The sequence below is a fragment of the Phaseolus vulgaris genome, chromosome 6 (assembly GCF_051622355.1).
Source record: "Phaseolus vulgaris cultivar YP4 chromosome 6, ASM5162235v1, whole genome shotgun sequence".
NCBI classification, from domain to species: domain Eukaryota; kingdom Viridiplantae; phylum Streptophyta; class Magnoliopsida; order Fabales; family Fabaceae; genus Phaseolus; species Phaseolus vulgaris.
Genome location: NC_143503.1, coordinates 19,743,728 through 19,887,906, shown reverse-complemented (window position 1 = coordinate 19,887,906; position 144,179 = coordinate 19,743,728). Strand labels below are relative to the sequence as shown.

The following is a 144,179-nucleotide window of genomic DNA, read 5'->3' as shown; positions in this document are numbered from 1 at the left end:
CATTATTTACACCAATCCATATCATATATTCATTTTATATTTATAAAAAGAAATCATATATAATCAAATTCATTGAAGATAAAAGAAGAATAGAAAGAGATAGAAATAAATTTAAATATTTTTTTTAAATATCATTTCATGAACAATCCAACCATACATCTTATAAATAGTTCAAAATGATAAATCAAACTAAAATTTGTTCAAACATCATTCTTCAATCATTTCAATACAATCTTAACTATTCAATCTCATATAGTCATAAACTCATAATCAAATCATGTTTAAATAAGTAACTTTATACCCTAACATGCATAATTCAATTTCTAGATTAACTTGTTATATAAATCAACTATGTAAGATTTTATCGAAAACATAGATAGCTTCCCTTATACAATACAAGAAAATAATCAAATTGCAACTAGTTTTAGATATCAAAATAATTAGTCATTATTGGATTAAATTAGAGATTATTTCAGAGACTAAAAAAATTGTTGGTATCTAAAGTAGTTTCTATTACTAATAAAAATTTATAAGGTAGTTTTTAAATTAGTATCCAACTGTTAACTACTAAGATTTTATCTACTAATATTTTAGATTCTACGTTAGTCTCTAAAAGACTAGTTGAGACCAATTTATAATCTAAAATATTAGTAGCTAAAACTTTGGTAGCTAATTTAGATATCAGTTTAGAAACCATTTTATAAATTTTTATTAATAATAGAAACCACTTTAGATACTAATAATTTTGTAGTCTCTAAAATAGTATATAATTTAGTTAATATAGTGACTAATTATTTTTTGTCTCTAAATTTGGTTGTTATTTAATGAATTTCTTGTAGTAAAATGAAATTCTTTATTTTAATAGAAATTATATCTTAAGGAGGGGAACCACTCCAAAATTGAAGGACCTAGAGCAAGTTATCCAAACTTAAAAGAATTTTAGTATAAGGTTAAGTTGAGATGAACACTTTTCTCAACTGATCCACTAAGGTTGATGACAAAATCATAAGGAAAAACAGAAAATATGGAATCTTAAGAGTAAATAGAAACTTATTTTGTTTGAAAATATCATCGATAATGAAAAAAAAAACATTTGAAATAAATGAGATATGGAGAAAGAGAATTTAAAAAACTTGAGAAAAGAGATGATAAGGAAGAATGAAAAATTGAGAGAGAAAAGATGGTGCTGTTTCCGAGTATTACAAATTACACAATCACAAATTTAAATAAAAAAACGGTTAATCATCTTAAAATAATCCATAATGTTTTTAAAAAGGTTATAAAAAAAGTTTAAATTTTATTAAAAAGTATATATAGTATAGTAAACTAATGTAAAGTTAGATAAAAAAAAAGTTAAAACAAAAATAATTTACTGAATCAATAAAAAATTAATATTTTTGGTATTTAAATAAAGAAATAAAATTTAAATAAATTGTGTAATCACGAGTCAAATTTTTAATTCAGAATGGGAGGAAGGAATAAATTTTCTTTCTTAAAAATTCCTACTAAAGTTAATATAAAATTAAAATCTACCCATTAATGAAAACTAGGAGTATGTAAAAAATTTAGTCTTAATAATATTCTCGGAACTCGTCCTTGACAAAAAAAATTCCATATTTGATCAAATACATATATAAATATGAATATTAACATGAGTAATAATTAACATTTTAAATTTGGTATAACATGAGATTCGGTATATACATATTTTTTTCCCTATCTCCATGTTAGTCTCTATATTAATTTACTAAAATATTCTTAATTTAACTCATCAGTTAACATGAAAAAACTTATTTTCCATATTCTCTTTAGTTTTTGTTTCATTTCATTAAAATAACTCTTATGTTGTTGCACAATAATTTTTTATTATCTCAATTCCATTCATTATCTACCAAATTTATTATAATTCTTCTAAGGTATTTTTTTCTCTTATCACAAAAGTCAATTACACACTTTTTTTTACGAGGATTTTGTTCAAACGAGGTATTGCGTTTTAGGAAACAGAAGCCTCATTTTTATCAAATAAATTAATTTAAGGTACACATTAAATCATATATGCTCCTTAATATTTTTATTTGTTATTTATTTTTATCTTATAAAAGAATCTAACTATCAATTTCGAATATTCAAAACCCTTAGCTTATAAGATAACCTACACAATTTATTATCTCTTATCTCTTTGATTTTTAATTTCCTTCTATTTGAAGAAATCTTCTTTTACTATACAACATTTTTTCAATCTCACTCTCAAAAATTCAACTAAATCAATATCCATCAAGTTCTTTGAGGAGTAATTTTCTCCTCAACATTTAAAAAAATTAATTAATGTTGTAGTTATCATTAATAAAAAAATTCAAGTGTAATTATTTACTATTTTCTATAAACATTTATATAATTATTATTTGACACTATTTAGTATATGTAATTATAATTTATTTTTTTGAGATTTTATATAAAAAAGACATGTGCTATTTTAACATTTAATTCTTAATAATATTATAGATTTTATTAATTTCTTTAAAAATATTTTTAATTAACATTTGAAACAATGCCAGTATTACTGCAAGTAGGAATGTAACCGCTACCAAAAGAAATGAAGAAGGAACACAAATTTCAGATCAGGTATATTAAAATTTATAATTTTTTATAAATAGTATTTTTCTAACATATTAAATTTAAATAATCTACATTAAATGTTAATAATTTATAAATATTTTTATTCTTTATTACTATTTGTATAGGTTGGTATCGGACGAAATAGTCACTCGATTTCGGTGACCGATCGACCGTATTAAAATAATACATTTAAGGTGCTCAATAAACGGCAGCAGGGATAGTTATGGAAACTCTCCCTACAAAACATGCTCATGTCTCGTTGAATCTGTGTGACACTCCCGAGAAATCAGCTAACACTCATTTAGTAGAAGATATTGATTTATTAAAAATATTCTCCAAATATACCAATATACCTCCCTATAAATTAAGAAATTATGCTAGAAATTAGTTAACACTATTATTTGATAGATCTAGTCCATCACAACAAAGGTTCATGGTTAAACACTATAAATAAACCCTCTACAAAAGTGCAAGGTACACTTTAATCAGTTTGCACTATACACTCTCAACACAAAGTACTTACTTGATCGTCAGAGTACCTTTTTCAGGTCAACCTCGACCGAGTACCAACAATTAAAGGAGGAGACTTGAAGTGAGGAGCGAGGAGGCAACTGACACATCAACAATTGTACAACCAATTTCAGGTACTATATAGGTCTACTCTGTCTACACAAGTACAATTGGCACCTACCATGGGGTCGAGATATATTTCAGCAAACAATGGTTTCAGCAAGGAATACAACAAACAACGATCAAATCACTGAAGAACAAATTGCTATGTTCCAAACACTCCATAAGCAAATGGAGGAGATGCACCAAAAAGGCATCGAGGATCAGAAGAAGAATGGAGAAGAAGTGTGCCTCCTCAAAGAAAAAAAAATGAGGATTTGAAACGAGGACTTGATGCATTTGAGCGAAGAGAACAGTCTCGTTCAAGTGATCACACCTACAACCAGGAGAAATCAGCAACCGTTCAGACACACACTCAACAAGCATGTTGACAACAAACCAAACGGACTCACATAGTTGATGACGATGATGATCCAAAGGGACACCCTTTCATTGATGAGATCATGGAGGCACAACTCCCTTACAAATGGAAGGGACTCAACATCAAACTCTCTTATGGTTCTACAGATCCGAACAAACACATGAACGTCTACAAAACGCAAATGAACCTCTACACCACAAATAAGAGGATATGGTGAAAGGTCTTCCCCACTTCTCTCAAAGAGGGGGCACTCAGTTTGATGTGATTCCAATAGCTACATAGAACAAGATTCTTGACACTTTGAGGAATCACCTTGAGCTGGAAAATATAGAGGCACTTTCTTAGAAGTTGGATCATGGTTCTAAGTCAAGAACTCACCAATAACAAGTACCAAATCCCAAACTCATTTGGATGAGCCAAATATTGTCAAATTGAATCAACAAAGGAATTTAAAAAGAAGAGACCGAACAGAATTGAATTAAAATCAAATGTACCGAACAGAATTAAGAAACAAACAGAATTTAGGTGCTGGAAAATTAGAAGAACCGAAACAACAACAACTCAAAACACAAGGCAACATGAACAAATTGAAGAAGAAGAAAGGAAGGAGAAGAGAATGCTCATGAAGATGGAAGAATGGTTGGATGATCACGCCACTAGAAGTATGGATGCTCCTAGATGAGTGTGCAAGCCGCCACTTGAGGAAACCATGGTCCTTCAAGATAAGACTAGAGTAGAAGCTCAAAAGCTCTCCAAATGCTCACTCTAATTTTGAGTATAGTTTCTTTAGATGAATTCAAATCTGAATTTTACAAAGGAAGCACCTCTATTTATAGCCTAAGGTGCTGAAAAATAGGTGGGAAATTTCAAATAAACTCATTTGAAATTCCCACCAAAAACAAGTCACATGGGAGGTGTGACCTTTTTCTACTATGACACCTCCCAAAAACTATACCTACACCACTCTCCTAAGTCACATGGACAATGTGACTTTATTTTACATTTTCACACACCTTTATTTAATAACCACACCTCCTAAAACTATACAAGAGTATTTCAAAGCTTGGCCTTGCCCCTCATGGGATGGACTTGGGCTCTTTGGGCTTTGGCCTTCTTGGGCTTGGGCTTGGGCTTTGGGCTTGGGCCTCATCTTTATTTTATGTCTTCTTTTAATTTTGAGAAGACTAGAAGGAAGAACTTCAAATGTGAGGGTGGATGTCCTCTTCCTCCATTAATAAAAGCCTCCTTTATTTGATTCTCATCACAGTTGGTTTACTCAACTTCCTCCTAACTCGATGGATAGTTTCAAAGCTCTATCGACAAAGTTCAACACTTAGTACGCAACTACCCGACCGCACCATATGTCATCTATAATCTTTCTCAATATTAGACAAGAGAAGCGAGAGCCCTTGCGGGCATTTATGAAGAAGTTTAGCAAAATATCTCTAAGCGTCAAAAACCTCATGCCAAAGATAGTCATGCATCATTTGAAAAATTATTTATAAATGTAAAACTAGTAAATGATTGAAGTTTGCAGAAAAAAATAGTTTTTTTTATTATTTGTAAATTAACCTCAACTCAATATCATAAATTAGATATAAAAATATAATTTTAGACTTAATTATGACAAAATTGAAATTAATGTGATTATCTTGAAGAGGAAATAAAAATTCAAAACAAATTAATGTTGAATATATTTTTTATGAAGAATCTAAAGTTTAAGGATCCATAAGAAGAATAAATTGGAATTTAGAAACAAGATTTAAGAGTATTAAAACAATTTTCAAAGTCTGGAAAACAAAAAGTACAAATACATTATAAAATATATATTGTTAAATTTAACACAACCATCAGAGTGGCGCAGCGGAAGCGTGGTGGGCCCATAACCCACAGGTCCCAGGATCGAAACCTGGCTCTGATAATTTTTAGTTTTCTTTTCTTTTTCTTTTTCTTTTTCCTTTTTCCTTTTTCCTTTTTCCTTTTTCCTTTTTCCTTTTTCCTTTTTCCTTTTTTCTTTTTTCTTTTATTTTCTATTCTTTTTTTCCTAATTTTCCATTTCTTTATTTTCTATTCTTTTTTCCTAATTTTCCATTTCTTTTTTTTCTATTCTTTTTTTTCCTAATTTTCTATTTCATTTTACTGCACAAAACTATGAAGCATACATCAAAATTCAATATCCCATAATTATTATTTTTTTATTAAAATTCTTATTAATTATATTTCAAATTCGAATGAGCTATTTCACTTACTAAATTTTGATTTTCGTCCTATATGATTTCTTCGTAGATTGTTTTAAAATAATTTAAGGATAAGATTCAATTAATTAAATCATACAAATTTATAAATAAAAAATATAAACAAAGAAACATATATAAAACCCATTTATTAAAAAATCATATAATTAACCAAATAAATCATAGAAATAAAAAATTAGAGATTAATGTTGGATAAAATTAAAAGAGACATGATATAGAAGACGGTAATAAAAAAAAGCTCATGAATCAAATTTTATAAAAAAATATGGGTATAATACTATTTTCTTTAATAGAAAAAGAAATCAAAAAGTACTAAATAGTGAACATATCACTTTATAAATTAAGATAAGTTTTACAAATAAAAATTATCACTTCAAGATAAGATTCCTATCAACATTATCTTAGTAATCAGATAAACAATTTTAACTTCTAAAGTTTAAAAAAAATAAAATGTGTTTATTTTCTTTAAATAAGATATGATCTTCTATATTAAATAGCTAATTAAATCTATTATTCTCTTCATCCTCTTTACTCATTCTTCTAATAATTATTCATTATCTTGCTATTTAGTAATTGCTATATATATTCTTCAGGTTTAATATAATAAATCGATTTTGGATATACATTAGATTGTGCTTCGTTTTTAATATTTTTCATTTATTTTATTATGTCAGAAAATATAACTATCAATTCTAAGTGTTCAATTTTAATTTTATTGTGCTTAAATTTTTTAGGCCATCAATTAATATTTTACCAATTATATCTAGATTTTTTTTATTTATTTTATGAAATGAAATTGAAATAAGTTGTGTTTTTTACAAGTCAAATTTTGACTTCAAGTAGGTAGAAGAAATACTTTTTCTATTTGAAAAATTGTCTTTTTATTCTATTTATATGTATATATTGCATATTTTTTTAATTTTAATTTTGTTACAATTTATCCTAAAATTTTACTATTTTTAAATAAAAACCTAAAAAATTAATTTTATTCTACTTAAAATTTTAAAATTATATTTTTTATAAATATTTTTTTTCTTTTTCATTAACATAAATAGTTTTTTTTAACATATTCAAAATTTAAATATGTACATTAAAGTTAATAGTCCATAAATTTATTTATAAAAGACGTAAAGTCTAAGAATCGTGACAATCAATTGGAATTTTGGTGTCTATTTATATATAAAAAGACAAAATTGAAAAGCTATCAAACAATTTTGAAATTAAAATTGACTACGAATTAAAATTACAAATAAAATAATCAGATATCTGTTTAGCTCAGTTGGTAGAGCGTGAGGTCCTATGTTGAGATTTTTTGTTTTGACTTACTTTTTTATTTGACTTTTTCTTATATAATGGCAAGTTTTGAATTATTAAAAATTCTAAAAATAAAAATTTACCTTTTTAATATTAACTACAAATGTATTTAAATATTAAATTAACCAACATTGATTTAACGAAATAGATCATGGAAATTTATAGAAAAACATATGAATAACGAAATAAATATGGAAATTATTTTTTTAATGGATAGTAGAAATCAATAAAGTAAATCATATAAATAAAAGATTAAATAATAATATTTGGCAAAATTGAATTAGGTAAAAAGGAAGGTAAGAACCAAAAGGAACTCAATCAATCTCTCTAACAAATGGGTATAAAACTATTCTTTTAGTTACAAGACTCATCACTATTTGATTGTAAAATTGAAAAAACTTAGTTACAAGACTCATGACTATTTAATTATAAAATTGGAAAAGAAATCAAAACATGGAAAGGATTAAAAGAGGATAAACATGTCATTTGATAAATATGAAAATGAAGGACGACTCTAGAAAAAATATTTTGAATAAAATTATAAATTTGTCAAGATTTGTACAGTTTATCCTATTAAAAACTTAAAAGGGGAGTTATAGTGATTTCATAAAAAAGGTTAACAAAAAAGTTTTATAATGCAGATGCAAGTAATTGATAGAGAAAATAAAAACTTTTATTTTCACTTGAATACATCAATTCTTCAATATAGAATGTAAAGAGTTTGATCAAACAAATTAATTATTTATAGATATTTTTCATGACTATTTTTGGACTATACAAGTTCACAATATCTCTCTAGGCTATTTGTTAAATTATTCTTAGTTTAAACACAAGTATACAACACATGTTTAAGTTAAGCCTCCAAAATTTGTTCATATACAACAATAAAATGTTGTTTAAATGCTTCACACTCATACAAGCAAATATGAAATAAAAGCACTTTCTCTAGAGAATAATGAGAAATTATATATGTATACTTGAAAAACAAACATAATCGAATATGTGAAAAGCCATAATCAATTATTAATATTTTCTTCCTAAATTATTTTATTTTATTGCAAATTTTTTTTATTCAAATAGTGTCTTGTTTTTAATAATACAACAATAAAATGTTGTTTAAATGCTTCACACTCATACACCGCAAATATGAAATAAAAGCACTTTCTCTATAGAATAATGAGAGATTATATATGTATACTTGAAAAACAAACATAATCGAATATGTGAAAAACCATAATCAATTATTTATATTTTCTTCCTAAATTATTTTATTTTATTGCAAAAAAAATTTATTCAAATAGGTTTTGTATTTTACACTTTTTTTAATAATAGTTCAAATAAAAAGTAGATTAATAGATCATAGTGATCAATTTATTCGTGGAAACTATATTGATAACTTGTTTTAACTCAAAAATTTATAATATCTTTATATATTTATTCAATTGAGTTTTAATGATGTAATACATAAAAAAATATCATCGCATCAAATATAAACTTTATTAATTCACATAATATATGTATAAATATATTTATTTACAAAAAAAAAAAGAAATAAAAAAAATATTTATTCCTGTATTTCTCTCCAAATGTCGTTTTTTCACCTGTTCATACATAAACAAACACATGCAAGGGTAAGTTATTGAAATAAAGTTTCAACAAAAAAATTATATAATTAAAACCAATTTGATTAGTAATTCATAATTAATTTAGTTTCATTTTCATTCAAACATAATCACACAAAAATCCAAATACCATTCACAATAATTCAATTTCATTTTAATCATATAGACTACATATGGGTCTATTTCCAAACACAAACATTAGATTTCATTTAAGTCCACAATACTTTGATTTCATTTCAATCACATTGACTCCACATAGATCCATTTGCAATCACAATACCTTAATCTCCTTTCAATCCTCAGTACTTTGATTTCATTTCAATCACATTAATTGCATATGGATCTATCATCTTCTGGAAGACTCATTAAATATGACCCTACTAGAGATTAACATCTTATCCAATACCCAAGACTTATATCTACACACGAATCTAAAAGAAAATTAGAGTAAGTTCAAACATCCAAAACTGTGAGATTAAGCAATTACGGTGTGTATAAATTCCCTCATTAACTTCTCACCAACTCAACTAATATCTTAGTCTATGTGACTTAGTCATCAATAAAGCTAGATGATCTATGTTAAAACATGGGTTTACATACTTAATGGACCAATACACAACATCTCATTCATTATGTATGGGATCAAGTTCATACATGCTTTCGTCATTCACATACATATCATTCGCATACAATGCATATCAATCACTCATACATTATTTAAGATTTCCAAAATTAATTACACATGTATCTCAATTTCCTACACCATCCATCATTCACACCAATCCATATCATTTAGAATTTATACAATTCAATTGATCATATATCATTGTAGATTTCTCAAAACAATTACACATACATCTCAAATTCATACACATTCCATCTTCACACCAATCCATATCATATATTCATTTTAAATTTATAAAAATAAATCATATATAATCAAATTCATTGAAGATACAAGAAGGAAAGGAAGAAAATTTAAAAAAATAAAAAATTTAAAGATAATTTCAATTACAATCCAATCATACAACTTATAAAAAGTTCAAAATGATCAATCCAAACTAAAATCCGATCAAACATCATTCTTCAATCATTTCAATACAATCTCAACTATTCAAACTCATATTCTCATCAACCCATAATCAAATTTAATAATTAACTAACTTTATACCCTAACTTGCATAATCTAGTTATTAGGTTAATTTATTATCTAAATCACTATCTTAAGGTTCTATAAAAAACATAAATATCTTCCCTTACCTGAATTTCTTTATTCCAATGAAAATTCTAACTCAAGCAGAGGAACCACAAAATCTAGGGACCTGGAACAAATTATCCAAACATAACAAAATTTTAGTATAAGGTTAATCAAGTTGAAAGGATGCTTTTCTCAACTGACACACAAAAATTGATGACAAAATCATAAGAAAAAGCGGAGAATAAGAGATATTTAGAGTAATTAGAAACTTTATTTAAAAATCTAATTGTGTAGAATTGATCTTTAACTCCCTAACTACGACACGATGTAATCACATTTTGAAATAGATGAGAAATTGAGAAGGAAATTTAGAGAAATTGGAGAGAAGGGATGGTAAAGAGAGAAAAAAATAAGGAAGAATGAAAATTTTAGAGATATAAATGATGGGGGACTACTATGTTTTTTACGACTATTACAATATCTCGAATTACAAAAAATTTCGTCCTTGAAAATTAATTTACCAAGAAAAGATTAAGAAATGATACTCATATCCTATATTCTATTTATATTTCCAAAATATCTTTAAACAAAATGAAAATTAGTTCTAAAAATATTATAAAATATGGATCAAAGTAAAAAACTAGATTTAAAAAAAATGAATTTTTAATGGATCAGAGTTTCAAAAATAGAATAGTTTCACCAAGCTAAATTTTTTTGCCCATCCTTATCTTTGACTTAGAAATAATTCATCATTAAATTTTCAAGTTTTGATACGTAGGTAGAAAGAAAAAAAAAGTATTACTTTTTTAGAAATAAAAATTACTAATGGTATTTACAATTTATTTATTTATATTGGAAGGTCAAATACAAACTAATGTATTCTCAAATTTATTTTTAAAATTCCTAAATTTATAATTTTTTAGATGAAAGCTTTTCATTTGAAACATATTGGAAAACGTATCTAAGCAAACAATTTGTAACTTTATAAAAAAATTATTATATTTGAATTAATAAACATATTTTGAATTATATTTCAACCATCAGAGTAGCGTGGCGAAAGCTTGATGAACTAATAATCCACAGGTTCCAGGAGTGAAACTTGGCTCTGATAAGAGTTGTATTTCTGATTTTCATTTTTTTTCTATTTCATTTTACTGCACAAAACTATGAAGTCTGGAAAATAGTTAAATAAGTAAATGTTATATTTAACCTAAACCTATCCAACTTTACCCTATTCAACAATAACATCACAAATGTAATGTTATATGAATTGTGGGTTTTTTCTTTTACCTAATTTTTTTTGTAATTTTTAATCTTTTAATTATTGTTCATTAATGTCATTCATTAATAATTAAAATCTTCTTATGAAACATAAATAAAATCTCTATAAATATAGTACATTCATTTTTATTTCTTACAAATATATATATATATATATATATATATATATATACATATATATATATATATTAATCACTTCAAACATGTAATTTTTTATTTTAGCGTTTGCCGATATATTACTTTTTATGTTTTAGTGCATATAAATGTCACTTGTATTTTAATTATTACAAATTCATTATTTTAGATTTTAGTTCCTAATCATCTCATTTGTTGGATACTTCTGAACCACGTCACCACTGCAACACAAGATTCATGAAAAACCCCTCCTCTTTTCTTCAAATAAAAGAATCACGATTCAGTTTTGCTTCAGACTACCAAACAACACAAGATTCATGGAGGAAACAAATGTTACTTTACATTGTTCATTGTTCATGTTACTCTTATTATTCACAACACTAGCTGTAGCAAAAACAAATAAATAACTAATGCATACACAATATAAACAATATTTTTACGCTATCAAAATGTTCATATACAATAAATACTTCAAAAATCATGATTTTTATTGGTCAACGGTATAAACTCTACTGTATCAATGGAGATTAAATTCTTGTAACAATGGATTTTTGGACTTAACATTAATTGTTCTGTAGTTACAAACACATTTCAATGTAACCAGTATACTGATTAAAGCCTTTGTATGCAACCAAATTTAAAAATAAATTAGAAATGTTAACAAACACCCTTATTCAAAAGAAATCCTCAAGAATAAATTACAAGGATAAATTGTTTGGTAAGAGCAAAGACCATTTGCTCCTTTACACTGATCAATCTAGCTAGTTCTTAACTAAATAAACACAACATTTAATAATTCATCCAATTGCTAACCGTAGCAGGTGACCCCCTCATCAAAAAACTAGTTGAATGAAGGTTTATTGTGAAAATATTCAATTTCAAATAGTGAAATTTCTCACAAAACCCTCTTTCAGTAGTAAGGCTAAAAAATTTAGAGAAGCATTACCGGTGCTGAAAAATACCTGCTCCAGCCACCTCAGTGTCAAGAAACTAAAGGAATATTGAGGGAACACAAAAATGTGGAATGATAAAATTATACTCAGAATGCAATGTCGTCATCAGCTACAATCGGTGGAACAAATCTGAAATTTTCAAGAGTTTGCTCAAAGATGTGTCCCACTCTCAGCAGTTCTCCCTGCAATTTAATTCCAAGCCAAAGGATGATTCTGTGGCTCAATGTCAAAAATATACTCTTGCAGAATATCACATACCACATTTTCCTCAGTTATATATGTTATTTAACAAAAGTCTCCAAAATATGAGTAGGATCACATTAGTTAACTTTGACTGTATGATAACTTTCAATTTGATACTAACATAGCCCAATGCAAAAGGCTGGAGAAAGATTACTGTACGGAGGCTTATCCTTACTTATGTGAAGAGGTTGTTTCCGGACTCAAACACATGACTAACCAATTACCAAGGTACAACTTAACTGTTGCACCAAGGCTCGCCCTTTAACTTTGAATCTTATAAGCAAAGAATGATAAACTAGCTATCATAAAAATTTATGGATATTTTAACACACATGGGAGAAATCACTTGTTCATTTGTACAAGTCAAAATCACTTTTACATCACCTAATAACTTTTCAGAATTTTGTCACGAAATCTGCCACGGGGTTGGGAATTCCTATTATATTTGATTGTATTTATAAATTTTTACTTCTTTCATGCTGCTGGAGTTTTAAGAAAACTTAATTAGCAATATTTCCTCTCTTTAGTATTCACCTTTCAAATTTTGATAGTCTTTCTGCTCAATATCTGTTGAACTTATACACATTCTACTTCCTTTTCCAGCTTTTCCCCACGTGTGTGGCATCACAAAAAGGGAGATTTTCTATCAAATCTAGGCGCATGAAACAAAACATCCATGCTCACAGAAAAGCAGAATTTTGGAACAAAAATCTTAGATCCACCCCGAGAAAGAAAAATAGACACCATATCAAAACATTGAGATCAATGCCATTTGCATTCTTTACACAAATATCTAATTTGAGGCATAAGAGGAACCAAACTTTTTTAGAATTTTACATTAGCCCAAAAGCTTTCTATTTATTTATTTTTTCTTCCCTTGAACTTTGTTTTATCATTTTCAACTTAGTTCAAAAAGATCTATAACGTATCAGCATCTTCCTATTTAATATTTTTAAGAATTAAAGACTGGTAAAGAAAACAAAACTACCAGTTATATATTTTTTTTATCAGCAAAACTAACAGTAATATAAAGAGCTCCATCAACAAGGAGTCCATTGTAGTGGACAGGAAAAGTCAATACCTCGTTAAAGGCTGCACCAATCATTTGCAGACCAACAGGAAGGCCTGCAGGTCCATCCTCAACAAAGCCACATGGCAAAACCAAGGCAGGTAATCCAGCTAGATTAACATTTACCTGTAAAAAGAAAAATCATCAATTAAGAAGGACAAAAAACTATGTATGATGTGTTACTGTATATGAATGAAACTTCAGACATTACAGAGAATATAAAAAACTTAACGATTGGGTAATTAGGTATGCTAAATGGTGACTTAATTCCAATGGGAAATTCCCTTGTTGAGCCTCTAGAACTCGAACTACTACATACTAAGCACATGTTGAGAATGAACTCATGCAATGCAACCAACCTGACAGTTAATGGTTAGCAAATATAATTCCTGGATGAGTTAGCACCCATCTCGATTTTCTAAAGCTTAATCTAGATCTTTTGTCATATCTGATCACCATCAGTTATGTGGCCAGTTGAAGTGCTAACAGGGTTTGAAGTTTAAGCAGTTCATGCATGACTCGGGCTTGAGCTAAGTGGAGTTCAAGAATTTCAATACCACATGTCTAAGACTTCACACTAACACTATCTGGACACACACAAACAATCAAAACTATGAGATAGAAATCTTGTTCAAGAATGAAATGGTTACAGTCATAATATCGCCTGCATACATAGCCAAAGGATCATTTTTCTTTTCACCTGCAAGTGCCAAAGGAAATAAAACAATTAGAACGCAGATACTAAAGTTCTATAATGCAAACACAAAGAGATGAAGACGCTAACCAATTTTATAAGCAGCTGAAGGAGCTGCAGGGGAAATCAAGATGTCATTTTGACTGAGGGCCTCCTTAAAGCTATTCCTAATTATGGTCCTTACCTGTAACATAACATTCATAAATATTTAATGTTATCATTAAAACACTAAACTTCTAGAAGATGATGAAATTGATTAACTCCAGAAACTTAAAACTTCTTAAAGCAACATGTATTTGCGACCCATAATATAAAACTGAATTCAAACTCATTATGACTTAGATCAGATCTACGAAGAAATAAATAAAACAACATTAGTAGTACCTGCTGTGCACGTTTGTAATATGCATCATAGTAACCAGCTGAAAGGGCATATGTTCCCATCAAAATTCTCATTTTGACCTGAGACATTTCAAATTGAAAGGTAGCTTAAATAGCAATACCAACACATACATGGACCATTTCTTTTAATCCGGTGTATGTAAAGCTAAGCTACCACACATCTTGGAGCCAAATTTGGAATTAAGAAGGAATGAGAGGTGTGTACCTCGGAACCAAACCCTTCAGCTCGGGAACCTCCATAAAGAGAATCTAGTTCATCAGCATAAACTTGGTTTCCATATCTAAATATATACAAATGGCCAATTAAAGCCAGGCTAATGGTTTATCAAAGAAAATGTATTGAGGGGAGAGTGAAATAAGAAAAGTGAGTCGAGTCACTGACCTGATACCATCATAGCGAGACAAGTTGGAAGATGATTCAGACACAGCAAGGATATAATATGCTGGCAACCCAAGGGAAAAGGATGGCAGTGAGACCTGTAATAAGTTTGTAGCAAATGAAAAGGACATCCTGAAAATAAAAACTGCAAAAGGACATCAAAAGAACCAATGGAAGTCGTGATTCATAATTAGAGAAAAATGATACGGACCTCATTCACAGAGCATCCTAATTCCTCAAAATGCAAAGCAGCGGCACGAATTGCTGAAATTACTCCAGCATCAACACCCTTGTCAATAGTTTCACTGATCAGACCAACTCTCAGTCCCTTCAAGGGTTTACTTTCCAAGGAGCTCACAGAGGCAAATTGGGATTGAAAGTCAGGCACATCCTGGAAAATGAAACTATATATTATTGAAAAGACATTGGCTTAATAACAAGAACTAAATAACACTTACATCCACTGATTTCAGCAATCACCGATCTTATTGAGGAACAGATTACTAAACATTATTAATATCCCTTGCCAACAATGAGAAATTGGATGGCTTAGAAAAGTTAGACCAAAATTTGCAAAAACTCATACTCCTACCTACCTGCTTACTTGAGGTTGCATCAAATCTATCATGACCAGCAATTGCATGAAGGAGAATCCCAGTATCAGCAACTGATGAACCAAAGCAGCCAATGGTATCAAGTGATGATGCATATGCCATAAGTCCAAATCTTGAGACACGCCCATATGTTGGCTTCAAACCTACAACGCCACAAAAAGATGCTGGCTGCCTCACACTTCCACCAGTGTCACTTCCCAGTGATACAACACACTGTCTGGAAGAAACTGCAGCTGCTGATCCTCCTGATGATCCTCCTGGCACCCTAGACTCATCCCATGGGTTGGCAGTCACCTATTGAATGAACATATGCAGCACCTGAGTAAACCAATCGCAGTTATAAATGGGAAATACAAATAATAAAGCTAGGACCCACACACAATCCCTCTTGTTCCATGAAACTTTGCAATAACAAGGGAAATAACATAGCAAGAATGAAAATTAGCAACACATTATTGCATGTAAGGTCCATCAAGTCATTCATTGACAATTTTCATTCCTCATTTTCTCTACCAAAGAAACACTGGAATCCTACTTCCAATAGAACAGCTAATCAATATTTCAACTCCTAGACACAAATGAAAAGCGCAGTCATATCAAAGTCACTCATCCACAAATTAACAATGCAAGCTGGGCATTTGACAATTTAGAACATACATTCTTAGAGACACCTCGCATCCCACAATGCTCTTAAAATCACACCACTCAACACATTCAGCATCAACCTTCTGAATCTCCAATCACCTTTATAACGTAATCTACTGAACTCAATTCCAAAACATCAACAATAGTGTGTGCGAGGGAACAAATTCGGTCAGAGCCTTAACTATACAGAAATCCTCCTCTCTTGCCTCATTTCTGACTTAAAGCACTTCCGATATAGTAATAAAAATAAAGATTAATGGAATTTTTAGTCCGTAAAGAATATCCAAATTTTGATTTTTGTCATCAATTTTAAAACTAATAACTTTTGCCCGTGTATCTTTAAAGAGAAAAAAATAATATGTACTAACATGCTAAAATAGTGTTACATTGCCATTTATATGGTAAATTTGTTGACTTTTATAGCTTATATGGGTGGTGATAATTTGTGATTGGATGACTGAGACGCCCATTAACATTTTTTTTAAATATCCAAACATTTTCCTGCATATGGGTAGGAAAATATGGGTGATTCAAAAAATTAAGTACCCAAAAATAAAATATTAAAATCAAAATTTAGAAAATTTTCAGACTAAAACACCATTAATACTAGTATAACTAAATAATAGCAGTAGTACTAGTAGTAGAGTTTAGTTGAGCTTGAATGCTCATTCAAACCTAAACATGCATACCACGTACTAAGCTTCAAAAGTTAAGAAAACAATTAACTCTTAAACAAAAAATTCAAATTGCAATATAATCCATAATAAAAAAATCCTAAATGCAGTATTAGGAGAGAGAGAACCTGAAATGCAGAAGCTTCAGTGGTGCTTCCCATTCCAAACTCATCCATATTGGTTTTCCCAACCACAATTCCCCCCAATTCCCTCACCCTCTTCACCGCCGTCGCGTCGAAAGGCGGCCGGTACCCCGCCAGGACGCGCGACCCAGCCGTGGACGGCATGTCCTTGGTACAAATGTTGTCCTTCACGCCGACGAGCACGCCGGCGAGGGGACCTGGGTCTTCGCCGGCGGCAATGCGGGCATCGAGTCTGCGAGACTGGGCATGGAGGGCGTCGTCGTCTGGGAGGTGGAGGAATGCGCGGAGACGGGGCTCGACGAGGCGGAGGCGCGCGAGGCGGGAGAGGGCGAGGTCGGCGGCGGAGGCACGGCGCGAGAGGAGGGTTTGGCGGGTGGAGAGGATTTCCGAGTGCGGCGGAGGCGAGGTGGTGAGGGTTGGGGTTTGGTCTGTTAGGGAGGCGCGTGAGGTGTAGGAGTGGGAGTGGCGAGTGAGCGAGAGGCGAGAAAGGGAGCGAGGGGTTTGAAGTGTGGATAGTATCATTTTTTCAGTAAGAAAAAAAAAATGAGAATCAATGAATGAACGAAACATAACTGTTATCTCTTATACTCATGATGATAAGAAGAAGAGAAAAAAAAATTATATAATTATTTAATTTACCAAACTACCTATATTTTTTAAACTTTCATTGCAAAGTAATTAAGCTTAAAATTAGTTGCATGTCATTAATAAACAAATCAATTATACTCACCTTTTTCTAGTTGTCTCAGCACGATGTTCTATTTAATTTTTAAATTAGTGTGGTGGAAATCTAAAAAAAGAATGATGGATAAAAATTTGAAATAATTATGTGTTGGTTAACTTTGAAAAAAATAGAGAGGTAGTAGAAAGTTATGGTGAACAATTTTACTAGTGAAACATATATATAATTGAGTACGTTGAAGCAATTGAAAGTGATACTGAAAATAATGAAGTTTGGGCAATGAGAGTGATGGTTTGAAAGATGCAATGACTGAATTTGATGGGTACCTAATGGAATGGAGGATGTTGAGATGGAATTTTATTGTGTAGTTCATGTGGAGGATGTTGGAACTAATGGAAGTAAAGAGGGTGTTGGTATAAATGCTTGGAAGGGTGGTCATTTTGGAATAAAGGATGTTAGTAAACCTTAGAGACAAGTGAGATCCTGAATATGTTAATAGACGTTTGTTTTGTTAATAAGATTATGTTGAATTTGATTGACTTTTTTTTTTGTGAGGTTCAACTTTGTGTAAGGATTAAAATAATGATAATATTAGGATAATCAATAACAAATTCAATGGTGAATGAACTTGATTGTCTGCACTTTTTCTTTTCAATTAACCCAACAATGTAACTCTCAAAGTCTAAATATGTTTTCGAAATGTAAAAACATAGTATCAAAACAAAACAAAAATAAAAATAAATATTTACCAAAATATCATATCATTCAATATTTCACAATGTTTTACAAAAACTAGCAACACCACACTTCTTAACAAGAAAATCATTAAAGTGGTTTCTTTTTTCACAAAAATAAATTTTATTGCATCTCACTGACACTATAACATTTTAATTATACATCCCTTACTACATAACTTAAAAACTGCAATTACCCTACACCTATTACTACACCAAGCTCCATAATCAACGAAATCTCATTCCATTGTCATCAAATTCACAAAAAGTGATAGTATTATAGGAATCGAGAATGCCACCTAATTATATCTTGCATATTTTTATTTGTCACAATGCAAACCACTTGGTAAGTTTATCCAAAAGAAAGTAATGACTTGTGGTAAAACATATTTATAACTTCTTGACCACCAGTGAACAATAGTTCACTTCCAATGTCTTTAGATGATTTAGGATAATGTCATTTGGGACCTATAGAATGCATACATGTCACCCTCACAATCAATTGAGGAAAAAAATAATTGTAAGCATTCAATTCTTCAATGTAGACCATTTTCCCTTGTATGAGTTCCAAATGTTACATCCTTCCAATCATTCAAGTGCACTAATTTATACTTTAACAATAGAGGGTGAGATGAGATGTAACCTTAATAAGCATTTGATGATTGGGATGACTCAGGACACATGTATCACATACACATGCACATTACCACACATGTAAGACTTGTTAATGTCACTGGAAAAACGTTTCGAGAAAAAAAATTATCTTGGATGGGATGTACTCATACATGCACTAAGTGGTTGGAGTGACTCAAGACACGTGTAACGTGCACAGTGGCAAACATGTAGGTCTTGAATATGTCATTGAGAACATGTGTTGTGTTGAGTAGAAGTTACCTTAGATGAGATGTAACTCTAACATGCATTAGATAGTTAAATTGGCCTAGAAAATGTGTCATCACATACACTTACAGGACTTCTCAATGTCACTAGAAACAAGTGTTCCATAAGAATTACCTTAAATGTGATGTAACCCTAGCATGCACTAGGGAAAACTTCATAATTTTTTTTTTCATTTTTTATTATCTTTTTCTTAATTCAAAGAACATCATTTGTTTACTTTATTTCTTTAGTTTTCATCATTTTTCACTCCCCAAATCCACTTATTAAAAAAAATAAAAAGAGAAAATTAAGTAAAATATGTAGAGAAAAGATAAATTAAAAAGAGAAAATATGGAAAAGGAGGTTGAAGAATTAAAAAAAAAATAGAATTACAAGTTAAATTATATAGAATGCAACGCATAGTAAAACTTCATTTCCAATTATATTAAAAGTAAGTGATATCCAGTCACATAACAAAAATGAAAGGTTGAAAAATATATAATAAGATATATTGGTGTAGATTTTTTATTATTTTTTTAAAATTTTTATCTTTATATTCATTACTAAAATTTTATTTTTTGGTGTCTAAAAAAATTACCTATAAGTGTTTTTATTGTATAATTATAATCACAATTTTTAAATAAAAATTAAAATATTTTAAACTGTTTTAATACATATATTTATTGTATATACTTTTATCATACTTTTATTTTTTATTTTAATAAAAATTTACAAGTATTCTTATTATATAGCTATAAGATTATAAAATTAATAAAATATTACTTTTATAATTATTTTGTATATTTACCATATTTTATAATTTTAATATAATTTTTAATGATACTTGTAATTAAGTTTATTATAATAATAATAATTATTTTAATTTTTTTTTATTATCATAAAAAATATCACATATGTACCTTGACGAACGTGTATGTTCACTAATGATGACAGATTAAATATATTCTCTCAATTTAAACTAAACATGCAACTCATAATTATTTTCTGTTATTACCAACCAATCTATTAACAAAATTTGACATTAAAAATCAAAACAAATCAATCTATTAACCAAATTCACATTAAAAATAAAAAAAATCTATTGATTATAAAATTAATAAAATATTACTTTTATAATTATTTTGTATATTTTCCATATTTTATAATTTTAATATAATTTTTAGTGATACTTGAAATTAAATTTATTATAATAATTATAATAATTATTATTATTTTAATTATGTTTTATTTTTTATTATCATAAAAAATATCACAACTCATAATTATTTTCTGTTATTATCAATCAATCTATTAACAAAATTTGACATTAAAAATCAAAACAAAACAATCTATTAACCAAATTCACATTAAAAATCAAACAAATCTATTGATTAAACAAATATGACATTAAAAAAAATCAAACAAATCAAATAATTAAACAAGATTAACATTAAAAGTCAGACAAATGAAATGATCAAATAAGATTATTTATTCTCCCTAAAATAAAGAGAAAGTAAAAACTGAATAAAATTTAGTTTATTTTCTTTCTTTGTTTTTCCCAAAAGAAATGTGAACAAAAAAAGGTCACCCCATTATTATTTATTGGATTGGGGAATGTATGAAGAATTTCACATCGAGACCGTCTCCTGGGCGCATGTTAGCATTTTCGGCTTCGAGAAAAATCAAAGCACGTGACTATCACGCGCCTGAGTCCTCCTCTTCGTGCAATCTTTGTTGTCACTCTCTATTCCTCTCTCCATCTTCGCTTTGTGGACGGTCGTGTCCCTTCTGTTCGATCATCTTTAGTTTCGATCGAATTTGTAAGCAAATCGAAAAAGTTTTAATCTGTGTTTCAATTAATTGAGTTTTTGTTTCGATTATATGAGGGATCTATGTTCATCTTTTAATATTCAATTGATAATTTTTTTGGGATTTTGAATTTCCCTTTGGGTGGATTTGAATTGGGAATTAGGGTATTGTGTGATTTGTGTGTGATAAATAAGTAAAATTTCTGGAACAAGGTGAAGAACCTTATAGATCTTCTGTTTTTCATGTTTGAAGGTTAATTAAAATCTGTGATTGCAAGTGAGTGTGATCTAATTCAATGTTGTGATTGTTGTTGTGGTTGATTTTAGCTTGACTAATTCATGTACTGAGTAAGAAGGGGTGATATTTTAAATTATCTTGGTTATGTCAGGTTCTGCTTGATCAACTGAAAATTAGAAGATTTATACATATCATATGAATTTAGATAGTTTTGATGGTTGGTTAGTATTTTTAATAGAATTCTATTGTTGTGTTGCTTTCTTGATGAGCAGTGACATTATGATGAGAAGAGATGAATTTTGTGCACCAAAGATACCAACTCTGGTTGATCTTTGCGTTCAGAAAGTGATAGATAATGTAAGGTACCTTGGAAATGTTGGTTATGTTGATCAGCATCTGCTTGAGCGAATCTTACCTCACTGCACAGTTGACCAGTTGATGCACGTGGAGAAGTCCACAAAGGTAACATGGTCTCTTCTTGTTGACTGTCAATGAAACTTTGAACAAGAATGAAGTGTTTATCTAACATGCTTGATGTGGTTTTGCAGGGAAGAGATCTCAGCCCTGTAACTGATAAGTTGTGGAAGAAGTTTTTTGAAAAGCAGTTTGGCACAAATTCTACTAATGAAGTCATTAAGAGGATGAAAGAAAAGAAAGTGTCATTTAGATGGGCACAACTGTATGAGGTAACCTTTTTATATTTGCTTTGATGTTTTGTCTTTTCAGGCTCGGTTAATTTAAATGAAAGAGAAGAAGTATATATAACTTATTTAGTCACTATCTTAGTTCTGGTCGAATCTAATTAAGTGAATGATTCCTCTTAGATTTCATATTTTACAATGGACATGGTATCAATATTTAAAGGTGTGGAGTAAGTAATCTCACTTCCAATTCTATGCATAGGCAAAAGGAAAGGAAATGGCTCAGGCTGAGAATGAAGCACTTGATCGAATCAAGCAACTGTACAAAAAAGAAGATGCAAGTATGATCCTAGTCCCTGTTTTTTTCAATGTATTTTTGGTTGTGGGAGGGTGCTTGTCTAAGTTTTAACTGACTTTTTCTTCTTTGTTTAGGATGAATTGCTGTCTTTGTATATATTGTTTTACTTCTAATAAACATGATTTCTTGATTAAAAAAATACTAATAGATCTATTAATTACTGGTTTGTTATGATTACCGAGAAGCAATGTAGCAATTCTTGAATAGTTATATTTCTTGTGAAATGTTTAGTTTCAAGTAGTCACCACAAAGTATTGGATTTTTGCAGGAAAACAGAGCAGGCAAGTAAGGCCATGCACTAAAGTTCCACCTTCAAGTAAAAAAAGATTTTGGGGAGGTAACCCTTTAATTCCCTCATCTTTGTTTCCTTAGTTTACTCTAACTACTGCACTTTTGTCAAGTACATTTTTAATTTGATCAAGTTTTAGCTTTTATTTTTTATTTCATGTTTTTAATGATCTGTTGTAGATAATGGAGCTGGATATAATGTATCAAATTTGAAGAGCAACATAATGAAGAAGGCGAAGATAGAATTTATGAAGAGGTAATATTTCTTTTATAATCATTTGATGCTTCCATCTAGCTAAGAAAGTGAGCAAGTTTTCTCTCGGAGGGGGATGCTAGCTTCTAATATGATCATTGAGAAACTACATTCTTCCTTGCATGATTGCATTCAGTTATTTATCATCCCTTTGCCACGTATAAAGATTCAACTGTGGTAAAACATTAAAAGAGAAAGCATTTTCCATTTTATAATTATGTTTCACACAGTTGTGTCTGCTATAATTTTGTTTTGTGATCATGCTTCTTGAAGCTTATAAACTCAACTGAATACTGATTTCAATTATATATATATATATATATATATATATATATTTTAATTTTATACAGTCAAGAGGTAAAGAATATTGCAGCAATGAAGAAAAATTGTATCCAGAGGAGTCAAAGGTGCATATAACATCATTTCTTTCTGTCATTGAAACTATTTCATGTTATTCACTTTGGTCCATCGTTTTTGGTTTATAAGATTGAATTGAATTTACCTTTTTTTCCCCTTTTTCATGTTCTCTTTTCATTAACAATTGTCATCTTGTTTCTCTGTGTCATGTAGTTCATCAAGTGTCACGAAAACCAGAAACATTTCTGGAATTGGTTCATCTTCCAATGGTGCTAAATCTACAAAAAGGATATTTTAAGGGGCAGCCCCAAAGATAGAAATGTCATGTATTAATTTGCTCTTCAACTGTAACATTTATCTTATAATAAGAAAAAATTGGCTTCCTGCTAAGCAATTCTGCAATTCTACTTTTTTGTTTTCATTTTATAAGTTGATTTATGCATGGTAATTATTATATTTCACAGAATCATCATCATCCCATAAACTGTCTCTTGAATTAACTCCATCATTTTGTTCTTCTCAACTTGTTATGGGTGTGTTTGTTCCAACCCATCAAAATATGATTGATTCTCATCTCTATTTTGCTGTCAAATTACTTTCTTTTCTATTATAAAAGTATCTATAAAATCCTAAACTAATTTAAAGTTTGATAAAAACAATTGAAACAAAAATAATATGCTGAATCGACAAAATTAAATTTTAATCAAGAAACTTTAATTTTGTTGTATTTAAATAAAAAAATGAAGATTAAATAATTTGTATTTTTCACCAGTCAAAATTCGAATTCCAAGGAAGAGGAAGAAATAAACTTTCTTTTTGAAAAATTGGCTCATTAACATAAAGAGGAACCATTCAGCACCATGTTTCGTCTATCATTCACCTTCGTTTTCACTTAAATAAAAGGGAAAAAAATGTATTTTACTCTTTTTATTCTATTTATTTATGAATAAACAAATTGAATTTTAATTTTGTTCCTATTGATCCTTAAATTTATTTCTTTTACGCCATCAATTAAATCAAAATAGTACTTTACAATAAATGCTATAAAAATCATATTTTAGATTTTTTATTTATTTTACGAACTGAAATTTAAATAACTTGTGTTTTTCAGCAGTCAAAATTTTGAACTCCAAGTGGGGAGAAGAGATCAATTTTATTTTGGAAAATTGCCTCTTTATTCTATTTATCAATTTATTAATTGAATTTTAATTTTTTTTAACTAATCCTTAATTTTTCCATTTTTAAATAAACTCCTAAATTTTAATTTTATTCTAATTAATTTTTAATCTACATTAAAGGTCTATAAATTTATTTATTAAAAAATGTAAATTCTAAGAATCACAGGAATAAATTGGAATGTAGAGTTTTATATTTATATAAAAAGAAAATATTTAAGAATTTCAAAATTATTGTTAAACTTTATAAGTATATTGAAAAAATAAAATTATTGTAAATCGTGTTTCAACCATCAAAGTGATGCGGCAGAATAGTGGTGGCCATAACCCACAGCTCCTCTATTCGAAATGTGGCTTTGATAGAGTTCTTATATAGTTCTTAAAAGAATTATTAAAAATTGTTAAAGTTTTATTATATATATATATATATATATATAAATGTATAAGAGTATTTTATCAAGTTTTGCTACAAAAGTATTTTAATCAAGATGATCTTTAAACTATCATATTGAAATCTCTTCTTTATATTATTTTTTATTAACAAATTTTAAATATAAGAATTTCCGTAAAACTAAATCTACTTTCATTCTTAATACTAACTTCTTCTTTTTTATCGACAACAAAAAAATCAATAAATGTGAACCATTTCAGGGGCGGTTCAATCCATATAAAAAAAACTCAAGCCAACTCACCTAACTGGACTTTGAGATCCAACCTAAAAGAACAAACCATTGGAAAAAAAACATCAACAAATCATCCTCATACAGATTAGATGGTCAAGATACCAGTCAGAAAAGGAGAAAAGCGTACCATGAGACTTGACAGTGACCCACGACCAAACCTTTAATTGAACCAAGACAAAAACTTCTGAAACGTCAGTCACACCCCTATTAAAGATTACATTGTTCCTATGCTTTTACAACTCGCTTACCACTGCAATCCAAACCTCTCCCCATATATCGCTTGAAGCATTACTGAGTTTGAACTGGGAAAAATTCAGCAAAGGAACATTGTGAGACACAAACCGCACTCGAATCCATTCAAAGCAGTGACTCCAAACTAGCCAAGCAAATCTACACTCGACATTAAAAAAATTAAACCCTAAATAAAACCCTTTTTAAAAAAATTAAATAATCAATATTATGTTAGTGACCCTAAGTAAAAAAGTATAACATTATTTCAAAATAAATACTTCCTATAATTATAAAAGATTTTAAAATTGATAAATTACATTTTAATAAAAAAAAATAAGTTTAAATATTGTCTTTATTCCTTAATATTTTATATTTTGATGTTTTGAGACGTAAGGACATTAAGTTTAAAAACTGATCATTTGATATTTTTATTTATTTATTTTATTAATTGTTAGGGTCACCATTAATGTTACATCCGAGCCAATATATCATTGCATCATCTTTCACTGACAATCTATTTCCTCACATAAAAGGGGCAAAGACAAAAAATAAATAAATAAACACCTTTTGTTTTCATCTTTCTTTTTGGATTAATGACTTCGACACCTTCGTATCCAAGATGTCTGGGAACAAAACAAAAAACATGTAAATAAGCTTAAATTCCTCTCAAAATTGTTGCAAATCTGAAACACACAAAACAAAACATGGTTAGGGTTATCGTTGTAGTGTCTTCTAAAAAATAAATTGACAAATTTACTTGTTTGATAAGAGTGAGGGGAATTGGAGAAGAAAGCGTGTTGGAGGAAGAGTCACTTGTCCTAATTCAACTAAGGGATCAAACTTCATGTGCTTAATAACGACAACGATTTCCCTCTAGATTAATCCAATACAATTATGCATTTCATGTCAAACTATTAATAATAAAAAAAAACAAATTAATTGAAGATTGGTAGAAAAAGAAAAAGAAAGAAGGAAGTGTTTTGCCATCATTCTGGAGACTTTTCCTTACTCTATCACTAATACAAAATATGAAAACAACGACCCTACATTTAAGACGTTTTTACGGTCAGACGCTGTCATTTAAAACACGGTGACATTTTTTAAATTAACTTTCTATAAGAAGGCGACTATTTGTTATATTAATGAGGAAGTTTAATTATAAGTCGTCAATTATTACTATTTAATGTTTTAAATATTTACTAACTCTTTTCATGGATGATATAAGGGTCATTGGCAGTTACTTGTCTTATCAACGGTTGATAAGACTGTTGTGTGGTTATGTTTCCTACACAAGAAGTCATCCACACATTTGAAGAATATGATTGATAAGTAAGTACACTTTAAACTTAACTCCGTATGTTACTAATTAAGCATCTACTAACGCGGTTTTTTGTATTAATCAATTCATGACATGGATATAACATCATAAAAGGTCAATCCAAATCAAATTTTCAAAATCTGAAGTGGATGACAATAAAGGTTTGTAATTTTTATCTTTCTATTTTCATTGTTTATCAATATTAACTTTTACTTTTTATTGAATTATAGTGTAATAGACAACCAGAAAGCTATGAGTGTGACTATTACGTTATGCAATGGATGATTACGATTGTAAGATTAAGCCTTAAAAGTGATTGAGATCAGATAACATGATGGTAAATTATTTTTATAACTCTTTAACATATATGTATCTTAACACTAATTTATGTGAACCTTATTTTGTAATGCAGTTCTTCACAAATGAGCAACCAATGTCTTCGAAAGTCATATCATATGTGAGACATTCTTGGTCCACATATTTCCTAAATTTTTATAACTCCAGGATAGCTGATGAATAGTGTAGGAATTAGATAGATAGATAAATATATTATTAGTGTTTGTAATACATTTTTATCAATATAATTTGATTCTTTGAATTTATGTATTTGTCTAGCTGGGTTATAATTGAACAAATCAATTTAAATGAGAATTAACATTAAAAATAATGTACTAAAAAGAATAACCATATACAACGACGACTATTTATCATAGTCACATTGTTATATGCAGCACAAAGATTTATAAGGGTGAGTATGGTCAATAGCCACATTCTTAAATCCAGCACAAACTTCCTTTTTAAGATCATTATGAAGCATGTAAGAATGCGACTATTTAAATCTTGAAGTTGATCTAGACTGAGAGGATAAATTTCTAGAAGTTGCTTGGAAAACAAACAATTAAGGTAAGAAAAGCTACCTTTAACTCTCAATAGTATCTTAAGCTAGAAATTCTGAATGTGGAGAGGACGTGGTCCCAAGTTTCAATTTTTCTTGCAGGGATGTTAGTTGATAAAATTGTTTGATTTTATGTTGTGTGAACATGTATAAATATTATATTTTGAGAGTTTGAAAGTTAAATATTGTTTTTGATGTTGGAAAAGTTCTTGAATGATATGATTTTTTAAATGTTATGTGATTGAATGATATGTATTATATATGAATGATGAAAATTATATGAAATTGATGTCATACATTTGAGATAATGTATGAGTTGTTGTTTGATGACATTAAGTATGAAACGTTTATGTTTAACAGAGATCCTCTAGCTTCACTGATGATCTAAGTCATATAGACTAAGATATCATGTGGTGAGAGGCTGAGAGGGAGTTCATACACACCGTGTCCCGCTGTAAACACTCGACATTGGATGTTCGAACTTACCCCGATCCTTTCTCTTGGATTCGCTGGCAATCTTTGGATCAGGTGTTAGTCTCAGGTAGGGACATACTTAATGAGTCTTCCGGAATACGATGGATTCATGTGTAGTCAGTAGGATTGAAATGAAATCCAAATTGAAAATAGATCCATGTGTGGTGTATATGAATGGTGGAATTGGTATTGAAATTTTGTATGACAACATTTAAAGAAATGTTTATAAATGATTAGTTTGATTTTTTCTTTTTGCATGAATTAGATATGTAATGAAATTTCTTTTCATTAGTTTACCCTTGATTTTCTTTGTTGTGTTTGAACTGCGATGACGGTACTACGTACACGTACACAAGTAGATGATCATACAGGTGTCGGACGATCTGAAGAACTTTAGGATGTTACACGTGTAAATATGTATTTTTATTTGTTATAAATATATTTTTTATTAAATAAAAATAAATATTAAAATCTTGATTTCTTCATTGAATTCAACTGTCCCATTTTTTAAAGTATTCGACAAGTTGAATCAATCGAATTAGAGTTTTTAATAATAAATTGATAAAATTTAGTTTGGTAATTATTTTCAATTGTTGAAATTCAGGATTATAGAGTTAAAGGGATGTAGAAATAAAAATGTAAAAAAAAATTGAATTAAAAATAGATTGAAAAACAAAAATAAGAAGATGAAAAGTGAATTCTTATATTAAAAATAGGGAGTTACTCATATCACATTTGTTTAAAGATTCATATTTAAGTTTCAACAATTAATCAATTTAATCATAATTGAAACCTTCTATTTCTCTACTATAGTCATACACGAACATCAAGTTTTTCCTCTCTTCTGATAGAGTTAAAGTCACCCACTACACATCAATTCTTAGACAACTGAACCAACCTGTGTTTACTAATCTCCTCCCATACTGCCTTCTTGTCCCCTAACGAGTCGGAACTATAAACATTCACAATAGTGACAGAGACCTCCGTATCAGCCTTCCAAAGCCCTTCAATGATTGTAAAATTTCTACCATTACAAAAACTGGACAACTGAAAACAACTTTTTCTCCACATCGTAATGAGCCCCCCAACACTATTATTTGCTCCATTCTCAACCCACTCTATTTCATTAGAACCCCACAATTGAAAAACACCCTCCTTATTAAGCTCTGAACACTTCATCTCTTGTATGCACAACATTTCCGCCTGCTTGTTGCTAATCAACGTGCTTAGATATCTTCTTTTAATTGAACCTCCTATACCCCTTATATTCATACTAATTATCTTCATCAACTAACACATTGATCTCCCCCTCGTTATTCCTCAAATGACCACTTACTCGAGCTTCCTAGGACTGAAGTCTGCTGATAACTATATCTTCCTGACCTGAACACGTGTAACCCATATCCTTCCCTACCCTCCAAACTATGACTGCCTCATACTCTTCGTTTTTCATCTTGAAGATTCTATTACAATTCTCGGTTCCACTATTTGACGAAAGAATAGGGACTAACCTCAACACCCGTTGCTGATCCAGATAATCCACCTAAACCACCCTCACATCAACCAAATTGTTCTCTTTAAATGGAGAAGACACCCCTCCCTCACCTACAACCTCCTCTTGTACCCCTACTGCCCCTGCCACAACCTCTCCAAATTGCTCCGCCTCTACAACTGTTGGGCCTGGTCCAACGGAACCTCCCACCTCATACTCATCTGGAAGCCCTGCACGCCAATCATCAACCCACCTCCCCACCTTACTATCTCTAACTATTTCTTTGTCGTGCCACTCCTCTCTATCATTCACTAAGCCATTTTAAAGCCATTAAGGCTATCTACATGCACTCTTGATTGCTCCACATTAAATATATTAGCCTTATTCACTCCCCCTACCACCTTATGATAAACCAAGCCTTGCTCATCTCTGGAATTCGCTACTCCTCCATTACTACTATAAAAAAAAGTTGCATGTGCCTCACTCCTACGTGGGTTCACGTTTGGGTGCTCCTCATTAATTAATATAACTTCATTCACTCCCCCAACCACCTTATGACGCACCGTGCCATGCTTATCTTGGAGATTCTCTACTCCACTAATATTGCCATCAATGTGAGTTGCATGCTTCTCACTCCTACATGGAATCACGTTTGAGTGCTTCTAATTTATTATATTAGCTTCATTTACTCCACCAATATTGCCATTAATGTGAGCTGCATACCTCTCACTCCTACACGGAATCACGTTTGAGTGCTTCTAATTTATTATATTAGCTTCATTTACTCCACCAATATTGCCATTAATGTGAGCTGCATACCTCTCACTCCTACACGGAATCACGTTTGAATGCTCCTCATTTATTAAATCAGCTTCATATACTCCCCCAACCACCATATGCATTTCATTGAATGCTCCACCAGAATTGCCATAAATGTGAGCAACATGCACTTCTCTCCTAAGTGAATTCATGTTTGGGAACTCCACATTAAAAACATTTATCTTGTTCTCTCCCCTAACCAATTCTTGGCACGCAATTCCTTGCTCTTTGTGAACCTGCACTTCACCAACCTTAACGTGGCTAGCTACATGCAGATTACTACACCCTAAATCCATGTGTAATTGCTCCGGTTTAAGCTCAGAACCGTTACTCTCCCCCCAACCATCTCATGGCGAGCCCCACCATTCTCCTCTTGAACATTCTCTGTTACCTCTTTAACATCATTAATGCAAGCCGCATTCTTCACTCCCCTACATTTAATCACACCCCCAACTACCTTTGAAGAGTCTGAAGACGTTTTTTCGCACGACACAAAGCTCACCTCACCTTGTTTCTCTAATAATTTACCATCCAAGATTCCCTCCCCTACACCCAAAGTAGCATTTACTACTAAATTAAAGGATCGTTTTTGTTGGGCCACCCCAAGGATAGGTTCTACCTGCGCCACCTTACACAAAATTGTCATCTCTTCGCCTTTCCTTCTTTCGTATTCTTCGTCGGAGTAAGAACCCATCGAGGCCAAACGCTCCCTTCCACCAACATCTTCCTGTTGAACCAAGTGTGTTCAAGATTTGAAGAATCCAAACCCTTTGAAGGATTATGAAAGGCTGGATGTGCTTGTTGTTGCTGAGCTGTCTTTAGATAGGATCTGGGATAGATAATTTGTATATATCCACTCTTGATTGAATCCAAAGCATAAGAATTCTCAAACCTTTTAAAAGAAAAGTGTTTTTCAAACTAAGTGAAAAACAACCTGTTGTTTTGTCGAAACAACCGATTGTTTTATACTTAGGTGTTTTTAGAAAGGTTGAAAACTGTTTTTGATGGTTGACTTGCTGTCAAACCAAAACAACCGATTGATTCGTGGAAACAACCGATTGTTTGTTTTGGGACCATAACAGAAAACTGTTTTGTGCTTTGATTGAGCATTAAATGATTTTCTAACTGTTTATGCTCCAGTTTTTAATGCTTTGACCAATCTTTAAAGGCAATTAATAGTTTGTTATGATTATGCAACAAACAACTTTGTTTTAAATATAGAAAAACATATTTGAGTTTTTCAACTGATTTGAGATTTTGAAAAGTTGAGAATTGCTTAGAGATTGCATTGATCAAAGAGTGTGAGATAGGATTTTCATCTTGTATTGATTTCAGATTTGCTCTGTAACAAGTGTAATCCTTTGTACTTTTGAAAGTAACTTTGTGTGTATTGCTGAGAAGTGTTGTGTGTTCTTGAGGGGATCAAGATCAACATTCTTAGTGGTGTTGTGCTGGACCAAAGGAAGTGTGTGTCTTGAGGGGATCAAAGTCACTTCTTTGGTTGTGTTGTAAGTAATCTAGGGTTGATTGCTTAGTGGATTCCCCAGTGGTTTCTGGGAAGACTGGATGTAGCTCTGGGTTTAGAGTGAACCAATATAAACCTCTGTGTGCATTTTCTCTATCATTAATCTCTTTAAATTCAGTTTTTTATATTTGCAAACTGGTATAAACAATCGATTGTTTCTGCGAAACAACCGATTGTTTTTCTGGTGCTGTGCTTATTTGCTTTGTGTTTTGGCAAACTGAATTCTGATTCAAGTGTTTCTCGAAGTAATTTCATTCTTGACTTAAAAGTTTGCGGAAATCCTCTTTAAACCATTCACCCCCCTCTAGTTTAAAGCCATACATTCCAACACTTCCGAGCTGGCGGCAGACTCCAATACTGACTCGTCTCCCCACTTACTGAAGAAGCTTCTTAGCTTAAGATCCGGCATACTCATCTCTTCTTCAAAAGAAACCCAACAAGAGAAGCCATTATACTCACCTCCTTCTTCTTGCAAGGCGAAATACCTACCAGAATACTGATTCGTAACTGAACGTACTTCAGTACTTCCCTAGCCATAGTCGTCTGGTCCACCTCTACCACCTTCCCGACTAGTGCCCCAGCACGTTCAAAACAGTGCCTACTCCGTAGATGTAAAGGGATATCTCTACACCTTACCCATGCATACCTCTCATTTACTATAAAGGAATCGTTTCAAGGCACAATCGAACCGAACAGACCAACGAACCAGTCCTTACCTTCTTCTAAGAGTTTCCAATAAGCCCTTCCTCGTCACAGGACATTAACCCAAACTTTCCCCCCAGGTACCTTAGACGCACGACACCAAAACCGCCCAGGACGAAGCTTTCTTTAACCAACTGCATATTTGGTACCTCTAAAAGGCGCCCGACATAGCATTTGTCTTGCCACAAAGAGGACTCCACCTGAACTCTTAACCGAGACACTATCCCCTCCAAACTCGACGTACTCGCGTTCTTTTGAGACACCACCTGTGCGAAAGTTAACTGTTGTTGCGCCTGCGCCCCCCTCCTTCAAACTGTGCCGGTTTGCATAATCCGTTTCTTTTGTTGCACCTGCTCCCTTAACCTCTCAGTAGATCGGGATTGCTCACCCCGCTTCTTAGGCATCCTCTCAGACCTACTATATTTAGGTATATTCACCTGTAGTTTCCACGTACCGATCCATATAACGTCCAACTTCTTCTCCAATGCGTACGCATCTTCCACTCCTTGAAATCTAAGAAAACCATACCTCCTATTTCTAGAATTAAGCTTTCTAGAGATGAAAACGTCCAAAACCCGTCCCCACCTCTAAACGACTTTCCACAAATCCTTTTCAAAGAAATGGTCTGGGAAGTTTGTGAAGAAAAACGAAAAATCTGCCATAAAACCAACCCTACCATTCTTTGTTACCTCTTTAATCATGACATAGGAGAGTGACAGATCGTTCATTTCAAATTGACATCCTTCATTTCTTTATTTCAAATCAATCAATTAGAAAACCAATATTACCACATATTTATAGTTTCTTTAGCATCTATACGTTAATCTTGATAGGAAAAAATTTATTTAATCTAATCCATATTTAATCATAAAAAACGAAGTTATTGGTTTTGAACAACAAAGAGTGATTAATGAAGTCCGAGAGCGTGATTTACTACCAACCTTACAAAGAGAATGATTTATTATGATAAGAAAATTTATCATATAATTATTAATTGTTTAGTGAAATTCAACTTTTTAATCTACTCATATACCAGGATCTATTAGAATTATTTGTTGTATTAACTTATAAAATTGATAATTTATGAGTTTTTAGTTGTAGAAGAGAAGAAACTCATTTGCTATAATTTTTTAATTGAATGATTTATTTTTAATAAATAATTACTTGAAAAGTTAAAATTTTAAAAATAATCATTAAATTAACAAATTTTAAGATATACTTTTGTTTTTCTTTTCTAATAAAAGTTAGATGTGAAATAAATGAATTAGGATTAGTTGTAGAAATTAATTAAAGAATATTTTTCTGACAAATTAATTTAAAATTAAATAATTATATTTTTGTGTTCCCAAAAATAATTTTGTTCTTGGTCATTCCAAATCTCCAAATTTATTCCACGCCCCTTCACCGGAAGCCATTTTTCGGTGTGAGGGAGTATTTGTGCAGTAGGTGTTGGAAAGGAGACAAAAGAAAAGGAGAAGGATGTTGTTTTCTATAGCCACCATTTTCTGAGATCGAAAACCCTAATCATGTTGCGGATATTCCTCTCTTCTTCCAACCTGAAATCACTGCTCAATCAGGTATTCACTCTCTCCCTTTATTCCCGATTCAATTCCACGTTTCTATTTTTCTTCAATTCAATTTCATTTCTCTTCTTCTTATTCCAATCAGGTCTTTCTTTTTCCAGTTGAAGGATCCAAGATTATTGCTACCGGCCACGAGCCAGAGGAGATTCAAGACAATCTCCAGGTATCTTAGTGTAGGAGCATAATAACTGTTGGTTTTTTCCAGTTGAAGGAGGACATCCAACTCCCGAAACAAAGGAATATAGCTCAACTCAATGATCTTGATGCAGATACCCGATTTAAGATTGTTTAATGTAATAATCCTAGGACAAGTCACATTGAGTTAGTGACATACATTATACTGATGGTTTGTTGGATACTTATAACTTACCATCTATTTTATCCTAAGTTATTTATAAATCTGGCAGGTCGCAAAAGAAGAAATAGTTAATCAAGCAAAAAAGGAAGGGTGGTTATAGCTTATGACATCATGGAATTCATTACAGATACATAGCCTGATGTAAGTAATTTTAATTCTTGGTTGTTTGGCATTCTGATTATGTAATATAATTTAAACATATGCATTGCTGAAAAGAAGCAATTAAAAGGGAAAATTTGAGTTATCAAGTTTCAGTAACATAATTTCCATTCAATATACTTCATTTGTTGGACAACCATGCATACATATTTTAATTTGGTTAAGATTTATAAGTAAACAAAATTATTTTATTAAAATCAAATCCATCCTTTAAATATACAAATGAGAAATATTTTTTTAGCAAAAATAACTACATGCACCCAGAAAAGTTTAAATAATTTTAAAATTATATTAATTTAAATTTTATTCCTCTAAAATATATTTTATGAAATATAATAATTACAAAAGAATATTTTTTTAACAAATTAATTTTGACTTAAATAGTTTAAAGATTCAAATTGAAGTTGCAACAATCAATCAATTAATCAATTAAATCAAAATATCATTGAATCTAATCTAGATTTAATTATCAAATCAAGATTTAGTTGATTATTAATTTGATTTCTAAAATAAAAGATGTAAAGAGTAATCAGCAAGTGCATATTTTTCTAACAAATTAATTTTGAATTAAATAATTTAAAGATTCATATTCAAATTGCAACAATCAGTCAATTAAATCTATCATTGAATCTAATCTACATTTAATTATCAAATCAAGATTTAGTTGATTATTAATTTGATGGTTGGTTAGTATTTTGAATAGAATAACTAACTTTGGAATGGATATGTGATACTAAATTTTATCTATTGTTATTAGTTGCCTATCTTAAATTATTGTTAATGCACCAAATCTATATAAATGCTGAAATATATAAAATTAGATTTTAAAGATTGAATCAGCTTTAATGGAAAATATTTGCCTCTTTAACTCTTGTCATTAATTACCATCTTGATATAATCATTTTATAATAGATTTACAAAGAATATCAAGATGAGATAAACTAAATATTTTAAATTAGATTTTCAAAATTAAAATATCTTTAACAGTAAAGGTTTCCTTTTTTAAATCATACTATAAGCAATCCATGTTGAAATAGATCTACAGATAACGTTCAAATTTTTCTTCTTCAGACGCTGGATTCACCTGCTTTTTGTTTGAAAGAGAGTTCGGATTTGGAAACCTAAGAAAGTCTGTCACTTGATAACGAGGTAAGGTTTTGGTTTAGTTTAAATCATCTTGGTTATGTTTATTGATGGACTGAAAATTAGAAGACTTATACATATCATAGGAATTTAGTTAGTTTTGATGGTTGGTTAGTATTTTGAATCGAATTCTATTATTGTTCTTGATGAGCAGTGACATTATGATGAGAAGAGATGAATTTTGTGCACCAAAGATACCAACTCTGGTTGATCTTTGTGTTCAGAAAGTGATAGATAATATAAGGTACCTTGGAAATGTTGGTTATGTTGATGAGCATCTGCTTGAGCGAATCTTACCTCACTGCACAGTTGACCAGTTGATGAACGTGGAGAAGTCCACAAAGGTAAGATGGTCTCTTCTTGTTGTTCTTGTTGACTGTCAATGAAATTTTAACAAGTATGAAGTGCTTATCTAACATGCTTGATGTGGTTTTGCAGGGTGTTATTGTAACTCAAAGAGAGAAAATGAAAGGTTATCATATTAACTGATGTGTATTGCAATGTGTTGATAAGGAAGTAATTTATACACAGGGTAACACATGGGTACCCTTAACACCCCCCCTTAAACTCATGGTTGGATTGACCATAACCATGAGTTTATCCCGTACATGCAGAAACAATATGCCAGAAACAGGCTTGGTAAGGGGATCAGCAACTTGAAAGCGTGCTGGAAGATGAATTTTTTTATTACGAACTTGATCACGAACAAAGTGGAGGTCCAGTTCAAAGTGTTTCGTTTTAGAGTGCATAACAGGATTTTCACTTAGCAGAACAGCTCCAAGATTATCCGAATACAGCTTTGGTTTGGAACCTTGGATGCGCAACTCAGAAAGAAGAGATTGAATCCACACTATTTCAGCAAGGAGAGCTGCAACTGCCCGGTATTCTGCTTCCGTACTACTTCTGGAAACTGTTTTCTGTTAGTGAGATGACCAGGAAACAAGATTAGACCCTATGTAAATACAGTATCCAGTTGTGGATTTGCGGTCGTCAACGTCTGCACCCCAATCTGCATCCGCAAAGCCAATAAGAGAGGTCGTCGAGTTGGGGCGAAGAAACAATCCATGTGTAATGGTGCCAGCTAAATTACGAAGAATTCTCTTCATAGCTTGCCAATGGTGAAGTTTCGGATCATGCATAAAATGACAAACACGATTAACAGAGTAAGAGAGTTCAGGCCTAGTTATAAGAAGATATTGAAGTGTACCAACAACTGACCTATACAGGGAAGGATCATGGAATGATTCAGAAGCATTTTGTTGGAGACGCGAAGAGGATGTCATAGGCGTGGGTTGAGGTTTAGCATGGAGCATATTTGTTTTCTGTAACAGCTCACGTATGTACTGGTCCTGAGAGAGATGCATGTCACCGGTAGATGTTCGAGAAACTTGAATTCCTAAAAAATGATGAAGACTACCTAAATCTTTTAATGCAAACGAAGAACGCAAAGTGGTAATGAGGTTAGTAATTTCAGTAGGTGAAGATGCGGTGATGATTATATCATCAACATAAACCAGGACAAACATAGTATAAGACGACGTGAATTTAGTAAACACAGAGGTATCACTTACTGTAGGACAAAAACCAAGATCATATAAAGTTGTGCTAAGTTTAGAAAACCAGGACCTGGGTGCTTGCTTGAGGCCATAGATAGCCTTGTGTAATTGACATACAAGAGTGGGATCATGAGAGATAAAACCTGGTGGTTGCTGCATATACACACGTTCACTGAGATCACCATGGAGGAAAGCATTATCAAGGTCCACTTGACGAATAGCCCAGTTATTTGTAACAGCATGCGAAAGAACAATACGAATCGTGGTGGGTTTGACTACAGGACTCAAGGTCTCACTGTAGTCAAGTCCCTCAGTTTGATTGAAGCCTTTGGCAACAAGGCGTGCCTTGCAACGTTGAAAAGAACCATCTGCATGCAATTTGGTTTTAAAAATCCATTTACAACCTACCAGAGAGGCATTGGAAGGGAGAGCAGTGAGAGTCCACGTTTTGTTCTTGAGGAGAGCTTGATACTCATCAGTCATTGCTTGGGACCATACAGGAGAAGTCATAGCTTCCTTGACAGAAGAAGGAGGAGAAGGAATAGTAGAAACAACAGTATAAATTTTGGGTTTAATGATGCCTACCTTGGCACAAGTGGTCATGGGATGAGTGTTAGTAGGGGGAGGAACAGCAGGAAGAAAATCAATATTACCAGTTGCAGAAGCACCAATGGCAGGAACAGAATTGCCAATGGTACCAGTTGCAGAAGCACCAATGTCAGTAGTGGAATGGCTACCAGAAACAACATGCTCATTAACAGAATCAGTATTGGTATGAACAACAGTCAAAGTGGGGGAAATATCATGTGTGTGCTTATGAGAAACAGCAGGCATAACAAAATTATTCGAGTCTTCATTATATGGAAAAGTAGTTTCATCAAAACGAACATGACGAGACACAACAGTCTTACCAGTGGGCAGGAAACAGATATAACCTCTATTAGTTGGACTGTATCCAAGAAAGAGAGAACACTGTGATCTAAAATTAAACTTATTATTATTATAGGGACGTAAATTTGGATAACAAGCACAGCCAAACACTTTGAAAACATTATAATCAGGTTGCCGTTTAAACAACCTAGCATAAGGGTTATCACCATTCAACACAGGGGTGGGAAGAGCATTGATAATGTGGGTGGAAGTGATGAAGGCTTCAGCCCAAAAACGACGTGGCAAAGAAGCAGTGGCAAGAAGCGTTAGGCCCATATCAACAATATGTCTGTGCTTTCGTTCAACATATCCATTTTGTTCATGGGTGTAGGGACATGTAAGTCTATGGTGAATGCCACAATGTTCAAGGAAAGGTTTAAGACAAAGAAATTCTTTGGCATTATCAGTTTGAATAGAGCAAAGTTTAGAATTTGTTTGGTTTTCAGCAAAACTTTTGAATTTTTTAAACACAGAGAAAACCTGAGATTTAGTATGCAGAACATATATCCATGTATATTTGGTGTAAGCATCAAGGAAAGAGATGTAATACCTTGCACCATTGGAAGCAGGTATAGGAGCAGGGCCCCAAACATCAACAAACACAAGTTCCAAAGGGCGAGAATAAATGGTAATAGAAGAAGTAAAAGGAAGCTGTTTATTTTTACCAAGCATACAAGCAGAGCAAAATTTGATATCAGAAGAACAACGTATATTACAATGCTGTAAAATTTGTTTTAATGTGCCATAATGACAATGACCAAAACGTTCATGCCAGATATTGGCGGTGAGTTTATTATCTACAAAAGAAGTATGAAAAACAGAGGACAGATGAGGAGTGTGCATGGTTGGAAAGGTGTAGAGACCATCCTTAAGAATGCCGCGAAGAAGAACTTTGTTCGTAGCCTGATCAACAACACAACAATGGTTAGCATGGAATTGAAAATACACATGATTGTCACGAGCAAACTGAGAAACACTAAGTAAGTTCTTGGTTATCAGCGGAACATGTAATAGATTGCGCAATAATAAGGGTTTATCCGTGAGAGAAGAACGAAAAATTGCAGACCCAGTATTAGCAATAAACAAACCTGAGCCATTACCCATTTTAACAGTTTCAGTGCCGTTGTAAGGTTGCTTGGTTGTGTAGACAGTGGGATCTTTCGTTACATGATGTGTAGCACCACTGTCAGGGTACCAAAGTGGATCCTCAGTGGTGGAATGAATGCCCAGAAGAGACGCATCGCTGGGTTCAGGGTCTGAGATCGAAAATTGAGAAAAATTAGCACGAGGAGGTGGAGTGGGTTTGTGGTCATACCATTGCCAACACTGGAGAGCCGCATGACCATATTTGCCACAAACTTGACACGTTGGTTTGGAAGAGGTCCAAGAACCACGAGCTGGAGAACGGGAAAAGCGAGAACCACGTGCAAAATTTTGGGAGCGAGAAAACCCACGACCACCACGATTGCTATGGAACTTGAAATTGGCTCTGTCATTAGTGGGATTCGAAGGTGTCCAAGTTGAGAGAGCGGCAGTGGCCGGAAAACTGAGAGGATCGAGTTGATGATGGCGTTCAAGACGTTCTTCTTGTACCAGAAGCAGAGCTTCAATCTCTGCAACCTTGTAAGGATCAGTTCTAGACAGAATGGAAGCAACAAAGGGATCAAAATCAGGAGGAAGACCATCAAGAATGGTTTCGATGTGATCTTCAACGGAGATTGGGGCACCAACAGCAGCCAGCGCATCCACCGCGCGTTTGATATCCAAAACATATGCTGAGATAGAACGATCTTTCTTTGGATTCTTTAAGAGGAGTTTCAATTTCTTGATCTGGGCTCGAGTATGAGAGGAAAAATATGTGTTTAGGGTTTGCCAAATCTGTGTTGCAGAGGTAAGACCCACCATTTGGGTTAAAATCGGAGTGGTCATGTACGCCAGAAGCCACGCAACCAGCAAATTATCTTGTTGCTTGTAAGAGATGAATGCAAGATTGGGGGTGAGGGTTCCATCGGCCGCAGAAAGACGGCGCGGAGGAACGTCAGTTCCGTCAAGAAACGAGGAGAGCAATAACCCATCAACGGTGGCCAGAACCTGTTGTTTCCACAACAAAAAATTTTCGTCATCCAGTTTGAGCGGAATAGGAGTGGTAAGGTGATGTAGGGAGACGGAGGAGGAACTCTTGGTGGAGATAACCTGGGTGGACGAAGATGATGTAGAAGAAGAGGAGGAAGAAGGATCGGAAGCAATGAAAGAAAAGCGGAAAAAAAAACTCTAGCTCATGATACCATGTTATTGTAACTCAAAGAGAGAAAATGAAAGGTTATCATATTAACTGATGTGTATTGCAATGTGTTGATAAGGAAGTAATTTATACACAGGGTAACACATGGGTACCCTTAACACAGGGAAGAGATCTCAGCCCTGTAACTGATAAGTTGTGGAAGAAGTTTTTTGAAAAGCAGTTTGGCACAAATTCTACTAATGAAGTCATTAAGAAGATGAAAGAAAAGAAAGTGTCATTTAAATGGGCACAGCTGTATGAGGCAAAAGGAAAGGAAATGGCTCAGGCTGAGAATGAAGCACTTGATCGAATCAAGCAACTGTACCAAAAAGAAGATGCAAGTATGATCCTAGTCCCTGTTTTTTTCAATGTATTTTTTGGTTTTTCTTCTTTGTTTAGGAAAGGTACCTTGCTGTGCCTTTGTATATATTGATTTACTTCTAATAAACATGAATTCTTGATTTAAAACAATACTACTTCTATTAATTACTGGTTTGATATGATTAGCCTTACATTTTACACAGAGGAGCAATGTAGCAATTCTTGGATAGTTATATTTCTTGTAAATTGTTTAGCTTCAAGTAGTCACCACCAAGTATTGGACTTTTGCAGGAAAACAAAGCAGGCAAGTAAGGCTATGCACTAAAGTTCCACCTTCAAGTAAAAGAAGATTCTGGGGAGGTAACCCTTTATAGTTTCCTTAGTTCACCTACTACTCTTTTGTCAAGAACAGTTTGAATTTGATCAAGTTTTAGCTTTTATTTTTTATTTCATGTTTTTAATGATCTGTTGTAGATAATGGACCTGGATATAATGTATCAAATTTTAAGAGCAACATAATGAAGAAGGCGAAGATAGAATTTATGAAGAGGTAATATTTCTTTTTATAATCATTTGATGCTTCCATCTAGCTAAGAAAGTGAGCAAGTTTTCTCTCTGGATCATTGAGAAACTACACTCTTCCTTGCATGCATGATTGCATTCAGTTATTTATCATCCCTTTGCCACATATAGATATAGATTCAACTGTGGTAAAACATTAAAAGAGAAAGCATTTTCCATTTTATAATTATGTTTCATACAGTTGTGTCTGCTACAATTTTGTTTTGTGATCATGCTTCTTGAAGCTTATAAACTCAACTGAATACTGATTTCAATTATATATATATTTTTTAATTTTATACAGTCATGAGGTAAAGAATATTGCAGCAATGAAGAAAAATTGTATACAGAGGAGTCAAAGGTGCATATAACATCATTTCTTTCATTCATTGAAACTATTTCATGTTATTCACTTTTGTCCATCGTTTTTGGTTTATAAGATTGAATTTATTTTACCTTTTTATCCCTTTTTCATGTTCTGTTTTAATTAACAATTGTCATCTTGTTTAGTTCATCAAGTGTCACGAAAACCAGAAACATTTTTGGAATTGGTTCATCTTCCAAGGATGCTAAATCTACAAAAAGGATATTTTAAGGGGCAGCCCCAAAGATAGAAATGTCATGTATTAATTTGCTCTTCAACTGTAACATTTATCTTATCATAAGAAAAAATTGGCTTCCTGCAAACAATTCTACTTTTTGTTGTTGTCATATTTCACAAAGAATCATTATCATCCCATAAACTGTCTCTTGAATTAACTCCCACCATTTTGTTCTTCTCAACTTGTTATGAGTGTGTTTGTTCGAACCCATCAAATATGATTGATTCTCATATCTATTTTACTGTCAAATTACTTTCTTTTGTATTATAAAAGTATCTATAAAATAGTAAACTAATGTAAAGTTTGACAAAAACAATTGAAACAAAAATATTATGCTGAATCAACAAAATTAAAATTTTAATCAAGAAACTTTAACTTTGTGGTATTTAAATAAAAAAAATGAAATTTAAATAGCTTTATTTTTCACCCGTCAAATTTCGAATTCCAAAGCAGAGGAAGAAATAATCTTTCTTTTTGAAAAATTGGCTTACAAAGTTAATGTAAAAATAAAATGTATCCATTAACATAAAGAGGAACTATTCAGCACCATGCTTTGTCTATCATCAACGAAAAAAATGTATTTTACTCTTTTTATGAATAAACATATTGAATTCTAATTTTGTTCCTATTGATCCCTTAAATTTATTTCTTTTACGCCATCATATAATTCAAAATAGTACTTTACAATAAATACTATAAAAATCATATTTTAGATTTTTTTATTTTGGGAAACGAAATTTAAAGAACTTGTGATTTTCACGAGTCAAATTTTAAACTCCAAGTGGGGAGAAGAAATAAATTTTATTTTTAAACTCCAAGTGGGGAGAAAAAATTACTAATTGTATTTACATATTTATTTATTTATATTGTAAGGTCAAATACAAATTAATGTATTCTCAAAATTATTTTTAAAATTCCTAAATTTCTAATTTTTTAGATGAAAGTTTTTCGTTTGAAACATATTGGGAAATATATAAGCAAACAATTTGTAACTTTATAAAAAAATATTATGTTTATCTCACCCATAAAATTTAGCACATATAATGGAATATTCATATATATTTAGTTTATCCATGGTCGAAGGGGGAGAGGGTTCTAGATTGGCGTGGCTCTGATTCGTCAGAATTGGGTTTTTCAAAGCCAAATTGCCTCATTTCATCAGCGGAATAGCTGGAGGTGCGGCGCAGAGTTCTTGGCGGCAACTTATTAGCCTTCTAAAATGACGGAGGGTTCTGCGGGTTTTCTCATACCATGGGCTTGTTTGATGGATCGGGAAGTATGTCTTGATAAAAAAATATATTCTATATCCGGTCAAAGGAAGACTTTTGCTCAGGCTTTGGGAAATACATGTGACATTCCTTTGTCCCAGCTACCTACTCCTTGTATTAAGGGTGACATGATTGCTGTCCGGATTGATGAGGCAGATTACTTGGCTGGTCTTGAGGATTGCAAAACCCATCTCCATGGTCGGATTATTCTATCTAAGGGGGATAAACCTCTTACACACCTGGATTTAACTAAAAAGTTGCAGCCGGTGTGGAAAGCTCTTGGACCATGGAAAGCAATTCCTCTTGAAAAAGGTTTCTATGAGTTTGAGTTCGCTTCTATAGAAGACATGCGATGGGCCCTCGGGATGGGTTCGCTGAAGTTATCTCCTGGTTTATTGAGATTGTTTGCCTGGACAAAAGACTTTGTCCCAGCTACCATGAAGAATACCAAAGCTCAGACATGGGTTAGAATCTACCATTTGCCTTTGGAGTATTGGAAACTAAATACAATATATTCCATCTTTAGAGGCCTTGGTACTCCTTTATCTTTGGATGAGCATACTATGAGAAAGAATAGGGGTATGTTTGCTAGAGTGTTGGTGGATATTGATCTTCTGTCCCCTCTCTCCGATCAACTTTTGGTTGAACGTCCAGACTTTGCTTTTGTAGCTGGTGTGGAATATGAATGGCTCCCTCCTTTTTGCTCTCATTGTAAGATGATTGGGCACGAGCTTGCTCAGTGTCGGGCGATCCATGACCAAGGTCGTGTTCTTGGGCCTTAACATAAACCTTCTCAGAAGGCATCTTTTGATGAACGGGACCAAGGGAGAACCGTGATTCCTAAACAACGTAAAGAATATAGGAAAAAAGATCCGGAGACAAAACTCGTGGAAGGCCTCATTGATAAGTTGAAAGTTGATGAAACAGGTGGAGGGGAGGATGATTTTGCAGATATGCCTCCTCTTGAGGATGCTTCAGATCATGATAGGTCCTCACCCAAGCAGGGGTTGTCCACTCCCACTTTGGATTCACTTGTTGTTATGCAAGCTAAGGACTCAGAGTCAAATTCAACAACTTTTATTGATGATCATCATGTGGAGGTATCTGTTCCTGTGATTGTACCATCTCCGTTGTGTACTACCTCTCCTCGGAGGGTTAAATCACATGCGGATACTAATGCACCAGTTCCTAATGTGGAGGTTTCTGCTATTGTGACTGTACCATCTCAGTCGCCTCATACCTCCCCTCGGAAGGCTAAATATCTTGGGGATGTTAAAGCAATATCGTTGGTCCTTCAAAATCACTTTTCTTCTCTTGATGGTTTGGAAACTACAGATGTGGGAGTTGATTCTCATATTGGAGCGTCAACTATTCCGCCTACCATTGTTGGAATTAATTCTGATCATATTGAAAATCAGGTTGTTTCAAAATTTTGGGCTGACTCTAATGACATGGAGGAGGATGACAGTGATAATGGGGAGGAAACAGTTCGCACTAAAAGAAAACCAGGGAGACCACCTAAGGGGACTGGTAAATCCAGGAAAACTGCTAAGGCAGTTCTCTCTACAACGTCGCAATGAAGGTCTCTTCATTTTTTTGGAATGTCAGAGGATTGGGGAACCACAAAACTGTGGAGATGTTGCTTAGTTTACTTAACCTACATAAACCTCTCCTGGTTTTTCTTGCTGAACCCATGATGCCGTACACTAATGCTTTCGACGTCCTTTTCAAATCTGTTAATATGCATTTGGTGGCTACGTCTCCTATTGTTAATAAAGTTGCTAAGCTTTGGTGTTTGTCAGTTCCTAATCTTGTCTAAAATTTCTTTGTTAATGATCAATTTATCTTTGTAACTTGTCGTTTGCAGGATAAAAGTTTTAGCTTTGCAGGTGTTTATAGTGCTAACACATACTTGTCTAGACGATTTTTATGGAGGGATCTTAGTTTCTTCACAGGGCCTTGGTGTATTCTGGGAGATTTTAATGTTGTGCTCTCGGCGGATGACTGTAAAGGGGGGGGGGGTGGCTCCTAATCAGGTTTCTTGTAATGAATTCCTGGACTGGATTAATACTAATGATTTTTCTTGTATGCCTTTTACTGGATCTTGTTATACTTGGTGTAACGGAAGGAGAGGGTTGCGTAGAATTCACAGAAGACTGGATAGGGCTTTATGTAATGGAGTGTGTCTGGATGAATGGGAATCTTGTTCTTACCAGGTTCTTGTTAAAAATTGTTCTGATCATTCCCCTATTCTCGCTAGTCTTGCTAGTAATTCTTTGCGGAAGGTTAGCAATTTTCGTTTCTTTTCGATGTGGCTTCAGGAAACTTCGTGTCTAAAGCTTATTCATGATTCTTGGGCTAATCAGGTTGTTGGTTGTCCTATGTTTATCTTGCAACATAAGTTAAAAAGGTTGAAACTTGAGCTCCGAGACTGGAATAAAAATTCTTTTGATAATGTTCATAATGGAGTTCTTCTTAAGCAGGGCATCCTTCTTGGTATTCAAAAAAGCTTAGAGACTGCTAGTTTGTCTGATAGTGATGGACTTCTCTGTCAAGAAAAGATTGCTAAGGAGGAGCTTGATCATGCTCTTCACTGTCAGTATTTGTTTTGGAAAGAAAGGGCTAGGATGTTATGGTTCAAGGATGGAGATCGAAATACTGCTTTTTTCCCTGCGGTGGTCAAAAGGAGATATAATTCTAGTGGGATTCATCGTCTACGGATTGATAATGAGGTTACGGAGGATCCTAAAATCATTGAGGATCATATTTTGGACTTTTATAAAAATCTTTATGCTGAGTCTATTTCTAATGTTCTGGATACTGTTAATATGGAAGATTTTATTGGTACTTATATTCCTGCGATGGTTTCCTCTGGGGAGAATATGATGTTGATTAAGTGTCCAGATTTTTCTGAAATTAAAAATGCTGTTTTTAATCTTAACGGTAATAGTGCTCCTGGTCCTGATGGTTTTGATGGTGTTTTCTATCATTCTTGCAGGGAAATTATTGGGATAGATGTTTGCAATGCTGTTCAACAGTTTTTTAAACAAAACTGGGTTCTCCCTGGAATGAACAGTAATGTGGTATCTCTTATTCCAAAGGTTCAGGGTGTTGATTCCATTAAAGATTACAGGCCAATTGCTGTTGCTAATTTCAAGTTTAAGATTATTTCCAAGATACTGGCGGATAGGCTTGCACTTGTGGTTGCTAGAATCATTTCTCCTAATCAATATGGATTTGTGTAGGGTAGACAGATTCAGGATTGCATTGGTATTGCTTCTGAAGCTATTAACCTACTTTCTAAAAAGGTTAGAGGAGGTAATGTGGCTTACAAAGTTGATATTCATAAAGCTTTTGACACTCTAAGTTGGAAGTTCTTATTATTAGTTTTAAAACGCTTTGGTTTTCACCCCTCATTTGTCGGTTGGATTAGTACAATTCTTCGTTCAGCTATGCTTTCTATAAGAATAAGTGGTAGTTTGGTGGGTTTTTTTCCTTGCAGTCGAGGGGTAAGACAAGGTGATCCATTGTCTCCTTTACTTTTCTATCTTGCAGAGGAAGTTCTTAGTAGAGGTCTCTCTAAGCTTGTGAATGATAAGAAGATTTTAAATATGGCCAGTCCGCACGGTTATCTCACTCCCTCTCATATTTTGTATGCTGATGACATATTTATTTTTTGTAGGGGGGATATTAAGTCTCTTAGAAATTTGAGTTCTTTTCTTAAAACATATGGTGATTTTTCTGGTCAATATATTAATAACTCTAAAAGTAGTTTCTTCACCATGGATAATTCTCTAAGATTTGTCACAAAAATTCAAAATATTCTTTCCTGTAGTCATGGTTGTTTGCCTTTCCATTATTTAGGAGTGCCTATCTTTGTTGGTGCTCCAAAGTGTCGATTTCTTCAACCTTTGGCTGATAAAGTTAAATTGAAGCTAGCATCTTGAAAAGGTAAATCTCTTAGCATGATGGGTCGAATTCAGCTGGTCAATACAGTGATTACTGGATCTCTAGCTTATAGTTTTAATATGTATAAGTGGCCTGTTTCACTTATTAAGCAAGTTGAGCAGTGGTGTCGGAATTTTATTTGGACTGGTGATATTATGAAAAAAGGTATTGCTACCGTTAATTGGGGGAAAATTTGTTCACCTCTTGAGGATGGAGGCTTGAATATCATTAATCTTCATCATGAAAATAATGCATATCTTCTTAAGTTTGCTTGGAACTTTGCTTATAGCGACAAACCTTGGTCTTTACTCTTGAAAGCCAGGGTTCTTAAATCAAAATATGAATTTCGAACGGTTTATAGATCTTCCTCTTTCTGGCCTGGAATTAAGCAATTTTATTCTACCATACTTGACTATACTTATTGGACTGTTGGTACAGGTTCTTTTATTAATTTCTGGAATGATAAATGGTGTTCTACTACTTCTTTAGCAAATATTGCAGGGTTATCTGATGGTGTTAGCATTCCGGATACAGTCTCTCAATTTTGGACAGGTTGTGATTGGAATATTCCCTTCTCTTTACAGCAGATGCCTCTTTTTTTTAATCATATCATGATTAGAGAGGAACAGGATATTCCTAATTGGATTCTAAATGAGTCTGGTCGTTTCACTCTTAAATCGGCTAGGACTTTTTTCTTGGAACCAGGAGTTCCAAGTGGTTGGGGTAAATTCATTTGGTCTTCGTCTATTCCGCCTTCCAAAACTCTAGTACTCTGGAAAAATTTTCATGGGCGACTTCCTACAGATCAACATATTCAGAATAAGGGTTTGCATATATGTTCTATGTGTTCGCTTTGTGAAAAGCAAGAGGAATCTATTTAACATCTATTTTTTGAATGTTCTAACGCATTGCATATTTGGAGTTGGGTACGACAAATTTTTCTTACTTCTTATTTCTCTAATAAGGATGATCTACTTTCTTTTATTAAGAGTGATGGTAGTCCTTTGGTTAAATTGATTAAGCTTGCGGTGATAACCTTTTCTATATGGATGATATGGCGTATGAGGAATTATGCTAGATTTCAGGATAAGATTGGGGTTTCTAAGGCTATTTCGATAATTAAATATTTAACTTGTCTAGTGGGAAATTCGTCTAAAGCTTCAATGAAGAATGATATGTTGGACTTCAACGTGATTAAGTTTTTCGGTATTAAGACTCGTAGTGGTAAAGTTCTTCGTCCTCTTCCTATTAGATGGGAATTTCCTTCACCAGGCTGGGTCAAAATTAATACTGATGGGGCTGCTAGGGGGTATCTTGGTCTTGCTACTTGTGGATGTATTTTTCGTGGGAGTATGGGAGAATTTATTGGTGCTTTTTCAGCATTTCTTGAAGTTCAAACTGCTTTGGTTGCTGAGTTTTATGGAGTTATACATGCTATGGAGAAAGCTCAAAAAATGGGACTTACTAATGTCTGGCTTGAATGTGATTCTGCCTTGGTTTGTGTTGCGTTTACTGCTAGGACTAACGTTCCGTGGATGCTTCAGAATCGATGGAATACTTGTCTTAATTTTCGTGGGACAATCAGGTTTAGGGTAACTCATATTTTTCGTGAAGGGAATGCGTGTGCTGATAAGTTGGCTAATTTAGGATTTATTCATAGAGAATCTTTTCATTGGTATAATAGACTCCTAGCTAGTCTGTTCTTAGAATTCTTTATGAATATGTATAATCTACCTATGTATCGTTTGTGTTAACATATGGGTTTTGGTCTAGTCCCCCCATATTTTTGTATTTTCTTTCTTTTTTCTTTTTTTAATAATATTTTTTTTTTCATGTGATGACAGATGATTGTTGTTACTTGAGGTGTCAGCTTAGCTGAGATGTCAAGTTGCATAACGATGCCTAACACGAAAACTTTATAAAAATAAAATAAAATTAGCACATATAATGAAATATTCATATATATTTAGTTTATCCATAAAATTTAGCATATAGAGTGGAATGTCTATGTAAGTCCATGCAATGATATACGAAAACTTTAGGAAGAATATTTCTCAAGATATCTTCATCACTTTTTTATGCTTAGTTTTTCTGATATAATTTTCTTTCTAATTCTTTTTGTTCATAAGTATGAATTAAAATAATAAGATTCATATGAAAAATAACTTTAAATGTATAAGCAGTTTCATAATTTGAAAAAGTAATATAGATTATAGTTTTGAAATTTTCGTTTAATTTAAGGATTCTCCTTCAACAATTTGCTATAAGAGAACTTGTTCCTCCTTTTTTTTTCATAAATATTTTTCTTCTTTTTCTTTCTTCTTATTTTCTCTTAATTATTTTGTTTTTGTACTTTTTTTTTAATTTAATGGATGTTTTTTTTTTCTTTGATGGATGGTTCGTCTTAATCAAATAATTGTTTTTCTTGTAAAGAAAATAGGGTTATATACTTCTAAGAGATGGTTGAATTTGTGATTTTAAACTCTTTTTAATCAATAAATAGATATTGAAAAACTTTTATTGAAATAATTTATTAAGAAGGCGAGTTCTTGCTAAAACACAAATATATTAAAAAAAAAATGAAAGATAAGGATAAAAAGGATTTAGGGTTTAGTGTTTATGTTTTAGAGTTTTAATCAAATCAATTCTACGTCCAATATAAATATACTCAATTGAGAGATATTATTTTCACTATCTAAGAAATACCATACTATAATCACACTACAAATGCAAAGCATGTAATAAAACAAGATATACACCCTCTTAAAAAACTCTAAATAGATACTAACTAAAAAACACTTTAAGCACAAAGTATAATGGAAAAGATATTACATATCAATAAAAGATTAAAATTATAGAGTAAATTATAAAATTCACATCACTTAGCCTTTATTATTGAGTTTCTTCAAAAGAAATGAAACAAGGAAGGTTTTAACTTCTTGAAATGTTCTTGGGACTATGAAATAAATATTAGAGTAAATAATTGATTACTATTCAAGAGAACTTTGAAAATTATTTATATATAAAAAAATAGTTTCTATAATAACTTATTTAGATACTATTTTATAAACTAAAAATTATTAGATACTTAAAAAATTATCTATTTTTAATAAAAAAAATATAATATAATTAGATACTATATTTTTTATAGCTAATAATAAAAATAAAATAAAATAAAATAAAAATAGTGAAATTTTTTTAAGTCCCTTCTTAATATGTAATTGGAAACCAAGTTTTTAAGTCACTTTTAATCTATTTTAGAGACTAATTTTTAGTCAATAAAAATAATAAAATTAAAAATTTATTTTTTTTAGTTTTTAATCATCATATAATTAGTTATCTAAATAATTTGTGATTTTCACCAGTCAAATTTTGAATTCCAAGTGGGGAGAAGAAATAAATTTTATTTTGGAAAATTTGCTCTTTATTCTATTTATGAATTTATTAATTGATTTTTTTTTTTTAACTAATCCTTAAATTTTACCATTTTTAAATAAAATCCTCAATTTTAATTTTATTTTAATTAATTTGTAATCTACATTAAAGGTCTATAAATTTATTTATTAAAATATGTAAATTCTAATAATCACAAGAATGAATTAAGGAGAAGGTAAAGTGGAAGCATGCTTATGCATTTCATTTGTATAAGTTTAGTCTGCTTTGGTGTAGGAATGCACTTTCCTCTATTTGCTCTCATCATGATTATTATTATTACTATATATGTTACCTTTTAAACTAATCTTTTGTTGTTGCAACCTCAACAATGCATTTGTCACCATCAAGTAAAAAAACCAAGTTCACCTTTTATTCTATTTATAAATACTACGAAAATACAAATGCATGTTTCTTTCTGTATTTTTTATTTTTACTATTTACATATAGTTATATTTAGTATTAGAAATTAATAAAAAATATTATTATTCAGACACTTATATTGTAATTATAAATTTATATTTCATTTTAATAAATACGAATACACATTATAAAACACAAATATTTATGACTACACCTACTCATATATTGTAATCTCAACATAGTCAACTTTTTTTTTTATCAGCAATAACACTTAAATATAAAATGTGAATCACTTCAGAGGTGGTTCAACTCTTATACATAAAGCAATACCTAGAGACAAGCTCAAAACACCTACCTAACACCCCTTATCACTAACCATACAAGAAAAACCTAACATCACATCAAAAGACTAAACTCATACATTCCAAAGGTTCAAAACACCAACTAGAAAAGGGAAACGAAGCAGAACTTGATTTTGCAGAAATCCAAGACCAAACCTTAGCTTGCATCAAAGTGCACACTTCAGACGCGTCGGCCACCCCTGTTGAAAATTATAAAATTCTTGTGATTCCAAATTTCTCCCAACATAATCAACTTAGTAGTTATATATGGTAATAACTTAATCATGATTAAAATGAATAGAAAGATTTTGGTTCGAGAACAGATCATAAAAATTTTTAAATGGATGGATGAAAGTCTACTTTCAATATTAAGTAATTTATTAGATAATGGAAAACTATTTAAACTTATTTTATTTAATTAATTTAGATTAAAAAAATATTCTATTAAAACTAAATCCATCAATTAAATATACATATGAGAAAGAATATTTCGATGATGTAATTATATTTCAAATAATTTATGTAGAAAAAAAAAAACTAGATGCCACCACGGAGAAAAGTTTAAATAATTTTAAAACTATATTAATTTAAATTTTATTTCTCTAAAATATGTTTTATGGAATATAATAATTACAAAAGAATATTTTTCTAACAAATTAATTTTAAATTAAATAATTATATTTTATTTAAAATCACTTTAAAATAGAAATTCAGTTATCATATAGTATATTAATGTACATCTAATATTTGTTTAAAACAATATAAACTAATTTTTCGAAATAAAATTTAAAATGGCAAATTTTTAGTATATTATTAGACATGTTACTTTTATATCTTAAATTTTTATTTTTCCAAGGATAAAATAATAGTAAATAAAGAATTTAATAAAATTAATTAAATAGATATGTATCTAATATAACCTTAACTGTTTAACATTTTATTTATTTAATATATTTAATAATATTTACATGTAAAAAAAATATTTTATTAAAACCGAATCCATCCTTTAAATTTACAAATAAAAAAAATATTTTTTTAATAATGTGATCAAATTTCAAATAATTTATGTAAAAAAATAAAACCTACATATATGTATTTATTCCATTAAAACTAAATCTATCAATAAGAAACAAATTTTTAATAATGTGATCAATTTTATTCTACATGCATGGTTAAAAATGTTAATAAATATTAATTTCAAATTTCAATTTAAATATAATAACACATTTTATTTGAATGTTTTAATGGATTTTAAATGTTATGAACCTCTAAAATTTATGTTTTATTTTAGTTTTCAGTATTATAAAATTATTATATTATGTTTAAATTTTTTTTATGTATTATTTAGGGATTCTAATAATTTTAACAATACTGTTTCAACAACAATTGGAGTGAAATTTTAAAAACATATAAGTTGTTATTATTATCATTATTTATAGTAAGAAAAGAATTAGAGATTAGACAGAAATAAACATAGTTGAACAATTATAGCTAATACTTTTTAATTTTTTTAATACAATTATTCCTTTTAACAAAATTAAATAATTAATACTATGTTAGTGACCCTAAGTAAAAAAGTATAACATTATTTCAAAGTAAATACTCACTATAATTATAATTATAAAATATTTTAAAATTTATAAATTACTTTTTAATAATAAAAATAAGGTTAAATATTGTCTTTATTCGAAATATTTTATACTTTGATATTTTGAGATGTACGTACTTTAATTTTAAACACTAATCATTTGATATTTTTATTTATTTTATTAATTGTTAGTGTCACCATTAATGTTACATTCGAGCCAATATATCATTACATCCGAGTAAATATATTATTGCATCATCTTTCAGTGACCATCTCTTTCCTCACATAAAAGAGGCAAAGAGAAAAAATAAATAAATAAACACCTTTTGTTTCCATATTTCTTTTTGGAATAATGACTTCGACACCTTCGTATCCAAGATGTCTGAGAACAAAACAAAAAACATGTAAATAAGCTTAAATTCCTCTCAAAATTGTTGCAAATCTGAAACGTACAAAACAAAACATGATTAGGTTTACCGTTGTAGTGTCTTGTGAAAAATAAATTGAGAAACTTACTCGTTTGATAAGACTGAGGGAAATTGGAGAAGAAAGTGTGTTGGAGGAAGAGTCACTTGTCCTAATTCAACTAAGGGATCAAACTTCATGCACTTAATAATGATAACGATTTTCCTCTAGATTAATTCAATACAGTTATGCATTTCATGTCAAACTATTAATAATAAAAAAACAAATTAATTGAAGATTGGTGAAAAAAAAGAAAAAGAAAGAAGGAAGTGTTTTGCCATCATTCTGGAGACTTTTGCTTACTCTATCACTAGTACAAAATATGAAAACAACGACCCTACATTTAAGACATTTTTACGGTCAGACGCTGTCATTCAAAACGTGGTGACATTTTTTAAATTAACTTCCTATAAGAAGATAGCTATTTGTTATAGCCGCATTCTTAAAGAAAGCACTTTGTTTTAAGAATGCGACTATTAGGTAAAACCACATTCTTTAATAAAACGCTTTGTTTAAAAATGTGGCTTTACCTCATAGTCGTATTCTTAAAATCATTTTTTTACCCTAACATAGAAGTGCGTCACTTACGCTTTCATACTTTCCTTTCTCTGGCGCTTCGTTCTTCTGCTTTGGTGCTTCCTCTCGTCTTCCTCGAGCATACATTGTCTTCTTCGTGCCATTGGTAAGTTCGTTTCGAGGTCTATACTCCTGCTTCACTATTGGTTTTTGTATTTTTTTTGTTTCTCTTTTTTGTTTGTTTTCTGCCATTGTTTGAAGGTCAGTACTGTTTCATTGTCACGTAGTTGTTTGGATTTTTACTGTGTCCTATTTGCTCCGTCATTGCTACTGCCCCCTCTACCGTCGTCGTTGCTGCCAGTCCCGCACCGCTCTTCGCCACCATCGTTGCCTTCATGCACAAAGTTGGCGGTGTTTTAATTTTTTTTAATGTTATTAATTAATTTATTTTTTATTTTTTATAATTTGTATTTTTTAAAATTTATATTATTTTTGTTTTTAGGTTAGAATAGAATTATTAAATTATTAGATGGTAGATAGATTTATATTATTTAATATTTATAATTAATATAATTATTTTAATTTGTATATTTAGTATTTATTATTAATTTATATTATGTTAGTTGTTAGGTTAGAATAAAATTATCGTGTTGGTATTGAGTCCGAGGGTGTTTGACCCTAGGTAATTGATACGTGCTGGTATTGAGTGCGAGAGTGTTCAACCCTCGACAAATGTGAGATTTCACACTCTTAGTAAACACCTGAATGACTATTACAGAATATAATAGATCGAAGTTGGATTAATTCTGTTCGCATAAGTGATGAGTACGAAGGAGGAGTAGAAAATTTATCCAATTTGCGCAACGTAACGCGAATAATAGTGGTCATGATGGAGAAAATATTAGGTGTCAGTGCGTTAACTGTTTGAATGGAAGGATACTGGATATTAAGAAAATCAGGGAGCACCTTCTATGTGATGGGTCTCTTCGATCTTATACAACTTGGACATGGCATGGTGAATTATTAAAATTACCACGTGTTTTCGTCACTGAAGAATATGTAGGGTCGACCATGGATGATGTAGTACATGATGATCATTTGGAGGACATGATTCGTGATGTGGGAGCTGAGTCTTTTGCATAAGCGCATGAATATGGAAGTATGTCAAGCAATGTAGAGACTCCATTGTATCCTAGATCAACTAACTTCACGTGATTGTCGGTGGTGTTAAGATTGATGAATTTGAAGGCAATAAATGGATGGATTGATAAAAGCTTCATGAAATTGCTTCAGTTGTTGAAGGATATGCTTCAAGAGGGAAATATTGTACCTAAATGTAATTATAAGGCCAAAAATATTCTTTGTTCAATGGGTATGGAGTATACAAAGATACATGCATGTCCTAATGATTGTATATTATAGTGGAAATATTTTGATTTGTTGAAAAGTTGTCTGAGGTGTGAGTTATCACGTTATAAGTTGAAACAACAATATGATAATATTATTGAAGAGATAGAAAAGCATGGACCCCCAATGAAGGTTGTGTGGTATCTTCCCATTCATTCCAAGGATGAAGTGTTTGTTTGCAAACCCAAATGATGTTAAGAATCATAGATGGCATGCAAACGAGAGTTAATGTGAAGGCATGTACCGACATTCAGCTAATTCTATTCAATGAAAGAAATTTGATGATGAGTTTCTAGAGTTTGGTAAAGAATCAAGAAATATCTGACTTGGTTTAAAATATCTAGAGTTGTGACATGAGTTTCTATCGCAACAAGTGTATGCTGATCCGGTTGAGGCGCTTGTTAGTCTTGCTCCCAAGAGCACAAAGGAGAGTTGTGCGGCTCTTACAACATCAGGGGATGATATCATTGGCCAGACGAGCCAATGTGAACTATTGGTAGAGGGCGACATGCTTCCTCAAGTGGTGGTCATTTCAAAAGTCTATCAAGAGGCCTACATCTTACATAACGTTCCTCTCTCCCTGATGTGGGGAAGGTAAAAGTTGAAAGAGTACAAGTAGCTGATGCTTGTGTTCCACTACCTTTAAATGAGGTAACAAATGTGACCGATGCATTTCAGACATTCATAGCCTGTCCCAGACACCTCATTCGAATTATACCAGAACCTCTGGTAATAATTTCATTTTATTATATTAATTTATATTTACATATTACATCTAATTTAATACAAATGTTCTTTATTTTGTAGAAACCTTGTCGGAAACCATGTCCGAAAAAGAAGAATGAGGTTCCGATTGATGATCCTATAGCTTCCTTAGCTACAATTGCTAGAGAGATTGGTTGAGACCCTATGGAGATTCTGTGGGCTGATACGTTCTTTGAAATAAACACTGACATGCCATTGTACATATACATGTCATATTTGTTAGAATTTGTGGCTGGGAATCAGGAGCTCAATATAAATATAATTCAATTTTTTATGATGTACGTATCTTTACCTATATTTCAATTTACTTTATTTTAAATTATTATTGGTTATGCTTTAACTAATAACTTGTAGGTTTTTGCATGGAGTTTCTATCAGTGATAGGAATGAAGATGTGTATGGATTCTTAGATCCCTCATATACTAATCCCACTGGAACAAAGAAAACTGCCTCAATCATACATCACTAACACCCCAAAAAAGAGGGAAAACATATTTATTTATGCCCTTATATTAATGAGTAAGTTTAATTATAAATCGTCAATTATTACTATTTCATGTTTTAAAAATTTACTAATTCTTTTCATGGATGATATAAGGGTCATCGGAAGTTACTTGTCTTATATCAACGGTTGATAAGATTGTTGTGTGGTTTTGTTTCCGTCACAAGAAGTCATCCACACATGTGAAGAATATCATTGATAAGTAAGTACACTATAAACTTAACTCCGTATGTTACTAATTAAGCATCTACTAACGCGGTTTTTGTATTAATCAATTCATGGCATGGATATAACATCTAGAGGAAACAATCGAACAACTTGAATGAATACGTCATGAGATCATCCTCATACAAACCAACAGATCTATGCATCAATTAGAAAAGGAAAAATTCGCAAACTGTGACTTGGATGTAACCTATGATCAAGCCTTTAATTGAACTAAAGCAAAAGCTTCCAGAACATCCACTACTCCCCTGTTAAAAATAACCATGTTTCTATGCTTCCAAACCTCGTTGACTACTACGATCCAAACAACACCCCAAATCTCATTCACCGAATCAGGCGTAAACTGGGAAAAATTTAACAATGGAATGTTGTGAAACACGCTCAGCACGCCCAACCATGCACAACAATGGTTCCACAATAACCAAGCAAATATGCACTCAAAGAACAAATGGGTGTTAGTCTCCTCCTCAACCCCACAAAGACTACACGTGGAGCTTGCAACAATGATCTCGCGCCTTTCCAGGTTAGCCTTAGTGGCTAACTTGTTTTCCAACACCCTCCAAGTCATAACCAAAGCAGTAGGTACAACTTTACTCTTCCAAAAGTTTTTACACACCGTTCCATTCTCCCCGACTCCATCCTCCCTTAGACGGAGGTATGCCGATTTAACCGTGTACCCAAATTCCTCTCCTTCCTTCCAGATCCACCTGTCCTCCTTATCCAAGTCGAAATTTATACCTTGGACTTCCTGAAAAAGCCGTTCTGCTAATTGCTTCTCCCATTCAAATAGCTTTCTTCTCCAGACAAAATTCCAGAACCACTTTCCGTCATCAATCCCCCAAAAGCAGCCATCGCAGAAGCTTTTGTCACACTCAGGGAATACAACCTCGGGAAAACTGTCTTCAAGGCCCTCTCCCCACCCAATTATCTTCCTAAAACAAAACTTTCCTCTCAGTTTCCACCTTCCAGATTAAGGCTTCTTCGAAATTTCAGCCCCAACTCTCCAAGCTCCAGACCTCCTCAAATCTTTCCACCAAAGAGAGTCTTTACTATCTTTCTCCATTCTAACAATCACTGCATCCCAAAACGCCCTTCTCTTATGGCATCCTCCTACCGACAAAACCAAGTATAGAAATGGGGTTACCATCACTTCACAATTAAGAATCGCCGCTAAGCTTTGCAACATTATCTGCTCGACCCCCAAACCACCTATCTTGCTCTTCATAAAGTTCACCTTGAGCCCGAAAGAGAGTTCAAAGCAATTCAGGGTTGCCTTTTATATTGAAGACACCTTTGACATTTGCTTCACAGAAAAATAAAGTATCATCAGCGTACTGCAACATGTTTACCTTCACTTTCTCCCTTCCAATCTCCATACTATCAATCAGATTCTTCTCAACCGCCATCCTAAACACTCCCACCAAACCTTCTGCCGCTATAAGAAATAAAAACGAAGTTAGTGGGTCGCCCTATCAAAGTCTTTCTTTGGTAAGAACTCTTTAGTCGGGCTATCGTTCACAAGAACAAACACGGAAGCTGACTCTAAATATCCCTTATCCAGTGAATCCATTTACCGCAGAAGCCACCCTTTTCTAACATACAATAAATGAACTCCCATCTTATAGAGTCATACGCCTTCTCAAAATTCACTTTGAAGAAAACACACTTTTTCTTCCTTCTTTTCATCTCATCCAAAACTTCGTTGGCAACTAACACACAATCCAACAAACCCCTCCCCTCGAGAAAAGCACACTGTCTAACGTCAATCACCTTACTAATCCCCTTTTTCATACATAATGACAATGGCTTTGAGATAATTTTGTACAGGCATCCGACCAACGAAATAGGTCTAAACTCCTTGAGATATTAAGGATTTTTATTCTTTGGAATCAGACATATAAACGATGCATTTGAACCCCGAGGCCATTTTTCAAAGAATTCAAAATCCTTAACCGCCGCCATTAAATCCACTTTAATGAAATCCTAGGTGAACTTTATAAAACCCATATTAAATCCATCTGGGCCAGGGCTTTTCGAATTATCACAGCTCCACACTACTTCCTTAATTTCCTCTTCTGAAAAAACACTGACCAACATCTGATTATCCTCCCTGGAAATAGAGTTAAAGCGGACGTTATCTAACTTAACCAACAACTCTTCATAACCGTAGAATCTAGCTTCAAAAAAGTCTCTGACCTTATGTTTAACTTCATCCTTATCCTTGCACCACCGACCGTTCTCGAGCACCCCATGAATCTCATTTTTAGCACTCCTCCATTTAATTGACGAATGGAAGAACTTCGTATTTAGATCTCCTTTCTTCAGCCAATTTTGCCTGGCTTTTTGCTTCGCAACTGCCTTTTGCTTAAATAGATTTTTATTGAGCTCTGCTAATAATGACCTTCTTTCCTCCCTCTCTTGCTCATTCAAATCAAGTTCATCATCTTTTGCATCTAGCTCCCTTAGCCTGTTTGCAATCCTACGCCCGCCTGATTCACATCCCCAAAAACCTCCTTATTCCATACTTTTAAGTCAGCTTTGAGCTTCTTCAGTGTTTCTTTAAAGATAAATATTCCTCCACCTTGCACCTTGTAATTGAGCCATTTTTCTTTCAAAAAAATCTTAAATTTGTTATCGCTCTGCCAAACATCAAAACTCCTGAACAGTTTCGAGCCTCAATCAACATACTTATCTCTAATGCCAATTGCACAATGATCAGAGACCGATCTACTTAATACAAATTGTTTACAGTGCGGCCACGCTTCCACCCATTCTTTTGACACGAGAACCCTGTCGATCCTGCTCTTCACTAGACCATTTTGTTTATACCACGTAAACTTTTTGGCAGTCAACGGAATATCTGTCAGTTTTGTTTCTTCAATAAAAGCATTGAACCTTCTATTTCTCTACTATAGTCAGACACGAACATCAAGTTTTTCCTCTCTTCCCGACTTCTTATAGAGTTAAAGTCACTCACTACACACCAACCCTCAGACAACTGAACCAACCTATGGTTTACTAATCTCCTCCCATACCGCCTTCTTGTCCCTTAACGAGCCGAAACTATATACATTCACAATAGTGACAGAGACCTCCGCACTAACCTTCCAAAGCCCTTTAATGATTGTAAAATTTCTACCATTACAGAAACTAGACAACTGAAAACAACTTTTTCTCCACATCGTAATGAGCCTCTAGCACTATTTGCTCCATTCTCAACCCACTCTATTTCTTTAGAACCCACAATTGAAAAACACTCTCCTTATTAAACTCTGAACACTTTGTCTCTTGTATGCACACCATATCCACGTTAACCAACGTGCTTAAATATCTTCTTTTAATTGAACCTCCTATCCCCCTTATATTCATACTAATTATCTTCATCAACAAACACACTGATCTCCCCCTCATTATTCCTCAAATGACCACTGACTCGAGCTTCCTAGGACTGAAGCGTGCTGATAACTATATCTTCCTGACCTGAATGCGTGTAACCCATATCCTTCCTACCTTCCAAACCCTGATTGCCTCATACTTTTTGTTTTTCATCTTGAAGATTCTATTACTATTCTCGATTGCACTATTTGATGAAAGAATAGGGATTGACCTCAACATCAGTTGTTAATCAAGATAATGTACCTGAACCACCCGCACATAAACCAAATTGTTCTCTTTAAACGTTGCAGACACCGCTTCCTCACCTACAACCTCCTCTTGTACCCCTCCTGCCCCCGCCACAACCCCTTCAGATTGCTCTGTCTCTACACGCTAATCAACGGAACCTCCTACCTCATACTCATCTGGAAGCCCTGCACGCTAATCATCAACCCACCTCCCCACCTTACTGTCTCTAACTATTTCTTTGTCGTGCTACTCCTCTCTATCATTTACTAAGCCATCTTTAAAGCCATTAAGGCTATTTTCATGCACTCTTGATTGCTCTACATTAAATATATTAGCTTTATTCACTCCCCCAACCACCTTATGACAAACCAAGCCTTGCTCATCTTTGGAATTCACTACTCCTCCATTACAACTATAAAAAAGAGTTGCATGCGCCTCACTCCTACGTGGGTTCACGTTTGGGTGCTCCTCATTAATTAATATAGCTTCATTCACTCCCCCAACCACCTTATGACGCACCGTGCCATGCTTATCTTGGAGATTCTCTACTCCACTAATATTGCCATTAATGTGAGTTGCATGCTTTTCACTCCTACATGGAATCACGTTTTAGTGCTCCTCATTTATTATATTAGCTTCATTTACTCCACCAATATTTCCATTAATGTGAGTTGCATACTTATCACTCCTACATAGAATCATGTTTGAATGCTCCTCATTTATTAAATCAACTTCATATACTCCCCCAACCACCATATGCATTTCATTGAATGCTCCACCAGAATTGCCATAAATGTGAGCAACATGCTGATGACTTTTTACGGCAAATGCACCGCGTTTGTCAAAAGTAATAATTGTCTCTAAGGACAAATATCCATTCCACAAGGAACAATGAATTATCGAGTACAATAATCGCTAAATATAGAACAAAACAATTAAAAGAGTATTGAAAGTAATTGTGTTGTTACTGATCAATAAGAAAACAAACAAAGAATTAGTTGCTTCAATTGGAAAAATAGGGATTAAGTTTCATCTCCCACTCTTATGTATTTTGATTAGCATGTTAATATTAAGTTCTTTTATTGAAATTGATGCCCGCAGAAAATTCATTTATATCGATCCCTCGCATATAAAATCCTTAAGAATGTTTTCTAAATATCGATCCCTCGCATATTTATAAAAACAACTTAGAATCACACTCAAACGTTAATGACAATTAACATTTCAAGTCTATCCCTAACACTCAAATATGTTAAGTATTGTTGTTTAGGTCCGAACCCTAAAAATACCTCCAGTTAGATTTAAGATTCTCAATTTGTCACGGAAAGTTAAAAGTAAAACAACAATACCAATAATCAATCAAGAACTGAATATTAATATATAAGATATCACCTCAATACATAAGAGGTTTGAGCATATTACTCCCAATCCCAAATGGTAGAATTAGCCACGCATAATTCTAGCACCTTTCATTCTCCCAATTGGGTTACAATTCACTCTATGGTGTTTTCCTCTCAATCTGGCACACTAGGGTTGAGCCTCTAGCCGTCTATTTATCCTAGTTTTCTAGGGTTAGGTTGCTTCTTGTCGCGCTAATGGGCTAAATGATAAAACATAAAAAATGCTCAATCTTTCTTTGCATCTTTTTCTATTTTAGGACCTTCAAACTTTCTCTTTTTAGCTCAAATTATTCTCCTTTACTCCAAATCTTCAATCCTCCCTAGAAATCTACAATTAACACCAAATTTGGCAATAAAATGCTCTTATTCAAATAAAGCTCATAAAAGATGTAAAAAGGTATAAATTCATAAATTAAGGATTATTTTATATGTAAATTAACAATAAATCCTAATAAGTGCTTATATTTTAATATGAAATATTACTGAAATTAGGCACTTATCACATGCACCTCCCTCCTAAGTGAATTCCTATTTGGGAACTCCACATTAAAAGCATTTATCTTGTTCTCTCCCCCAACCACTTTTTGGCACGCGATTCCTTGCTCTTTGTGAACCTGCACTTAACCAACCTTAACATGGCTAGCTACATGCAGATTACTACACCCTAAATCCATGTGTAATTGCTCCGCTTTAAGCTCAGAACCGTTACTCTCCCCCCCAATCATCTCATGGCGAGCCCTACCATTCTCCTCTTGAACATTCTCTATTACCTCTTTAACACCATTAATGCAAGCCGCATTCTTCACTCCCCTACATTTAATCACACCCTCAACTACCTTTGAAGAGTCTGAAGACGTTTTTCCGCACGACGCAAAGCTCACCTCACCTTGTTTCTCTAATAATTTACCATCCAAGATTCCCTCCCATACACCCAAAGTAGCATTTATTACTGAATTAAAGGATCGTTTTTGTTGGGCCACCCCAAGGATAGGTTCTACCTGTGCCACCTTACACTGAACCGTCATCTCTTCGCCTTTCCTTCTTTCGTATTCTTCATCGAAGGAAGAACCCACCGAGGGCAAACGCTCCCTTCCACCAACATCTTTCGAGCTGGCGACAGACTCCGATACCGACTCGTCTCCCCACTTACTGAAGAAGCTTCTTAGCTTAAGATCCGACATACTCATCTATTCTTCAAAAGAAACCCAACAAGAGAAGCCATTAATACTCACCTCCTTCTTCTCGCAAGGCGAAATACCTACCAGAATATTGATTCGTAACCGAACGTACTTCAGTACTTCCCTAGCCATAGTCGCCTAGTCCACCTCTACCACCTTCCTGACTAGTGCCCCAACACGTTCAAAACAGTGCCTACTCCATAGATGTAAAGGGATACCTCTACACCTTACCCATGCATACCTCTCATTTACTGTAAAGGAATCGTCCCAAGGCACAATCGAACCGAATAGACCAGTGAACCAGTCCTTACCTTCTTCTAAGAGTTTTCCAATAAGCCTTTCCTCGTCACAGGACAGTAACACAAACTTTTCCCCCAGGTACCTTAGACGCACGACACCAAAACCGTCCAGGACGAAGCTTTTTTTAACCAACTGCATATTTTGTACCCCTAAAAGGCGTCCGACATTTCTTTATTTCAAATCAATCAATTAGAAAACCAATATTACTACATATTTATAGTTTCTTTAGCATCTATACGTTAATCTTGATAGGAAAAAATTTATTTAATCTAATCCATATTTAATCATAAAAAACGAAGTCATTGATTTTGAACAACAAAGAGTGATTAATGAAGTCCGAGAACGTGTTTTACGACCAACTTACAAAGAGATTGATTTATTATGATAAAAGAATTTATCATATAATAATTATAATTGTTTAGTGAAATTCAACTGTTCATATACCAGTATCTATTAGAATTATTTGTTGTATTAACTTATAAAATCGATAATTTATGAGTTTTTAGTTGTAGAAGAGAAGAAACTCATTTGCTATAATTTTTTAATTGAATGATTTATTTTTAATAAATAATTACTTTGAAAAGTTAAAATTTTAAAAATAATCACTAAATTAACAAATTTTAAGATATATTTTCTTTTTCTTTTCTTATAAAAATTAGATGTGAAATAAATGAATTACGATTAGTTGTAGAAATTAATTAAAGAATATTTTTCTGACAAATTAATTTTAAATTAAATAATTATATTTTACTGTTTCCAAAAATAATTTTGTTCTTGGTCATTCGAAATCTCGAAATTTGTTTCTCCGTTGAACTAAGCCCTTACCCGCAGCTTCACCGCAAGCCATTTTTGGTCAACCTCATCGAACCGATGTTTGGAAGAAAGAGCATTGGTCACATTAATAGTGTTGGGAAGGAGACAAAAGAAAAGGAGAAGGATGTTTTCTATAGCCACCATTTCCTGAGATCGATAACCCTAATCATGTTGCGGATTCTTCCAACCTCAAATCACTGCTCAATCAGGTATTCACTCTCTCCCTTTATTTCCGATTCAATTCCACGTTTTTATTTTTCTTCAATTCAATTTCATTTCTCTTCTTCTTATTCCAATCAGGTGTTTCTGTTGTTGGTTTTTTCCAGTTGAAGGAGGAGATCCAACTCCAGAAACAAAGGAATATTGGTTGGAGGAAAATCTTGGATATATGCAGGTCAGTGTTTAAAGCATCATTCCTTGTAATGTTTAAGTTCACTAAAACTAATATTTTCTTTAAAAGTAAATTGGTTGGGATTTCTATTTGTCCAGATTGTTTAATGCAATAATCCTAGGACAAGTCACGTGTCACCATAAAAAAACTTTGTAAGATATCAAAATGAATGTATTGTGTATTATTTAGATTTGAAATAGTGCCTATTTATATCTGTTTACTGAGATGGTAACATGGACCTCCTATATATGAGAGGAAATGAATGCAAAAATCTGTTTGTGTAGAACAAAATGAAAGTTTGGCTTCTAAAACATTTAAAGTCTTGAGTTCAGTTTTAAAAGTTGACTGAATTTTGAACTTTTGAGATTTGTTTTCTATTTGTTTCCAGACAAGTTAAAGCGGCACAAGAAAGTTTTGAAGACTAGAGATCCAATTATATTTTTCTAACAAATTAATTTTGAATTAAATAATTTAAAGATTCATATTGAAATTGCAACAATCAATCAATTAAATCTATCATTGAATCTAATCTACATTTAATTATCAAATCAAGATTTAGTTGATTATTAATTTGATGGTTGGTTAGTATTTTGAATCGAATTCTATTGTTGTTCTTGATGAGCAGTGACATTATGATGAGAAGAGATGAATTTTGTGCACCAAAGATACCAACTCTGGTTGATCTTTGCATTCAGAAAGTGATAGATAATGTAAGGTACCTTGGAAATGTTGGTTATTTTGATGAGCATCTGCTTGAGCGAATCTTACCTCACTGCACAGTTGACCAGTTGATGAACGTGGAGAAGTTCACAAAAGTAAGATGGTCTCTTCTTGTTGTTCTTGTTGACTGTCAATGAAATTTGAACAAGAATGAAGTGCTTATCTAACATGCTTGATGTGGTTTTGCAGGGAAGAGATCTAACTGATAAGTTGTGGAAGAATTTTTTTGAAAAGCAGTTTGGCACAAATTCTACTAATGAAGTGATTAAGAGGATGAAAGAAAAGAAAGTGTCATTTAAATGGGTGCAGCTATATGAGGCAAAAGGAAAGGAAATGACTCAGACTGAGAATGAAGCACTTGATCGAATCAAGCAACTGTACAAAAAAGAAGATGCAAGTATGATCCTAGTCCCTGTTTTTTTCAATGTATTTTTGGTTTTTCTTCTTTGTTTAGGAAAGGTAGCTTCCTGTGCCTTTGTATATATTGTTTTACTTCTAATAAACATGAATTCTTGATTTACAACAATACTAATTCTTCTATTAATTACTGGTTTGATATGATTAGCCTTACATTTTTAAATTATTGTTAGTGCACCAAAACTATATATACACTGAAATATATAAAATTAGATTTTAAAGATTGAATTACCTTTAATGGAAAATATTTCCCTCTTTAACTCTTATCTTGTCATTAATTACCATCTTGATATAATCATTTTAGAATAGATTTACAAATAATATCAAGATGAGATAAACTAAATATTTAAAATTGTATTCTCAAAATTAAACTATCTTTAGTAATGATTAACCTACTCTTAAACTTAATTATCACCTTATATATAAATTAGTTTCACATAAATCAATTTATTAAACAGAATCTCAAGAAGGTTTCTTTAGATAAATAATATAAAGAGGTAATATATCTTTCCTGATTTCATCCTACTCGTTTAATAATAAAATTAGTACATGTGATAATAAATGTTTCAATCGTAGAATAACCAACTTTCGAATGGATATGTGATACTAAATTTTATCTATTGTTATTAGTTGCTTATCTTAAATTATTGTTAATGCACCAAATCTGTATAAATGCTGAAATATATAAAATTAGATTTTAAAGATTGAAAACAGCTTTAATGAAAAATATTTCGCTCTTTAACTCTTGTCATTAATTACCATCTTGATATAATCATTTTATAATAGATTTACAAAGAATATCAAGATGAGATAAACTAAATATTTTAAATTAGATTTTGAAAATTAAAATATCTTTAACAGTAAAAGTTTCCTTTTTTAAAATCATACTATAAGCACTCCATGTTACAATAGATCTACAGATAACATTCAAATTTTCCTTCTTCAGACCCTCGATTCACCTGCTTTTTGTTCGAAAGAGAATTTGGATTTGGAAACCTTGGAAAGTCTGTCACTTGATAACTGAGGTAAGGTTTTGGTTTAGTTCTCCTCAGTTTTGTTTTATCAGAGGATGATTTTTTATTCCAAAGTTGCTATTTTTGTCTGTCTGCTTTTTTTTATCATGTAAAAAAGGGTTACTTTAACATTCACAAGTGTCTTACTTTAACATTCACAAGTGTCTGGCTTTTATTTTTCTTTTCTTGGTCATATTTGTATATGGTTTTAAACTTTTGATTATTATTCTCCCAATTACAGAAATGAACGAGATGAGTGAACAAAGGTTTCAATCTGAAAGCACCGATCCTGGGAGGACAAACATTTCTGAACCTGAACCTAATATGCTAAGAGTAATAGTGGTGGAAGGAAATACAATGGATTCCCATTACTTACTAGACGCCTATTATGAAAATAGGATGGTGTATGGAATGACACAACTCAATGGAGTTCAGCATCAACCTAGTCTTGATATTGGTGTTTCACATCATATTAGTGTTACAGATTCATCTAATGCAATTGGCATCCCCTTCATTCATAGTTTTGGCTCTTGGGGATCTTTGATTCAAGGTAAGATGTCTGTTTTATTTTTCTACTTCCTTCCACTTCTGCTTCCATTTCTAAACCAGTTACTTACAACTAAAGCATCTTTTTTGAAAGTGTTTTCAACCAAGAAATTATGTTTCTGTTTCTGATTTTTTTTTTTATTCCATGCAATTATGTCCTATTTTCTTTAAATCCTTGACATGGTGAATGAATTTGGTCGTCTGACAGCTCCAACTCCCAGTGCTAATGTAAGTTCATTAGAGAATTCAAGAATGAATCTCCAAAGATATCATGATACAACTGGAAGTAGAAGGAGCCACAGATTTGCCCATCAGCACTACCATCATCATGCACAGCATGTGCAAGTGCAAGAGATCAGAGGTCACTCCAACCATCATCATGCACACTACCATCATCATGCACAGCCTATGCAAGTGCAAGAGATCAGAGGTCACTCCAACTTTCGTGCTCGTAGAGGCAACATGCATAGAGGTCACTCTAACTTTCATGCTCGTAGAGGCAACATGCATAATCATCCTCCTAGAGGTCACTCCAACTTTCATGCTCCTAGAGGCAACATGCATAATCTTCCTCCTAGGGCCTTTCTTCAGGAAGTTGCTTCATTCCGTGACCATCATAGTGATATACAATTGGATATTGACGACATGTCATATGAGGCAAGTCTGCTATGTATCGTCTAGTGTATTTTGCTATGAATGTGGATTGGCCATGAGATCTAAGTGACTATGAAAACTTTAATTTTCTAATTCTTTGAAATTCCACTACAGGAGCTTCTTATATTAGGTGAACGGATTGGCAACGTAGAAAGGGGTTTGTCCGAAGAAATTATTGCAAGACAAATGGTAACAAAAACTTATCTACTACCTAATAACTTGGAGGGGTCAACTTCTGAGGAACAGGAAATTGATCTTTGCATAATATGTCAGGTATCAAATGCATTATTTTATAGTATGTACTATTAGAAACATGTTTTCCTCTTTCTCCTATAAATTGGAATACTCATGACATGATATGATTTTACAGGATGAATATAAGAACAAAGAGGAGATTGGAATTCTTCAATGTGGACATGAATACCATGCAGATTGTGTAAGGAGATGGTTACAAGAGAAAAATGTTTGTCCCCTCTGCAAATTAAAAGCATTGTTGTAATACTGAGTAATACTGAATAAACTCATTTATGTAATAGTTAATATATCTCATTTTATGAATAAACATATTGAATTCTAATTTTGTTTCTATTGATCCCTTAAATTTATTTCTTTTACGCCATCATATAATTCAAAATAGTACTTTACAATAAAGACTATAAAAATCATATGTTAGATTTTTTATTTTAGGAAACGAAATTTAAATAACTTGTGATTTTCACCAGTCAAATTTTAAACTCCAAGGTGGGGAGAAGAAATAAATCTTATTTTTAAACTCCAAGTCGGGAGAAAAAAATTACTAATTGTATTTACATATTTATTTATTTATTTATTTATATTGTAAGGTCAAATACAAATTAATGTATTCTCAAATTATTTTTAAAATTCCTAAATTTCTAATTTTTTAGATGAAAGTTTTTCATTTGAAACATATATGAAAATATCTAAGCAAACAATTTGTAATTTTATTGGAAAATATCTAAGCAAACAATTAGTAACTTTATAAAAAAATATTATGTTTATCTCACCCATAAAATTTAGCACATATAATGGAATATTCATATATGTTTAGTTTATCCATAAAATTTAGGTCTGTGTGAAAACTTTAGGAAGAATATTACTCAAGACATCTTCATCACTTTTTTATGCTTAGTTTTTCTGATATAATTTTCTTTCTAATTCTTTTTTTCATAAGTACGAATTAAAAGAATAACATTTAGATGAAAAATAACTTTAAATCTATAAGCAGTTTCACAATTTGAAAAAGGAATATAGATTATAGTTTTGAAATTTCCCTTTAATTTAAGGATTCTCACATCACTTAGCCTTTATCAATGAGTTTCTTCAAAAGATATGAAACAAGGAAGGCTTTAACTTCTTGGAGTGTTTTTTTTTTACTATGAAATAAATATTACAGTAAATAATTGATTACTATTCAAGAGAAAACTTTGAAAACTATTTTTAAAAAATAATAATTTTTATAATAATTACTTTAGATACTATTTTATAAACTAAAAATTATTGGATACTAAAATGGTATCTATTTTTAATAAAAAATATAATATAATTAGATACTATATTTTTGATAACTAATAATAATAAAAAAATTATCATATAATAATTATGATTGTTTAATGAAATTTAACTTTATAGTTTATTCATATATATCAGTATCTATTAGAATCATTTGTTGCATGTACTTGTAAAATCAATAATTTATGAGTTTTTAGTTGTAGAAGAGAAGAAACTCATTTGTTATAATTTTTTAATTGAATGATTTATTTTTAATAAATAATTACTTTGAAAAGTTAAAATTTTAAAAATAATCATTAAATCAACAAATTTTAAGATTTATTTTGTTTTTTTTTTCTTATATATTTTCCATCTCTCATCTATTGTTAAAATTTGATGTTTATACCACATTAATTTTATAAAAATTAAACAAAATTTAAATGTGAAATAAATTAATTAGGATTAGTTGTACATTTCTTTTCTAAATGTCACAGTTTTAATGCATTTTGCAATCATAATTTTCATTTTTTTCACACATTTGGAACAAAATGACAATGTTTTGTAAAAAAAAGACTTTGTTTTAAAAAAGAATTATTATTACTCTGTAATAAAAATGTGAGTCGTGATTTTCGTTTTTTTTTCTTATATTATTACACTATTTAAACCTTTTTAATTTAATTAATATAAGTACACAAAATTTATTCTATTAAAACGAAAATCCATCAATTAAAATACACATGTCAAAGAATATTTTAATAATGTAATCAAATTTCAAATAATTTATGTAGAAAAAAAGAACTAGATGCACGACGGAGAAAAGTTTCAATAATTTTAAAATTATATTAATTTAAATTTTATTCCTCCAAAATATGTTTTATGAAATATAATAATTACAAAAGAATATTTTTCTGAAAAATTAATTTTAAATTAAATAACTATATTTTACTTAAATTCACTAAAATTCAGTTAACATATAGTATATTAATGTATATCTAATATTTTTTTTAAATAATATAAACTAATTTTCGAAATAAAATTTAAAATGGCAAATTTTTAGTTTATTATTAGACATGTCACTTTTATATCTTAAAGTTTTATTTTTTTTCAAGAATAAAATAACAGTAAATAAAGAATTTAATAAAATCAATTAAATAGATATGTATCTATTATAATTTATAACCATAACTGTTTTACATTCTATTTATTTAATATATTTAATAATATTTATAAGTAAACAAAATTTATTTTATTAAAACCAAATCCATCCTTTAAATATACAAATGACAAATAATTTTTTAATACTGTGATCAAATTTTAAATAATTTATGTAGTAAAAATACCTACATGCACCTAGAAAAGTTTAAATAATTTTAAAATTATATTAATTTAGATTTTATTCCTCTAAAATATGTTTTCTGAAATATAATAATTACAAAAGAATATTTTTCTAACAAATTAATTTTGACTTAAATAATTTAAAAGTTCATATTAAAATTGCAGCAATCAATCAATTAATCAATTAAATCTATCATTCAATTTAATCCGGAATATTTAATTATCAAATAAAAATTTAGTTGATTATTAATTTGATGTATTCTAAATGTTAAGAACCTCTAAAATTTATGTTTTATTTTAGTTTTCAGTATTATAAAATTGTGATATTATGTTTACTTTTTTTTATGTGTTATTTAGTTATTCTAATAATTTTAACAATACTGTTTCAACTATAATTGGGGTGAAATTTTAAAAGCATATTATCATTATTATTTATAGTGAGAGAAGAATTAGAGACTAAATAGAAATAAACATAGTTGAAAATGATAACTAATATTTTTTAATACAATTATTTTTTTAACAAAAATAAATAAATAAATGATCACAATTATATTAAAAATCAAAGAATTACTGATATCACAATTATTTAAAGATTCATATTGAAGTTGCAACAATCAATCAATTAATAAATAAAATCTATCATTCAATGTAATCCATATTTAATTATCAAATCAAGATTTAGTTAGTTATTAATTTGATTTCTAAAATAAAGGACGTAAATAATCAGCAAGTGCATATTTTTCTAACAAATTAGTTTTGAATTAAATAATTTAAAGATTCATATTGAAGTTGAAACAATCAATTATATCTACCTTTGAATCTAATCTACATTTAATTATCAAACAAGATTTAGTTGATTATTAATTTGATTTCTAAAATAAAGGATCTAAATAGTAATCACCAAGTACAAAACTAAAGTTAATAAAGAGATATTTTAATCATCTTGGTTATGTTTATTGATGAACTGAAAATTAGAAGACTTATACATATCATAGAAATTTAGTTAGTTTTGATGGTTGGTTAGTATTTTGAATCGAATTCTATTATTGTTCTTGATGAGCAGTGACATTATGATGAGAAGAGATGAATTTTGTGCACCAAAGATACCAACTCTGGTTGATCTTTGCGTTCAGAAAGTGATAGATAATATAAGGTACCTTGGAAATGTTGGTTATGTTGATGAGCATCTGCTTGAGCGAATCTTACCTCACTGCACAGTTGACCAGTTGATGAACGTGGAGAAGTCCACAAAGGTAAGATGGTCTCTTCTTGTTGTTCTTGTTGACTGTCAATGAAATTTTAACAAGTATGAAGTGCTTATCTAACATGCTTGATGTGGTTTTTCAGGGAAGAGATCTCAGCCCTGTAACTGATAAGTTGTGGAAGAAGTTTTTTGAAAAGCAGTTTGGCACAAATTCTACTAATGAAGTCATTAAGAAGATGAAAGAAAAGAAAGTGTCATTTAAATGGGCACAGCTGTATGAGGCAAAAGGAAAGGAAATGGCTCAGGCTGAGAATGAAGCACTTGATCGAATCAAGCAACTGTACCAAAAAGAAGATGCAAGTATGATCCTAGTCCCTGTTTTTTTCAATGTATTTTTTGGTTTTTCTTCTTTGTTTAGGAAAGGTACCTTGCTGTGCCTTTGTATATATTGATTTACTTCTAATAAACATGAATTCTTGATTTAAAACAATACTACTTCTATTAATTACTGGTTTGATATGATTAGCCTTACATTTTACACAGAGGAGCAATGTAGCAATTCTTGGATAGTTATATTTCTTGTAAATTGTTTAGCTTCAAGTAGTCACCACCAAGTATTGGACTTTTGCAGGAAAACAAAGCAGGCAAGTAAGGCTATGCACTAAAGTTCCACCTTCAAGTAAAAGAAGATTCTGGGGAGGTAACCCTTTATAGTTTCCTTAGTTCACCTACTACTCTTTTGTCAAGAACAGTTTGAATTTGATCAAGTTTTAGCTTTTATTTTTTATTTCATGTTTTTAATGATCTGTTGTAGATAATGGACCTGGATATAATGTATCAAATTTTAAGAGCAACATAATGAAGAAGGCGAAGATAGAATTTATGAAGAGGTAATATTTCTTTTTATAATCATTTGATGCTTCCATCTAGCTAAGAAAGTGAGCAAGTTTTCTCTCTGGATCATTGAGAAACTACACTCTTCCTTGCATGCATGATTGCATTCAGTTATTTATCATCCCTTTGCCACATATAGATATAGATTCAACTGTGGTAAAACATTAAAAGAGAAAGCATTTTCCATTTTATAATTATGTTTCATACAGTTGTGTCTGCTACAATTTTGTTTTGTGATCATGCTTCTTGAAGCTTATAAACTCAACTGAATACTGATTTCAATTATATATATTTTTTTTAATTTTATACAGCCTTGAGGTAAAGAATATTGCAGCAATGAAGAAAAATTGTATACAGAGGAGTCAAAGGTGCATATAACATCATTTCTTTCATTCATTGAAACTATTTCATGTTATTCACTTTTGTCCATCGTTTTTGGTTTATAAGATTGAATTTATTTTACCTTTTTTATCCCTTTTTCATGTTCTGTTTTAATTAACAATTGTCATCTTGTTTAGTTCATCAAGTGTCACGAAAACCAGAAACATTTTTGGAATTGGTTCATCTTCCAAGGATGCTAAATCTACAAAAAGGATATTTTAAGGGGCAGCCCCAAAGATAGAAATGTCATATATTAATTTGCTCTTCAACTGAAACATTTATCTTATCATAAGAAAAAATTGGCTTCCTGCAAACAATTCTACTTTTTTGTTGTTCATATTTCACATCATCATCCCATAAACTGTCTCTTGAATTAACTCCCATCATTTTGTTCTTCTCAACTTGTTATGAGTGTGTTTGTTCGAACCCATCAAATATGATTGATTTTCATCTCTATTTTGCGGTCAAATTACTTTCTTTTGTATTATAAAAGTATCTATAAAATAGTAAACTAATGTAAAGTTTGATAAAAACAATTGAAACAAAAATATTATGCTAATCAACAAAATCAAAATTTTAATAAAAAAACTTTAACTTTGTGGTATTTAAATAAAAGAAAATGAAATTTAAATAACTTTATTTTTCACCAGTCAAATTTCGAATTCCAAAGCAGAGGAACCATTCAGCACTATGCTTTGTCTATCATCAACGGAAAAAAGTATTTTACTCTTTTTATGAATAAACATATTGAATTCTAATTTTGTTCCTATTGATCCCTTAAATTTATTTCTTTTACGCCATCATATAATTCAAAATAGTACTTTACAATAAATACTATAAAAATCATATTTTAGATTTTTTTATTTTGGGAAACGAAATTTAAAGAATTTGTGATTTTCACCAGTCAAATTTTAAACTCCAAGTGGGGAGAAAAAAATTACTAATTGTATTTACATATTTATTTATTTATTTTGCAAGGTCAAATACAAATTAATGTATTCTCAAAATTATTTTTAAAATTCCTAAATTTCTAATTTTTTAGATGAAAGTTTTTCATTTGAAACATATAGGAAAATATCTAAGCAAACAATTTGTAACTTTATAAAAAAATATTATGTTTATCTCACCCATAAATTTAGCACATATAATGGAATATTCATATATATTTAGTTTATCTATAAATAGATATTGAAAAACTCTTTTTAATCAATAAATAGATATTGAAAATTTTTTATTGAAATAATTTATTAAGAAGATGAGTTCTTGCGAAAACACAAATATATTAAAAAAAAATGAAAAATAAGGGTAAAAAAGATTTAAGGTTTAGGGTTTATTGTTTATGATTTAGAATAATTCTACATCCAATATAAATATACTTAATTTGAGAGATATTATTTTCACTATCTAAGAAATATCATACTATAATCACACTACAAATGCAAAGCATGTAATAAAACAAGATATACACCCTCTTAAAAAACTCTAAATAGATACTAACTAAAAACCACTTTACAAGGTGTAACATAAGCACAAAGTATAATAAAAAAGATATTACATATCTATAAAGTATCTGAAGATTAAAATTATAGAGTAAATTATAAAATTCACATCACTTAGCCTTTATTAATGAGTTTCTTCAAAAGATATGAAACAAGGAAGGCTTTAACTTTTTGGAGTGTTTTTTGGACTATAAAATAAATATTACAGTAAATAATTGATTACTATTGAAGAGAACATTGAAAACTATTTATATATATAAAAAAATAGTTTCTTTAATAACTTATTTAGATACTATTTTATAAACTAAAAATTATTAGATACTAAAATGATATCTATTTTTAATAAAAAAATATAATATAATTAGATACTATATTTTGTGATGGAGATCAAGCTCAAATGGACATGGAGGCCAATCAACAAGATCAAGAAGAGGTAGAGGCACAAATAGAGGACGTCCATGGAGGTCAAAGCCCACCTCAAAGGCTTACAAGAAGCATGTTCAAAGCTTTAGGAGCTAGGGAACAATTATTTTCTCTTTTTGTAATTTCTTTGGTTGAAGGTGTTTAGAGGGAAACATTAGAAACCTCTTTTGTTATAGCATCTTTTAGTCTTTACTTAGGAGCTTTAGGAGGGGGGGTGCGTTAGTAGATAGGTGTAGGAGTAAATAAGGAGGTGCCAAAGTGAAGGAAGAGGTCACACCTTCCTCATGCTTGATTTTAGGCGCCGGTTCTAGTGAGCTTTAGGAGGGAATTTTGAATTCTTTTAGTTTGATTTTCAGCACCTCTAGGCTATAAATATAGGTGCTCCCCTTGTACATTTCAGATTTGAATTTAGACTAAAGAAACTATACTCAATTTTTGAGAGAGCATTGGAGAGCTTTTGAGCCTTCTTCTCTAGTCTTATCTTGAAGGATCCATGGTTTCCTCAAGTGGCGGCTTGCACACTCATCTAGGAGCATCCATCCTTCTAGTGGCGTGATCATCCAACCATACATCCATCTTCATGAGCTTTCTCCTCTCCTTCCTTTCTTCTCTTTTGTTGTTCATGTTTTGAGTTTGTGTTCTTGAGTTTTTTGGTTCGGCTTTTAGCTTTTCCAGCAGCTTTTCTTCTTCTTCTTTGTGTTTGGTTCGGTACATTTTATTTTCCAGCAATCCTTTTCAGTTCTCTTGCCTTTTATTTCATTTTGTTCGGTTCATATTGGTTCTTATTCAATTCTATTCGGTGCTTTTGATTTTTACCTCTTTTTGTTGGTTCAATTTGACAATATGAGGAACTTCCATATGAGTTTGGATTTGGTGCTAGTTTTTGTGAGTTCTTGACTTAGAACATTGATCCAATTCTAAGAAAAAGTGCCTAACAATTGTCCAACTCAAGTTGATTCCTAAGAATGTCAAGAATCATTCTCTTCTTTGCTATTGGAATCACATCATGTGGTATCAAGAGTTTAGGTGTGTTCTTGTTTAATTTTTGAGTTGTGTAGCACTTTATTTCAAGAGCTCTTTTAATTTCTTGCAATTTATGGTTTTGTTTTTAGGCTTATTTGAGTTTGCTTGCTGTTTTAATTCTTTTGCCTATCATATGTTTGAGTATTTTCCTTTTTGAATCCTTACAAGTTTTGTCTTAAGTCATGTTTTTCCATAATTGTCATCACTTCTAGTAGTACTTTTATTGCTTTTGATTGTTTCTTGCTTTAGTGTCATATAATTTTCTGAGTTTGATATTGATCCTTTGTGCATTTTCTGTTTTAGTTGAGTTCATGCTTGTATTCTAGACCTATACAAGTTCCATACACATCATTTTCCATTATGTCTTTGCTAGTACATAATTTTGTTTTTCATTCCTTTTAGGATTCCTCTGTTTTCTGAAAACGTGCTTACTGATTTTCCTTATTGCAATTGATTTACTCACTGGAAAATTCTGAAATTCTGGATTTGTGTTATTCAAAGTGTTATAAAAGCATAGAAAAAAGAATTATTCAAAAATTCAAAGTACACAAAAAATGATAAATAAAATACAAAAAGTGTACATTTCTGCCGAAAAAAATACGGTAATCTGGCAGCGATTTTGAAAAATTTATCTCAATTAATTGGCTTACTGTTTTTAAGTGATTCCAGTGCCATTATTGAGTTAACATCTTGAAGTTTCTGTGGTTTAAATTTCATAATCCAGTTCACTCTATATCATTCCAGTTAAATCAGTGAACATCAAGCACAGTTTGCATAAAAAATATTTTCCAGTAGCTAATTTTTGTTTTCTTCATCTACTCTAGTGCTTTTCTTTAAGTATTCTTTTGTGTGCCTACTTTCTCATTGAGTTCTTTAATTTTCTTGCTTGTCTTTTGTTCATTAATCTTTGGAGTTTGTCAAACATCTAGTATTCCTTTTGTTCTAGCCTTTCTTTGCTTATACTTTTTCTTGTTTGTCTTTATTGTTTCTTTGGTTTTGTGGTGGTTGGCTTTGAGATTGGTGTGCTTGCTTTGACATCTTTCATTTGAGGATTCCAAGGCCTCAAGATCAGATTGGTGCAAGGACATTATTTCTTTGAGAGTGACCTAAATTTTTTCTGCCTAAATTCACTTCGGCATTTTTGCTTGAAACACTCACTGTTTTTGCTAATTTTTTTGTTTCTTGACTTGTTTACTGTTTTTGTGTGTTTGCTGTTTTTGAATTACAAATGGCTAGATTTTCAAGTGATGCATCCTACAAGCAGAATTCTCCTTCCGAAGCTTCAATCCTTGGTGAATTACATGAAGCACAAAGAACTATTAGACGCTTGGAAGAGAAAATGCAAAAGATGGAGGTCCAACAAGTTAGGCCTTCTCCTTCTATCCATGATGGGCATCATTCTCATAGACCATCTTCAAGAGCCTCTTCAAATGATTTTTGCCATGAAGAAGAGCATAGGAGAAGGAGGACTCCACCACAATTTCATGGACAAAGACCTCATCATCAAGGGGAAAGACATCACTACGGCAATGGCTTCTATCAAGATGCAAAGTCTAGGCTTCCTTCGGTCAAGCTTCCTTGTTTTAATGGCTCTAGTGGTCCTAATGTATATTTAGATTGGGAGGCTAAGTGTGAACAAATATTTGAGATCCAAGATGAGCATAAGCTTAAGCTAGCCACCCTAGAGTTTAGTGATTATGCCATGAAATGGTGGCATGGAATTGTAAAGGACATTATCTATCACAAGGGTCCTCCCGTGGACTCTTGGAACTCTTTAAAGGGTCACATGCGCGCTAGATTTGTACCCCCACATTTTAGGAAAGACCTCATGTTGAGACTCCAACGGTTTCAACAAGGCACGCTAAATGTGGATGAATATTATAAGGAGCTAGAGACGCTTGTGCTTAAAATTGAATTAGAAGAAAGTGAGGAAGCTATGATTGCTAGGTTTGTGAGTGGACTTAGGAAGGATATTCAAGACATTGTTGAGTTACAAGAGTATTCATCATTGGGTTCTTTAGTTCATCTTGCAATGAAGGTGGAAGCCCAACTTGCTAAGAAAAATTCTTTCAAAAATGCTCCCAATGATGGTTACTACAACAAGTCTTGGAGAAACAAAAAGTCTTTTTCTAAATTTCCTTCCAAAGAGTCTTCTTTCAAACCCAAGGAAACTAAGCCATCTACCTCTAGGCCTAAATCACCCACTAGAACGTCTAATACTAAATGTTTTAAATGCATGGGTTATGGTCATATAGCTGCTAATTGCCCTTCCAAACGAAGTATGTGTTGAAGATGGTTGCTGCCCCTTCAAGATTGTGTTTGATGAAGACTTGTATGTAGTGTTTGATGAAGACTTTTATGTACTTTCCATGTATTTGTGCTTTGCTTTAAGTATGTCTTAGTTAGTGCTTAGAGGTTGTCTAAGAGTAGCTTTTTGCTGAGTAACTCACCTCATAACCACTGGCCATGTGTTAAGAACAAGCATAAGTTTTCTTAAACTGTTTTCACATGTTTTACACAAAAACACGTTTACTGCATAAAAATAAATCTGTTCTTTTCTAAATAAACAGATTCATTTTCTTCACTGATGCCTTGGCTAAAGTCTTGTAAAAATTAGATTTTGTGCATCAGGTATTTTGACTAAGTCTTCTTCTTTTCAAAACGACTGAGTTTTAAATAGTTAAACTTTCTCTGTTTTCGTTTTGAAAAATAAATCTGTTCATCTGTAAATGAATAGATTCTTTTTCTCTCTGGTGCCATGACAAGCTTAAACGTTTTCAGTTTTATCTCTGCACCAGAATGGTTGACTAAGTCTCCTCACTTAACAGATTCTCTAACTGCTTTTTGAAAATAAATCTGTTCATTTTATTTTCAATCTGTTCATTTTATAACAGCTTTAACTGTTTTTCAAATATCTGTTATAAGCTGGTTCTCTATAAAATGCAAACTTGTTTTCTGAGTTTAGAATCAATTCAACAGTTCATACATTTGCAAAAACGAGTTTTACAGCAGAGAATCAAAGGTTTTCAAGGATTAGCATTTGTTCTTCAAAGATTTCGAAAATCAAAAAGTGCTTGTTCTTGGTTTGGTTCCAAAAGCTTGGTGTGAGGTGCAGCTACTGTTCTAGCAATCTTGCCTACTGGTTTAAGGCTGATCTTTGTTACCTCAATCAGGTGTAGTCGTTTCACTTCTTATTACTTGTAATAGTTTGGTTGAATCCTCTTCTTGATAGGTGTTCTTGGAGAGTGGATGTGTGTGTGTGAGTGCTGAAATAGGTTTTTTCAGCAAGAGTACCTAAGTTCTTGTAGGTTTCAAGAACAGTGGGAAGTGTACTTGATTGTACTGTGTGTTAGTGAATTCCACCTGTTGTTGGTGAAGACTGGATGTAGCTCAGGTTGAGTGAACCAGTATAATTGCTTGTGTTCATTCTCTCTCTCTCTGCAATTTCGTTTCTGCATAATTGATAAAACAGCAAAGAAATAAATCTGTTCAATTGAAAATAAATCTGTTCTTTCTGGGCACTGTGCATACTGTTCTTGATTTCTGAAAAAGGTGTTTGAATCTGATAAGAACATATAAAATCTGCTAAAAGCCACTGGAACAGATTGACTGTGATAGGCTGTTCAAGAAACTGTAAATGCTATTAATTGAACCTTAAACAAATTGCTTAAAGTTGAAGCTTGCTGTGCTGTGATTCATTGTTCTTAATTTCTGGAAAATTTCTTGACATCAAGAAGAACACTCATAGTCTGTTAAAAGTCACAGGAACAGCTTGTTTGCAAAGGTCACTCAATTAACTAGCATGCTATCAATTGAACCTTAATCACTTGCTTGAAATTGAAGCTTGCTGTATTTGTGTTTCACTGTTTTTCAAATCTGATATTTGTGTGTGTGCTGCTGGAAATTCTCACTGCATAATCTTGTGATTAACCTTGCTGAATTAAAAGCTTTTCAAACAAAAACAGTGCTGAAATAAATCTGTTCATTTTAACATAAATCGATTTATTTTCTGTAAAACTGGGTTAAACACTGTTTCTGCGAAAAAGTTTTAAAAGGTCAATTCACCCCCCCTCTTGAACTTTGGCACTATTAAACCCAACAATTGGTATCAAGAGCTGGGACTTGTAGTTTAATCAAGTTTGTTTGTAAAAATGTCTGAGTTTAATATGCTTTTTGCTGAGGGTTCTGCTGTAAATAGACCACCTATGTTTAATGGATTGAATTATGCATTTTGGAAAGTTAGAATGAGAATTTTTATGGAATCCATTGATGCATTAATTTGGGAAGCTGTGGTCAATGGACCTTATGTGCCAATGCAGATTGTCAAAGATGAACAAGTTGAAAAGCCAAGATCAGAGTGGAATGAGACTGAAAGGAGGAAGGCTCAACATGATCTTGTGGCCAAGAATATCATAACTTCTGCATTGACAATGGACGAGTTCTTCAGAATATCTCAATGTAAGTCAGCAAAGGAGATGTGGGAAGTCTTAGAAGTGACTCATGAAGGGACTGAGGATGTAAAAAGGTCAAGGAAACATGCACTCATCCAAGAGTATGAGCTGTTCAGAATGCAACCAGGAGAGAATATTGCTGATGTGCAAAAAAGATTCACCCACATTGTGAATCACCTCACTGGCTTGGGAAAAGAATTTGATAGAGAGGAGCTCAACATAAAGATATTGAAGTGCCTCGACAGAAGCTGGCAACCAAAGGTGACAGCTATCTCTGAAAGCCGTGATCTGTCAAAATTGGGAACTACTGCACTGTTTGGAAAGCTGATGGAGCATGAGTTAGAGCTTAAAAGACTTAAAGAACAGGAAACAACAGAGAGAAAACCCAAAGGCTTGGCACTGAAAGCAACTGAATTGGATGAGATCAAGGAAGAAAAGGAAGATGCTGAAGATGATGATACAATCAACCTTCTTACAAAAAGATTCAGCAAATTTCTGAGGAAGAAAAGCAAAAATAGGAACCAGCAGAAAAGAAGGTATCCTAAACCCAATGATTTAAATTCCTCTAAATATACTTGCTTTGGATGTGGCAAAACAGGGCATATCAAAACAGATTGTCCAGACAATCAAACAAGGGACAAATCTGCCAGCAAGAAATTTGAAAGGAACAAAGGAAGAAGAGCCTACATCTCATGGGAGGAAAATGAAGTATCCTCAACTAGCAGCTCTTCAACAGAAGATGAGGAGAATAATTTGTGCTTCATGATGAAGGATGAGGAGTCAAGCTCTGAATCAGTAAGTAATTTTTCTGCTGATTCTGATAACTATGATGATTTGCTTGCTGCCTTCAAGGAAACACATGAGGAAGCCAATAGGCTAGCTGTAATATGCAATAAGCTGCAAAAGGTAAATAATGTGCTTGCACCTAAAGTAAAAACACTTGAGGAAGAATTGCATAAGGCCAAAACAGATTTGGTAAGCCTTGAACTGACTTGTTTGCATGCCTCTATTAAAAACTGTGAAAACTGCAAAAGATTGGAAAAACAAGTGGAATATTTGCTGAAAACCCTTTCCAATTTCACCAAGGGAAGAGAAAACCTTGAGTCTCTCCTTGGATCACAGAATGCTGTTTTCAATAAGAATGGACTTGGTTTTACCCCTGGAAATACAACCAATGTCAAAAAGCTTTCAAGTTTTTTTGTTCCAGCAAAATCAGTTTTTTCAGCTTTTAACAGTGGCAAAAAGGCATCTCATGTAACCTGTTTTTACTGCATGAAATCTGGTCATACATCTAGGTCTTGCATTGCTAGAAGACATCTTGTGCCTAAGAACTTAGCTAAGTGGCTACCAAAGAGAAGGTGTTAATCTGTGCTGGACCCTATACTGAAAAGGGTACCATTTGTATATTTTTTATTCTGTTTTGCAGATTGGAAGCAAGAAGAACCAGTGGTACTTGGACAGTGGCTGTTCCAAGCATATGACTGGAGATCTTACAAAGTTCACCAGCCTAAAGCTCAAAGCAGAAGGACATGTGACCTATGGTGACAATAACCGAGGGAGAATTTTGGGCAGAGGAACTGTTGGAACAGGAAATTCAACAACCATTGAGAATGTGCTGTATGTAGAAGGACTTAAGCATAGTCTTCTCAGCATAAGTCAGCTTTGTGACAAAGGATACAAAGTGAATTTTGAGTCAAGTGGCTGCACAATCTCAAGTAATTCATCTAGTAAGGCACTGTTTACTGGTAAGAGAGTGAATAACATTTACTTGTTGAATATCATGGAAACTAACTCTTCAAATGAGTGTTTGCTGTCCAGAAGTGATGAGTCTTGGTTGTGGCACAGGAGGTTAGCTCACATACACACAAATCACTTGAATAAATTGAAATCTAAAGATTTAGTTTCTGGTTTACCTAACATTAAATTTCAGGATAACAGGCTTTGTGATGCTTGTGTGAAAGGTAAACAAATCAAATCCTCTTTCAAGTTAAAGGATATTGTCTCTACAAAAAATCCATTGGATGTGTTACATATGGACTTATTTAGTCCATCTAGAGTTGCTAGCTTGGCTGGAAATTTGTATGCTTTAGTTGTTGTGGATGATTACTCTAGATTTACATGGACTTTATTTCTTGCACATAAACATGATGCTTACACTGCCTTTAAGAGATTAGCAAAAATTCTGGAAAATGAAAATGGTTGCTGCATTAAATCAATTCAAAGTGATCATGGGGGAGAGTTTCAAAATGCTAAGTTTGAGAGGTTCTGTGAGAAGCATGGGATAGCTCACACCTTTTCAGCCCCTAGGACACCCCAACAAAATGGTGTAGTTGAAAGGAAAAATAGATCACTAGAGGAACTTGCTAGAACTATGTTAAATGAATCTAAGCTTCCTAAGTATTTTTGGGCAGATGTTGTTTATACTGCAGGTTATGTCTTAAATAGGACCTTAATAAGACCAATTCTTAAGAAAACCCCATATGAATTGTATAAGGGCAGAAAACCTAGTGTAAGTCACCTTAGAGTATTTGGGTGTAAATGTTTTGTATTGAATAATGGCAAAGAAAATCTTGGTAAGTTTGATGCTAAATCTGATGAAGGTGTGCACATTGGTTATGCTTTGAATGGTCATGCATATAGAGTCTTCAATAAAAGGTTGCTCATAGTAGAAGAATCAATGCATGTTGTTTTTGATGAAACTGATCATAGTATATCTAAAACTGCTGATGAACCTGACAGTGATGAATTTAAATCTGTTTTAAATCAAAATGAATCGATTCATTTTGATACTGCTGATACACATGCTATACAAGAATCTACTGCAGCTGCAGGTTTGCCAAAAGAGTGGAAAACCCCAAGAGACTTAACCCTTGATAATGTCATTGGGAGCATTGAGAAAGGAGTGTCAACTAGAAAATCCTTGAACAATTTCTGTGAAGCAATGGCTTTTGTATCTCAAGTTGAACCCAAGAATTTGAAGGAAGCTCTCAAGGACAGTAACTGGATTTTAGCTATGCAAGAGGAACTGAATCAGTTTGCTCTTAATGAGGTCTGGACTCTTGTTCCTAGAATACCTGAGATGAATGTTATTGGAACAAAATGGGTATTTAGAAACAAAATGGATGAGCATGGAGTGATCACTAGAAACAAGGCTAGGCTTGTAGCTAAAGGGTACAATCAAGAAGAAGGAATAGACTATGATGAGACATATGCACCAGTGGCTCGGTTAGAAGCTGTTAGACTGCTGCTTGCCTTTTCCTGCATCAAAGGGTTCAAGCTATTCCAAATGGACGTGAAAAGTGCCTTTCTAAATGGCTATATAAATGAAGAGGTATTTGTCTCACAACCACCAGGTTTTGAAGACCATCAACATCCAGAATATGTGTTCAAACTCCAAAAGGCTCTCTATGGACTCAAGCAAGCTCCTAGGCAATGGTATGAGAGGCTAAGTGATTTTCTCACCTCACAAGGCTATGACAAAGGCACATCAGATAAGACCTTGTTCATTAAGAAGAAAGGAGATGACTCAATTCTAGTCCAAGTATATGTGGATGACATCATTTTTGGATCAAACAATGGAGAATTGTGTGAAGCTTTCGTGAAAGTCATGAAGAGTGAGTTTGAAATGTCAATGATGGGTGAGTTGAACTACTTTCTAGGTTTGCAGGTCAAACAACTCAAGGATGGCATTTTCTTGAGTCAAGCTAAGTATTGCAAGGATTTGCTGAAGAAATTTGAAATGGACAAGTGTAAACCAATCAGCACACCCTTCTCAACAAGCTGTCATTTGGATCATGATGAAGCTGGAATTTCTGTTGATGAAACCAAATACAGAGGACTCATAGGATCACTACTGTATCTCACTACCAGCAGGCCAGATATAATGTTTGCAGTGTGCATGTGTGCAAGGTTTCAGTCTGCTCCTAAAGAATCACACTACAATGCTGTCAAAAGGATTTTAAAGTATTTGCAAGGAACTAAAGAAGTTGGCTTGTGGTATCCAGGTAACATTTCATTAAGCTTAACTGGGTATTCTGATTCAGATTTTGCAGGTTGCAAAATTGATAGGAAGAACACAAGTGGAACCTGTCATTTGCTTGGATCAAGCTTGATCTCATGGCAATGCAAAAAGCAGGCTTGTGTAGCTCTTTCCACTGCTGAAGCAGAATACATTGCAGCAGGGAGTTGTTGTGCTCAAACTATATGGCTAAGACAACAATTGAATGATTTTGGTATCTTACTTAACCATATACCTCTGCTGTGTGATAATACAAGTGCAATCAACTTAACCAAAAATCCTGTCATGCATTCAAGAACCAAACACATTGAAATAAGGCATCATTTTCTAAGAGAACACATATCTAATGGAACATGTGATATTAAGTTCATTGGTACTGATTTACAACTTGCTGATTTGTTCACAAAACCATTAGCCAAAGATAGGTTTAATTTTCTGCTTAATGAATTGGGTATTATAAATGTCAATTGTACCTAGCAGTAAAAAATTAAATCTGTTTATTCGCAATTAAATGTGTTTATTTTCTGCACTGATACGCATTGATGACTAGGAAAGAGAAATTCTGATCTTTGACTGCTTGACTGATTTAGTGGGCATTAACCTCTGTACCTTTGACGGTTTTGGTCATGGTTATGTAACCGATTTGATGGTTTGGGTGCTCAATAAGAATTTGAGTGTATGCATCGTGACCCTAAAGATTTGGTGCATATTTTCAAAGATTCTCTGCACAAATTCAGAAGCATAAAATCTTCATGCATATCCACTCTTAACTGCCATATCAATCCATTTATTCTGCTATAAATCTGTGTGAATACTTGCTACCCACATTGGCCATTCTCTTTCTATTCTCACCATTTGAAATCAAGAAAAGAATTCAGGTTAACATGGCTTCGTCTTCAAGACAAAAACAGAAAGGCAAGGGAAAGCAAACCACTTCTCAAGGTGTGTTAGAAGGATGGTTCGCTGGAAATGAAGAAGGCATCAATGCCTACATTCATGAAACAAGCAGGAAGCAGATCAACATACCCAAGGTGCTGGAGTTCAACTGGCTGAAATCTGAAAAACTGGTAGAAACAAGGACTGTGTTGAAGCACCAAAAACTGAAAAAGATGCTGGAATTAACGGGTAATGTTTATCCTGACTTGGTTAAGGTGTTTTATACTAACCTCACATTGGATGGGAAGAATATTGTCTCTTATGTGAAAGGGACAAAGATGAAGATCACAAGTGAGGTGTGGAATTCTGTGGCTGGAATAAAATATGCTGGACTGAAAGTAGGGAAAGGAAATACCAGTGGAATTTCAGAATTCAACAAGCTGCAATATTACAAAAGTTGCATGAGGAATCCTACAGAAAGCATAAACAGGTTCCATGCAGGGCATTTGAACCTCACTCCACGTCTAGTTGCCTACATTATAGCTTGGCAACTGATTCCTAGAGGAACAAACCATGCTGTTCTACATGAAGAGGATCTCATTCTCCTATATTGCATCATGAACCAGATTAAGGTAAATTGGGTGTTCATTGTCAATGAACACATGCTCAAGTCAAAAAGGTTGGCTGATTACAGATTTCCCTATGCTATTCTTGTTTCCAAATTAATTGATTACTTTGGTATTGATGTTACAAATGAGAGAAATGACCCTATCAAAGCTGTAAGTGAGATTGATACTTCAACTCTCACCAAAATGGGTTTTCACAAAATTGAAAACAAGTGGGTGGTTCTCAAGGAGAAGGACACTCAAGCAGAACATGAGGATGAGGGTGAAGCTATTCCTATGGATGATGACTCACCTGCTGCCCAATCTGAACATGAGGAAGCTGCTGCAAATGCCATAGTTGACTATCAAAGTCCAGAATACCGTGGAGAACCAATGTCTATGTTTGAGAGGCAAGTGCTGTACCGTCTTGATGTCATGTCTGCAGAACAAAGGGCACACTTTGAGACTACTCATGCAAGGTTCCAACACCTTGATGATCAGATTGAAGGGATTCAGGCACAGCTTGCAGAGCTTTACTACAAGAATCAGTAGTTTTCTGTTTTTAATGCTTTCTTTATCAGTTTTCAAGTTTCTGTAATGCTGAACAATTTGGTTTTCTGTTTCTGAACTATTATGATTCTGCTTTATATCCCTTTATTCCCTATGCTTATATGCTGTTTGATGAATCCAAAGGGGGAGAAAAATAGCTCACCATGCTAGGTGAAGCTAGCTGAAACAGGGAGTTAATTCTGCACCTTAAAACCATGTCTTATGCTATGCAATACTGCTATTTTTTTTCTGGTTTAAAATCTGGTGCAGTGCAGGTGCAATTCTGGTTTAAAATCTGGTGTAGTGCAAGTGCTTAAAGCAACAAAGCTACGAGGTTTAGCTATGGGGATTTGTCTCCATCAAACAGGGGGAGATTGTTGAAGATGGTTGCTGCCCCTTCAAGATTGTGTTTGATGAAGACTTGTATGTAGTGTTTGATGAAGACTTTTATGTACTTTCCATGTATTTGTGCTTTGCTTTAAGTATGTCTTAGTTAGTGCTTAGAGGTTGTCTAAGAGTAGCTTTTTGCTGAGTAACTCACCTCATAACCACTGGCCATGTGTTAAGAACAAGCATAAGTTTTCTTAAACTGTTTTCACATGTTTTACACAAAAACACGTTTACTGCATAAAAATAAATCTGTTCTTTTCTAAATAAACAGATTCATTTTCTTCACTGATGCCTTGGCTAAAGTCTTGTAAAAATTAGATTTTGTGCATCAGGTATTTTGACTAAGTCTTCTTCTTTTCAAAACGACTGAGTTTTAAATAGTTAAACTTTCTCTGTTTTCGTTTTGAAAAATAAATCTGTTCATCTGTAAATGAATAGATTCTTTTTCTCTCTGGTGCCATGACAAGCTTAAACGTTTTCAGTTTTATCTCTGCACCAGAATGGTTGACTAAGTCTCCTCACTTAACAGATTCTCTAACTGCTTTTTGAAAATAAATCTGTTCATTTTATTTTCAATCTGTTCATTTTATAACAGCTTTAACTGTTTTTCAAATATCTGTTATAAGCTGGTTCTCTATAAAATGCAAACTTGTTTTCTGAGTTTAGAATCAATTCAACAGTTCATACATTTGCAAAAACGAGTTTTACAGCAGAGAATCAAAGGTTTTCAAGGATTAGCATTTGTTCTTCAAAGATTTCGAAAATCAAAAAGTGCTTGTTCTTGGTTTGGTTCCAAAAGCTTGGTGTGAGGTGCAGCTACTGTTCTAGCAATCTTGCCTACTGGTTTAAGGCTGATCTTTGTTACCTCAATCAGGTGTAGTCGTTTCACTTCTTATTACTTGTAATAGTTTGGTTGAATCCTCTTCTTGATAGGTGTTCTTGGAGAGTGGATGTGTGTGTGTGAGTGCTGAAATAGGTTTTTTCAGCAAGAGTACCTAAGTTCTTGTAGGTTTCAAGAACAGTGGGAAGTGTACTTGATTGTACTGTGTGTTAGTGAATTCCACCTGTTGTTGGTGAAGACTGGATGTAGCTCAGGTTGAGTGAACCAGTATAATTGCTTGTGTTCATTCTCTCTCTCTCTGCAATTTCGTTTCTGCATAATTGATAAAACAGCAAAGAAATAAATCTGTTCAATTGAAAATAAATCTGTTCTTTCTGGGCACTGTGCATACTGTTCTTGATTTCTGAAAAAGGTGTTTGAATCTGATAAGAACATATAAAATCTGCTAAAAGCCACTGGAACAGATTGACTGTGATAGGCTGTTCAAGAAACTGTAAATGCTATTAATTGAACCTTAAACAAATTGCTTAAAGTTGAAGCTTGCTGTGCTGTGATTCATTGTTCTTAATTTCTGGAAAATTTCTTGACATCAAGAAGAACACTCATAGTCTGTTAAAAGTCACAGGAACAGCTTGTTTGCAAAGGTCACTCAATTAACTAGCATGCTATCAATTGAACCTTAATCACTTGCTTGAAATTGAAGCTTGCTGTATTTGTGTTTCACTGTTTTTCAAATCTGATATTTGTGTGTGTGCTGCTGGAAATTCTCACTGCATAATCTTGTGATTAACCTTGCTGAATTAAAAGCTTTTCAAACAAAAACAGTGCTGAAATAAATCTGTTCATTTTAACATAAATCGATTTATTTTCTGTAAAACTGGGTTAAACACTGTTTCTGCGAAGAAGTTTTAAAAGGTCAATTCACCCCCCCTCTTGAACTTTGGCACTATTAAACCCAACAGTATGTACATGCATGAAGGCATTGTAGTGAGTGAGCATGATTCGGATTCTCCTAAGCATTCATTGCATTCTAGTGCATCTAGTGAGGAAGAGAGTGAATGTCCACTTGAAGGGGATTTGTTAGTTGGGAGAAGACTTCTTGGACAAGTTTCACAACCTTTTGATGAAAGTCAAAGGGAAAATATTTTCCATACAAGATGTCTTATTCAAAACAACATTTGCTCTTTGATAGTGGATGGGGGTAGTTGTGCAAATGTGGCTAGTACAATAGTGGTAGATAAGCTTGGATTGCCTACTATCTCTCATACAAAGCCCTACAAATTACAATGGCTTAGTGAGGTAGGAGAAATAGTTGTTAATAAACAAGTCCTCATCCATTTCTCAATTGGAAAATACAAAGATGAGGTATTATGTGATGTTGTGCCCATGGAAGCCACTCATGTTCTTTTGGGAAGGCCTTGGCAATTTGATAGAAAAGTTTTACATGATGGCTTTACCAACAAACTCTCTTTTGAATTCCATGGTCACAAGGTTACTTTAAAATCTCTCTCTCCAAGAGAAGTCCATGAGGACCAAGTTATCATGAAGAAAAAGAGGGAGAGTGAAAAAGATAAAAAAGATAAGAGTTCTAAGCCTACACTCCTTGTGTCTAGGCGTGAGATTGAAAGGGAAATAGTGGCTCATCATCCTCTTTTTTTAGCCATCCCTAGAACTCTTAAGGTAGAAGCACTTGTTGATAGTCCTCATTGCTTGGAAAATTTGGTAGAAGAGTTTCAAGATGTGTTTCAAGATCCTCCAAATGGACTTCCACCTTTGAGAGGGATTGAGCACCAAATTGATTTGATACCGAGCTCTTCTTTACCAAACCGTCCAACATATAGGACCAATCCAAGTGAAACCAAGGAAATTCGCCAACAAGTTGATGCTTTGATTGAGAAAGGGTGGGTTCAAGATAGCATGAGTCCTTGTGCTATGCCTATCATCTTAGTGCCAAAAAAGGATGGCACATGGCGAATGTGTTCGGATTGTAGGGCCATCAAGAACATCACAATTAAGTATAGGCATCCCATACCTAGACTAGATGATTTGTTGGATGAATTACATGGTTCAAAAATCTTTTCAAAGATTGATCTTAAAAGCGGTTACAATCAAATCCGTATCAAACCGGGTGATGAATGGAAGACGGCTTTTAAGACCAACTTTGGTTTATATGAGTGGTTAGTTATGCCCTTTGGTCTAACTAATGCACCAAGTACCTTCATGCGCCTCATGCATCATGTTCTTAGACCATTCATTGGTAAGTTTGTTGTTGTTTACTTTGATGACATTCTCATTTATAGCTTATCTTTGGATGAACATAGGTTGCATGTTAGGCAAGTTTTAGAAACCCTTAAGAAGGAACATTTGTATGCTAATATCGCTAAATGTATGTTTGCTCTTGATCATATAGAATTCCTAGGGTTTGTTGTGAGTTGCAAAGGGGTCCATGTGGACAAAACAAAGGTGATGGCCATTCAAAATTGGCCTACACCGAAATCTTTGAATGAGGTCCAAAGTTTTCATGGACTTGCTTCTTTCTATAGAAGATTTGTCCCAAACTTTGGTACCATTGCCGCACCACTCAATGACATAGTGAAAAAGGATGTGGTCTTTCAATGGGGAGAAGCACAACAAAAAGTTTTTGAAACTTTGAAAGAAAAATTGACTAAGGCTCCCATCTTGGCCCTTCCTAATTTCACTAAGACATTTGAGATTGAGTGTGATGCTTCTAGCATAGGTATTGGAGTTGTTCTCCTTCAAGAGGGCCACCCCATAGCCTATTTTAGTGAGAAATTGAAGGGAAGTCATCTCAATTATTCCACTTATGATAAAGAATTATATGCACTTGTTAGGGCTTTGTTCACTTGGCAACACTATCTTTTTCCCAAAGAGTTTGTGATACATAGTGATCATGAATCTCTTAAATATTTGAAAAGCCAAAACAAGCTTAACAAGAGGCATGCTAAGTGGGTGGAATTCATTGAGCAATTTCCTTATGTGATCAAACACAAGCAAGGCAAAGTAAACATTGTGGCGGATGCTCTTTCTAGAAGATACACTTTGCTAAATCTTTTAAGCTCTCAATATCTTGGTTTTGATCACATTAAGGAACTTTATCATGATGACCTTGATTTTTCTCTCATCTATCAAGAGTGTCTTAAGGGAGGACACAAAGACTTTTTTATACAAGATGGCTTTCTTTTTAAAGGAAAACGTCTTTGTGTTCCTCAATGCTCTATTAGATTATCTCTTGTTAGAGAAGCTCATGAGGGGGGTTTAATGGGACATTTTGGGGTTGCTAAAACTTTGGATGTGTTGCATGAACATTTCTTTTGGCCTCATATGCATAAACATGTTCATAGTTTGTGTGATAAGTGCATAGCTTGCCGCAAAGCTAAGTCTAAGATGCATCCCCATGGTCTATATACTTCTCTTCCTATCCCTTCAATGCCTTGGGTAGATATATCTATGGATTTCATCTTAGGTTTACCCAAGACATCAAAGGGAAAGGACTCCATTTTTGTGGTAGTGGATCGTTTTTCAAAGATGGCTCACTTTATTCCTTGCCACAAAGTGGATGATGCATGCCACATTGCAAACCTCTTCTTCCAAGAAGTGGTTCGCTTGCATGGGATCCCTAGATCTATAGTGTCCGATAGAGATCCCAAGTTCTTGAGTCACTTTTGGAAGACCTTGTGGGGCAAGCTTGGGACTAAGCTTTTATTTTCTACCACTTGCCACCCACAAACTGATGGTCAAACTGAGGTGGTGAATAGAACTTTGGGACAACTATTGAGATGTTTTATTTCGGGGAATCCTAGAGTGTGGGAGAATTTACTACCCCATGTTGACTTTGCATATAATCGTGTAGTAAATTCTACCACCTCACATTCTCCTTTTGAGGTTGTCTATGGGTTTAACCCCCTAACACCTCTTGATCTTCTTCTTATTCCCCTTCTTGGAGATGTCTTCTGCAAAGATGGGGATGAAAAGGCTTCTTTTGTGAAAACTTTGCATAAAGACATCAAGAAGAGAATTGAGAAGAAGGTTGGCAAGTATGCTGAACTTGCCAATAAAAGGAGAAAAGCATTGTTGTTTGATGAGGGCGATTGGGTTTGGCTTCACTTGAGGAAGGATCGTTTTCCTACTCAAAGAAAGTCCAAACTAATGCCTCGAGGGGATGGACCTTTCCAAACCCTCAAGAGGATTAATGACAATGCTTATGAGTTAGATATGCCTGATACATTCTTAGGTAGTCATACTTTTAATGTCAGCGATCTAACTCCTTTTTCTGTAGGTCTCCAGAATTCGTGGTCGAATTCTCTCCAACTCGGGGAGTATGATGGAGATCAAGCTCAAATGGACATGGAGGCCAATCAACAAGATCAAGAAGAGGTAGAGGCACAAATAGAGGACGTCCATGGAGGTCAAAGCCCACCTCAAAGGCTTACAAGAAGCATGTTCAAAGCTTTAGGAGCTAGGGGACAATTATTTTCTCTTTTTGTAATTTCTTTGGTTGAAGGTGTTTAGAGGGAAACATTAGAAACCACTTTTGTTATAGCATCTTTTAGTCTTTACTTAGGAGCTTTAGGAGGGGGGGTGCGTTAGTAGATAGGTGTAGGAGTAAATAAGGAGGTGCCAAAGTGAAGGAAGAGGTCACACCTTCCTCATGCTTGATTTTAGGCGCCGGTTCTAGTGAGCTTTAGGAGAGAATTTTGAATTCTTTTAGTTTGATTTTCAGCACCTCTAGGCTATAAATATAGGTGCTCCCCTTGTACATTTCAGATTTGAATTTAGACTAAAGAAACTATACTCAATTTTAGAGAGAGCATTGGAGAGCTTTTGAGCCTTCTTCTCTAGTCTTATCTTGAAGGATCCATGGTTTCCTCAAGTGGCGGCTTGCACACTCATCTAGGAGCATCCATCCTTCTAGTGGCGTGATCATCCAACCATACATCCATCTTCATGAGCTTTCTCCTCTCCTTCCTTTCTTCTCTTTTGTTGTTCATGTTTTGAGTTTGTGTTCTTGAGTTTTTTGGTTCGGCTTTTAGCTTTTCCAACAGCTTTTCTTCTTCTTCTTTGTGTTTGGTTCGGTACATTTTATTTTCCAGCAATCCTTTTCAGTTCTCTTGCCTTTTATTTCATTTTGTTCGGTTCATATTGGTTCTTATTCAATTCTATTCGGTGCTTTTGATTTTTACCTCTTTTTGTTGGTTCAATTTGACAATATGAGGAACTTCCATATGAGTTTGGATTTGGTGCTAGTTTTTGTGAGTTCTTGACTTAGAACATTGATCCAATTCTAAGAAAAAGTGCCTAACAATTGTCCAACTCAAGTTGATTCCTAAGAATGTCAAGAATCATTCTCTTCTTTGCTATTGGAATCACATCATTTTCGGTAGCTAATAATAAAAATAAAATAAAATAAAAATAGAGACTTTTTTTATTCTCTTCTTAATATGTAATTGGAAACCAAGTTTTTAGGTCACTTTTAATCTATTTTAGAGACTAATTTTTAGTCAATAAAAATAATAAAATTAATTTTTTTTTAATCATCATATAATTAGTTATTTAAATAATTTGTGATTTTCACCAGTCAAATTTTGAATTCCAAGTGGGGAGAAGAAATAAATTTTATTTTGGAAAATTTGCTCTTTATTCTATTTATGAATTTATTAATTGAATTTTAATTTTGTTTTAACTAATCCTTAAATTTTTCCATTTTTAAATAAAATCCTCAATTTTAATTTTATTCTAATTAATTTGTAATCTACATTAAAGGTCTATAAATTTATTTATTAAAATATGTAAATTCTAAGAATCACAAGAATGAGTTAAGGAGAAGGTAAAGTAGAAGCATGCTTATGCATTTCATTTGTATAAGTTTAGTCTGCTTTGGTGTAGGAATGCTCTTTCCTCTATTTGCTCTCATCATGATTATTATTATTTCTATATATGTTACCTTTTAAACTAATCATTTTGTTGTTGGTGTTTTAGGATTAAACCTCAACAATGCATTTGTCACCATCAAGTAAAAAAACCAAGTTCACTTTTTATTCTATTTATAAATACTACGAAAATACATGTTTCTTTATATGTATTTTTTATTTTTACTATTTACATATAGCTATATTTAGTATTAGGAATTGAATAAAAAAATATTATTATTCAGACACTTATATTGTAATTATAAATTTATATTTCATTTTAATAAATACAAATACACATTATAAAACACAAATATTTATGACTACACCTACTCATATATTGTAATCTCAACATAGTCAACTTTTTTTTATCGGCAATAACAATTAAATATAAAATGTGAATCACTTCAGGGATGGTTCAACTCTTATACATAAAACAATACCCAGAGATTAGCTCAAAACACCTACCTAACACCTCTTATCGCTAACCATACAAGAAAAACCTAACATCACATCAAAGGACTAAACTCATACATTCCAAAGGTTCCAAACACCAATTGGAAAAGGGAAACGATGCAGAACGTGATTTTGCAGAAATCCAAGACCAAACCTTAGCTTGCATCAAAGTGCACACCTCAGACGCGTCAGCCACCCCCCGTTGAAAATTATAAAATTCTTGTGATTCCAAATTTCTCCCAACATAGTCAACTTAGTAATTATATATGGTAATAACTTAATCATGATTAGAGTCAAATGAATAGAAAAATTTTGGTTCGAGAACAAATCATAATTTTTTTTAAATGGATGGATGAGAGTCTACTTTCAATATTTGAAATGATTTATTAGATAATGGAAAACTATTTAAACTTTTTTTATTTAATTAATTTAAATCAAAAAAATATTCTATTAAAACTAAATCTATCAATTAAATATACATATGAGAAAGAATATTTTGATGATGTAATTATATTTCTAATAATTTATGTAGAAAAAAAACTAGATGCCACCACGGAGAAAAGTTTAAATAATTTTAAAACTATATTAATTTAAATTTTATTTCTCTAAAATATGTTCTATGGAATATAATAATTACAAAAGAATATTTTTCTAACAAATTAATTTTAAATTAAATAATTATATTTTATTTAAAATCACTTTAAAATAGAAATTCAGTTATCATATAGTATATTAATGTACATCTAATATTTGTTTAAAACAATATAAACTAATTTTTCGAAATAAAATTTAAAATGGCAAATTTTTAGAATATTATTAGACATGTTACTTTTATATCTTAAATTTTTATTTTTCCAAGGATAAAATAATAGTAAATAAAGAATTTAATAAAATTAATTAAATAGATATGTATCTAATATAACCTTAACTGTTTTACATTTTATTTATTTAATATATTTAATAATATTTACATGTAAAAAAAAATATTTTATTAAAACCGAATCTATCCTTTAAATATACAAATAAAAAAATAATTTTTTAATAATGTGATCAAATTTCAAATAATTTATGTAGAAAAATAAAACCTACATATATGTATTTATTCCATTAAAACTAAATCTATCAATAAGAAACAAATTTTTAATAATGTGATCAATTTTATTCTACATGCATGGTTAAAAATGTTAATAAATATTAATTTAAAATTTCAATTTAAATATAATAACACATTTTATTTGAAAGTTTTAATGGATTTTAAATGTTATGAACCTCTAAAATTTATGTTTTATTTTAGTTTTCAGTATTATAAAATTATTATATTATGTTTAAATTTTTTTATGTATTATTTAGTGATTCTAATAATTTTAACAATACTGTTTCAACAACAATTGGAGTGAAATTTTAAAAACATATAAGTTGTTATTATTATCATTATTTATAGTAAGAAAAGAATTAGAGATTAGACAGAAATAAAGATAGTTGAACAATTATAGCTAATCCTTTTTAATTTTTTTAATACAATTATCCCTTTTAACAAAATTAAATAATTAATACTATGTTAGTGACCTAAGTAAAAAAATATAACATTATTTCAAAGTAAATATTCACTATAATTATAATTATAAAAGATTTCAAAATTGATAAATTACTTTTTAATAATAAAAATAAGGTTAAATATTGTCTTTATTCCAAATATTTTATACTTTGATATTTTGAGATGTACGTACTTTAATTTTAAACACTAATCATTTGATATTTTTATTTATTTTATTAATTGTTAGTGTCACCATTAATGTTACATTCGAGCCAATATATCATTACATCCGAGTAAATATATTATTGCATCATCTTTCAGTGACCATCTCTTTCCTCACATAAAAGAGACAAAGAGAAAAAAATAAATAAATAAACACCTTTTGTTTCCATCTTTCTTTTTGGATTAATGACTTCGACACCTTCGTATCCAAGATGTCTGAGAACAAAACAAAAAACATGTAAATAAGCTTAAATTCCTCTCAAAATTGTTGCAAATCTGAAACGTACAAAACAAAACATGATTAGGTTTACCGTTGTAGTGTCTTGTGAAAAATAAATTGAGAAACTTACTCATTTGATAAGACTGAGGGAAATTGGAGAAGAAAGTTTGTTGGAGGAAGAGTCACTCGTCCTAATTCAACTAAGGGATCAAACTTCATGCACTTAATAATGACAACGATTTCCCTCTAGATTAATTCAATACAGTTATGCATTTCATGTCAAACTATTAATAATAAAAAAACAAATTAATTGAAGATTGGTGAAAAAAAAGAAAAAGAAAGAAGGAAGTGTTTTGCCATCATTCTGGAGACTTTTGCTTACTCTATCACTAGTACAAAATATGAAAACAACGACCCTACATTTAAGACATTTTTACGGTCAGACGCTGTCATTCAAAACGTGGTGGCATTTTTTAAATTAACTTCCTATAAGAAGATAGCTATTTGTTATAGCCGCATTCTTAAACAAAGCACTTTGTTTTAAGAATGCGACTATTAGGTAAAACCACATTCTTTAATAAAACGCTTTGTTTAAAAATGTGGCTTTACCTCATAGTCGCATTCTTAAAATCATTTTTTTACCCTAACATAGAAGTGCGTCACTTACGCTTTCATACTTTCCTTTCTCTGGCGCTTCGTTCTTCTGCTTTGGTGCTTCCTCTCGTCTTCCTCAAGCCTGCATTGTCTTCTTCGTGCCATTGGTAAGTTCGTTTCGAGCTCTATACTCCTGCTTCACTATTGGTTTTTGTATTTTTTTGGTTTCTCTTTTTTGTTTGTTTTCTGCCATTGTTTGAAGGTCAGTACTGTTTCATTGCCACGTTGTTGTTTGGATTTTTATTGTGCCCTATTTGCTCCGTCATTGCTACTGCCCCCTCTACCGCCGTCGTTGCTGTCGATCCCGCACCGCTCTTCGCCACCATCGTTGCCTTCATGCACAAAGTTGGCGGTGTTTTAATTTTTTTTAATGTTATTAATTAATTTATTTTTTATTTATTATAATTTGTATTTTTTAAAATTTATATTATTTTTGTTTTTAGGTTAGAATATAATTATTAAATTATTAGATGGTAGATAGATTTATATTATTTAATATTTATAATTAATATAATTATTTTAATTTGTATATTTAGTATTTATTATTAATTTATATTATGTTAGTTGTTAGGTTAGAATAAAATTATCGTGTTGGTATTGAGTCCGAGGGTGTTTGACCCTAGGTAATTGATACGTGCTGGTATTGAGTGCGAGAGTGTTCAACCCTCGACAAATGTGAGATTTCACACTCTTAGTAAACACCTGAATGACTATTACAGAATATAATAGATCGAAGTTGGATTAATTCTGTTCGCATAAGTGATGAGTACGAAGGAGGAATAGAAAATTTATCCAATTTGCGCAACGTAATGCGAATAATAGTGGTCATGATGGAGACAATATTAGGTGTCAATGCGTTAACTGTTTGAATGGAAGGATACTGGATATTAAGAAAATCAGGGAGCACTTTCTATGTGATGGGTCTCTTCGATCTTATACAACTTGGACATGGCATGGTGAATTATTAAAATTACCACGTGTTTTCGTCACTGAAGAATATGTAGGGTCGACCATGGATGATGTAGTACATGATGATCATTTGGAGGACATGATTCGTGATGTGGGAGCTGAGTCTTTTGCATAAGCGCATGAATATGGAAGTATGTCAAGCAATGTAGAGACTCCATTGTATCCTAGATCAACTAACTTCACATGATTGTCGGTGGTGTTAAGATTGATGAATTTGAAGGCAATAAATGGATGGATTGATAAAAGCTTCATGAAATTGCTTCAGCTGTTGAAGGATATGCTTCCAGAGGGAAATATTGTACCTAAATGTAATTATAAGGCCAAAAATATTCTTTGTTCAATGGGTATGGAGTATACAAAGATACATGCATGTCCTAATGATTGTATATTATAGTGGAAATATTTTGATTTGTTGAAAAGTTGTCTGAGGTGTGAGTTATCACGTTATAAGTTGAAACAACAATATGATGATATTATTGAAGAGATAGAAAAGCATGGACCCCCAATGAAGGTTGTGTGGTATCTTCCCATTCATTCCAAGGATGAAGTGTTTGTTTGCAAACCCAAATGATGCTAAGAATCATAAATGGCATGCAAACGAAAGTTAATGTGAAGGCATGTACCGACATTCAGCTAATTCTATTCAATGAAAGAAATTTGATGATGAGTTTCTAGAGTTTGGTAAAGAATCAAGAAATATCTGACTTGTTTTAGCTATAGACAGAATGAAAATATATTTTAGAACTGCACCACGACACTCATCCTCCTCCCCCACCACAGAGATCAAAACATAAATGACGAGTAATATAAGCTAAGAATTAATGGAGGAGATGAGAAAGAAGGCTAATCGGTTGCGGCTAGCGTTGTGACATGAGTTTCTATCGCAACAAGTGTATGTTGATCTGGTTGAGGCGCTTGTTAGTCCTGCTCTCAAGAGCACAAAGGAGAGTTGTGCGACTCTTACAACATCAGGGGATGATATCATTGGCCAGACGAGCCAATGTGAACTATTGGTAGAGGGCGACATGCTTCCTCAAGTGGTGGTCATTTCAAAAGTCTATCAAGAGGCCTACACCTTACATAACGTTCCTCTCTCCCTGATGTGGGGAAGGTAAAAGTTGAAAGAGTACGAGTAGCTGATGCTTGTGTTCCACTACCTTTAAATGAGGTAACAAATGTGACCGATGCATTTCAGACATTCATAGCCTGTCCCAGACACCTCATTCGAATTATACCAGAACCTCTGGTAATAATTTCATTTTATTATATTAATTTATATTTACATATTACATCTAATTTAATACAAATGTTCTTTATTTTGTAGAAACCTTGTCGGAAACCATGTCCGAAAAAGAAGAATGAGGTTCCGATTGATGATCCTATAGCTTCCTTAGCTACAATTGCTAGAGAGATTGGTTGAGACCCTATGGAGATTCTGTGGGCTGATACGTTCTTTGAAATAAACACTGACATGCCATTGTACATATACATGTCATATTTGTTAGAATTTGTGGCTGGGAATCAGGAGCTCAATATAAATATAATTCAATTTTTTATGATGTAAGTATCTTTACCTATATTTCAATTTACTTTATGTTAAATTATTATTGGTTATGCTTTAACTAATAACTTGTAGGTTTTTGCATGGAGTTTCTATCAGTGATAGGAAGGAAGATGTGTATGGATTCTTAGATCCCTCATATACTAATCCCACTAGAACAAAGAAAACTGCCCTAATCATACATCACTAACACCCCAAAAAAGAGGAAAAACAAATTTATTTATGCCCTTATATTAATGAGTAAGTTTAATTATAAATCGTCAATTATTACTATTTCATGTTTTAAAAATTTACTAATTCTTTTCATGGATGATATAAGGGTCATTGGAAGTTACTTGTCTTATATCAACGGTTGATAAGACTGTTATGTGGTTTTGTTTCCGTCACAAGAAGTCATCCACACATGTGAAGAATATCATTGATAAGTAAGTACACTATAAACTTAACTCCGTATGTTACTAATTAAGCATCTACTAACGCGGTTTTTTGTATTAATCAATTCATGGCATGGATATAACATCCAAAAAGGTCGATCGAATTCAAATTTTCAAAATCTGAAGTGGATGACAATAAAGGTTTGTAATTTTTGTCTTTCTCTTTTCATTGTTTATCAATATTAACTTTTACTTTTTATTGAATTATAGTGTAATAGACAACCAGGAAGTTATGAGTGTGGCTATTACGTTATGAAATGGATGGTTACCATTGTAAGACTAAGCCTTAAAAGTGATTGGGATTAGGTAACATGATGGTAAATTATTTTTTATAATTCTTTAACATATATGTATCTTAACACTAATTTATGTGAACCTTATTTTGTAATGCAGTTCTTCACGGATGAGCGACCAATGTCTTTGAAAGCCATATCATATGTGAGACATTCTCGGTCCACATATTTCCTAAATTTTTATTACTCTAGGATAGCTGATGAATAATGTAGAAATTAGATAGATAGATAAATATATTATTAGTGTTTGTAATACATTTTTATCAATATATATAATTTGATTATCTGAATTTATGTATTTCTCTAGCTAGGTTATAATTGAACAGGTCAATTTAGATGAGAACTAACATTAAACAAAATGTACTAAAAAATAACCATATACAACGACTACTATTTATCATAGTCGCATTCTTATATGCAACACAAAGATTTATAAGGGTGGGTATGGTAAATAGCCACATTCTTAAAGGCAGATTTACAAGGGCGGCTATGGTAAATAGCCTCATTCTTAAATGCAACACAAACTTCCTTTTTAAAATCAATATGAAGCATATAAGAATGCGACTATTTAAATCTTGAAGTTTATCTATACTGAGAGGATAAATTTCTAGAAGTTGCTTGGAAAGCAAGCAATTATGGTAAGGGAAGCTAACTTTAACTTTCAGTAGTATCTTAAGCTAGAAATTCTGGATGTGGAGAGGACGTGGTCCCAAGTTTCAATTTCTCTTGCAGGGATGTTAGTTGATAAAATTGTTTGATTTTATGTTGTGTGAACATGTATAAATATTATATTTTGATAGTTTGAAAGTTAAATATTATATGCTGTGTGAACATGTATAAATATTATATTTTGATAGTTTGAAAGTTAAATATTATATGTTGTGTGAACATGTATAAAACTGCCCCGTTGTTGGCTAGCATGGGCTACGGGTTATGCGGAGCAGGACAAAGCGCGAGTCAACGGGCTAGATTAGCACGGACTCACCCATAATCTTCATCACAAGACTTACTCCAAAGTCTGACAAAACAGAATTGTCCTAGCTAACCCAGAGGAAGACATCTAGAGGAAACAATCGAACAACTTGAATGAATACGTCATGAGATCATCCTCATACAAACCAACAGATCTATGCATCAATTAGAAAAGGAAAAATTCGCAAACTGTGACTTGGATGTAACCTATGACCAAGCCTTTAATTGAACTAAAGCAAAAGCTTCCAGAACATCCACTACTCCCCTGTTAAAAATAACCATGTTTCTATGCTTCCAAACCTCGTTGACTACTGCGATCCAAACAACACCCCAAATCTCATTCACCGAATCAGGCGTAAACTGGGAAAAATTTAACAATGGAACGTTGTGAAACACGCTCAGCACGCCCAACCATGCATAACAATGGTTCCACAATAACCAAGCAAATATGCACTCAAAGAACAAATGGGTGTTAGTCTCCTCCTCAACCCCACAAAGACTACACGTGGAGCTTGCAACAATGATCCCGCGCCTTTCCAGGTTAGCCTTAGTGGCTAACTTGTTTTCCAACACCCTCCAAGTCATAACCAAAGCAGTAGGTACAACTTTACTTTTCCAAAACTTTTTACACACCGTTCCATTCTCCCCTACTCCATCCTCCCTTAGACGGAGGTATGCCGATTTAACCGTGTACCCAAATTCCTCTCCTTCCTTCCAGATCCACCTGTCCTCCTTATCCAAGTCGAAATTTACACCTTGGACTTCCTGAAAAAGCCGTTCTGCTAATTGCTTCTCCCATTCAAATAGCTTTCTTCTCCAAACAAAATTCCAGAACCACTTTCCGTCATCAATCCCCCAAAAGCAGCCATCGCAGAAGCTTTTGTCACACTCAGGGAATACAACCTCGGGAAAACCGTCTTCAAGGCCCTCTCCCCACCCAATTATCTTCCTAAAACAAAACTTCCCTCTCAGTTCCCACCTTCTAGATTAAGGCTTCTTCGAAATTTCGGCCCCAACTCTCCAAGCTCCAGACCGCCTCAAATCTTTCCACCAAAGAGAGTCTTTACTATCTTTCTCTCCCTCTCTCAGACTTCTCCACCCCCCATACTTGGAAACAATAATCTCCTTCCACAAACCACCCTTATCTGACCCCAACCGCCATACCCATTTACCAAGTAACGCCAAATTGAAAGTCCTTAAGTCAATAATCCCAAGACCCCCGTCCTCGCGAGCTGCACACACCTTTTCCCATGAGGCCCAAGCGATCTTTCTTCCATTCGATCCCCACCAATCCCTTTGGATTTTCACGAGCTCGTTTGCCACCACCACTGGCATTTTAAATAAAGATAGGTTAAACAATGGAATGGTAGACAATATTGACTTTATCAAACAAATCCTACCTGCCAAAGACAAGAATTTGCCTTTGCACCTGCTTAATCTTTCTCCATTCTAACAATCACTGCATCCCAAAACGCCCTTCTCTTATGGCATCCTCCTACCGACAAAACCAAGTATAGAAATGGGGTTACCATCACTTCACAATTAAGAATCGCCGCTAAGCGCTGCAACATTATCTGCTCGACCCCCAAACCACCTATCTTGCTCTTCATAAAGTTCACCTTGAGCCTGAAAGAGAGTTCAAAGCAATTCAGGGTCGCCTTTTATATTGAAGACACTTTTGACATTTGCTTCACAAAAAAATAAAGTATCATCAGCGTACTGCAACATGTTTACCTTCACTTTCTCCCTTCCAATCTCCAAACTATCAATCAGATTCTTCTCAACCGCCATCCTAAACACTCCCACCAAACCTTCTGCCGCTATAAGAAATAAAAACGGAGTTAGTGGGTCGCCCTATCGAAGTCCTTTCTTTGGTAAGAACTCTTTAGTCGGGCTATCGTTCACAAGAACAAACACGGAAGCTGACTCTAAATATCCCTTTATCCAGTGAATCCATTTACCGCAGAAGCCACCCTTTTCTAACATATAATAAATGAACTCCCATCTTATAGAGTCATACGCCTTCTCAAAATTCACTTTGAAGAAAACACACTTTTTCTTCCTTCTTTTCATCTCATCCAAAACTTCGTTGGCAACTAACACACAATCCAACAAACCCCTCCCCTCGAGAAAAGCACACTGTCTAACGTCGATCACCTTACTAATCACCTTTTTCATACGTAATGACAATGGCTTTGAGATAATTTTGTACAGGCATCCGACCAACGAAATAGGTCTAAACTCCTTGAGATGTTAAGGATTTTCGTTCTTTGGAATCAGACATATAAACGATGCATTTGAACCCCGATGCCATTTTTCAAAGAATTCAAAATCCTTCACCGCCGCCATTAAATCCACTTTAATGAAATCCTAGGTGAACTTTATAAAACCCATATTAAATCCATCTGGGTCAGGGCTTTTCGAACTATCACAGCTCCACACTACTTCCTTAATTTCCTCTTCTGAAAAAACACTGACCAACATCTGATTATCCTCCCTGGAAATAGAGTTAAAGCGGATGTTATCTAACTTAACCAACAACTCTTCATAACCGTAGAATCTAGCTTCAAAAAAGTCTCTGACCTTATGTTTAACTTCATCCTTATCCTTGCACCACCGACCGTTCTCGAGCACCCCATGAATCTCATTTTTAGCACTCCTCCATTTAACTGACGAATGGAAGAACTTCGTATTTAGATCTCCTTTCTTCAGCCAATTTTGCCTGGCTTTTTGCTTCGCAACTACCTTTTGCTTAAATAGATTTTTATTGAGCTATGCTAATAATGACCTTCTTTCCTCCCTCTCTTGCTCATTCAAGTCAAGTTCATCATCTTTTGCATCTAGCTCCCTTAGCCTGTTTGCAATCCTACGCCCGCCTGATTCACATCCCCAAAAACCTCCTTATTCCATACTTTTAAGTCAGCTTTGAGCTTCTTCAGTGTTTCTTTAAAGATAAATATTCCTCCACCTTGCACCTCGTAATTGAGCCATTTTTCTTTCAAAAAAACCTTAAATTTGTTATCGCTCTGCCAAACATCAAGACTCCTGAACAGTTTCGGGCCCCAATCAACATACTTATCTCTAATGACAATTGCACAATGATCAGAGACCAATCTACTTAATACAAATTGTTTACAGTGCGGCCACGCTTCCACCCATTCTTTTGACACGAGAACCCTGTCGATCCTGCTCTTCACTAGACCATTTTGTTTATACCACATAAACGTTTTGGCAGTCAACGGAATATCTGTCAGTTTTGTTTCTTCAATAAAAGCATTGAACCTTCTATTTCTCTACTATAGTCAGACACGAACATCAAGTTTTTCCTCTCTTCCCGACTTCTTATAGAGTTAAAGTCACCCACTACACACCAACCCTCAGACAACTGAACCAACCTATGGTTTACTAATCTCCTCCCATACCGCCTTCTTGTCCCCTAACGAGCCGAAACTATATACATTCACAATAGTGACAGAGACCTCCGCACTAGCCTTCTAAAGCCCTTCAATGATTGTAAAATTTCTACCATTACAGAAACTGGACAACTGAAAACAACTTTTTCTCCACATCGTAATGAGCCTCTAGCACTATTTGCTCCATTCTCAACCCACTCTATTTCTTTAGAACCCACAATTGAAAAACACTCTCCTTATTAAGCTCTGAACACTTTGTCTCTTGTATGCACACCATATCCACCTGCTCGTTGTTAATCAACGTGCTTAGATATCTTCTTTTAATTGAACCTCTTATCTCCCTTATATTCATACTAATTATCTTCATCAACAAACACACTGATCTCCCCCTCATTATTCCTCAAATGACCACTGACTCGAGCTTCCTAGGACTGAAGCCTGCTGATAACTATATCTTCCTGACCTGAATGCGTGTAACCCATATCCTTCCCTACCTTCCAAACCCTGATTGCCTCATACTTTTTGTTTTTCATCTTGAAGATTCTATTACTATTCTCGATTGCACTATTTGACGAAAGAATAGGGATTGACCTCAACATCAGTTGTTAATCAAGATAATGTACTTGAACCACCCGCACATCAACCAAATTGTTCTCTTTAAACGTTGAAGACACCGCTCCCTCACCTACAACCTCCTCTTGTACCCCTCCTGCCCCCGCCACAACCCCTTCAGATTGCTCTGTCTCTAAACGCTAATCAACGGAACCTCCTACCTCATACTCATCTGGAAGCCCTGCACGCTAATCATCAACCCACCTCCCCACCTTACTGTCTCTAACTATTTCTTTGTCGTGCTACTCCTCTCTATCATTTACTAAGCCATCTTTAAAGCCATTAAGGCTATTTTCATGCACTCTTGATTGCTCCACATTAAATATATTAGCTTTATTCACTCCCCCAACCACCTTATGACAAACCAAGCCTTGCTCATCTTTGGAATTCGCTACTCCTCCATTACAACTATAAAAAAGAGTTGCATGCGCCTCACTCCTACGTGGGTTCACGTTTGGGTGCTCCTCATTAATTAATATAGCTTCATTCACTCCTCCAACCACCTTATGACGCACCGTGCCATGCTTGAGATTCTCTACTCCACTAATATTACCATTAATGTGAGTTGCATGCTTTTCACTCCTACATGGAATCACGTTTTAGTGCTCCTCATTTATTATATTAGCTTCATTTACTCCACCAATATTTCCATTAATGTGAGTTGCATACTTATCACTCCTACATAGAATCATGTTTGAATGCTCCTCATTTATTAAATCAACTTCATATACTCCCCCAACCACCATATGCATTTCATTGAATGCTCCACCAGAATTGCCATAAATGTGAGCAACATGCTGATGACTTTTTACGGCAAGTGCACCGCGTTTGTCAGAAGTAATAATTGTCTCTAAGGACAAATATTCATTCCACAAGGAACAGTGAATTATCGAGTACAATAATCGCTAAATATAGAACAAAACAATTAAAAGAGTATTGAAAGTAATTGTGTTGTTACTGATCAATAAGAAAACAAACAAAGAATTAGTTGCTTCAATTGGAAAAATAGGGATTAAGTTTCATCTCTCCCACTCTTATGTATTTTGATTAGCATGTTAATATTAAGTTCTTTTATTGAAATTGATGCCCGCAGAAAATTCATTTATATCGATCCCTCGCATATAAAATCCTTAAGAATGTTTTCTAAATATCGATCCCTCGCATATTTATAAAAACAACTTAGAATCACACTCAGACGTTAATGACAATTAACATTTCAAGTCTATCCCTAACACTCAAATATGTTAAGTATTGTTGTTTAGGTCCGAACCCTAAAAATACCTCCCAGTCAGATTTAAGATTCTCAATTTGTCATGGAAAGTTAAAAGTAAAACAACAATACCAATAATCAATCAAGAACTGAATATTAATATATAAGATATCACCTCAATACATAAGAGGTTTGAGCATATTACTCCCAATCCCAAATGGTAGAATTAGCCACACATAATTCTAGCACCTTTCATTCTCCCAATTGGGTTACAATTCACTCTATGGTGTTTTCCTCTCAATCTGGCACACTAGGGTTGAGCCTCTAGCCGTCTATTTATCCTAGTTTTCTAGGGTTAGGTTGCTTCTTGTCGCGCTAATGGGCTAAATGATAAAACATAAAAAATGCTCAATCTTTCTTTGCATCTTTTTCTATTTTAGGACCTTCCAACTTTCTCTTTTTAGCTCAAATTATTCTCCTTTACTCCAAATCTTCAATCCTCCCTATAAATCTACAATTAACACCAAATTTGGGAATAAAATGCTCTTATTCAAATAAAGCTCATAAAAGATGTAAAAAGGTATAAATTCATAAATTAAGGATTATTTTATATGTAAATTAACAATAAATCCTAATAAGTGCCTATATTTTAATATGAAATATTACTGAAATTAGGCACTTATCACATGCACCTCCCTCCTAAGTGAATTCCTGTTTGGGAACTCCACATTAAAAGCATTTATCTTGTTCTCTCCCCCAAGCACTTTTTGGCACGTGATTCCTTGCTCTTTGTGAACCTGCACTTCACCAACCTTAACATGGCTAGCTACATGCAGATTACTACACCCTAAATTCATGTGTAATTTCTCCGCTTTAAGCTCAGAACCGTTACTCTCCCCCCAATCATCTCATGGAGAGCCCTACCATTCTCTGTAAGAAATTATGTAAATTAATTTCTATAAAGTGACTCACATGACTTAGAGTTTGGACTTTGGGCCCAAATATGATTTAATAATAATAATAGAATTAAAGGCCCATTGGTTAATGTGAGAAATATATATCTGATGATATACCTAATGGAAAACCTACATCTGATGGAGATTGGGTACTAAAGGCTATAAGGTTCTGTCTCTGCAAATAATAGTTGTCTCACTGTTAAGCATCACGAAAGTGTGTGACAAGAACGGAATTGCAAGAGATAGATTGGGATAAAGGAGATAAAGTAACTGCTCAATTAGGATCACTCATGGATCAATGTAAGTGCCTATTTCTTCTTCACTTTTATGTTTTGTGTGAGAATCATGATATGATAAAATCTATATGTGAACACATTATTGTATGTGTTCAATTTACGTTCATTCATGTTTTGACTTACATTCTCCTCTTGAACATTCTCTATTACCTCTTTAACACCATTAATGCAAGCCCCATTCTTCACTCCCCTACATTTAATCACACCCCCAACTACCTTTGAAGAGTCTGAAGACGTTTTTCCGCACGACGCAAAGCTCACCTCACCTTGTTTCTCTAATAATTTACCATCCAAGATTCCCTCCCATACACCCAAAGTAGCATTTATTACTGAATTAAAGGATCGTTTTTGTTGGGCCACCCCAAGGATAGGTTCTACCTGTGCCGCCTTACACTGAACCGTCATCTCTTTGCCTTTCCTTCTTCCGTATTCTTCATCGAAGGAAGAACCCACCGAGGGCAAACGCTCCCTTTCACCAACATCTTTCGAGCTGGCGACAGACTCCGATACTGACTCGTCTCCCCACTTACTGAAGAAGCTTCTTAGCTTAAGATCCGATTACTCATCTATTCTTCAAAAGAAACCCAACAAGAGAAGCCATTAATACTCACCTCCTTCTTCTCGCAAGGCGAAATACCTACCAGAATACTGATTCGTAACCGAACGTACTCCAATACTTCCCTAGCCATAGTCACCTGGTCCACCTTTACCACCTTCCCAACTAGTGCCCCAACACGTTCCAAACAGTGTCTATTCCATAGATGTAAAGGGATACCTCTACACCTTACCCATGTATACCTCTCATTTCCTGTAAAGGAATCGTCCCAAGGCACAATCGAACCGAACAGGCCAGTGAACTAGTGCTTACCTTCTTCTAAGAGTTTTCCAATAAGCCCTTCCTCGTCACAGGACAGTAACACAAACATTGTCCCCAGGTACCTTAGACGCACGACACCAAAACCGTCTAGGACGAAGCTTTTTTTAACCAACTGCATATTTTGTACCCCTAAAAGGCGCCCGAAATTTCTTTATTTCAAATCAATCAATCAGAAAACCATTATTACCACATATTTATAGTTTCTTTAGCATCTATACGTTAATCTTGATAGGAAAAAAATTATTTAATCTAATCCATATTTAATCATAAAAATGAAGTCATTGATTTTGAACAACAAGAGTGATTAATGAAGTCCGAGAGCGTGTTTTACAACCAACCTTACAAAGAGAATGATTTATTATGGTAAGAAAATTTATCATATAATAATTATAATTGTTTAGTGAAATTCAACTTTTTAATCTATTCATATACCTGTATCTATTAGAAATATTTGTTGTATTAACTTATAAAATCGATAATTTATGAGTTTTAGTTGTAGAAGAGAAGAAACTCATTTGCTATAATTTTTTAATTGAATGATTTATTTTTAATAAATAATTACTTTGAAAAGTTAAAATTTTAAAAATAATCATTAAATTAACAAATTTTAAGATATATTTTGTTTTTCTTTTCTTATAAAAATTAGATGTGAAATAAATGAATTAGGATTAGTTGTAGAAATTAATTAAAGAATATTTTTCTGACAAATTAATTTTAAATTAAATAATTATATTTTTCTCTTTCCAAAAATAATTCTGTTCTTGGTCATTCGAAATCTCGAAATTTGGTTCTTCGTTGAACTAAGCCCTTACCCGCAGCTTCTCCGCAAGCCATTTTTGGTCAACCTCATCGAACCGATGTTTGGAAGAAAGAGCATTGGTCACATTAATAGTGTTGGGAAGGAGACAAAAGAAAAGGAGAAGGATGTTTTCTATAGCCACCATTTCCTGATATCGATAACCCTAATCATGTTGCGGATTCTTCCAACCTCAAATCACTGCTCAATCAGGTATTCACTCTCTCCCTTTATTCCCGATTCAATTCCACGTTTCTATTTTTCTTTAATTCAATTTCATTTCTCTTCTTCTTATTCCAATCAGGTCTTTCTGTTGTTGGTTTTTTCCAGTTGAAGGAGGAGATCCAACTCCAGAAACAAAGGAATATTGGTTGGAGGAAAATCTTGGATATATGCAGGTCAGTGTTTAAAGCATCATTCCTTATAATGTTTAAGTTCACTAAAACTAATATTTTCTTTAAAAGTAAATTGGTTGAGATTTCTATTTGTCCAGATTGTTTAATGCAATAATCCTAGGACAAGTCACGCGTGACCATAAAAAAACTTTATAAAATATCAAAATGAATGTATTGTGTATTATTTAGATTTGAAATAGTGCCTATTTATAGCTGTTTACTAAGATGGTAACATGGACCTCCTATATATGCGAGGAAAGGATTGCAAAATTCTGTTTGTGTAGAACAAACTGAAAGTTTGGCTTCTAAAACATTTAAAGCCTCGAGTTCAGTTTTAAAAGTTGACTCAATTTTGAACTTTTGAGATTTGTTTTCTATTTGTTTCCAGACAAGGTTAAAGCGGCACAAGAAAGTTTTGAAGACTAGAGATCCAATTATATTTTTCTAACAAATTAAATTTGAATTAAATAATTTAAAGATTCATATTATAATTGCAACAATCAATCAATTTTAAATCTATCATTGAATCTAATCTACATTTAATTATCAAATCAAGATTTAGTTGATTATTTAATTATCAAATCAAGATTTAGTTGATTATTAATTTGATGGTTGGTTAGTATTTTGAATCGAATTCTATTGTAGTTCTTGATGAGCAGTGACATTATGATGAGAAGAGATGAATTTTGTGCACCAAAGATACCAACTCTGGTTGATCTTTGCATTCAGAAAGTGATAGATAATGTAAGGTACCTTGGAAATGTTGGTTATTTTGATGAGCATCTGCTTGAGCGAATCTTACCTCACTGCACAGTTGACCAGTTGATGAACGTGGAGAAGTTCACAAAGGTAAGATGGTCTCTTCTTGTTGTTCTTGTTGACTGTCAATGAAATTTGAACAAGAATGAAGTGCTTATCTAACATGCTTGATGTGGTTTTGCAGGGAAGAGATCTCAGCCCTGTAACTGATAAGTTGTGGAAGAAGTTTTTTGAAAAGCAGTTTGGCACAAATTCTACTAATGAAGTGATTAAGAAGATGAAAGAAAAGAAAGTGTCATTTAAATGGGTGCAGCTGTATGAGGCAAAAGGAAAGGAAATGGCTCAGGCTGAGAATGAAGCACTTGATCGAATCAAGCAACTGTACCAAAAAGAAGATGCAAGTATGATCCTAGTCCCTGTTTTTTTCAATGTATTTTTGGTTTTTCTTCTTTGTTTAGGAAAGGTACCTTGCTGTGCCTTTGTATATATTGTTTTACTTCTAATAAACATGAATTCTTGATTTACAACAATACTAATTCTTCTATTAATTACTTGTTTGATATGATTAGCCTTACATTTTTAAATTATTGTTAATGCACCAAAACTATATATATACACACTGAAATATATAAAATTAGATTGAATTACCTTTAATGGAAAATATTTCCCTCTTTAACTCTTATCTTGTCATTAATTACCATCTTGATATAATCATTTTAGAATAGATTTACAAATAATATCAAGATGAGATAAACGAAATATTTAAAATTGTATTTTCAAAATTAAACTATCTTTAGTAATGATTTCCCTACTCTTGAACTTAATTATCACCTTATATATAAATTAGTTTCACATAAATCAATTTATTAAACAGAATCTCAAGAAGGTTTCTTTAGATAAATAATATATTGTTTAATTATCTTTCCTGATTTCATCCTACTCGTTTAATAATAAAATTAGTACATGTGATAAAAAAAATTTCAATCATAGAATAACTAACTTTCGAATGGATATGTGATACTAAATTTTATCTATTGTTATTAGTTGCTTATCTTAAATTATTGTTAATGCACCAAATCTGTATAAATGTTGAAATATATAAAATTAGATTTTAAAGATTGAAAACAGCTTTAATGGAAAATATTTCGCTCTTTAACTCTTGTCATTAATTACCATCTTGATATAATTAATTTACAAAGAATATAGATGAGATAAACTAAATATTTTAAATTAGATTTTCAAAATTAAAATATCTTTAACAGTTTCCTTTTTTAAAATCATACTATAAGCACTCCATGTTGCAATAGATCTACAGATAACATTCAAATTTTCCTTCTTCAGACCCTCGATTCACCTGCTTTTTGTTCGAAAGAGAATTTGGATTTGGAAACCTTGGAAAGTCTGTCACTTGATAACTGAGGTAAGGTTTTGGTTTAGTTCTCCTCAGTTTTGTTTTATGAGTTCTCCTCAGTTTTGTTTTATCAGAGGGTGATGTTTTATTCCAAAGTTGCTATTTTTGTCTGTCTGCTTTTTTTTTTTTTATCATGTAAAAAAGGGTTACTTTAACATTCACAAGTGTCTTACTTTAACATTCACAAGTATCTGGCTTTTATTTTTATTTTCTTGGTCATATTTGTATATGGTTTTAAACTTTTGATTATTATTCTCCCAATTACAGAAATGAACGAGATGAGTGAACAAAGGTTTCAATTTGAAAGCACCGATCCTGGGAGGACAAACATTTCTGAACCTGAACCTAATATGTTAAGAGTAATCGTGGTGGAAGGAAATACAATGGATTCCCATTACTTACTAGACGCCTATTATGACAATAGGATGGTGTATGGAATGACACAACTCAATGGAGTTCAGCATCAACCTAGTCTTGATATTGGTGTTTCACATCATATTAGTGTTACAGATTCATCTAATGCAATTGGCATCCCCTTCATTCATAGTTTTGGCTCTTGGGGATCTTTGATTCAAGGTAAGATGTCTGTTTTTATTTTTCTACTTCCTTCCACTTCTGCTTCCATTTCTAAACTAGTTACTTACAACTAAAGCATCTTTTTTGAAAGTGTTTTCAACCAAGAAATTATGTTTCTGTTTCTAATGTTTTTTTTTATTCCATGCAATTATGTCCTATTTTCTTTAAATCCTTGACATGGTGAATGAATTTGGTCGTCTAACAGCTCCAACTCCCAGTGCTAATGTAAGTTCATTAGAGAATTCAAGAATGAATCTCCAAAGATATCATGATACAACTGGAAGTAGAAGGAGCCACAGATTTGCCCATCAGCACTACCATCATCATGCACAGCCTGTGCAAGTGCAAGAGATCAGAGGTCACTCCAACCATCATCATGCACACTACCATCATCATGCACAGCCTATGCAAGTGCAAGAGATCAGAGGTCACTCCAACTTTCGTGCTCGTAGAGGCAACATGCATAGAGGTCACTTCAACTTTCATACTCGTAGAGGCAACATGCATAGTCATCCTCCTAGAGGTCACTCCAACTTTCATGCTCCTAGAGGCAACATGCATAATCTTCCTCCTAGGGCCTTTCTTCAGGAAGTTGCTTCATTCCGTGACCATCATAGTGATATACAATTGGACATTGACGACATGTCATATGAGGCAAGTCTGCTATGTATCATCTAGTGTATTTTGCTATGAATGTGGATTGGCTATGAGGTCTAAGTGACTATGAAAACTTTAATTTTCTAATTCTTTGGAATTCCACTACAGGAGCTTCTTATATTAGGTGAACGGATTGGCAACGTAGAGAGGGGTTTGTCCGAAGAAATTATTGCAAGACAAATGGTAACAAAAACTTATCTACTACCTAATAATTTGGAGGGGTCAACTTCTGAGGTACAGGAAGAGGAACAGGAACAGGAAATTGATCTTTGCATAATATGTCAGGTATCAAATGCATTATTTTATAGTATGTACTATTAGAAACATGTTTTCCTCTTTCTCCTATTAATTGGAATACTCATGACATGATATGATTTCACAGGATGAATATAAGAACAAAGAGGAGATTGGAATTCTTCAGTGTGGACATGAATACCATGCAGATTGTGTAAGGAGATGGTTACAAGAGAAAAATGTTTGTCCCCTCTGCAAATCAAAAGCATTGGCTATTGGATAGATGAAAAAAAAAAATTCATTGTTCATGCATCCTTCTTCATATTTTGTTGTGTATGAAGTAGTACATACCTAACATTGCTGTAATACTGAATAAACTCATTGCTGTAATAGTTAATATACAGTACTCTTTTTATGAATAAACATATTGAATTCTAATTTTGTTTCTATTGATTCCTTAAATTTATTTCTTTTACGCCATCATATAATTTAAAATAGTACTTTATAAATACTATAAAAATCATATGTTAGATTTTTTATTTTAGGAAACGAAATTTAAATAACTTGTGATTTTCACCAGTCAAATTTTAAACTTCAAGTGGGGAGAAGAAATAAATTTTATTTTTAAACTCCAAGTGGGGAGAAAAAAATTACTAATTGTATTGACATATTTATTTATTTATATTGTAAGGTCAAATACAAATTAATGTATTCTCAAAATTATTTTTAAAATTTCTAATTTTTTAGATGAAAGTTTTTCCTTTGAAACATATTGGAAAATATCTAAGCAAACAATTTGTAACTTTATAAAAAAATATTATGTTTATCTCACCCATAAAATTTAGCACATATAATGGAATATTCATATATGTTTAGTTTATCCATAAAATTTAGCATATAGAGTGGAATGTCGGTGTAAGTCCATGTAATGATATATGAAAACTTTAGGAAGAATATTTCTCAAGACATCTTCATCACTTTTTTATGCTTAGTTTTTCTGATATAATTTTCTTTCTAATTCTTTTTGTTCATAAGTACGAATTAAAAGAATAAGATTCATATGAAAAATAACTTTAAATCTATAAGCAGTTAGTTTCATAATTTAAAAAAGGAATATAGATTATAGTTTTGAAATTTCCCTTTAATTTAAGGATTCTCCTTCAACAATTTCGCTATAACACAACTTGTTCCTCTTTTATTATTTTTTTCATAAATATTTTTCTTCTTTTTCTTTCTTCTCTTTTTCTCTTAATTATTTTGTTTTTGTACTTTTTTTTTCTTTGATGCATGGTTCGTCTTAATCAAATAATTGCTTTTCTGGTAAAGAAAATAGGGTTATATACTCTTAAGAGATGGTTGAATTGGTGATTTTAAACTCTTTTTAATCAATAAATAGATATTGAAAAACTTTTCTTGAAATAATTTATTAAGAAGAGGAGTTCTCAAAAACACAAATATATTAAAAAAATTATGAAAGATAAGGATAAAAAGGATGCATAAAGAGTTTTTAAACTGATTTTAATCAAATCAATTCTAAATCCAATATAAATATACTCAACTTGAGAGATATTATTTTAACTATCTAAGAAATACCATACTATAATCACACTGCAAATGCAAAGCATGTAATAAAACAAGATATACACCCTCTTAAAAAAACTCTAAATAGATACTAACTAAAAAACACTTTACAAGGTGTAACATATCCACAAAGTATAATGGAAAAGATATTACATATCTATAAAGTATCTGAAGATTAAAATTATAGAGTAAATTATAAAATTCACATCACTTAGCCTTTATTAATGAGTTTTTCAAAAGATATGAAACAAGGAAGGTTTTAACTTCTTGGAATGTTATTGAGACTATGAAATAAATATTACAGTAAATAATTGATTACTATTCAAGAGAACTTTTAAAACTATTTAAAAAAAATTGTTTTTATAATAACTAATTTAGATACTATTTTATAAACTAAAAATTATTGGATACTAAAAATGTATCTATTTTTAATAAAGATTATAGTATAATTAGATATTATATTTTTGGTAGCTAATAATAAAAATAAAATAAAAAATTTATCATATAATAATTATGATTGTTTAATGAAATTCAATATTATCTATTAGAATCATTTGTTGTATGGACTTATAAAATCAATCATTTATGAGTTTTTAGTTGTAGAAGAGAAGAAATTCATTTGTTATAATTTTTTAATTGAATGATTTATTTTTAATAAATAATTACTTTGAAAAGTTAAAATTTTAAAAATAATCATTAAATCAACAAATTTTAAGATCTATTTTGTTTTTTTTTTCTTATATATTTTCCATCTCTCATCTATTGTTAAAATTTGATGTTTATACCACATTAATTTTAAAAAAATTAAACAAAATTTAAATGTGAAATAAATTAATTAGGATTAGTTGTACATTTCTTTTCTAAATGTCAGTTTTTACCATTCAATTGTTTTTCACGCATTTTACAATCATAGTTTTTCATTTTTTTTTTCACACATTTGGAACAAAATGACAATGTTTTGTAACAAAAAAGACTTTGTTTTAAAACACCATTATTATTACTCTGTAATAAAAATGTGAGTCGTGATTTTCGTATTTTTTTCTTATATTATTACACTATTTAAACCTTTTTAATTTAATTAATATAAGTACACAAAATTTATTCTATTAAAACGAAAATCCATCAATTAAAATACACATGTCAAAGAATATTTTAATAATGTAATCAAATTTCAATAATATCTGTAGAAAAAAAAACTAGATGCACGACGGAGAAAAGTTTCAATAATTTTAAAATTATATTAATTTAAATTTTATTCCTCCAAAATATGTTTTATGAAATATAATAATTACAAAAGAATATTTTTCTGATAAATTAATTTTAAATTAAATAATTATATTTTACTTAAATTCACTAAAATTCAGTTAACATGTAGTATATTAATGTATATCTAATATTTTTTTTAAATAATATAAGCTATTTTTCGAAATAAAATTTAAAATGGCAAATTTTTAGTATATTATTAGACATGTCACTTTTATATCTTAAAGTTTTATTTTTTCAAGAATAAAATAACAGTAAATAAAGAATTTAATAAAATCAATTAAATAGATATGTATCTATTATAATTTATAACCATAACTGTTTTACATTCTATTTATTTAATATATTTAATAATATTTATAAGTAAACAAAATTTATTTTATTAAAACCAAATCCATCCTTTAAATATACAAATGACAAATAGTTTTTTAATACTGTGATCAAATTTTAAATAGTTTATGTAGCAAAAATACCTACATGCACCTAGAAAAGTTTAAATAATTTTAAAATTATATTAATTTAGATTTTATTGCTCTAAAATATGTTTTATGAAATATAATAATTACAAAAGAATATTTTTCTAACAAATTATTTTTGACTTAAATAATTTAAAAATTCATATTAAAATTGCAGCAATCAATCAATTAATCAATTAAATCTATCATTCAATTTAATCCGGAATATTTAATTATCAAATAAAGATTTAGTTGATTATTAATTTGATGTATTTTAAATGATAAGAACCTCTAAAATTTATGTTTTATTTTAGTTTTCAGTATATAAAATTTTGATATTATGTTTAATTTTTTTATGTGTTATTTAGTTATTCTAATAATTTTAACAATACTGTTTCAACTACAATTGGAGTGAAATTTTAAAAACATAACGTGTTACTATTATCATTATTATTTATAGTAAGAGAAGAATTAGAGACTAAATAGAAATAAACATAGTTGAAAAATGATAACTAATATTTATAAAAAAAAATTAATACAATTATTTTGTTAACAAAATTAAATAAATAAATTATCAGAATTATATTAAAAATCAAAGAATTACTGATATCACAATTATTTAAAGATTCATATTGAAGTTGCAACAACAATCAATTAATAAATTAAATCTATCATTCAATCTATAATCCATATTTAATTATCAAATCAATAGTTAGTTATTAATTTGATTTCTAAAATAAAGGATGTAAATAATCAGCCAGTGCATATTTTTTCTAACAAATTAATTTTGAATTAAATAATTTAAAGATTCATATTGGAGTTGCAACAATCAATCAATTAAATCTACCATTGAATCTAATCTACATTTAATTATCAAACAAGATTTAGTTGATTATTAATTTGATTTCTAAAATAAAAGATCTAAATAGTAATCTCCAATTACAAAACTAAAGTTAATAAAGAGATATTTTAATCATCTTAGTTATGTTTATTGATGAACTGAAAATTAGAAGACTTATAGATATCATAGGAACTTAGTTAGTTTTGATGGTTGGTTAGTATTTTGAATCGAATACAATTGTCATCTTGTTTCTCTGTGTCATGTAGTTCATCAAGTGTCAGGAAAACCAGAAACATTTTTGGAATTGGTTCATCTTCCAAGGATGCTAAATCTACAAAAAGGATATTTTAAGGGGCAGCCCCAAAGATAGAAACGTCATGTATTAATTTGCTTTTCAACGGTAACATTTATCTTACAAAAACAAAAAATTGCTTCCTGCTAAGCAATTCTACTTTTGTTTTCATTTTATTTCATTTATGCATGGTAACAAAATATGATTGATTCTCAACTCTATTTTGCTGTCAAATTACTTTCTTTTGTATTATAAAAGTATCTATAAAATAGTAAACTAATTTAAAGTTTGATAAAAACAATTGAAACAAAAATAATATGAGGTCTCAACAAAATTAAAATTTTAATCAAGAAACTTTAACTTTGTGGTATTTAAATACCAAAAAGAAATTTAAATAAATTGTATTTTTTACCTGTCAAATTTCAAACTCCAAGGTAAAGGATGAAATAATCTTTCTTTTTGAAAAATTGGCTCACAAAGTTAATGTAAAAATCAAATGTACGCATTGACACATGAATTGAATTTGACATCAATGTCATCTACACATTTTGTTCGATCATGTCGTGAAAAATGTAATCCATCATCCATTGGTACGTGGCCCATGCGTTCTTAATGCCGAATGACATGGTCTGGTAATAAAAGTTGCCCAAGTCGTTCGTGAAAGTCGTCTTCTCTCTTTCTCTTGGGTGCATCTGGATTTGATTGTATCATGAGTATGCATCGAAGAAACTAAGGATATAGTGGTCTACTGCACCATCAACTACTCAGTCAATGGTTGGCAAATGATAGGAATATTTGGGACACGCTTTATTAAGGTCGGTGTATTCCACACCCATCTGCCATTTGCCACTAGATTTCTGAACCATGACTACGTTAGCCAACTATGTAGTGTAGTGTGTTGTTTTAATAAAGCCGGCTTTAATCAATTTTTATGTTTCTTGTCAAGCGACTTTGCGTCTTTCCTCCCCTAATTTCTGTTTTTTTGTGCGAATGGTCGTGCTTATCCATAAACAGATAGACGATGTGTGATGATTTCTGAAATCACGCCAGACATGTCGGTGACGGTTCAGGCAAAAAGGTCAGCGTTATCCTTTAAGGTTGCGCTAATGGTCTTGCGGTTGTCCGACTTTAAAGACGCTCCAATGTATGTCTTATGTTCATCATCGTAGAGAGATAATGGTTGAAGGTCCTCACTTGCTTCCATTCGGGCGTCATCTAGTTGGGGGGTCTAGGTCTACAAGTGCAATCATGTGTTTTCTTGATTGTTCATCTTGGAAGTATTTCTCCGCTGACTGCCCCGTCTTCTCGGCGACCGACCGCGTGGCGGTGATCTTTTTAAACGCCTGGTAGGTTCCACCTTCAAACTTGGTACATATCATTCCCGAGCAACTTTTTGTGGATTGTTGCAATGTCGCCGGTCGCAGATGGAAATTTCATTGCTAAGTGTGGGGTGGAGACTATTGCTCCTAGATGGTTAATAGAGGGACCTCCGAGTAGTATATTATATGAGGTGTTCGCATTGACCAACAAATACTTGACCTTAATGGATTTCCTAAGACATCCTTCCTCGCCAAACGTGGTGTACAGATCAATATATCCTCTGGAGTCCACTCGTTCGTCCGAAAACCCGACAATCTACTCGTCATAGGGTTGAATTTCAGTTTCAGAGATCCGCATCTTTTGGAAAGTCTTCCAATATAGAATGTCCACCAAGCTGCCCTGGTCGATCAACATTTTGGTAATTGCAAATTTATCTATGTTTATAGTTATTACCATAGGGTCGTCTTGTGTTGGATCTATTGCGTTGAAGTCATCATCCGTGAATGTGATTGGGGGCATACGTGGTCGCGGTCAGACTGGCGTAGAGTGGATCAACTGATTGGCTCTAAGGTGTTTCTTTCTTGTTAAGTTTGAACATCCGCTCTCTGCAAAGTCTCCTGCTATATAGTGGACATCTCTAGGAATGCTGAGTTTTAAATAATTTTAAAACTATATTTATTTAAATTGTATTCCTCTAAAATATGTTTTATGAACTATAATAATTACAAAAAAGAATATTTTTCTAACAAATTAATTTTGAATTAAATAATTATATTTTATTTAAAATCATTTTGAAACAAAACTTCATTTAATATATCGTATATTAATGTATATTTAACATTTTCTAAATAATATAAAATAATTTTTTGAAATAAAATTTAAAATGGAAAGCCTTTGCTATATACTTAGACATGTCATTTTTATCTTAAATTTTTACTTTTTCCAAGAATAAAATAACACTAAATAATGAATTTAATAAAATTAATTAAATAAATATGTATCTATTATAACTTTAACTATTTTACATTTTATTTATTTAATAAATTTAATAGGATTTATAAGCAAACAAAATTTATTCTATTAAAACTAAATTCATCCATTAAATATACAAAATGAGAAAGAATTTTTTAATAATGTGATCAAATTTTAAATAATTTATGTAGAAAAATACATCCGAGCCAATATATCTTTGCATCATATTCTAGTAACCATCTCTTTCCTTTACATTAAAGAACCAAAGAGAATAAATAAATAAACACATTTTTCCATCTTCCTTTTTGTGCTTCCTCCTTTACCTCTTTTTTACCATATGGATTAATGACTTCTACACCTTCATATCCAAGAAGCCTGGGAACAAACAAAAAACATGTAAATAAGCTTAAATTTATGTCCAGATCGTTGCAAATCTGATTTGTAAGAAACGAAACGTGGTTAGATTTACGGTTGTAGTGTTTTATGAAAAATAAATTGAGAAACTTACTCGTTTGAGAAGATTGAGGAGAATTGGAGAAGAGAGCGCATTGGAGGAAGAGCCACTTGTCCCAATTCAACTAAGAGACCAAACTTCATGCGCTTGATAACGATAACAATTTCCCTCTAGATTAATCCAATACAATTATGCATTTTATGTCAAACTATTAATAATAATAAAAATAAATTAATTGAAGATTGGTAAAATAGAAAAAGAAAAAGAAAGAAGAAGGTGTTTTGCCATTATTCCGGACACTTTTGCTTACTTTAGAATTTTAGGTTTCACTTTTGCTTATTCTAGAATTTTAGGTTTCTGAATACATATTTACTAGTTGGGTGTTGAAACGGTGAAGTCACCTACAAATACAAAAGGTAAGAGTCTTATCACATAGGCCAAACAGTCCAAATTCATGCATTGCATATGTTTTTTGTGGGTTTGCAATGTGGTGAGTTTTGAGTTCTCCTATTTTTGTCATAGTCCTGAGTCGATTTTGAATCTTATATACAAAAACACAATGCATGTAAAGAAGATAGAAAAATTAGAACAAAAACCATAAAAAATAGAAAAAAAGAGCATAAGAAAAGTGAAAAGAAAAAAATGTGAGAATGAAAGCATAAAAGAATGTGAGAGAAGGAAGTGAGACTTGAGATACGTTAGCAATCTAACTGGTAAACGAATAAGTTTGAAACTTGTAAACGGATAAGTTTGTAATTGGTAAACGAATAAGTTTATAGAAGCAGAGATCAGGATGTGAGAGGAGGGAGTGAGGCTTGAGATTTTTTATAACGAGGGAGTGAGAAGTTGTTAAAGAAGCTACATTTGATTGTGAAGAGAATAAAATTAGAAAAATAAAAATAAAAACCAAAAAAAGAAAATGATGAGAATGTCCAAGATAACAATAAAATGACAAAAAGTCTCTTATATATTTCAAAATAGTAAAATAAAATATTGATTTATATAGGTATATATATGATAGGTATTTTTGAATTTTAATTTCATTAAAATTTATCTTCAAGTTTTACTATTTTTAAATAAAAATCTAAAATTTTAATTTAGTTTTACGCAAATTTTTAAAATGATTTTTTTTTATAAATAGTGAATTTTTTTATCAACATAAATAGTGTTTTTCTAACATATTCAAAGTTAAATAATCTAAATTAAAGATTAATAGTCCATAAATTTATTTATAAAAAAATGTAGTATAAGATTCCATAAAAATCAATAGGAATTTAGGATATAAACTTAAAAAAAAAGACAAAATATAATTGTTTAAAAATATATTGTAAGATTTTAATCAACAATCAGAGTGGCGCAGCGGAAGCATGGTGGGCCCATAACCCACAGGTCCCAGGATCGAAACCTGGCTCTGATAAAAAGTATTTTCCTTTTTTTCTATCTCATATTTTGTTTTTATCTTTTTTTTTTCTATCTCATTTTTTGTAACAATATTTTTTTTACATAAATTAATGGTTAATTGATCAAATCAATGTTTTTAAACTAGACAATTAATTAAAATGATAAATAATTATCCAACCAACTTCAACCATGGTTCAAATCATGGAATTAATTTCTATTTCTAATATTATATATATAAGATTTTAGGAATAAAATAACACAAATTATGAAAAAAATATAAATTTTTTTAAATTAATATAAATGACTGAATTATACGTGTATAAAATAAAAAATAAATATAAAAATCAACTTTTCTTCATTGAATTCAAATGTTCCAATTTTTTTAAGTATCCGACTGGTTGAATCAATCCATCCAATTAGAGTTTTTAATAAATTGATCAAATTTATTTTGGTAATTGATTTTCAATGATTGAAAGTAAGGATTATAGAGTTTAGGGATGTAGAAATAGAAATATACAAAAAATTGAATTAAAAATAGATCGAAAAACAAAAATCAAGAAGATGAAAAAGTGAATTCATATATTAAAAAACTAAAGAGTTATTCATATCACAATTATTTATATTTATATTTAAGTTGCAACAACTAATCGATTCAAGTAATCAATTATACAAATCAAATTAAAATATCATTCAATTTAATCTATATTTAATTATCAAATCAAGATTTAGTTGATTATTAATTTAATTTCTTAAATAAATTGTAAATAGTAATCACCAAGTGCAAAACTGAAATAGAAAAGAGAAGAACAATCTCCAAGCATTCAAAGATCAATAGAAAACTTAATTCAACTTGTTTGATATTGATTATGTGAATTGATTATCAATAATTAGGTTTTCATGAATGAAAAATACAACACGAAATCAAGAGAAGAAGAGAAAGAGTCAAAATGAGATTTGAGAGAAAAGAAGATTAAGAGATAATTTTTAAAACTAAAAATTAAATAAATAAATTCTTTCTGAATTAGCACTATATATATGCTCTCAATTTTGAAGTAAAGATGGATCTCAATGTGAACTCTAACTAGGTTTTTACAAAAGTTATAAAAAAAAACAAGTTTGAAAATGGATCCACATGATTCTTTTACAAAAATTAAACAATTTTATCTCAACTTAAAAAAATATAGAAAATACTATAAACTCCAATTATATTTAAGCCCATTTTGAAATCATAGAAATATAAAATGGAATGCAACTATAATCAATAAAAAATAATATCTACAAAAAGGGTTACAGCCAAACCAGTAAATAAGAGATAAACTGAAAATACAAAATTAAAATAAATAAAATAAAATAAGCTTAAAATAAATAAATAAAGCACATGTTAAATATTTTCAATTTATAGTAAAATTATAAATATGTGCTACGTATAATCAGTAACATGCTATTGAATTTATCATTTAAATGTTATTATTATACAAATTTTACATTATTGTTATTATTATTATTATTATTATTATTATTATTATTATTATTATTATAAAAGCTTTCATATTAGACATCAATATGCAACTTGACATTTCAGCTACACTAACACCTCAAGTAATACCGATCATTTGTCATCACATAAAAAATTGATTGAGATAAAACATTATTATTTAATTATAAATAATTTTTATATAATTTTTAAATAAATATTATCAAAGTTAATAAACATTGAAAAATATCATTAAATGAAAACTAATTTTACACACGAAAAATAATTAACTAAATTAGATACTATTTTATATATTAAAAAAATTATTGGTATCTAAAATAGTTTCTATTATGAATAAAATTTATAAATTAGTTTTTAAATTGGTATCTACTTAGATATCAAACTTTTAGCTACCAACTTTAAAATCTAAAGTAAGTAAAAGTTAAAAATCAATACTAATTTAAAAACTAATTTATAAATTTATTAATAATAAAAATTATTTTAAATATCAATAAATTTTTATTTTTTAAATAATTTTTAATTTAATTAATATAGTAACTAATTATTTTTAATATATAAAATTAGTTTTTATTTTATGGTTGGGTGAAACTTATAAATCATCATTTTTATTGCACGATAATATAAAAATAATCACATTTCTTATCTTGCTTTTTATAAGACACATAACCACATATCTGCTGTATTCCAATTTAAATGAAAGAAGTTATTGTCAAGATTTGATTACTTATCCTGTTATCTCTTATACTAAGGCCCAGTCACTCTCTGCCTTTAAAGTTAGTTGTGATGCATATCAAATTAATTATTATGAATCTTAATTCTCTGAAATATTCAACTTTTAATGGTTGATTTGACGGTTTTATATAAGATAATACAAAAAAGCCAAGAAGCAAAATGAAGGCAAAAGTATAGTCAAGTATTAGAAAATGAATTATGTGAGTCTATTATATAGTCGGGTAGGTTTCTGATATTAATTATTAAAAGACTGATAAATATTTTATATCACGCTAACAATATAAATAAATTAAAGATATGGTCATGCCTTGACTACTTCTCCCGTTATTTCCATTTATCTTATATGACTGTTGCAACTGCATCACTGTCATTAATGGTATCAAGTTGGAGGTGCACCGATGTATGATATATGGAGGTGAACAGATCGACGAGGGGTTTTGGAGGATTAAGTTCAGTCATCCACTTATCTGATTATATGACGGGTCTGGAGGACAAAATAGTAACTAAAGCAAATTTAGAGAAGAAAGTGATATTAGTCAAGAATAGTCTTTGCAGTATATGTGGGGAGGAAGAGGAAACAACGTCACATATGTTTTGTAAGTGCAGGGTAACTTGGTTGGTTGGACAAAATGCTTTGACTAGATGTGGGTGACATCCATCACGCATTATGACCCTAAAAAGCACTTTATCTAGTTCAGATTGACCAAGGAAAGTGAAGCAGTCAACAACATTTGGTTTTGTGTATGGGTAACAGTAGTTGGAGAATTGTGAAAACAAAGGAACAAAAAGATTTTTAGGAGCTAAACTATAGATCATACTGAAATCTTCTCAATGGTCCAGCTGAATGTTTGGTCGTAGGTAACTGTAAATGTTAAACTATCATGTTTTTCTTATTATGATTGGTGTCTGTAATCACTAGTTTGCACGAGGTTCATTTCTAAAAATTTAGGTTTCTAAAAATTCAGGTTAGACAAATTCATGTTTTTGAAAACCTGGGAGTGTAATTTGAGTCTTTTGTATAAGAATTGAGTATCCCTGAAATATTTCAATTATTTATTTTTTTTGTCGATAAAAAAAATTAATGATATCAAGTTATTTTAAGAAGATACAGTTGCTCTCCAAATCTAACTAATGCCAAGGATTTAATGATCACCCTTTACCTTTTTTCTAACTTTCTCTTTTACTAATATTTTTTAAATAATTCGTATCAAAGTAAAAACTTATCATGGATGAATTTTATTCTGCATGGTGCAACTTAGAGTTGCATTATTTCATAGAAAATAGCAAACTTTGTAGAACAGGAAGAACCATACGACTTATAAAGTCTCATGGAGCTTTAAGGTGGTTTAATGTTGTTTTAGGAAATTCTAAAGTTTCAAAATGGATAATATCTGCAATATATGGCAGATCATGGTGAAAGTGATTTCCCTACAACCGTTTGCATAATAATGTTACAATCTTTGTACTGTGAGGCATTACCATGACCATGAAAAAGTGCACGTGTGTTATCAATAATGACACTTTGCTTATCAGAAGCACCATGGAAGAGAATATACTCTTTTCCTTCAAACTCACTCTCAGCAAAGGCTCTTATAGCTTTTGATGGCTCTTGTGTTAGCACAGGCTGAATCAGTGACCTTGGTACACATTCTGCTCTCAGCACTGGACCGTCACATTGGAAAGGGCCTCTAATGTTTGCCCTAAGTCCTGTCTCTTTGTCACACTCAATGATCACATGGTATCTGATATGGCTTCTAAGAGTCACTTTATATGAGTGAAAAAACTCCCAAGAAACCCTCTCCACAGAACCACTGCTTTCAACTTTGCGCATCACTTCATAAAAACAACTTTCGCTTCCACAAAGATCGCTCAGAGAGTCCTTACCTGCACATTCAGAAGCAGAAGGTGAACATGCACCCAGAGTCAGAAATTTAGTTCCTGGGAGTCACAAAAGAAAAACATGGTTTAGTTTCAGATTAAGATTCCAAATCTGAGTTTGAGTTTCAAATTAATTAAGAATGAATAAGATCACCAATATATAAGAAACAACATGTATAAAGGTTTTGAGTTAAAAATAATGTCTTAATCTCTTATATAATTTATTGTTAATTTTCATTGGTGCAAAATCCTTTTAGTGTTTTCCTCACAAAAATTCAATTGAAAGAATTGACTGTGTAATTTCTGTATATTTATACTCTATATTTATACGAGGAACAACATATTATAATAACTTTTCTGATAAATTTATTGATACTAATTAGTTTTAGCACCATTATGCAGTTTTCAGCAGAACATACCATTATTTACATAGTCAAAGCTATTGATAATTTCTTCAGTATGCTTTTTAAGCATTCTATACATATATAACAGAAAGAAAAGGAGAAGTGTTGTAAAGGGTTCCATTAGTCTCTTTAAAACCCTAGTTTTAGGTTTACTGACAAAACAAACATGGTTTTTTCGTTTTGAAAAAATCTCTTAAAATTTTCTTGAGTTTTCACTCACCTTTGGACTGAGTCTGCTGAGAAGTGCCATCTACGACCACTCTCACTTTCCCAAGGTTGAAACAGTCCATGTTGTCTCTTTGAGCAGAGAGCTCCATGTGAAATAAGCGAACTGGAGGATGATCACACACAGACTCTGCCAGTCTCAACAGCACCCTTTCTGGATTCACTCTCAAACGGAATATGCTACGCTTGGATTTGTCAAAGGGGGAAGTGCATACAAGAGCATACTCTTCAGGAAATGCAGCACTTGACCATTTGTGAAGCTCCATGCTAAATTCATTACCCATGTTATCTTAAGTTATGCATATGTTTCTAATGTTTGTGTATTAAATAGGAGGTTTTCATAAAAGACTGAAGGGAGGGTTGTAAGTCAAAACATGAATATACGTAATACAATTATGTTCACAAATAGATCTTATCATATCATGATTCTCACACAAAACATACAATGAAGAAGGAATAGGCACTTACCTTGATTCATACTTTATCTCTTTTATCCCAATCTATCTCTTAGCAATCCTGTACTTGTCACACACTTTCGTGATAGTTAACAGTGAGACAACTATTATTTGCAGAGACAGAACCCTATAGCCTCCTTTAGTATCCAATCTCCATCAGATGTAGGTTTTCCATTAGGTATATCATCAGATATATATTTCTCACATCAGAAATTAATATACATAATTTCTTACCTAGGGTTCCTATTCCTCCATCAAATTCATTTACACAGCATTTAATAGAGAGGAAGAAAAATTCCATTTTGAAGTCCTGATTAATTGAGTTATTAACGTTGGATTAGGTAATTGTCATAATGAAGTGAATGAAGATTTTTCTACGGATAGCTATCACCTGCATGTGATGTTGTTGTTGTGTATATAATATAATATAATACAATATAATATAATGCAATATAATACAATATAATATAATGCAATATAATATAATATAATATAATATAATATAAGATGTTGCCATGGTTGTTGGAGTATGTGATTATCATAATTAAGAGGTTTTAGGAAGAATTTTCTGCTCTACCTCCCCAACCAAGGAGATATTTTATGTCTTTAATGGAGGAGTGGCAGATGTGTTAGAAGTTTTTGCCTTTGCGCAAGTAAAGGTATGGTCTTGGATTGCTGCAAAGTTCTGCGAAGTTTACTTTTTTTACCCCTGTTGGGTTATGGATCCTTTGGCATGTATACGGCTGATTCGGTAAAGCTAGTTAGCGCTTGGTTTGGTTGGTCCTTTGTCGGACGATTTTGGGTGCCAAGTTAGGAGTTAGATTCTATGTGTTCTTGTAAAAGGGTTGGACCACCCCTGAAGTGGTCCCCATTTATTTATTTTTTATTGCTGATAAAAAAACAATAAATTCATGCAAATTGTGTTTGACTTATTACCGAAGTTATTTATGATTAATTTTTTTTTACATAAACATGCCTTATACTATTTACAGATGTGAAGAGCAAAATATATACTCTGTCGTGATTAGGATATCCTCTATTTATTTTCTTCCATTTTTCATCCTCACCTCTCCTATTGTATCTACTTTAATTAATTCAATTAATACTCTAGATATTTTTCAAAAGGTTGCAACTATTTTTGTGGACAAAAGGATGATTAATATATAGAATTTTTTTTTTTTTTTAGCTTTGTTGTGTTTCTAATATATATATATATATATATATATATATATATATATAATATTTATCATATGTATTATTGCAATATTTCAGATTATGATGGGACACAAATTAAGATAAAATAAGTTATAGGAAAAATAATTTATTAAGGAAAGAAAAGAAAAAGAAAAATATGTGCATATAACAAAATTTGGATTCAAGTCAATTTTGATTAGAAAAGATGATCACCGTCCGACTTTTTTTTTTTCTTCGGAAAACATTGGAGAGAACGAACTAGAGCAAACTATATAAAATAAAATGATATAACCTTTAACTAAAATCTTTAAGAGCATATGTTTATGCAACTTTATTTTATTTATATCTCATTAAACTTTTTCATTTTTATTTAACGTAAAAATGTTCAATTCCTTCCTTTTAAGAGTTGGATCTTTGCAATAAAAATTAAAATATAGAATGATAATAACAAATACTTCAACATCGAATCGTACAATAATACTACAAGAAAAAACATTAATTAAAACGAACGAAAAACAAATGTAATTTTTTTTTTAAAGAATGTAATGTGTAGGCTTGTGCAAGGTAAGAAATAATATTTTGTTTTTAAAGTTTGGGATAGATTGGAATTTTTTTAATTTGAACAGACGTGTCAGCTAAGCCAATAAATAATTATTATAGGTGAAATTTATGTGTGTGATAGATTAGTCATGGCGTTGGTTTAATCGACACGGATGAGTAAACATACTTTGTTTGCTTTTGTCACTTTTTTATTGTAAAATTTATTTCTAAATATTTTTTTAGGAATAAAATTAAATTTTTATTGATGATAAAGTTAAATTAATTAATATAATTATAACAATTTAATTGTTGAATTGATTAAAGTGCTAAAAGTAAATTGACGTGGGATTATTTTTTGATATAATTAAATAAGAAGTTTTAATATTAAAATTATTTCAAAATGTTAAGAAATAAATAAAAAATTTGAAAAATAATAATTGAATAAACTTAGTGTTTTGTATGAACATATTTTTGAAACATATACAACATTATTATTTTATTAAATTTTGTACTTAATATTACTGTGTACTTGATAAAAATATTTTTATTCACACTCAATAATTTTAATAATAAATTATTAAATTATAATAATACACAAATTCATTGTTTTAATTAAGATTCATGTAATTGAGTTTATTTAGGCTTTAATTATTATTTTTGTTAATTTTGTATGTTTTAGAGTAATGGTTTGAAAGAAGTGTCTACCTCTGTGAATGAGACAAATATGTAAAAGTTCAAGTTACTTCTTTAATCAAAATAGAAAAAAAATATATATGAAAGGATTTTAGGCAAAGTATGAGAGATTTTCTCCATCTTAGTAGGAGCTGGATCTCCTCCAATTTTTTCTCCACAATCTTCACCAAAAGTGATGCCTCTAGCATGGAAAGTGGAGGAGGTTGTATAGAGCATGCATATTTAAGGAGAGTTAGGAACACATACAGAAAACACTTCATTTTTATAATATCTCTCAGTGTAAAGTTGTTTCCTTTGTTTATTTGTCTTCATTTTTATCTTTGTTTTTTTGTCTCCGCATGGAAGGCTTTTTGGTTGATTCCTTTGTAAATATGAGGCGTGATGCATAACCCTAAACATCATTTGGATAATAGAAAGAGATAGAAACATCTTGGATTTTCTTTTCTTGCTTTCCATGGTTGTAATGCCCAACACGAGTAACTATTTTTTTCCTTCGAGATTAGGAGTAATCTATTCAAACTCTTATGTATTGAGATGATACTTATCTATAATATTCTTGATTGATGATTGATATTATCATTTTATTCTCAAAGCTTAAATTATTCATGATTTTGATCCTTAGATATGACGAAAAGTATTTCTAACCATTTCACCTAAATGATAGTGCTTAACATATTTCAATGCTAGGAATATATTTGAAATGCTAATTGCTTTATAACATCATTTCGTAATGAAATGAAACTTTATAAATATGCGAGGAATCGATATTTGTATGTAAGAAATCGATATGAATGATTTTTATATGTGCATCAATATCAATCAAAATTGAATATTATAATTTTTTTTTGTAAAAAGACATGAGTGAGAATGATGAACCCAAATCCCAATTTTCCAAATTAAATCACACAAATCTTTTACTCTGCTTTATTTACATTCTTGCAATTTGATCATGCACAACAAACTTTCCAACAAACTTTTACATATTGTTTTCGATTTAGTAAATCTTATAGTGGAGAATTGAACTTTTCCTTGTGGGTTCAATATTCGTCGAGGACAAATTTATTACTCCTGACAATAGTCATTTGTAACTAGTGTTATATCTTTTATGTATTTAGGATTATGCCCAACATTATTTATAATTATGATTATCATTGCTATATTGATGTTTTAAATCAGTACTAGAAAATCATCAAATAAAAACAAATTTTGGTGAAAAAAAATAATTATTTGCGTATTAAAAAATTAGATACTAAAAAAATTATTGGTATCTAAATTAGTTTTTATTATTGCTACCAACATTAACAACTAATTATTTTTGTCTCTAAAATTGATTTCTATTTAATAATTTTTTTTAATAAATGAATTAAAGTTACATTTTTTTTCAGATTTTTTTTTATTGGAAAAATAAATAAATAAATATAGTAACACTTGGTGTTTCAACCCTTATTCATCAATTAGAAACTATAAAATAGATATATTGTGTTAACTTTCACAAATATATATAAAATCAGGTCTGAGCCTAAACAGCATTTGACTATATAAAATTGTGTAAGATGTACTATGTAAGCCACCATGCACACAGATTCTGATAAATCTATTGCTTCAACTTCAACTTGGGGACCTTTGCACCTTCATAGGAGAGGGTGACGACCTAAAATCCGACTTCATATCAATACAACAATTTTCGTAGTGAGAGCCATTACCATCACCATTAAAAGTTGCACCTGTGTTAATAATACTCACCTTTTTGGCACGTTCCTCAGAACTTCCTGCAAAGTTATCGTTGTATTCTTTTCTTTTGATCTCAGCTTCTTCTTTAGGTGTTTTGTTCATCTTGTGCAGAGAAAGTGCAGACTCAGAATTGAGTTATTCTTCCATCCATAAAGTGAACTTCCAAATGTTATATATATATATATATATTATCACAACATCTTTGCTGAAATTTGTTTTACTCTTCCTCACCACCTATCAAGGACCATATTTTAATTATGCATTGAATTTTTTACATTTTACAAATATCTCACTAAAACTTAGGGCTCATGGGTGGTTCTTAATTTTCTAAAATAGTTATGGTGGCTATTTATTATTAGTTGACTTTATTTTATGCTGCGATCAAATCTACTACCTATACATAGTTGAGTTGAAAAAAATTTAGCCATGCATAAGAAATTCAACTTATAATAATACAATGAGATTGCCATCAAAACTTCTATAACTTCTTTTAATATTGAAAAAAAAATATCTTGAAAAAAAAATTAATCATTATATTAATTAAATTAAATATTATTTTATAAATTTAAAATTATTGGTATTTAAAATATTTTCTATTATTAATTAAAAATTATAAAATAATTTTTAAATTGATATCTAATATTAGTTATCAAAATTTTAGTTACTAACACTTTATATTATAAATTAGTTTTTAATTATCAGATTATTATTGTATCACAAAAAAAAAGATATTTTTTAATTAAGTTATTGATTAATTTATAATCTAAAATAGTTAGTAGTTAAAATATTGGTAGTTAAAATTGGATACCAATTTAGAAACTATTTTAAATATTTATAATTTTTTAATTTATAAAATAGTACATAATTTAATCAATAAATGATTAATTATCTTTTATTTTTAAATTATTTATTATTTAATAAGTTTTTAGTGATTGGAGCACAATTTATTTTTTAATCTTAATTTATAAAAATTTTAAGGAATGGAGGATGACATTTTAAAGCACTTTTATGGGAAGGAAAGAGAAGGCTAATGTTAGAATTATACTTAATATAGTTTACATGTTGATGATCTATTAAGAAAAAGAGGTAGAAGTTGAAATCTTGTTTTCTTCTTTTTTATAACTTTTTTTATCAGCAATAATAAATAAATATGGATAATTTTAGGGATAAACCAATCTTTGTACAACTCACCAAATACAACCAGCCAACTGAATACTAACTAAACTACTCTAACACTAACCAAACTACTCTAGAGCAAGAATCCCTAATATTAGAAAACCAATAAGCTTGAACCAAATCTAAATCGAATTTAGGCAAACTATAGGTTCAAGATACCAATTTGAATAAGAAAAACAAGTAGATGGAATTTTAGAGGAAATCCAAGACCAAACATTCAATTGACCCAAGGAGAAAGTCTCTGAATGATCCACCATTCCACCTCTAAAGATGACCTTGTTCCTAACACACCAGATCTTGCTAACCATTGCAATCCAAACATTCTCCAAGACCAAATCAACAGAATTAGGTGCATTACACAAGTTAAACTGCAAGAAATGGGAATGAAGGTTAAAAAGGATAAGTCGAATTCAGCCCTAGCCACACATAACAGAGACTCCACACTAACCAAGCGAATCGACAACCAAAAAAATAGATGAGAAGAAGTTTCCTCTTTTCCCACGCACAAGCTACGCATAATATTTCCAACCGCAGTCCCACGACTGACCAAATTAGCTTTGGTTGCGATCTTGTTTTCCAATAGCCTCCACGCAACAAAATAGGTCGAAGTCAGAACTTTAATCCTCCAAAAAGCCTTAAATAATTGCATATGTTCCCCTTCAGATACTCCTTTTAAAGCAACATAACTCCTTTTAAAGCAACATAGGCAAACTTAACCGAAAACTCTAAACTTGTGACATCTTTCGAAGCCCACTTATCAACCTTTTCTAAATCAAGCATAGAGCCTTGCACCACCTCTAAGAGCTGATTGACTTGATTCTTCTCCCAAACAAAAATGATCCTTCTCCAAACCAAATCCCACTCCCACCCACTGTTAACCCAAGTTTCGTAACAATCCAACAAAGCTTCTTTAGAAACACTAAGAGAGAAAAGCCTTGAGAATTTTCTCTTTAGTTCTTCATTACCCACCCATCAGTCCTCCCAAAACTTAATAGATTTCCCATTACCAACTTCCCAAACAAAGCGATCTTCAAAACTCCTTCCCAGTCCTCCAACTTCTAGATTGCCTTCAAATCTGTCCACGAAAGGGAATCTTTGTTGTTTAACCCAACCTTTTTCAAGCTTCTCCATCCTCCCGTATTTAGACTCTAAGACCTCCTTCCACAAACCACCCTTGTTAGAACCCAACTGCCAAATCCATTTACTTAATAAGGCCAAATTAAAAAGCTTGATGTTAATAATACCAAGTCTGCCAGCTTCTCGAGGCTCCCACACTTTATCCTAAGAGGCCCACGCGATCTTCCTTCCTTCCAAACCCCAACCCCATAAGAAATTCCTCTGAAGATTCACAATCTTTTCAACACTACTGAAGGTACCTTAAACATGGACAAATAAAAAAACGAGATAGATGAGAGAACAAACTTTATCAAGCAGATTCTCCTAGTCAAAGAAATGAAACGACCTTTTCATTTTCCCAATCTAGATTTAATTCTTTCAATCACGCCATCCCAAAAGACTTCCCTCTTATGATGCCCTATCGGCATACCCAGATACTTGAAAGGTTTTTTCATCACGTCACAATTAAGTATAGTTGTAAAACCCTGAATCGCAAACAAATCAACCCCCACTCCTCCAATGCTACTTTTCAAGAAATTCACCTTTAAACTAGAAGCCAACTCAAAACAACTTAGAATAACCTTAATGATTAACACACTTTTAATATTCGCCTGACAAAAAAAAAGTGTATCATCTGCATATTGAAGCATATGAACCCTGACCTTCTTGCTCCCAATCTCTAAACCCTCTAAATACTTAGTCTCATAAGCTCTTCTAGAAACTCTAGCCAATCCTTTAGCCGTTATAAGAAACAAAAAATGGGGCAAGAGGATCACCTTGTCTCAAGCCGTTCAGAGGAGAGAATTCCTTAATATGACTCCCATTAACTATAACAAAACTATAGCAGAATCCAGACAAACTTTAATCCACCGAATCCACTTATCACAAAAACCCAACCTGCCTAACATGTAATAAATAAACTCCCACTTCACATAATCATACGCCTTCTCATAGTCCACCTTGAAAAAAATGCAAGACTTTTCTTCCCTCTTTACTTCCTCAAGTACCTCATTGGCCACAAGAACACTATCCATTAACCTTCGACCTTCAAGAAAAGCAAATTGTCTTAAGTCAACAACTTTACTTATCACCTTTTTCAACCTTAAAGATAAAAAAAGCTTTGCAATAACTTTATATAAGCTTTCGACCAGAGAAATGGGTCTAAAATCACCAAGTTGTTGAAGGTAATCTGAATTAGGAACCAAGTAGATAAAAGAAGCATTTGTACCCCTAAGCTATTTACCGTATTTCGCAAAATCGTTCACAGCCAAGATGATATCCTTCTTAATAACATCCCAACTAAATTTAATGAACTCGAAATTAAATCCGTCCGAACCAGGGCTTTTCGGGTTATCACAGCTCCAAACCGCATTCTTAATTTCTTCTTCAGAAAAAGATCCTACCAACGTATCATTATTAGCCCCAAAAATAGAATTAAACTGAACATTATCTAGCCTAACTTGAGGCCCTTCGATTCGGTCAAATTTGGTCATGAAAAAATCTCTAATCTGGTCCTTAAATACTTCCTTATCCTCACACCAAGCACTATTAACAAAGAGACCGTTAAAACTATTCTTCACCCTTCTCCAGTTTACAACTGAATGGAAGTACTTTGTGTTTAGATCGCCTTGTTTCAACCATTTGAGGCGTGCTTTCTAATGAAAAACAACTTCTTGTTTAAATAAGTTCCTATTGTTCAGTCAGTAAGAGGTTCCTCTCCTCCCTACCTGCTGCATCTAAAGTACCCTCATCATCACGACTATCCAGATCTTGAATTTTCTTTTGAAGTGCCTCTCCCACCAGATTTACATTCCCAAAAGAATCTCTATTCTAGATTTTTAAATATGATTTTAGCCTTTCCAGCATATAATAAATAAACTCCCAAACAGCAGAGTAGTACATATTCTCATGATCAACCTTGAAAAACACACAAATGCTCTTTCTTCTTTGGACTTCTTCCAAAACTTCATTTACTACTAGTACACTATCCATAATCCCCTACCTTCCAAAAATGCAGATTGTCTAGCATTTATGACCCTATGTAACACTTTCTTCAACCTCAAAGACAATATTTTTGCCATAATCTTGTATAAACATCCAACCAGGGAGATTGGTCTAAAATCATTCAGCTGTTGTGGGTTATCGACTTTAGGAATCAAAGATATAAAAGAGGCATTCATCCCCCTTGGCCATCTTCCATCTTCCTCAAAATTGTGGATTGCTCTTATAAAGTCAACCTTAATCTCATCCCAGCAAAAATTAATGAACCCGAAGTTGAAGCCATCAGGGCTCGGGCTTTTATCACTATCACAACTCCACACTACCCTCTTCACTTCCTCTCACTACACCATTTTTTACTTTAGACAACGCTGACATATCAACGGGTAGAAAAGTGTTGCCTAAAGTGAGTATAAGTAACACTTTTTTTATTGTTGCCCACTTAGTAAGATTTATTTACCTTTATCTCAAAGTATTTAGGAAAAGCGTTGCCTATTTATTTTAAGCAACATTTTATAAAATGTGGATCAGATTGTGAGTACTTTAAAGAATACTTTTAAAATTGTAGATATGTTAAATAGTATTTTCGGAAACATTTTTTAAAATGTGGTGTTTAACTAATATTTTAGATAACGTTTTTAAAGTGATTAAATAACATATAGGCTTAGTTTTTAAATTGTGATAATTAAATTGTGATTAATTAATTTTTTAAATTGTGATAATTAAGTTTTTAAATTGTGATAATTAAGATTCAGCTTTGTCACGAACGTACCTTGTCATTGAGCTGGCATTGAGTGAGTAAACCCTAAACCTTGTGCCATCACGAACGAAGACTCTTAGATGTACACAAGTCTAAGTCGAAGCCAAAACCAAGATTGCTCTGGAACCCTAAGCTGTTCGCTACAAAGCAGGAGTGGCATTGTGCGAGTAAGGTAAACTCTTCGTTCTTCAAATTCATTCACCACAATGACGTTGCCGGAAGCAAAATAATGTGAAGAGACAAGTTTAAGTTTTCATCTTTCCATTTTCGCATGTGGTAGGATTTTTAGTGTCAAAAATAGGATTAAAAATCAATTTTAGGGTTTAGGGATGAACTTCACCGGATTCGATATTTATTTTTTGGAATTTTTTTTAAATGTTTCGTTCAATAGCGTGATGTAGATTTCTTCATTGTGCTATGTTTTGCTTCTGTGTTGGATTTATTTCCTGCATTGTTTGTTCTCTGTTGGATTTCCTTCATTTTAGGTTCTTTGTTGGATTGATTTTCTGTATTGTTTGTTCTCTGTTGGATTTCCTGCCTTTTAGGTTCTCTGTTGGATTTCCTGCATTTTAGGTTCTCTCTGTACTTTAGGTTCTCTGTTGGATTTTCTGCATTTTAGGTTCTCTGTTGGATTTCCTAATTTTTATTTTAGGTTCTGCACATTGCTTTCTTCTTTTACCATTTCTTGAATGTTTTGGAAAAGTTTCGCTACTTAGTAGAAAACAAAAACACAATTACACAATTGCACAAAAAAAGTAGTTCATGCATAGAAAGTAACTTGGTAAGTATACAGGATCATTAAATTTGGCAATTTCACAATTTGACTAATCAAATCCTTGTTTCAAAATTCCATAAATTCCTATATTGTTTTAGTTAAGTGATACTCAATATGCAGGACTCTTGGACTATAGTTAAGGAAAAGAACTTCTTTAGTTTGGCAATTTCACAATTTGACTAATAAAATCCTTGTTTCAAAATTTCATAAATTCCTATATTGTTACAGTTAAGTGATACTCAATATGCAGGAGGACTCTTAGACTATAGTTAAGGAAAAGAACTTTTAGTTTATAACTTACTAAAGCATTTGTATCAAACTAAAAGGACATAGACAACCTAAGTGGCTTATAATATTGCACAATAGTTTCCCAGTTTCTCTACATAGATCACATAACATCATTCAGTTTGGTTAAAGTTCAACTAGTAGCTCTGCTTCTCAGTTTTTAAAATGGAGACTAGTCAACTTGATTAGTGCATAAATCAACAAGAAAAGGAACAGGATGGGTTTTACGAGAATTACAAGAAACATGATGAGAAACAATAACCTCTGCACTCAAAATAATTCTTTGTTTTCTTTCTTTAGTATTTCATGGACTCAGATTTTAGGATTTATTTACTTTTTCAAGTGTATTTCTTTTTAATTATAATTGTAGCTTGGACTTGTTAATTGGACCTCAATTGAACACATTTAATAAAGGTGAATATTATAAGCTAATCAATTTAATCAGTTGGTTAGTATTTGTTTTTTTGCAATTGGTGCCTTGAGAGGTATAAACTTTGTAGAAATGCATAAGAGGAAAATTTACATGGCCCATTATATTTTGTGGACTTAGTAGAAATTTCCTGTTTTCCCAATCAATTGTTTAAAGATTAATCTATACTTACTATTGTATCTGCTTTTCATACCAAAACAATTATGGATGATGTGCGTCAAGTATTGTGTTTTTTAAAGGCAAAGAGACAATAAGATCACTAAAATTGATAATCATACAGTGTTGTAGCTAAGTTGTAATTTCTTAGTAGCAGAGAAACTGTATCAACTTTCTTATTATTAAAAATGAGAGAGAATGAAAAAACAAGAGCACTGAATGAACATGCCCATAGATAAGGTAGTCATTCTGCAGCTTATGAAAAATCCATCTATTCCTAGCTCTTTTGTCTGTTGAATGTTATCATATTGTAATGTGAAAACTCAGGTACCCAATAATTTTGAATTTGGAATTCCTTAACAAGTAGACATATAAATTAAGTATTATAATAGTTTTTTATAAGAGAATTAAGAACCATAATTAAGTATTATGATAGTTCTTTTTTATAATTTTGGTTAGGAGAATTTATTGTATCTAATTATTGGAATTATCAACGTAAATGACAACACAAATATTAGTTCCAACATAAATGACAGATTCTTGCATATATTAGTCTAATAATAGTTTTTTATATTGATTGATGAGCATTAGGAAGGCATTAATTTGGAATCAAATTTTTGAACACCCATCATAATCTCCAAAACAAAGACTAATGTAGCTAGCTCAATTCACATTCTACTATGCTAATTTCAGCCTTTCATTTTGCATATAATATCTTATACTCTTCTATAATCTCTCCCATCCCATTAATAATTTATTGTTTATTATGTGACTGTAGTTCCATATATTTTGTCTAATAAATTCCTATTCATCCCATTTTATTTTTTATAGATTATAATTTTTAAGTCTAGTCTTATCCTCAACATCGTAGCTATTGTTATTTTATTTTTACTTCAATAGATTATAATTTTTAAGTCTAGTAAGATTACTTTTAATTTTTACTTCAATAATTATATATATGTATATTTTTAATCCTAGAAACTACGTACTAAAATATTGTACTACTCCTAAAAGGATAAAATTTATTTTAATGTTATTTTATAAAAGGAAGATAGAGGGAAGAAGAATACCCTCCAGGTTTATCTTTTATTTTCTATATTTAATATGCCCATTTTTATTTCTTCCCCTTTTAGGTGAATTTGGCTGATGGACTGAAGTTGTATGAAGATTTATTTGATAGCACCGGAGTTTCAAACCTTATTTCATAGGTGAATGATATAAGAACTTCTGGCTTATTGTATGACACACATAGAAATGTGGTAGAAGCAAAAGGAGGCAAAGAGGGTCCTAACGATGAAGCTAGAAAGTTCTACCATTTGATTAATAATGCAAATCAAGAACTCTATCCTAGGTGTAAAAACTTCTCCACTTTATCTTTCATCATTCGACTGTATTTATTGAAATGTCTTCATGGTTGGAGTAATTCTTCATTCACTGATCTCCTACAATTACTAAAAGAGGTTATCCCTAGTTTGAATATTCCTTATTCTTTTAACAAAACAAAGACTATGATTGGTGATCTAGTCCTTGATTATAAAAAGATTCATGCTTGTCCAAAAAATTGCATCTTATTTTGGCAAGAGAATGAGGGTCTAGATGTTTGCAGTATATGTAAATCTTCACGATGGAAGGAATTTCCAAATGTCAATTCTGAGTTTGAACAACCAAAATATGAGCATAAAGTTCCTACCAAAGTATTGCGACACTTTCTATTGATTCCTAGACTTCAAAGACTATTTATGTGTTCAAAGACTGCTGAGTCCATGAGATGGCATGAAGAAGAACGATCGAAGGATGGGAAAATGAGACATCCTGCTGATGATGAAGCTTGGAAGAACTTTGATAGTCTTCATGAATATTTTTCTACTAATTCGCGCAATGTAAGACTTTGTCTAGCTAGTGATGGCTTTGATCCATTTAGGACCATGAGCATATCACATAGCACGTGGCCTGTGATGATGGTGGTGTACAACTTTCCACCTTGGTTGTGCATGAAACCTGAAAATACAATGTTATCATTGTTGATTCCTGGACCACAATCACCAGGAAATGATTTTGATGTGTACCTTTAATAAACTTTGCTAGAGTTCGAGCCCAATTGGTATTATTTTAATTGTTTCTCTCTCATTGTATAAATCTAGTTATATCATTATTTCTTGTAGCTTTAAATTTCAAATACTGACTATTAATTTTTCATTCTTAAAGAGGGTTGCAAAAAAGGATGGTGAAGAGGTCACTAGAGCTGAAATGTTTATAAAAACACGTCAAGGTCGTCCTACTCGGAAAAGAAAAGTAGTGGATGAAGAAACACTAGATGCCATTGTAAGTTTATTTTAATTTACAAAATGTGTCTATATGCTTCTTTTTTTAATCATTAACTACGATATATGTACATATCTTTCAGTCTATGCTTGAAGGTTCTATGCAAAACGCATCAAGTGAAACTATCGAAAAAACATTTGAATCAATGTTTGGAAAAGAAAGGCCTGGTCGAGTTCTGATATGAGTTGCATTGAACATAAACACTTTAGAACTCTTAAAAACAACATTATAGGAAAAGAATAACAACAATTAAAGGATCAAAGAGTGCTTGAATAAAGGAAAACGAAATCAGAACCACAAAAACAACAAGCTGAAAACAGAATGGTTGCAAAGAAGCTTAAGGAGTCATAAATGGAGACCAAGCCTTCCAAAATGATGATCCAAACTCATTATGAGTGCTATTTCCTTGTACACAACCTTAGAACAAGATACAAAACGTAATTGAAAACAGAAACACCAAGAACCGAACAGAAATTGAAGAATAAGCTAAGAAACACAAATTCAAACGGTGAAAAGGATGAAGAACACTAAAACATTGGAAACTACCGATTGAAATTGCAAGAGATGAAAGAATGAACACTTATTGAATGAAGATTGCTGGATTTGAGAATTTGGAACTGCATTCACGCCACTTGGAGTCTTGTTCCAAGATAAGTGAAAGGTTGCCGCCACTTGAAGCTCACCATTGGCACACAAGATAAGGCAAAGGAAGAAGAAGACAACAAGACTCACAATTTCTCTCTAAACTTGAGTATAGTTTCTCTACTTCTAATTTCCAATTCTGAATTTTACAAAGGCAAACACCTTATTTATAGCCTAAGAGGTGCTGAAAAATAGGAGGGAAAATTCAAATGAAACTCATTTGAAATTCCCACAAAAAACAAGTCACATGGGAGGTGTGACATTTTTCTACTATGACACCTCCTAAAAACTACACCTACACCCCCCTACTAAGTCACATGGACAATGTGACTCTCTCTAATACATTCACACCTATTTATTTAATATCCACACCTCCTACTAGAGTCATTCAAATGATGCTCTTTTATTTAATGCTTGGCCTTGCCCCTCATGGTTTGGACTTGGGCTTCTTGGGCTTGGGCTTTGGGCTTGGGCCTCATCTTTTGCAAAGACTAATAAGAAGAACTTTAAATGCTTTGGTCCTTGTCCATTTCTTCTATTGATAACATCTTTTTGATTCTCATCAAGTTCGATGCTATGGAAAGACTGTGACACCATCAGTATTAAAAAGGAATCAAGAAATTGTCGCTATCCATAAAGGGTATGCTATTGAAGTGAACTCCCTAACTCAAAAGGTTGAAGGTTTAGAAGCAATAGTGAAATTTGTGCTTAAGCAACAAAACCCAGATTTGAATGAGAGGGATATAGAACATATGATGTCACGGGTTTTAAGGAAAGAAAATAGTGTAGTTGCTCCAGGTTCATCTACTTCCACTCATGATCCTTATTTGGACGAGGTATAGACATATAATTTGCATTCAATTTGTATTTATCTTATTTTATTTATAAACTTGATAATATTTTAAAAAGTTTGTACATTTTGTTTAATTGTTTCAGGATGAACGTCAAGATAATATTGATACTGCATATGAGAAAGATTTTTGATGATTGAAGAAATGTAGAAATTTTGAGAGATTTCCTAACTCTAATTAGTTGTAATGATTACAACTTCTACTATTTTGGTATACAATGGAAAATGCAACTTGCACATTTGAAATATTTTGGTATACAATTAAATTACATTTTAAAGTAGTTTGAAAATGTTGCATATTGTGTCATTTTATAAATTAAGATGTATTTAATAATTTTTCACGTTAAAAAAGTGTTGTCCAAAAGTACATACAACATGTACACAAATATTGTCTAAAAAGACAAACAGGTAAATATACGTTGCCTAAAACCGTTGCCCATTTGATCAACATACAACATTGAAAATACGTTGCCTGTTTTATCAATATGCAACATTGAAAATGTGTTGCCTAAAAGACAAACAACATGTAAATAAGTGTTGCTTAAAATGACTGACAATATGTAAATAAGTATTGCCTAAAATGACTGACAACATGTAAATAAGTGTTGCCTTTACAATTGACAACATTTAAAAAAACGTTGCCTAAACAATAGCCAACACTAAAAATGCGTTGCCTAAACTTTTTTTCTGAAAAAACGTTGCCTATTTTACTAGTATAAGACAACGGCTGCAAAAAAGCGTTGCATAAACTTTTTTTCTAAAAAAGCGTTGCCTAAAGTTAAGGCAACACTTTTCCTACTTTAGGCAACGCTTTTTAGGCGTTGTCTTAGGTCAAAAATGGTGTAGTGTCTTCCATTTTCCTTCCTACCAACAAAATGTTGTCTTCTTCTGTAATTCTATTGAACTCTGCATTATCTAGCTTGACACGTTGACCTGCTTCTCCAAAAAAACATTTCTTTATAGTAGTCTTTGACCTTTTCCTTCATCACACCCTTCTCATCGTACCACTGACCCCTGTCTCTCAGCCCGCTCAAACAATTCCTTACTCTTCTCCATTTAACGACCGCGTGAAAATACCAACTACTCAAGTGCCCTGCTTCAACCATCTAAGACGAGCCTTTTGTTGTAAAATAACTTCTTGACTTTGATTGTTTGGTCTCTGCTCTGATAATAACCACTTCCTCTCCTCCCTTCCTACCTCATTCAGCTCACTCTCGTAATCCTTTGCATCTAGCTCTTGTATTCTCTTATGAAGATCCTCCCCCTGCTGAAAAACATTGTTGAAGACCTTTCTATTCTAGGCGCAGTAGTTATGGCTATAGTTATATCCAAAAAAAATGTCCTCCCATCCTAATTAGAAACCAACAAAATAGAAAAGGAAGATCGTTAACCATCAAGGTAGTGATTTTAAGCATTCAGATACATTAATACACCAATCAGAATAACAGAAGTTTAACTTTAGGAATTTATAAGTTACCCATGCTCATGCCTTTACTTGGGCCATAACAAAAATTTCAACAAGATCTACCATTATTAAAAATTATCCTATTTCTATTATTCCAAATTCCCCAAATAATGACTATCAACATACATTTCCAGACGTTATTTCCAAGTAGTTCAGATCCATAAAATCTATTTGATTAGAATGTTGTGTAGCATTATCACAATGTACAAAAACTCTACCAGCCCACACATGAGACATATACCACACTTTAAAAGTCACTTTACATGTAAAGAAAATATGATTTACTATTTCTAGCTCAGACCCACACATGACACGCATCCCCCTTCCAGACTAAATTCTTCTATGTATTAAATTATCGTAAGTTGCAATTATCCCAGCTAGAACATGCCAGAAAAAATAATGTGTTGATGGGAGAGCTTTTAAACTCTAGAAAAAATCAAAGTTAAATGCAGAAGATAGATGTGGCTGCAATATATTTTTATGCAAAAGGATTTTAAAAGCATAATTAACAGTGAAAGAATTTGAGATATCACCTAGCCACATCCACTCATCATTTCTACAAGCATCTATTTTAATAGTCTTTAATTCATCCATAAAGGCATTTATAATTTCATTTTCTCATGAAAATCACTCTCTTCTCCATTCTATTTTCCATACCCACTGGTTCTCATGTCATAACTTATATTTATCTACAAC

The 144,179-nt window shown here is 31.9% G+C and overlaps 8 protein-coding genes, 1 long non-coding RNA gene and 1 other non-coding gene across 22 annotated transcripts; 6 read left to right on the top strand and 4 right to left on the bottom strand.

Moving 5' to 3' along the window:
- The first annotated feature begins 5,456 nt into the window (after positions 1-5,456).
- On the top strand, positions 5,457-5,528 carry TRNAM-CAU (transfer RNA methionine (anticodon CAU)). Its single transcript has one exon. It is a non-coding gene; the product is annotated as a tRNA-Met (tRNA).
- A 6,520-nt stretch (positions 5,529-12,048) lies between these two features.
- On the bottom strand, positions 12,049-17,801 carry LOC137831209 (Amidase family protein). 2 transcript variants are annotated; one of them, XM_090303541.1, is made up of 10 exons: positions 17,214-17,801; positions 15,749-16,084; positions 15,364-15,543; positions 15,156-15,250; positions 14,979-15,054; positions 14,756-14,833; positions 14,462-14,555; positions 14,328-14,377; positions 13,690-13,803; positions 12,049-12,547 (listed from the first exon to the last, which is right to left on the bottom strand). In XM_090303541.1, the coding sequence occupies exons 2-10, from the start codon at positions 15,866-15,868 to the stop codon at positions 12,452-12,454; spliced, it is 903 nt and encodes a 300-aa protein (XP_090159667.1). In that variant the 5' UTR covers positions 15,869-16,084; positions 17,214-17,801; the 3' UTR covers positions 12,049-12,451. The 2 variants fall into 2 exon arrangements, with proteins under 2 accessions (XP_090159667.1, XP_068494892.2); XM_068638791.2 differs by having other exon boundaries at positions 15,749-16,060; positions 17,214-17,782.
- Positions 17,802-21,083: 3,282 nt separating this feature from the next.
- LOC137831210 (uncharacterized) lies at positions 21,084-23,868 on the top strand. 2 transcript variants are annotated; one of them, XM_068638792.2, is made up of 8 exons: positions 21,084-21,343; positions 21,842-22,031; positions 22,118-22,255; positions 22,473-22,551; positions 22,837-22,905; positions 23,037-23,112; positions 23,460-23,516; positions 23,680-23,868. In XM_068638792.2, exons 2-8 carry the CDS (start codon positions 21,849-21,851, stop codon positions 23,762-23,764), a joined length of 687 nt encoding a protein of 228 aa, XP_068494893.2. In that variant the 5' UTR covers positions 21,084-21,343; positions 21,842-21,848; the 3' UTR covers positions 23,765-23,868. The 2 variants fall into 2 exon arrangements, with proteins under 2 accessions (XP_068494893.2, XP_068494894.2); XM_068638793.2 differs by lacking the exon at positions 23,460-23,516.
- A 10,335-nt stretch (positions 23,869-34,203) lies between these two features.
- On the top strand, positions 34,204-42,394 carry LOC150027263 (uncharacterized). Its single transcript, XM_090303069.1, has 10 exons — positions 34,204-34,357; positions 34,449-34,526; positions 34,771-34,862; positions 35,952-36,029; positions 36,178-36,367; positions 40,915-41,131; positions 41,403-41,471; positions 41,586-41,661; positions 41,977-42,033; positions 42,183-42,394. Exons 5-10 carry the CDS (start codon positions 36,185-36,187, stop codon positions 42,265-42,267), a joined length of 687 nt encoding a protein of 228 aa, XP_090159195.1. The 5' UTR covers positions 34,204-34,357; positions 34,449-34,526; positions 34,771-34,862; positions 35,952-36,029; positions 36,178-36,184; the 3' UTR covers positions 42,268-42,394.
- Positions 42,395-57,290: 14,896 nt separating this feature from the next.
- LOC150027262 (uncharacterized) lies at positions 57,291-58,500 on the bottom strand. The gene is made up of 3 exons (XM_090303905.1): positions 58,386-58,500; positions 58,111-58,204; positions 57,291-58,026 (listed from the first exon to the last, which is right to left on the bottom strand). Exons 1-3 carry the CDS (start codon positions 58,498-58,500, stop codon positions 57,291-57,293), a joined length of 945 nt encoding a protein of 314 aa, XP_090160031.1.
- A 5,863-nt stretch (positions 58,501-64,363) lies between these two features.
- Positions 64,364-68,727, top strand: LOC150027261 (uncharacterized). 4 transcript variants are annotated; one of them, XM_090303068.1, is made up of 9 exons: positions 64,364-64,618; positions 64,710-64,803; positions 65,426-65,615; positions 65,710-65,917; positions 66,884-66,962; positions 67,192-67,500; positions 67,705-68,153; positions 68,265-68,423; positions 68,521-68,727. In XM_090303068.1, the coding sequence occupies exons 6-9, from the start codon at positions 67,194-67,196 to the stop codon at positions 68,647-68,649; spliced, it is 1,044 nt and encodes a 347-aa protein (XP_090159194.1). In that variant the 5' UTR covers positions 64,364-64,618; positions 64,710-64,803; positions 65,426-65,615; positions 65,710-65,917; positions 66,884-66,962; positions 67,192-67,193; the 3' UTR covers positions 68,650-68,727. The 4 variants fall into 4 exon arrangements, with proteins under 4 accessions (XP_090159194.1, XP_090159193.1, XP_090159191.1 ...); XM_090303067.1 differs by having other exon boundaries at positions 64,367-64,618; positions 64,736-64,803; XM_090303065.1 differs by lacking the exon at positions 66,884-66,962 and having other exon boundaries at positions 64,367-64,618; positions 64,736-64,803.
- A 3,321-nt stretch (positions 68,728-72,048) lies between these two features.
- On the top strand, positions 72,049-73,722 carry LOC137831213 (uncharacterized). Its single transcript, XM_090303064.1, has 6 exons — positions 72,049-72,247; positions 72,342-72,558; positions 72,830-72,898; positions 73,013-73,088; positions 73,404-73,460; positions 73,611-73,722. The coding sequence occupies exons 1-6, from the start codon at positions 72,050-72,052 to the stop codon at positions 73,693-73,695; spliced, it is 702 nt and encodes a 233-aa protein (XP_090159190.1). The 5' UTR covers position 72,049; the 3' UTR covers positions 73,696-73,722.
- Positions 73,723-109,517: 35,795 nt separating this feature from the next.
- LOC137831211 (uncharacterized) lies at positions 109,518-114,029 on the top strand. 6 transcript variants are annotated; one of them, XR_016521790.1, is made up of 9 exons: positions 109,518-109,763; positions 109,855-109,948; positions 110,591-110,794; positions 110,889-111,105; positions 112,046-112,124; positions 112,383-112,691; positions 112,897-113,345; positions 113,457-113,633; positions 113,731-114,029. XR_016521790.1 is itself a non-coding variant. In XM_090304017.1 (8 exons), exons 2-8 carry the CDS (start codon positions 109,943-109,945, stop codon positions 113,863-113,865), a joined length of 1,497 nt encoding a protein of 498 aa, XP_090160143.1. In that variant the 5' UTR covers positions 109,518-109,763; positions 109,881-109,942; the 3' UTR covers positions 113,866-114,029. The 6 variants fall into 6 exon arrangements, 5 of the variants coding, with proteins under 5 accessions (XP_090160143.1, XP_090160142.1, XP_090160144.1 ...); XM_090304017.1 differs by lacking the exon at positions 112,046-112,124 and having other exon boundaries at positions 109,881-109,948; XM_090304016.1 differs by lacking the exon at positions 112,046-112,124.
- Positions 114,030-125,593: 11,564 nt separating this feature from the next.
- LOC137833056 (uncharacterized) lies at positions 125,594-127,196 on the bottom strand. 2 transcript variants are annotated; one of them, XM_068641441.2, is made up of 2 exons: positions 126,891-127,196; positions 125,594-126,326 (listed from the first exon to the last, which is right to left on the bottom strand). In XM_068641441.2, exons 1-2 carry the CDS (start codon positions 127,177-127,179, stop codon positions 125,797-125,799), a joined length of 819 nt encoding a protein of 272 aa, XP_068497542.2. In that variant the 5' UTR covers positions 127,180-127,196; the 3' UTR covers positions 125,594-125,796. The 2 variants fall into 2 exon arrangements, with proteins under 2 accessions (XP_068497542.2, XP_068497543.2); XM_068641442.2 differs by having other exon boundaries at positions 125,594-126,272.
- Positions 127,197-131,209: 4,013 nt separating this feature from the next.
- On the bottom strand, positions 131,210-131,690 carry LOC137833057 (uncharacterized). 2 transcript variants are annotated; one of them, XR_016521687.1, is made up of 2 exons: positions 131,521-131,690; positions 131,210-131,439 (listed from the first exon to the last, which is right to left on the bottom strand). It is a non-coding gene; the product is annotated as an uncharacterized LOC137833057 (long non-coding RNA). The 2 variants fall into 2 exon arrangements; XR_011084665.2 differs by having other exon boundaries at positions 131,210-131,428.
- Positions 131,691-144,179: the final 12,489 nt, after the last annotated feature.

What these genes read in the sequence shown, in the direction of transcription:
- LOC137831209 (XM_068638791.2), bottom strand. Translation starts at nt 17,750, where the DNA reads ATGATACTATCCACACTTCAAACCCCTCGCTCCCTTTCTCGCCTCTCG. An exon ending in ATGCAACCTCAAGTAAGCAG is followed by an intron (nt 15,544 to 15,748) that starts GTAGGTAGGAGT and finishes TTCATTTTCCAG; the next exon opens with GATGTGCCTGACTTTCAATC. An exon ending in CTGAAGGGTTTGGTTCCGAG is followed by an intron (nt 14,834 to 14,978) that starts GTACACACCTCT and finishes GAAATGTCTCAG; the next exon opens with GTCAAAATGAGAATTTTGAT.
- LOC150027261 (XM_090303065.1), top strand. Translation starts at nt 65,433, where the DNA reads ATGATGAGAAGAGATGAATTTTGTGCACCAAAGATACCAACTCTGGTT. An exon ending in ACGTGGAGAAGTTCACAAAA is followed by an intron (nt 65,616 to 65,709) that starts GTAAGATGGTCT and finishes GTGGTTTTGCAG; the next exon opens with GGAAGAGATCTAACTGATAA. An exon ending in ATCTTTGCATAATATGTCAG is followed by an intron (nt 68,424 to 68,520) that starts GTATCAAATGCA and finishes ATGATTTTACAG; the next exon opens with GATGAATATAAGAACAAAGA.
- LOC137833056 (XM_068641441.2), bottom strand. Translation starts at nt 127,179, where the DNA reads ATGGGTAATGAATTTAGCATGGAGCTTCACAAATGGTCAAGTGCTGCA. An exon ending in TCAGCAGACTCAGTCCAAAG is followed by an intron (nt 126,327 to 126,890) that starts GTGAGTGAAAAC and finishes TGTGACTCCCAG; the next exon opens with GAACTAAATTTCTGACTCTG.
- LOC137831213 (XM_090303064.1), top strand. Translation starts at nt 72,050, where the DNA reads ATGAGCAGTGACATTATGATGAGAAGAGATGAATTTTGTGCACCAAAG. An exon ending in ACGTGGAGAAGTCCACAAAG is followed by an intron (nt 72,248 to 72,341) that starts GTAAGATGGTCT and finishes GTGGTTTTTCAG; the next exon opens with GGAAGAGATCTCAGCCCTGT. An exon ending in AAGATAGAATTTATGAAGAG is followed by an intron (nt 73,089 to 73,403) that starts GTAATATTTCTT and finishes AATTTTATACAG; the next exon opens with CCTTGAGGTAAAGAATATTG.
- LOC150027262 (XM_090303905.1), bottom strand. Translation starts at nt 58,500, where the DNA reads ATGGCGGTTGAGAAGAATCTGATTGATAGTATGGAGATTGGAAGGGAG. An exon ending in CTGTGAAGCAAATGTCAAAG is followed by an intron (nt 58,205 to 58,385) that starts GTGTCTTCAATA and finishes TTTTGTCGGTAG; the next exon opens with GAGGATGCCATAAGAGAAGG. An exon ending in TGGTGGAAAGATTTGAGGAG is followed by an intron (nt 58,027 to 58,110) that starts GTCTGGAGCTTG and finishes GTTTTGTTTTAG; the next exon opens with GAAGATAATTGGGTGGGGAG.
- LOC150027263 (XM_090303069.1), top strand. Translation starts at nt 36,185, where the DNA reads ATGATGAGAAGAGATGAATTTTGTGCACCAAAGATACCAACTCTGGTT. An exon ending in ACGTGGAGAAGTCCACAAAG is followed by an intron (nt 36,368 to 40,914) that starts GTAAGATGGTCT and finishes CCCTTAACACAG; the next exon opens with GGAAGAGATCTCAGCCCTGT. An exon ending in GTACCAAAAAGAAGATGCAA is followed by an intron (nt 41,132 to 41,402) that starts GTATGATCCTAG and finishes GGACTTTTGCAG; the next exon opens with GAAAACAAAGCAGGCAAGTA.
- LOC137831211 (XM_090304016.1), top strand. Translation starts at nt 109,612, where the DNA reads ATGTTTGGAAGAAAGAGCATTGGTCACATTAATAGTGTTGGGAAGGAG. An exon ending in GTACCAAAAAGAAGATGCAA is followed by an intron (nt 111,106 to 112,382) that starts GTATGATCCTAG and finishes TCCCAATTACAG; the next exon opens with AAATGAACGAGATGAGTGAA. An exon ending in TTGGGGATCTTTGATTCAAG is followed by an intron (nt 112,692 to 112,896) that starts GTAAGATGTCTG and finishes GTCGTCTAACAG; the next exon opens with CTCCAACTCCCAGTGCTAAT.
- LOC137831210 (XM_068638792.2), top strand. Translation starts at nt 21,849, where the DNA reads ATGATGAGAAGAGATGAATTTTGTGCACCAAAGATACCAACTCTGGTT. An exon ending in ACGTGGAGAAGTCCACAAAG is followed by an intron (nt 22,032 to 22,117) that starts GTAACATGGTCT and finishes GTGGTTTTGCAG; the next exon opens with GGAAGAGATCTCAGCCCTGT. An exon ending in GATGGGCACAACTGTATGAG is followed by an intron (nt 22,256 to 22,472) that starts GTAACCTTTTTA and finishes TTCTATGCATAG; the next exon opens with GCAAAAGGAAAGGAAATGGC.